We start from the raw sequence: 144,179 nt of genomic DNA, 5'->3' as shown, positions 1-144,179 counted from the left end.
CATCCCCATAGTTGAACATTTTAAGGCATAGAGATCTTTCCCACACTGAATCAGACAACTAAATTTAACTTCACAGGTACATATAATAAAATACACCAGGACCTGGAAAAATGGTCAAGCCTTCCTAATTCGTTACAGGCCCGAGCATCCATAATTAAAATGAACATATTACCTAGAATACATTTACTGTAGTCAGTTCAATGCTCCCCCTGCCTCCTCCAATAGACCACTGGCATAAGACTCAAACTATGATATCTAAATTAATTTGGAATAATAAACGCCAGACAGGGACTGTGTCAGATTATATGTAATTCCCAGAATTTCCAATGGTTTCTTCCATTTCTGCGTAAAAAGATGAGTCCTTCCATCCATATAATGTCCTTTTTTTTTTTTTTTTTATATATATCTTTTCCCCCCTCCTTTTCCCTCCGATTTTCTCCCATCCCAATGTTAGTCGTTATGCCAATTCCCAATCCCCTTCCTGGTCGCTGCGCACTTACCCCCCACAGTCGGTCTGGGAGAGTGGAGGCTATCACGTGCTTCCTCCGACACACGTCTAGCCACTGTAGGAGTCGCTGTTTACAACGACCCGGACCCACCCCGCCAGCTTCTCCCACCCTCTAATACTGCCAATTGTATTAGTGTGAACGGCCAGCCAAGCTGGTGACAACCCCGGAGCTGTGAGCTGGATTCGAACAGGCGAATCCAGCCGCTCCGGGGTTGGTGACGAACGCAATCTCCGTTACGCCACCTGACCGCCTCCATATAATGTCTTATTCTTTTCATAGTTACAACCTCTGAGATCAAAGACTTCCACATGGAAACTAAAGGGGGGGCATTTTCATTAGCCAAAAGTGCTGAATTTGCATTGTGGTTGACCCATTAGTTAGCAACGTACGTTCAATTTAGTTAAAGAGGCTGAGTGCTAGCTTAGTTACAATGTGCCGTAAATGTCATTCTAGAAAGCATTTCATTGGATGCTAAATTAGTATACTGATGACTCCACATTTCTTTTATAATTTTCCAGGAAATTACAAAGTCGAAAATACCATTAAGAATAACTACAAAACAACTTTCTTGCAGCTCAACATTGTGTGTATCAATATTTTACCGTAAAACTTTAATTAAAAGTCGGGTCCCATATAGACGCCTGTCCCCTATTACTGGCTGGGTGTGGCTACACGCTTTGACAAATAAGGGCAGGTCTCAATTAGAAGCATGGTCTACATTGGTTGTTTATCTGGTTGCCATTGACGCTGCGTAGCAGTTCATTTATTTTTACTTGCATTCAAATGTCAGTCACATTTGCTGATCACCATGACAAAAAAGTACAACCTGAAATTCAAGATGGTAAAAAGGCCAAACATTACAGGGTCATAATGTCTGGTGAAAATAATTCCATAGTGGCCAAGGTAACGTTAGCGGAGCCTGCTGTACGTTACCAGCAGCACTGTACTCTCTGTCTGACTCTCACTCTCTGCACAGTGAGCTCCTGAGAGTGGCTGGGCGCTGTCCAGTGCTGAACCTATTTGTCCAGTGCTGAACCTATTTGTCCAGTGCTGAACTGGACATCGAGAGGCAACTGAAAACAAAGTAAAACCTTCAGAACAACGTCTAATGAATGATTCGTAGTTGATATGTTATTCAATAGCCACATTTTTATACAAGTAATATTCATACTGGTTTAAAGAAACAGTTTGATAGTATTTTACATCTTTGCTGAGCAAGAGTTTTGTGCGAAATAAATTAAAGGCCTAGATGCCTGCCAAAAATATAGGCCGGTTGAGTTCAGTGATTGAAGCAAATAAAAGCCTGGGCTATTAATTGCAATTTTATGGTATGTCTATTAATATGCAATAAACCATGTTTATAAACCATGCAATAAATATGTTTTGAATCTCAAAATGTGTATGGAGCCTTAGGACATTATATCTATGCCTAATGATGTCAATTCCTATGCTCAATTATGTCTCATTGTTGGTTCAGTAATATGTGGGTTGATACCATTTGTTACACAGATTTGGTGCAAAATGGAACCATTCTTTACCACTAGAGAATGGATAAACATGGTCAAAGATTTCTCCAAAATACCACATTAAGACACCAAGACCTTGGAGAACACTATTGAAAAAATCAGCTGTGGTTTGGTATCAAAAACCTTTGACATTTGGAGATTTTAGTAAGAAATGCATTTTTCGGCAATTAGATGATGAGTTCTGTTCTGAAAATGGCCCAGACCCCCCCCCCCCTTATTGTCAATATGCCTAGGAAAGCCATACATCATCTGAACGGCCCAGGTCTCTAGTTAGTGGTTGTAAAGTTTCATGAGGCTGTGATTATCCTCGAGGTCACAATAGGTAATTTCATACAGTGAGTTCAAGTTTCAAAACATGGTCTCACTACAATGAAAGTGCATGAATACAGTCAGGGCTCATTGAATCCACAAGAGTCTCTGATTTCCAGCCAGACCCAATTTATGCAATTTCAATTTTTTTCTTTTTTGATCCACTTTTTTCTCCTCCTGTTTTTCTGTGTTTTTCTCCCATCCCAATTTAGTCGTGCCAATTCCCCCCTCCCCTTCCTGGTCATTGCTCGCATGTGCCCCCCACTGGTCGGTCTAGGGAGGGTTGATAGATACTATCGCATGTCCTCTCCGATACATCAGCCAGCCACTTCTTTTCACCTGCCAGCGCGGACTCTCATTGGTGAGGTGTAACGTGTGGGAGGCTCACACTACCCTCACCATCTCCCTTCCTCGCTGTGCAGGCGCCCTGACCGACCTGTAGGAGTCGCTGTTTACAACGATCAGAATACCACTGCACCGGCTTCCCTCCCGCTGACTCTGCCAATTGAGCCAGTATGACGGCCGGCCAAGCCGGAGGCAACGCTGACATCCGGATTCTCTCGCGTTGGTGACGACTCCGAGTGCTTAGTCCGCTGCGCCACCCAGCCGCCGCAATTTCAAAACTGTTAAAGGACCACAGTAGGCAGAAATACAACTACACCTTTTTAAAAATAGGCAGAAATAACACATTTGTACTGCATGCAAAAACTGCACGGTTTATGCCAAGAACACATCCAAGAGAACACTGAACAGCTACTTCCAAAGTTTCGATCATAATGTTCTAGGTCCTTATACACTCTGAACCTTCATAATGTTAATGGACACCTAACTAAACACAATGTTTATTACAGATTTATGATGTATTTATGATGTATACCACTTCTGTGTGACATCTACCTGTGACCTGCCATCTCTCCCTAAAGATCTCTCCCTTAAAAAAGACAGAAATGGGTTTATGTGGGTCTCCTGAGAATTAAGGGGCAAGGGCTCAAGCATCAAAAGGGTAACCGTACACCTAAAATCTTTAACAGGTGCACCTTCTTAAATGTCTCATTATGCTCCTTTTCAACAAGTTCATATAGATCTCTGAGGTCCCCAAAACGTGTCTTTGAAGTTTATTTTGCTGGAAATACCACTCAGATTATACATTCTAGCAGCCTCTAGGCCTATCTATACCCCTCTGTTTCAGTCCTGTTCTCGACAGGTTGTTTCTGTGTCTGTACCTTTAAATGTAAACGAGCTGCTCCCGCTCCCCCAACATACATACATACATGAACGATCGGAACACAATTCAGATCAAACTGTCAAACTAGACATCGCAGATCAAATATGACTCGTCAATGATCCGTCAATTTCATGCGTCAGAAACATATTTTAGATTCAAGAAAAGAGAGATTTTACGAGCGAGCTGCCATTTTTTACACACACGCTTTCCACGTGCAACCACGAGGCAAGGACCCCGCGTTGCGCTCCGGAACTGCGCGTGAGCGGCTCACGGAAGTCCAGACAGCTCGTTAAAAGGCGCAGTTTCTGAATGCAGGCTGTGTGCAAAATGTGACTGGGTTGTCTTATTTCAGAGTGTTAGTAGGCTCATCAGAGACCTAAATGTGACTTTTTCACAGTAGTTTTCACAAGTAGTGATGTTTAGGGGTAAGGATGATGGATATACTGCCTCATTTTAAGTTGATGATTGGTGATGAAAAAAGTCTATATGCAAGAAAATACAGTAATACGTAAACACTTTCTAAAAGGGTACATTTTGTATTGACCATATTCGCAATGCAACCATTTTTTCTCTTGTGTCATGCTCAGTTTGGGGATTCCTTTCCACCCCTTACCCCACCCCCCCTCAAAGTATTTGGTATAATACATACACTGACTTTATGTATTAATACTGACAATACCGAGAAAGAGAGAGAGAGAGAGAGAAAGAGAAAGAGAGAGAGAGAGAGAAGAAAGAAAGAAAGAAAGAAAGAAAGAAAGAAAGAAAGAAAGAAAGAAAGAAAGAAAGAAAGAAAGAAAGAAAGAAAGAAAGAAAGAAAGAAAGAAAGAAAGAAAGAAAGAAAGAAAGAAAGAAAGAAAGAAAGAAAGCGATAGAAATGTCAACAGGCAAACAATCATCTTCTCACAGTCCCTGAAATACAAAAACACTGCCATGATTTATTTAAATTTGGTTTATCTTTTTGCATGACCATCCTTTGTAGATATATCTTTCCTTTGGAGGTGGTGTCATTATAGCCACCATAAATGTAGACACTTGCAAAAAATATTTTTAGCTGGAAGAACTACTTATCTAAGAGTGGGTTCAGTTTTCCAAAGAAAATAAACAAAGAGTTATTCTCTGGTTCTTTCAACATGTGCACTTTTGTCGAACCAGCGTTTAAAGAGCTAATTAAAAGACAGAAGAAGCAACATATTCTCTTCGGGTTTTTCATTTTTTTTTAACACTTTAGTTTAGGGGGCACAAAGTAATGATTAATTATCTAAATCAAATCAAATCAAATTCATTTGTAAGGCCCGACAACACACGTTAATGTCCCCATGGGCCGGACACGTCTTCTTTAAACAAGTCAAGAAGAAACATCACAATAAATCAAGAACAAAACAAAAACACCATAAAGTCAAATATTTTTTTAATAAATCAAATAAATGAATGCAACACTCCCAGAAATACCCCACGTGAAGGTAAGGAAAAACTCACTAAAACCTAGCAATAGGGAAAAATGCACCACAGGCAATGTGGAGGAGAGAAACCTTAGAAGGGCCATTCAAGTTCAAGTTTCTTTAATAGTTGTCATACAGAAGTACAGAATACTTTTATACAAAATGCTTCTTTCTGTTACGCTCCAGAGACTGTGCTAAACAAAAGATAAGTATGAAATAAAATAAAATAGTATAGCATGTAAAAATAGAAGTAAAAATAGAAGTCACGTACGTAGACACAGTGTTCAGTATATACATATGTACAATGTTCGATGCAGAATAGAGTAACTGAGTTACCATACAATATACAATATACTATGCAATATACTAATATACAATAGTGCAAAGCAGAAATGGGATGAGGTACAATTTAGGTACAATTTACAGTAAGGTGTACTGAGGTATGGGTTGTAGTGCAAATCCTTTACCAATAAATATAAAGTGTGTTTAGGTGTTCTAAAGTGTGGAGAGTGGGTGCTGCAGTGTGTTGTTTGTTTAAAGTGAGTGTGTGCGTGTGGATGTGTGTGTTGTGAGTGCATTTGATGGTTGTTGCATAGTGTTATTGTTCGTTGAGCAACCTGATGGCCTGGGGATAGAAGCTTCTTCTGAATCTTTCTGTGCTTGGCATGAGACTCCGGTATCGCTTGCCTGACCGCAGCAGTTCAAAGAGGCAGTTGTTTGGGTGGCTGGAGTCCTTAATAATTCTCTTAGCCTTACCCCTGCACCGCGTGTTGTAAATGTTCTGGAGAGTGGGAAGCCCCCCTCCAATTGTGCGTTCGGCTGAACGTGCCACTCTCTGTAGTCTGCTTCGGTCTTGTGCGGTGCTATTCCCAAACCAGGAGGTGATATTGCCAGTCAGGATGCTCTCTATTGTACATGAGTAGAAGTTCTTAAGGATCTTCTGACTGACTTGGAACTTCCTTAGGCGCCTGAGGAAGTAGAGGCGTTGTCGTGCCTTCTTCACAACACTGTCAATGTGTGTGGTCCATGTCAAGTCCTCGGATATGTGGGCTCCGAGGTACTTAAAACTGTTCACTCTCTCAACCGGTGCCCTGTCGATGCTGAGGGGGCTGTAGTCCCTGACCCCCGACCTCCTAAAGTCCACAATCATCTCCTTTGTTTTGCTGACGTTCAGTGAGAGGCTGTTCTCCTGGCACCATCCCGCCAGGACCATGACCTCTTCCAGGTAGGCCCTCTCGTCGTTTGCAGAGATCAGGCCCACCACTACTGTGTCGTCAGCAAATTTGATGATTGTGTTGTTGTTCCGCTGAGCCACACAGTCATGTGTGTACAGGGAGTAGAGGAGGGGACTCAGAACACAGCCCTGGGGGGCCCCTATGTTGAGGGTGATGGATGAGGAGGTGCAGTTGCCTGCTCTCACCACCTGGGGTCTGCCCGTCAGGAAGTCTAAGACCCACTGGCAGAGGTCATAGTTCAAGCCCAGGTCCCTGAGCTTGGCTATGAGTTTGGAGGGGACTATGGTATTGAATGCTGAGCTGTAGTCGATGAATAGCATTCTCACATAGTTCCCCTGCCTCTTGTCCACGTGTGATGCTGCTGTGTGCAGCACATGGGCTATGGCGTCCTCCGTGGACCTGTTGGGGCGGTATGCAAATAGCAGGGGGTCCAGGTTGATGGGGAGGGAGGAGCAGATGTAGCCCTTTACTAGCTTCTCAAAGCACTTCATGGCTATCAAGGGGGGATCTCCCTTCTTAGATGTCGGTGATAGTAGTGTTGCAATAAAACGGGCGAACAGTTGGTAAGCATGCACTCATATGCGTAATGAAACACAGATAAGTGCATGCGATAGCAACTGAACATTTTGAAATATTTTTAAATAGAGCTGATGGCGGATCTATTTGAGGCATGGGGCGGCACAGAGAGGGTCACATCCTCCCGGTCATCATCACGGGACGTCCGCTACTCCGGTCATCACCACGAGACAGCCACTCTCAGGGAGATAGGGAGACAGGGACATGCAGGGACAGGCGTTAGACAGTTTGCGTGATTGTGATGGGCGGACATAGCAATAGATACATGTGGTAAGCATATATGTGAATAGAATAGATATATGTAGTAAGCATATTATGTGAATAGAATAGAAGTACTTAACCCAGCAATGAACTCAACGACAGACTAGGGACAGAAGACGGTAAGAAGCTGATCCATGGCCTCGGTGGTGCACGTAGAACAATCTAGGAACTAACAAGGAAGTATTGTAATTAGGGCTGTCAGTTTATCGTGTTAATTCGAGCAAATTATCGCATTATGAAAATTAACAAAAAATTTATAAAAAATATATTTTTTAGATGTGTAGAATACACATTTACAGACTTAAAAAAAAATGCTCCATTTGCATGTTCTTGGTATCTGATTCTAGGGACATCTATGGATCTCAGGGAATGTATTCCCAGTGTCAGAAATACTGTGTCTGTTATAGGCTTGAGTAAATTGTAATGAACCAAATGAGAATATCAATAAATCTTTTTTTATCTTTGACTGTGAATAACACTATGCTAAAATAGACTAGACCTGAAAAATCTAAGCAAATGAATAAATGGAAGATGATTAAACAGAAGGTTTTGTTGATACAGTACTGAATTAAGCCATCCGGACACATGCAATTTGAAATATGATTATAGAATATAGAATATCAGGCCTAAAATGGTTATGCGATTAAAATACGATTAATTAGATTAATTAATTACAAATCCTGTAATTAATTAGATACATTTCTTTAATCGCCTGACAGCACTAATTGTAATGGTATGAATGGTTGCTTGGGGTGCCAGTTAGTCAGGGCCTTTTAATTAGCCAACCGCACACAGGACTCAATCATATAGCAGTATCATCAACAACACTCCTGTCTTGAACCCTCAAGAACACAAAACATTTAGTATTTGGCCACAAACAATAAAACAGATCTCAATTGTGAACAAGCTTAGGAGGGACATATTATTTATTACCTTTTAGAATTAGAGGCAAGCAGGTAGATGGCAAAAGATCATTTGAAATGGATAGTTACTTTTCTGAATGTGTCACTGGAAAGCAAAACAGAGGTCATTCTGGAAGGATTTTTCTGCAGACATCTGCAGCTCTGAGACATAACTGATGGTTAATCAACGATTTCTTAAAGATGCGCTATGTACTTTGGGGAGAGACATTTTGTTCCTTTCACAGAGCCTGCTATTAGTTTACAAAATACATCTACCATACGTACAGTTCATAGAATTATGTTGTGACATCGTAAATCAAAACTAAATAATTTTGAGGCCACTGTAAGGGAGTGGCCAGACACTGATCCATCATAAGACAGAGATGAAACAGACAGTAACTTTTCAGGCAGATTTCTGGCATCAGGGTCCCAGTGACCCCATTTTTCTCTCAGGAAGATTATATAATTATTTTTCAGTTGTAAAAATATACCATAGCATTTCCCCCCCACTTCCCAAAGCTACATTGTGCACATTTAATTAACATATATCTCTTCATTAGTTCCCAAGTACTTAAAGGGGCACTTCACCAAAAAACAATGCTTATTTATTTTGCACTATACTCACACACATCCAAAAAGTCTAAACAGTTCAAACATTCATTTAGTTGAATGAGGGTGAATGAGTTTGAATATGGCCACCAGTGATTGATTGATTGATTGAATTGATTGATTGATTGATTGATTGATTGAAAACTTTATTAACAGATTGCAGAATGGGTACAATACAGTACAGCTCAATACACACAATTGTTAAGGGGATGCAGACCAGAGAAAGACTTTCGTCTTGTTTACATCAGGGTCCCCCATTTTCAATTCATCAGGACATATATGACATACATGACATACAGATAGTCAGTACTGCTACATCTATACATTTATGACATACCAGATTTGCAAATACAGTACTGTTTGTGATACAGAAGGAGTCAGGAAACGGGAGTATATACATTTGACGTAGAAACTGTACATTGGAGGAGGTTGGGTGGGGGGGGGTTGGGTACACTGGGATATTGACAACCATACTGGGTAATCTACATTGGAGGTGGTTGGGGGGGGGGGGGGGGCACACTGTATAAACAAGCAAAACTGTACATTGAGGGGGGGGGGGGGAGACACTGTTCAAACAAACAAAATTGTACATTGGACTATTGACAAAACCATACTAGGTAAATGACTGTACATTGGAGGGGGTTGGGTTAGGATATTTACAGGGGCCAGTGTTGAATTGCAGTCTCCCGTAGGTGTCCCTTGAGAGAGGTTTTGAAAGTGGGTAGTGATCCACATTCCTTTGCAGCTTTGGGTAGGGCGTTCCACATTGATGTGGCATAATTGCGAAACGTGTTTAGTCCCTTATTTGAGCCGAATCTGGGTTTAACATGATTTGTGGAGCTCCCTCTGGTGTTGTGATCGTGGTATTCACTGACCTTTGGGAAGTATTTTGACATGTACATGGGTACCTTGGTCGTGTAGTGTATCTTGTAGACCAGGCCCATTGCAAGTTGCTGTACTCTGTCGTCTACTCTAAGCCATCCTAGGTTGTCAAAGTGGGCAGGGGTGAGGTGGGTTCTAGGAGTAAGGTCAAGCAGTAGTCTGACCAGTTTGTTTTGAGATGTTTGTAATTTTGTTTTTAGCGCCTTTGAGGTGCTTTGGTACCATGAGGTGCAAGCATAGTCGTAGTACCCCTGAATGAGTGCTTCTGCCAGAGTCTTCAGGGTATTCTTGTTTACCAGAGAGGAGATCCGGTACAAGAATCGAGTTCGTTGGTTGACTTTTTTTATTACATTGGATGCCATTTTGTCACAGGAGAGATTAGCCTCTAGGATGGAACCCAGGTAGGTAATTTCATCTTTCCTTGTGACAATATTGTCACCCACTGTAACTGAGAAGCCGTCGGTCTTGCTGAGTTTGTTATTTGAACCGAAGAGAATGGACTCTGTTTTGCCCATGTGTAATGATAGTTTGTTATTATTGTGATCTCATCAGGGACATTGAATCCTTGTGTTGTGTTAATTACAGCTCAATAAAATTATAAGGTAGCAGTCCCCATAGGACAAGGTATTGCTATTTTTCACAATGCTGTAATTAACACACAACACAAGGATTCAATGTCTCATTTACACTCAATGTTTAGAGTTTCTGGATGGATGTGAGATTATGTGCAACATAAATCAACGTTTCTTTTGCGGTAAAGTGCCCCGTTAATCATTATGATGATCCTAAACTAAAGCGTTACCTTAATGTTTTATGTGTTCCCTGTGTCTTTTTCAGTTACTATTCTGTTGTAACTGAGTGGGTGTTCAAAATGTAGCCATTTCTCCCCTGGATCCCTCCTCCAGTGCTTCCCATCACCGCCCCCCCCTCCCCATCATGTGGCCCTATCTATCTCTAATTGATTCTCCATATTGTAGAGAGAAGACACAGCTTCCAGTCCCACATAATCATAAAGAAAAAAACGAAAACAAAATAAAAACAAGGTAGAAATGTCATTATTGCGTTTCATCAATTAGTCCTCACCGGTGATGACACACGATACGGGACAGACGTGAGAATGAAAAAGGAGAGTTGGCTGCACCAGGGTTTTCCTTGAGACTATGTGCTTCCAGCCGTGCCAGATGTGCTCAGCTCCTCCCTGTGTGCTTACTAAAACATTCCAGTCAGGTCTGTGGGAATCCGCTGGCTCCCTCACTCTCACTCGCCTATATACCGTCGACAAAGAGTACAGTACGAGGGCTCAGTGCGTTCCGACTGCACCACCTCACCACCACAACAACATGAGAGCACTTGTCGTGTTGGTTACTTTGGCCTGCTTTGCCAGTGCTCAGCACCAGGCTCTGATTGACTACTTGGAGCGGAGACTGTTGGGCATTGAGGTAAGATTCCACCTTTGTTTTCCCAGCCGGACCTCTGGGCTTCAGGGTGCCTCTGAGAGGACGTTTTTCTGGGACAGGGAACGCAATACAGATGTGTAAAGATACATGGGGCAAATGTTGGGGAAATGCTGCCTCTCTCTCTCTGTAATAATAACCCATATAACTCTAGGATAGCATGTACAATAATGCTGTATATACACTATATACCATATACTACATATATTTATCTATACCATCTATCCCATTATGTACATACCTGCATATAATCCTTTTCACATATCTGTAGATACTATATCTATATCCCTTACCTACTAGTTACGCTGCTGGCCAGTATGACTTACTACCATAGTGTCTTTATACCTGTATCACTGTACATATTAATACTACAACTCTGTACATACATCTGATTAGCACTACACTCAGTAGTACTCATTTATATATTTTATACACATTTCACCTGTACATTGTATATTCTATTGCACTTTACTGTTACAGTTGCACTCTGGTCAGATGCCAAACTTATTTTCGTTGTACTGTACTTGTGCTGTATAATGACAATACATTTGAATCTAATCTAATGTCATTTAATATTTTATGTTATATAGTGTAATATTGATGAGCTGTCAAGTCAGTGATGATGTGTGAGTACATCTTAAAGCAGCAGTTTGTAAAATGTACATATTGAAATACTTCTATGATGAATGGAGAGAGACTGATAAATGATAAACACATTTTCTTTTCCATAAAGCTCACTATCATACAACACACTGTCGTACACAGATCTTCTACTAAAATCTACAAAAAAGGACACTTCCTTGAAAATGCTAGGAGCTCCACTGCATAAGGTTATGGCCTACATGGGAGGTCTGATCTCTGGAGAAGGCATCAGACTCTGATCCCTATACGGGCCTCTTATAAAACACAACGGACTGTGATGCAAGTGTCTCCTTGACGGGAGCCTTTGGTTAAGTTACATGTTGAAAGTGTCTTTTTTTATGGCATCGTTTGACAAATTGTATTCCGATTTCTCAATCTGGAAACAGCTTGGGGACCTAAGAGAGGAGAGGGGAAGTTGCCCCCCTTCCTGCAGCCCCCCTGTGCCGTGCACCACTTCCTGCTACGGGCTGTATCTGGTGTCTAGCTTGGACACAAAAAACCTACTCTTTCTCCCCTTGGGATGGACATTGTTGGGAATTAGTTAGAAGCATTAGTCTATTTCTATGACCACATGTATTTCAACTCAGAGCCATTTTATCAAGTCAAACCAAGCGTTGAGCGTTCCTTTATTAATCCCCTTGGGGAAATTACCAGCATTATGTACTGAAACCTGCATCAATAGAGTGTATTTAAGGTTTAATTTTTTTGTGGTGTTAAAAGCCTGCCTTTCGTGTTGGTGTCCTACGCTAAAATCAAAGCAGTAACAAAGCGGATTTCTTAAAGGGATAGTTTGGATTTCTTTTAACATAAAGTGACATAAAGTAGTAGCCTATGAACTGAAGTACTTGGTGTCTAATCGATGCATGTAGTCATAGAAATAAAATAATATGGGGCGGCTACGTGGCGTAGTGGGCAAGGCGCTCACCACGAATGACGGAGACGCTGGGCTTGCCTGTTCGAGCCCAGCGCTCCACATTGCTTTCAGTTTAGCTGGTCGTTCATACTAATACACATTGGCCGTATTAGGGGGTGGGAAACTGATGGGTGGGGATCGGGCGTTGTGGACAGCGACTCCTACAGGTCGGTTGGTGCGCCTGCGCAGTAGAATCAGGAAGTGTCGGGGGCAGCGTGAGCCTCCCACGCGTTACTCCTTGCCACTGAGAGATCGAGCTGCGCAGGTGAAAAGATGCGACTGCTGTTACCTCAAGTACCGGAGGGGACTTGTGCTATGTATGACTTAGTCCACATTGCAGCCGGCTTGTGGGAGGCAAGAAACAGCGTTTGTGACAGGGGAGGGTTGAATTGGATGATACGAAATTGGGATGGGAGAAAATATAGAAAATGGGAGAAAAAGTTGATAAAAAAAAAAAATATATAATATGCATATAGTCAACTAATCCTTGTTGATGTGTCTTTGCACCGGTTTCACAAAGACAAACCCATTATACTTATTATATTTGGTGAATATGATGAGTTTATACAATCTGTTGACTCATGTATCAGTATGTTTTGACTTTTGTCTCTTTTATTATATACATATTTATTTGTATCCCCTTTGGACATTATCCTCAACCATTATTGCACATTATCCTCCAACACCTGGAATGCCCTCCAACTGACTCTGAAGCTTCTTCCTTCTTTTGCTGCATGAGTAGTATGATCTCCGGTCCCTGGTGTCGACTTGTATTAACTGTCTTAGCTGAGTTTATATCGTTTATTCTGATTTATTCTGCCTATATGTATAGATTAGAAGTACTTTATTGATGCCGAGGGAAATTCAGCACTACAGATCGCTCAAAGTAAACATTTAAGTAAGGTAGTCAAAAATTTAAAATCATGAATAAGAATAAAATACAGTCAGGGATATATATTCTGAGATAATGTATATACATTCTAAAATATACACCCCAAAATATACAATAATATACAGTAGTAAAATGTACAGTAATACGTGTAAAATTGTAAAGTGTCGATTTATAAAGTAAAAGTCTGAAGTAATAAATAAATAAAATACAAAATGACAGTAGCAAACTGCAATAGTATACAAGGACAACAATAAATAAGGGAGAGAGAATGAAAGGGAGAGAGGGAAAAAGAGAAAGGGAAAAAGAGAAAGGGAAAAAGAGAAAGAAAGAGTGATTGTGAATTGTTGTGTCGCGTCGTTGACACAACACAACCTGATGTGTGCCCGTTTGGGAACAGGACCGCATCTCTCTGTGGCACGAGCAGACCAACCGCTACGCCTCAGAGCTGCGGGAGTTGAAGCTGCAGATGGTGTCCCAGCTGGAGAACCTGGACAAGGAGAAGGAGGTGCTGCGCGTGAACCTGGACGGCGTGGGGACGCGCGTGGACCGCGTGGAGCGAGAGATGGACTACCTGGAGACCCAGAACGGGGCGCAGCCCTGCGTGGATGTGGACGACAAGCTGGTGGAACAGCAGGTGCTGCTGGTGAAGGAGAAGAACAAGGCCAAGTACACCAAACTCTCAGGTACGGTGGCCTTAAAGGAACACGTCGACATTATGGGATATGCGCATATCGTCTTCTCCAGAGTCAGACAAGAAGATGGATGCTAATTTCTAGTGCTGTCAGAAGATAAAAAAAATTATCTAATTAATTACAGGATTTGTAATTAATTAATCTAATTAATCGCATTTTAATCGCATAACCATTTTAGGCCCGATATTCTATATTCTTTTTTTGTATTTTATTTTTTTATTATTTTTTAAACAAACACATAAACAAACATGACAACACACGATTAGATATACAAGCATTGTAAAACAGTGTACATCAGTTAACTCACCGTTTGGATAAATGTCTTATACAAGATATACCCCTAATACCTGCTATCTATTCCCCTACACACATATGCTCTTGCTCGCACCCCCCGCCCTGGACCCCCCAATGGATAATCCATCCATTATCCTTCGCTCCTAACCAGACACTACCATTAAATGCTAGCTTTTATTCTCTCTAACCACATTGTCAATTTGGATTCGTTGAGACCCAAAATTCTTGCTGTAGATATTTCTAGATAAATCACATCGAGATATGTAAGAATCCAGACCTTTCAGCAAATTTTTTCCGGTTGAAACCATCGTGATGCTATCAGTTTTTTAGCCACTGTAATACCAGATAAAACCAATCTCTTTTGCTGTATAGGTACTGCATATTCAAAAACATCATTCAGCAGTAATATAGAGGGGTGTACAGGTATATTCAGAATTAAGAGATTTGATAATTGCTGGGTCACTTCTTCCCAGAATATCTTAACTGGTGGGCAGTCCCAATACATGTGCATAAATGTCCCCTCGTCCCCATTTGTACATAAGGAGCATTTGGAGTCTTATAGGAGTCTTATAGGAGTCAAGTATGTCCTATGAATATAGTTAAGATTGATTTGTTGATGGTCCGGGTTCCTTGATGCAAGTCGAACATTTGCCCAGGCTTCTTGCCAATCAAAATCTTTTTCTAGGTCTGGTATATCCCTCCTCCAAACAGAGTCTAGGTGGAGGGTTTCATACGAAGCCGTTAGTAATCGATGATAAAAATCTGATACAAAACCTCTCGATGTCTCTCTTTCATAGAAAAATGTGTGGTATCTGTGGTGTGCAATTGGTATCCTTAATGGAACACCGTGAGTCTTCAAACATAACAATAATTGTGCGTAAAAAAGATATGTGGAACCGGTGAGATAATTTTTTTTTTCTATTTCATCATAGCTACAAATACCCTGTTTGTTGAAAACATCTCCTAATGTATGTATGCCTTGCTTTTCACATCTAGGGAATCTTATAGGTCGTTTTCTAATCAGGAGTGCATTGTTATTGAATAAGGGAGTATGATTATGCCATTTATGTGGATTAGAATATTTTTTTTGTGTTTCACGCCATATCCGGATCGCATGTGTAATTATGGGGCCAAATTTCAGTTCGCATTGCTTAATTGATATTTTGGTGTATACTATGTCCTGCAGTCTCTGTGGTGCTACTATATTTACTTCTAAATTTCTCCAGGATACTGATGCTTGGGGTTCAAACCAGGTTGTCAGTGGTCTTAAAGTGTACGCCTTAAAATAGTGGAACAAATTTGGGATTGCCATCCCTCCGTCGGCTTTGTTTCTCTGTGCGGTGGATCTTTTTATACGTGGTGGTTTGTTATTCCAAAAAATTTATATGCGGAAGAGTGTAATTTTTTCCAGTAACCATCTGGAGGGGGTAACGGAAGCATTGAGCTGATGAAGTTGCCTGTACTGAGTTTTTAAGTTTTGACCACCTGTCAAGTTGCCTGTACTGAGTTTTTAAGTTTTGACCACCTGTCAAGGTCGTATTTGATTTTATTTTGGATTTCTATGTAATTGTGTTTCACCGTTTGGCTTATGGTAGGGAATACTTCAACTCCCAAGCATCTAAAGTGTTTAACCATTGGTATTTCTTCTGGAAGACTTGTATTCTTTGCAGGGGCGTTCAGTGGAAGGAAAGCCGACTTTGGCCAGTTTATTTTAAATCCCGATAGGTCGCCAAAGTCATTAATCAACTTGAGAAGATGAGGCATTGCGGTGTTAGGGTTTTGCATGAACAGTATTACGTCGTCCGCATATAGACTAATTTTGTGTTGTGTGCCCTTGATTACGATTGGTTCTATGAGTTGGGATTGTCTTATATATTGTGCTAAAGGTTCTAGTGATAAATCGAATAGTCCGGGACTAAGAGGGCAACCTTGTCTAGAAGAGCGTGATACCGGGAATATTCCGGAGGTGATTATACCTGTTGTAATCATGGCCGATGGGTCTTTGTATAATACTTTAATCATATCAATGAATCCTTTTCCTAACCCCATCCTTTCTAATACTGCCCATAGATACGACCATTCCAGCCTATCAAAAGCTTTCATTGCATCCAGGGACAGCATCGCCTTGGGTGTGGTGTCGTCCTGGCTGGCATCTAGTACGTATAGTAATCGTCTTATGTTGTCAGTGATCAAACGGTTTCTTATGAAGCCAGTTTGATCCGGATGAACTAAAGACGTCATATGCTTTTGAAGTCTGATGGCTAATACCTTAGAGAACAGTTTGATATCGGTTCCGAGGAGGCTTTCGGGTCTATAACTACCGCACTCGGTGGGGTCTTTGTCTTTTTTAAGGAGGACTGTTATGAGTGCAATATTGTCGTTCTTATGAAAGTTCCCCTCCTTGACTGAGTATAAAATCATATTAAGTAATAGGGGTCCAATTATGTCCCAACATGAGAGGTACATTTCTGGTGGGATACCGTCTCTTCCAGGAGCCCTACCACTTTGCATTTCGGATATGGCCTTCCTGAGTTCCTCTAGTGTGATTGGTGTTTCTAACTGTTTAGCATCATCCTCTGAAAGTTTGGGGAGGTTAATTTGATTAAGATATGTGTCCATTTTGTTTTGATCGAATATTTTATATATTTTATATTCTATAATCATATTTCAAATGGCATGTGTCCGGATGGCAGAATTCAGTACTGTATCTACAAAACCTTCTGTTTAATCATCTTCCCTTTATTCATTTGCTTAGATTTTTCAGGTCTGGTAAATTTTAGCATGGTGTTATTCACAGTCAATTATTATTATTAAAAAAAAATTATATTCTCATTTGGTTCATTACAATTTACTCAAGCCTAGTAACATACACAGTATTTCTGACACTGGGAACACATTCCCTGAGATCCATAGATGTCCCTATAGAATCAGATACCAAGAACATGCAAATGGGCCATTTAAAAAAAAAAGTTTGTAAATGTTTATTCTATGTTTTTATGGAATGAATGAGATTAAAAAAATAAAATAATAATAATAATAATTTGTTTAATTAATTTTGAGTTAATTTTCATAACGCGATAATTTGCTGTGTAATTAATTAATCTAATTAACGCGATAAACAAATTTCCTCATTTTCGCATTTTCCATAATATTGGTGTGCCCCTTACAAGAAACACTGACTGATTAATTATGCTAATAATTCTCTCAAATATAAAAAAATAAACTATAAACCCTTTAATACCAATTAATTTGATTTGAGAGTATTGAGTTAAAAAGTTGAGATGTGAGATGTATGTCATTATGATTATGCCAGGAAGTTAAAATATAGCTCAGTGAAATGATGAAGATAAAAAATGCCTTTCACTGACTAATCACTACTATCATGTAATCACTACTATCACAGGTAAACACACACTAATCACTACTATCAGTAATCCCTCACTAATCACTCATATCACAGGTAATCCCTCACTAATCACTACTATCACAGGTAATCCCTCACTAATATCACAGGTAATCCCTCACTAATCACTACTATCACAGGTAATCCCTCACTAATATCACAGGTAATCCCTCACTAATCACTACTATCACAGGTAATCCCTCACTAATATCACAGGTAATCCCTCACTAATATCACATATAATCTATCTATCTATCTATCTATCTATCTATCTATCTATCTATCTATCTATCTATCTATCTATCTATCTATCTATCTATCTATCTATCTATCTATCTATCTATCTATCTATCTATCTATCTATCTATCTATCTATCTATCTATCTATCTATCTATCTATCTATCTATCTATCTATCTATCTATCTATCCGAACGTCCGCAGTCTGGTTCGGGGGATGGAGAGCTGACCAGTGTCCGTGGATCGCAGGGACCGTGACTGAGTGTAGGGGTGGAGGAGGTCAGTGAGGTACTGAGGTGCCAGGGCGTGAAGGGATTTGTAGGTGAGCAGGAGGGTTTTGTAGGTGATGCGGGATTTGATGGGGAGCCAGTGGAGCTGGATGAGGATGGGGGTGATGTGCTGCCAGGGTTTGGTGCGGGTTAGAACCCTGGCAGCTGAATTTTGAACATACTGGAGCCTGTCCAGGGTTTTGCTTGGGACCCCGGACAGGACCCCGTTGCAGTAGTCCAGGCGGGAGGTGACGAAGGCGTGGATGAGGGTCTCAGCTGTGGTGTCGGAAAGTGATGGTCGGAGTCTGGAAATGTTTCGGAGGTGAAAGAAGGCGGATTTGGTGAGGGAATTTACATGGGATTGATAGGAAAGGGTGGAGTCCAGGATAACGCCCAGGTTGCGGACCTTAGGGGATGGGGAGATGGAGCAGCCGTCAATGTTGAGGGTGAGATCCCCAACCTTCCGGAGCAGGGCCTTGGGTGCCACAACCATGAGCTCGGTTTTATTGTTGTTGAGCTTGAGGAAATTTGATGACATCCAGGTTTTTATTTCGTGCAGGCAGTTGATAAGGGAGTGTGGGGGGAGATGGGTGGATGGTTTGGTGGAGAGGTAGAGTTGAGTGTCGTCGGCATAGGAGTGGAAGTTGAGGCCATGGCGGCGGATGATCTGACCAAGGGGGAGCATGTAGATGGTGAATAGGATTGGGCCAAGTACGGAGCCTTGTGGGACGCCTTGGTTGACTGGGGCCGGGGTGGAACTGGAGTCGCCGATGGTGATGAACTGTGTCCGGGTGGTGAGGTAGGATTGAAACCAGGAGAGTGCTGAGCCAGTGATGCCGAGGTTGTTGGATAGGCGGTTGAGGAGGATGGAGTGGGAGACTGTGTCGAATGCTGCAGAAAGGTCAAGGAGGATGAGGATGCTTATGTGGCCAGAGTCAGCTGCAAGGAGGAGGTCGTTGGTAATTTTGATGAGGGCGGTCTCTGTGCTGTGTTGAGTTCTGAAGCCGGATTGAAAAGGCTCATAGAGCTCATGGTTGGACATGTATTGTTGGAGTTGGGCGGCCACTGCTCTTTCCAAGATTTTGCTAAGGAAAGGAAGGTTGGAGATCGGACGGAAGTTGTTTAGCTCGTCTGGGTCGAGGCCGGGTTTCTTAATGATGGGGGTGACGGAGGCTGTTTTGAAGCAGGGGGGGACGAGACCAGATTCAAATGAGGAGTTGATGATGTTGACCATGGTGGGGCAGAGAGCAGGGAGGCAGATCTTGACCAGGGTGGTAGGCATGGGGTCAAGTGAGCAGGTGGAGGCTTTGGCTGAGGCTATGAGCTTGACAACTTGGGGACCATTTACCGGGGAGAAGGAGGAGAGGCTGCATTGGGGGGGGGGCACCCAGGGGGAGGAGCAGGTGAGGGGGAGGAGGGGGGCACTGCTAGCTGCTGGTAGATGGTATTGACCTTGTCCTGGAAAAAGACATGGAACCTGGAGCAGAGGTCGTGGGCACCAGATGGGCGGGGGGGGTCGAGGGGGCGGAGTAGCCGGTTGATGGTGGAGAAGAGTGTCCTGGGGTGGTTTTGCTGGTTGCCGATGAGGGTGGAATAGTAGTTTGTTTTGGCCTTGATGAGAGCTAGCTTGTAGGCCTGCACGTGGTCCTTGTAGGCCTCGAGGTGGACAGTGAGGCCAGATCTTCTATGGAGTCTCTCCAATTGGCGACCGACAGCCTTCAGGGAGCGGAGTTCAGGGGTGTACCAGGGGGCAGGACGGGTGTAGGTGACAGTCCGGGTTTTGATGGGGGCGAGAGAGTCCAGGCTGCGGGATAGGGCGGAGTTGTAGTGGGCAGCCAGACCATCCACCTGGGTGCTGGGGGGAGCTGAGGCCAGGTGGATGGTTAGCAGGTTGGTCAGAGCTGGTGCACTGACTGTTTTGATGTTCCTGTAGGTGATGGTGCGTGCATTTCGAAGCTTGGGTAGGGAAGCAGGGAGGGTGAAAAGGACAGCATGGTGGTCGGACACCGCCAGGTCGAGACACTGTACCTCAGATGGTATTATGCCAGTGGAACAGACCAGGTCAAGTGTATGACCTTTGGTGTGGGTGGGACCATTTGTGTGCTGTGTGATATTGAAGCAGTCCAGTAGTGAGAGGAAATCAATGGCTGTGGAGCAGCTGGTGTTGTCCACATGAATATTGAAGTCCCCAAGCAGGAGTGTGGATGAGCACATGGTGCAGACAGTGGTGAGGAGTTCAGACAGGTCAGACATAAAGTAGGTGGAGGCTTTGGGGGGGCGGTAGATGAGGACTACCTGGAGTGGTGTAGGCCCAGGTAGTGAGAAAGCCACGCACTCGAAGGAGGTGACAGTGGGTACTGGGAGCTCTTTGACTAGAAAGTCAGCCCGATGTATTACAGCCAGCCCACCACCACGACCCTGGGTACGTGGCTTTTGGATGTAAACATCCTGGGGGTGTGGCTTGGTTGAGTGAAATGAAGTCCTGTTGGTATTGCCATGTCTCAGTAAGACATAGAAAATCTATATCTCTGTCAGTAATTATGTCATGGATGAGGAGAGATTTATTGTTAAGAGAGCGAACATTCTGGAGCATGAATGTTGCATTTTTGATGGATGCTGGGGCAGACAGTGATGGAGGGATGTCAACACAGACTAGTGGCCGCAGATTGGTCAGAGTGCGCACGTGGGGTTTGTTGTGATGACGTCGTTGCTGCACGTTGTTGGAGCGCCAGCCCGGTAGCACAGAAGGAATTCCATGGTCTGAATAGTAAACAAACTTGCAACGGTAGGCTCTGTGCATGTAGCGAGATAGATAGATCTATCTATCTATCTATCTATCTATCTATCTATCTATCTATCTATCTATCTATCTATCTATCTATCTATCTATCTATCTATCTATCTATCTATCTATCTATCTATCTATCTATCTATCTATCTATCTATCTATCTATCTATCTATCTATCTATCTATCTATCTATCTATCTATCTATCTATCTATCTATCTATCTATCTATCTATCTATCTATCTATCTATCTATCTATCTATCTATCTATCTATCTATCTATCTATCTATCTATCTATCTATCTATCTATCTATCTATCTATCTATCTATCTATCTATCTATCTATCTATCTATCTATCTATCTATCTATCTATCTATCTATCTATCTATCTATCTATCTATCTATCTATCTATCTATCTATCTATCTATCTATCTATCTATCTATCTATCTATCTATCTATCTATCTATCAATTAGACAATGAAAATATGTATCTATTATTATTTCTTATATTTGATAGTATAGCCTATTTGTTTGGATCCTTAATTGGTCGTCGGTTGAGGCACAATCAGTGATCCAGATGTTACAGTTTTTCTCAATTGCTTTGGTGCATTTCTCTGATCAGAATTAAAGTTCTCATAACTGTTAGTTCAACCTCCACAACATTTTGTAATTTGTGCACATCATAGTAGCAGTTTCTCATTCCTCCGAACAAATTGCAAATGCTTTTGGACATGCATCAATTGCTTTCATACAATTCTCTGCTGTTTTATAACATTATCATTTGCTTAGGTCATGTCAGTCAAAATGAACTATACTTATGACTGCTGAATAGTCATTCCCTATAAAACTAATAGTCCTCATTTCATTGCTTGAGTCATTACATACAAATATGTTGAACTAGTTGTCAAAATCTGTCAAGCAAATTTTATACATTTCTTTATAATTTTTCCCCTGAATGGAGCTGGATGCCAGGGAATCGCTGCACACATTCATATATTATGTTGATGAGGCGGGTTTCAATCTGGCAAAAGGTAGAAGGCGTGGAAGGAATCGCATTGGACAGAGAGCAACCACTGATGTCCCAGGCCAACGAGGAGGGAATATTACAATGTGTGCAGCCATCTCAGAAAACGGCGTCCTCACCCATATGCCCCGCATTGGTCCATACAACACACAACATCTGCTGATTTTTTTAGACACTCTTTACAGGGACATAGTCCCTGAGAATGAGAGGGGTCTAAATGGCGACCATCTGACCAAGTACGTTGTTGTATGGGATAATGTGCGTTTTCACCACGCAATTCTTGTCACACAGTGGTTTGCAGCACATGAAAGGATGCTGGTGGAATATCTCCCTCCCTACTCCCCATTCCTGAATCCAATAGCCAGACAGACAGGAACGTCTGGATGTGAATGAATGATTTACAGTACTGTGTATGTTGTATGTTCCAATTCAGTTCCAATATGTACTGCAATATTGTTTACAGTTGTGCACAGCTCTACCCAAAGGCCAAAGGGTGTTTCTTATGTTTGTTGTAAATTAGTTTGTATTTTTCTTTTGCACAATGCTGTGAACAAATTAAAATTGCAAAGAGCATATGCAGTAAAAATGTGAAACATACGTGTCTTGTACTCATTTACCTCACTAAATACAGCAATGTGTAACTGTAGATTTCAAATGGCTGTGCAAATAGTGTATAGTGCTGTCTTGAGCATTTTCAGAAAGTGTCACCAAGATCTGACTTTTTTGCATTGGAAAACACTTACAGAGTGAACTGTCATAACGAAAACATGGCAAAGCCATTTGACTATCTTGTTCATAAACAATGGTGTCAGGACTTTTTATTTTGATGACAGTGACACTTTCATTGACATGAATACTTGCTTTTGAGGAATGAATTATCCATTTTGAGCAAGTGACACGCTTCTGCAGGTTATCACCTAGGTTTTGCAGTTTGTACTAATTGTTTTGAGAAATGCACTAACAGTTATGAGAACTTTAATTCTGATCAGAGAAATGCACCAAAGCAATTGAGAAAAACTGTAATAAAGGGGTAGCCCCAGCACCAAAAACAATAATCTCTAGTTCTAGATACAATGACTAACACTAGACAACATGTTGTTATTTATTGCATTCACTGCATGTTGTGACTGTAAAAGGTTTATTTGTAATGTCCAGTAAACACAGGAGTAAAATCAACCCACATTGATATGGTGAAAAGAAATATCATGGATTGGTGCTTTAAATCCCACTTTGATATGTTGTCAACTTGTCATATAATATTTTAACAGCAACATAACTGTTACCTGAAGACACAATCGTACATAATGTTAAACGACTGCTGTCCACACTGAATGAACCATGACAGGTCAATAACTCACCATCTGGGATCATTTTATTTTATTGCTAGTTCACACACCATGTTCACACACAGGTTAACTACAATCGTTTAATCTTACTTTCAGGTCTTTACTGTCAGGTCTGTAGTTCTCGATAACGTGGAGGCTGGTTCTGAGAAGGAGATAGTTCTGGCTCTTGACCTAGATTATCGTACGTGATGCGCATAGATCTGTCCCAGTGAACATTTGTTTACGCTGGTCTGAAACACCACTTCCTTCTCAGACCTCAGAACAGTTGGCCACACCTCCACCACACCACCACCTCCAGGGTTTCAGTTTAATTTATTTATTTCAAACCATGCAACCTATACAATACAAGACAACCACAAAACAGTACAATAACCACCACAAAACAATACAATAGACAACACTTAATGGTTTGAAAAGGGGGATGGAAGAAGCTAATAAAGCTTGTGAATTTCCATTCCCCACACCCTGACCATCAATTGCTATATACAACATGTAACATTGCTCTGTTTCCCACATTCCCCCGACATCTCAACAAGACATACATGAGTCTGACTAGTTAATACATATTCTTAACATTCGCCAAAATGCCAAGCATTTTGATCGCAGTCACGAAAGCTAAGCTTTACCATTATGCATAGCTGCACTACATCAGGTGCAATCAAGTCCACACACCTGCCGGCGATGACAGAGGAGTAACAGAACAACTGCGTCTGCATTTGATCTCGTCTTGTCGATGGTGTGAAATGAATTACGTATATTGTGAGTAAGTTAGCCCTGTAATAAGCGGGATAATGTATAGCTATACTCAGTCATTGTCGCAAAATAATTGACCTTCACTGCGTTTAGAACACCGTGTCGGTCAATTATTTTGCGACAATGACCTCGTAGCTATACATTATCCCTTACATATAACCTATTCCTTTTAATGCCAAACGTCATGTTCTCCCTCCTCCTTATACCGTTCCAATATTCGTTTGTTTTTTAAACTTTATTTTAAACTGGTTTATGTTTTACTCAGTTTAACCTCCTCGTCCAATCCATTCCATAATCTCACTCCACAAACAGATATGCACATAGATTTTAGAGTGGTTCTTGCACCCGGTTGCTGAAGTTTCTGTTTCCCTCTAAGATTATAATTCCTGGTTCCTACCCTCTCAGTGAACCGATATTGGATGGGGGTTGGAAGAGAGGGTGCAATAGGTGTATTGATACTACTGTAGCTATGCTGAAACCACAGCCCTGTTGCTTAGATCTGCAAACACCAATGCTAACAATGTACTGTGTTTGGCTGGTTTGATCAGCCACACCTGCCCTGGGTCAAGCTGATCAGACCTGGGATCAGCCACACCTGCCCTGGGTCAAGCTGATCAGACCTGGGATCAGCCACACCTGCCCTGGGTCAAGCTGATCAGACCTGGGATCAGCCACACCTGCCCTGGGTCAAGCTGATCAGACCTGGGAGCAGGTGTGGCTGCGCACCTGTTGCGAATGTAATCAGTTAAAAACTAAAATCAAAAACGACTTACTGTCTTTTCACTATTATGTACCTTACTACTATGCTACTATACTTCTACCTATCATGCTAATATGTAAATACTACTATGCACTCAAGAGTGTAATACTCAAGTTCGACACTGTTTGACGAACAATCTTACTTACCCTTAGCTGCCAGAGTTCAGTTTCAGTTTCAGTTTTCTTTTCTTTTTTAAAGGACAGTACACATTAATAAACATTTCTGTAAATGTGTCAGTTTTAGCCAGCTGGCTAATTCGCAACTGTAGTCCTTTTGGCAAGATGTTATGAGACCGACAATATAATATATACCGTAAGAAACATTAACAGTGCAACACAGTATTTACAACATAATCCAACATAATAATAAAAGCAATAATAAAATACACAATAAAATGATTAAAAGTGATTACATGTTTGATTGGTTAATAACCAGGTCTTGAGTTTTTTTGTAAAGGTGTGGTAGGTAGCACAGTGTCTGATTTCAGTTGGTAGGGTGTTCCAGAACTGAGTGGCTCTGACTACAAAACAGGACTGACTGAAGGAGCTGGACCTAAACGGCACAGTACAGTCCCCTCTCTGGGTAGATCTTGTGGACCTATTATAAGATGTTTTTTGTTTGATAAAAGTACAGAGGGGTGGGGGGCAGTGGCGTCGTTAGCCCTGGGCTTCCGGGGCTTTAGCCCCGGATGTTTTTCTCCTAGCCCCGGACCTAAAAAAAAAAAAAAAAAAAAAGAAAAATTGTTTACATTTTTTTTCTTTTTTTTTCTTTTTTTTTTACTTTTTTTTATGTCAGCATCCCCATTGTCTTTGCTGAATGTTTGTTAGTGTTTGGTATTTTTTGTTGGTTTTTAGTACTTTTAAACATTTTTAGTAAGTCGTTTTCATTTGATCCTATAATTTTTCATTCACCGATTTGTGGACTTTTTTTTTAGTGTCCTGAAAGGCGCCTTATAAATCAAATGCATTATTATTATTATTATTATTATTATTATTATTATTATTATTATTATTATTATTATTATTATTATTATTATTATTATTATTATTATTATTATTATTATTATTATTATTATTATTATTATTATTATTATTATTATTATTATTATTATTATTATTATTATTATTATTATTATTATTATTATTATTATTATTATTATTATTATTATTATTATTATTATTATTATTATTATTATTATTATTATTATTATTATTATTATTATTATTATTATTATTATTATTATTATTATTATTATTATTATTATTATTATTATTATTATTATTATTATTATTATTATTATTATTATTATCATCATCATCCAGGAGGGAAAAGACACTTTGGATAGTAGGGACTGCATCTCTGCCTGTCCTGACCAGGAAACACTTTGCAACTGTGATCTCCTCTGGCAATAGTTGGATATTGTAATGTGTGGCGAGGGGTTGCAGCAATTCCACTGAGAGAAACTGGTCTGAGGCTGGATAACATGCCTGTATGCCTCTCATAAGTTGTTATCCAACTCATGAGAACCTGCTCTCAAGCTCTGGATAGAACAGTCTCTGTCTCAGCTGATCTCCTGAGCTGAGGTCTGAGCTTGTGCCACAAGATGCCATTACATATGGCCTTTGTCCTGTCATACATGTCCACTGCCATCTCTGAGGTGCGATAACCTTTGAGTGTGTCCTGCACTGTGCTTTTAAATAGTACAGATAGGTATTGAAGATGTGCACTTTAACGCAGCAGCACCTGGAGCCTCCATACCCATGTCCAGTGTCCACTGACAAAGACATGCTCATGATACTGTGATAAACTATAATAAGCTTTAATCGAACCCTGGTTCATTTCCTCGGATAGTCCGGTTGGTTTGGGGTGGTGTGAAAGCTCATTCACTCTTGCAAGTGAACCCTGCATTTGAGATGTGAATGCAAAGCGGACCAAAGGCAGGAAAATACCCAAAAATCTAATATCTTTTTTATGAGACTTTTTTTTTTCGATTGCTTAAGCATGATTTTTAAAACGGGGCCCGGTGTTTCAAAACACACAATTAGCACAACCACACACACAATTATCAGAACACCTCAGATCCTTTGCTAAATTAAACACTTGTCAAAACCATACACTAATTTAAAAAAACTACATTTTGTTACTATATGAAACACACGTTTTATATGACTTAATTCTGTTTGAACCAGTTACTCACACTGCTGTGCTTAACCTAAAACACATTTAGCTATTCTACTTCTCAGTGATTAGAGTACTGTAAGTGAAGTACGCAGAGAATGTGCAAATATACAATAAATTCACTACACAAGACCAATGCTGTAGACTGATGAAAATATTATTTATTTATCTACATATACCCAAATCAATGATGCAGACTGCTGGAAAAAAAACATTTTCTCTCCATATACCCAAATCAATGATGCAGACTGATGAAAATATAAATTTTCTCGCCATATAACCAAATCAGTCAACATTTCAACATGGAGAATCACAACAAAACATGTCCCAGTTTTCATGCTACTATGTGCATAACACTGTAAGCTCAGCAAATATCAGACAAACATAAAATACTGTATCCAGTAGGCCTACAGGTTAAAATTACAGTAAAACAAAAACAATTTTGAAAAAATTTAAATAGAGTACAGAAAATACTAGACATTATCTCTTTGCCTAGCTGGATCTGGCAAGATACTTTTTTGCTCTGTGTATTGTTTTGCAAAAAGTGTGAGGCTGACATTGTGCTTATAGAGGTGCAAATCTGGGCCTATGTTTTGCTCCTTGAGTGTAATGTTTTGATAATTGTGTAATACTTTTGATTTGAGTGTTTATGCAATTGAAGAAAACTGTAAAGACTAGAGATTAACTGTTTATTTCTTTTGTACATAGGCTGTGCATATGTTTGTTTGTTTGTTTATTTGCTTATGTGTATGATTCTTAACTGTTTTTATTTTGTTATTGGTGTATATGTGTGTATGTATGTACAGTATATGTATATATATATATATATGTGTATATATGTATATTTGTACTCCTGTTGGGGCCTCTTGGACCAGATCAATGTTTTATCTGGCTAAATAAAGGTTAAATAAATAAATAAGAAACTGATGATTTGGTCCTGTTAACTTTGAATTTTCTATGGGGACTGCCCAGATCCCTCTCATGGACATGGACCTCACTTTGAGAGCCTCTAATGATTCTAGTTCTTCAGTATTCATCTCTAATTACTCTAAAATTGCGTATTACTGTGTTTAAAAAAAAAAAAAAGAAAAAAAAAATGGGGGGGGGGGGGGGGGAAACCCCCCTCCACCCTCCTGGGCTGAAGCCCCCAATGTTTTCGAACCCTAAAAACGCCCCTGGTGGGGGGGCCTGTTGTCAGCTTGTAAGTCGCTTTGGATAAAAGCGTCAGCTAAAGGACAAAATGTAAATGTAAATGTTAAATCAAGCCATCCTCACTCACACACTGAGGAGAGCCATCGTCATGACAACAATCTATCTGCTCCTGGCTTGTTACATCTTTCCACTCTCTTCAATAAACTGCCACCATATTCCTCCTGTGTCCCTGTGCACGGAGAGCCCTTAAAACATGTACATATGTTTAAAAAAGGTTGTTTTGACGTTCTGTAACACGCTGTAGAGCGGTGCGGTGGTGTCGCCACGTGTCGTTAAAACAAGACTCCTCTCCTCCTCCAGACTGCAGGGACATGATCTCCAGCATAAAAGCCATGAAGATCCTGAAGAGGGTCGGAGGCCAAAGGGGCTCGTGGACCAAAGACGTGGGCAGCCGGTCCGGCAAGGTCTACGTTTTCAACGGCACGGACGGAGACACCGTCACCGAGTACGCCTCCGTGCAGGACTTCACCAGCTCGGCGGGCGCGTCCCTGGCCAAGCTCTGGAAGCTGCCCTCGGCCTGGAGGGGCACCGGCCACGTGGTCTACAAGGGCCACGCCTACTACGTGAAGGAGACCGAGGAGCCCACGGTGGTCAAGTACGACCTGAGGAACGGCTCGGCGGTCGACAGCGCCGTGTTCGCCCTCCGCGACCACCTCCCGGCGTACGGCCTGACCCCCGAGACCACGGTGGACCTGGCGGTGGACGAGGAGGGCCTGTGGGCGGTGTACGCCACGCGGCAGAACGAGAGGCACATCTCCCTGGCCAAGATGGACGCCGACACGCTGGATGTGGAGCAGACGTGGGACACGGCGTGTCCGCGGGAGAACGCCGAGGCGGCCTTCGTCATCTGCGGCACGCTGTACGTGTCGTACAACAGCAAGCAGGCGAGCCGCTCGCGCATCCAGTGCGTGTTCGACGTCAGCGGCATGGTGACCAACGACAACGCGCCGCTGGTGTACTTTCCCAAGCGCTACGGGTCCCACGCCAGCCTGAAGTACAACCCGCTGGAGCAGCTGCTCTACGCCTGGGACGACGGCTACCAGATCCTGTACAAGCTGGTGATGAAGAAGAAGCTGGAGGTTTGAGCCGAGTGACGGAGTCTAGAGAGAAGAGAGAGAGAGGAAACCGCACGCTGTCTTAAAGGGACACTTCGGCAAAAACAAAAAAACAATGTTTTTTTTTGCACATACAATCTCACACACGTCCAAAAACTCGAAACCGTTTTGCACACATTCGTTTAGAAAGTAAATGAGTTTGAATATGGCCACCAGGGACGTTGAATCCTTGTGTTGTGTTAAATACAGCTCCATGAAATGATAAGGGAGCAGGCCCTATAAGACAAGGTATTGCTATTTTCTCATCTACATCATTTCATGGTGCTGTAATTAACACAACACAAGGATTCGGTGTTCCTGATGACATCACTGGTGGCCATATTTAAATCATTGGCCACTCATTTACTCTCAATAACTGTCAAACTAAATTAATGTGTGCAAAACTGTTTAGAGTTTTTGGATGTATGTGAGATGATGTGCAAAATAAATCAGAATTGTTTTTTTTAGTGATGTGTCCCTTTAAGCTTGCAACTAGTTATTTCTTTATTGAATAGACAACGTTTGGACCTACGATGATCTTGATAGACAACATTTGGATCCACCGCAAAGATCTTGAGGGAGATCCTTGTGGATCGAAATGTTGTCTATTCAATACAAACATTTTAATTAAAAATAATAATAATGAATAAATAAAAAGCTTAAAGGGTAAGTTCAGAATTTTGGACCCCCCAGCCCTATGTCCTGCTCAGTGGTCTTGAAGGGTTAATTTCTCAGCTCAACCCATGCTGTGCTTCACACTGGACCCCGCAGCTCTGGCCAGGTTGTCGAAATAAACAAACGTTAATGGGACCATTGTGAAAAGTACTTGGAAACTGCACCCAAAAACAATCTGCTTTGCTTTTCCAGAACCATGCGTATAACCCATTCTAGTGACTGGCTGGTCCTTGCTCTGAGTTTGCTCTGAACAGGGTAAATCTGTATTTCTCTATGATGCCCCTCTAGCTCATGGAATGAACTCCAACCAACAGTCCTTAAAGCTTGATATTCTCCCCTCTGTTGCAGAGTTTAAAAACCTTGATCTCCAACCTTTGTCAATCAAGTTGTACGTGTTTTAATTGATTTGTTATCCTTGCTCTTTGCCACCTTGTTGTCTTATTGTAATGATTTTATATGCTTAAATTAGGGAAACCTCAGTTGCCTTTCAAGTTTAAATAATTAAATTAAAATGTCAGGGCTTTAACAGACTGAGGTGTGGCCCCATTACTTTACATGTTGCAACTTTATAGTTTTGTGGCAAACTAGCTGCAGCTGCAGGTATCCAGTATGAAGCACGGCATGGGTTGTGCCATGAAAGAACTTTACCGATCGCCAAGCAGAAAATAGGGCTAGGGGTCCACATTTCTGAACTTACCCCTGAAGACAGTCTACAAGATCTTTGTTGTCAGTGGTTTCTCTCTGACACTCCTCTTTAAGATTGTAGAAGATTACTTCTCACAGAACTGGAGTCTGAAGTTTTGACAAACAAGGTTAAAAAGTGCAGTATTATAGAGTGATATGTAGCAATGTGCTATTTTTACCAGATGCAAACATTGTATATATTTCAAAGATTTGAAGGCGTAATGTTATTTGCTCACTATTGGCAGAGTGACTTGTGGCAATGGAAACCTTATCATGATGACTTTGGGTCTGATTGGTCCTCATTAGATTGCTCAAATGCACCTCTACCGTCATGAGAGTTGTGTGTGTCCATGTTGATTATGAATAGAATAGAAATAGAATAGAAATACTTTATTCATCCCGAGGGAAATTTGGCACTACAAATCGCTCACAGTAAACATTTAGGTAGACAAAAACAAAAAGTCCAGAATAAGAATAAAAATAAGCCTAAGAATAAAATATGGTCCGGGATATACATTTCCTATGTTACATTCTAATATAAGATATACTAATATAAAATGTCCTATGTTACATTCTAATATAAAATATACAGTAAAAATATCCAGAATATACAGTAAGTGTAAAATGGTCAAAAAGTAAAAGTCCGAAGATGGTACTGTCACCCTGTGCTCAGTGATGCAGTGAGGCACAGTGATGCATTATAAAGTCTGATGGCTGTTGGAATGAAGGACTTCCTGTGCCGTTCAGTGCTACATCTTGGGAGTCTTAGTCTAGCACTGAACGTGCTCCTTCTGTCAGCCAAGTCTTTGTATAGTGGGTGGGAGGGGTTTTCCCTGATGGCATGGAGCTTTAGCAAGGCTCCTCCTCTCCGCCACCACCGCTAGAGAGTCCAGCTCCACCCCAACCACGTTACTGGCCTTCCTGACCAGCTTATCCAGCCTGTTTGCATCCCCCGCTCTCAGTCCGCTGCCCCAGCAGGTCACAGCGTACAAGAAGGCGCCCGCCACCACCGACTCGTAGAACATCCTCAACATCCTTATATTGGTGAGGGGAGAGACTAAATGCCCTCACTGGGCCTGCAAACCCAAGGCCGAAGGACATTTTGGTAGTGGGAGTGTTTAAGTTTAGGGTTAGGATTAAGGATAGGTTTATAAATAACTTAAAGTAAAAAATATGACGACTTGCGGCTTTGTAAACTGGGTTTGCAGGCCCAGTGAGGGCATTTGGTCTCTCCCTATTGGTGAGCAGACTTGGATATTTATGTGTCTGAGAGCGGGGCCCAGTTTATTTTTTTTTGTAAGAGTACTGATCTAGGATCACTGCTCGGGTCACATGACCATATAAACCTCACTGTGACTTATGAGCAAATCTGGTCTCAGAACAGCACCCCCACCCTGAGAGGCTTGAGGTCCAGGGTGTGCTATTACCTTGTAAAGATATCCTGATACATATATATATATATGTTTGAGGAAACAGGTCCAATTTCATTCTACAATAAAAATTCATTTCGAGGTCATTCACAAGACGCCGCAGCCTTTATGACGCATCAGATTAAACTACAACCCCACACGTTGCCATATCTGTAACATCAACATTCCTACATTCCTTCACATATTAAATGCTCTGTTAGTGGGATTTTTTTTGGAACTGTGCCAACTCTGTGCTTTGTGGCTTGATTAAAATCGGTGTTATGTGAAACCCTTGTTGAGTGGTGATTCTTGAGATGTTTCTGACGTAACGGAGGATGCTATTTGCTGACTTTACAGCTCATAAGAAATCTATACGTTATTCTTCAAAGCTGGATTAGTTCAGATGGAGGCCAAACATTACTCAATTCCCTACGAAATGTAGTAAACCTTGAACGCACGACTGCCAGATGAAACCATTTACAACTGATGCATGGAAGTCTTCCCTCTAAGATTCATTTTACATTTATTTTATTGTATCTAAAAAGTAAATAACTTACCGAGCAATGTAGTCAAACTTAACGTTTATCTGTCACATTATACATTATACGCGTACGTAAATTGGTTCTTCTGCGAGCCCCCCTTCGACTGTGCGCGCATCAGAAAGAAATAAACTGTAAAACTCAATAAACCAATCCAATCCAATCCACTTTATTTATAGAGCACAATTTAAAACAACGAAGTTGACCAAAGTGCTGTACAAGTCAAACAACAAATATCACACAGAGATCAAAAGCAACCAGGAAAGCCTATATACAGTATGTAATGTCACATAAAAAGGCAGGTCTCTCAAGCTGTGTCAAAAACCAAAGAAAATAGATGTGTTTTGAGGCGTGATTTAAACACCTGCACAATAAAACTCTTAATACAAAATCAATACAATATCAGTACGGTACAGTACAATATCTGATTGTATAATATTTGTTGTACTGTTTTTGGTGACAATTGTTTCTTGATCACAAAAATAATATTGTAAATGCAAACTGGTGCAACAGGATTCAGCATTGTTCAGTTTCACTCGCACACTTTCACTCCTGAGAGCTGCCTGTTCAGCTGCTATTAATGTTAATGTCAAGTATCACAAACTCTTTTGTCCTGTGATTTGTCACACACTGGTATTACACACTGGTATCACACACTAGTATCACACATACTGGTAGTCATTCACGAGAGAGAATTCGACACACGTAAGCCTGCCCCTTAGCTATTATTATTGAATAACATTTAACGAACAAAAGTGTTCAGGACTTGTTACTGTACTACTGTACTACTGTACTACTACTTTGTCTAGAGAGCTTGTGGGACTGAAGCATTGCAGTAGTAGTCTAACATCTGCAGGTCTTTGTTAGATGAAAATGGACAAAACCCATACATTTTTTTCAGTTATTCGGTTCTTGATCCTCCTTCAAAAGCCCATGAATAGCTTTCAGGAAATCCCTCAGAGCCCTGGGGATATATAATTCCAATATCGTCTTCGTGACCCTAAGCCTTAACTAATTTCCTGAATACTTCAGTACTTTCCTAGAGTGTGAGTTCATAGGCGTCTTACGCATTATATAAAGCGTTACCGTGTTAGATGGAATATTTCTATCTATGACATTCTAGAAACTCAGGGAAATTCCACTAAACTCAGAAAATGCATGTGGTTTAGCCAACCCCCACCCCCCAGACACACAGACACACACACAGGAGACATGATAACCTGCCATCTGCCTGTCATCACCGTGGCCTTGTCTGCACACATATTCCAATACTGTCAGTCCAGATTATTCCGTTTGACCTTGTAAAAACACAACAGTGTCCAGAGGAGAAACGGGCTCTGGGGCACTTTGCCCCTCCCTGAAGAGGAGGTGTGGGTGGGTTGCACTTTTGACCTCTCTAAAGAGGAGGTGATAGCCAGCGTAAAGTAATTAAGAGGTAATAGCTGGTAAGAGGCAATAGCCCCTTTTAGGGCAATGCATACCCCTCTTGTAGGGCAATCCTGAGGCAATCCCGGCAATCCCGAACAATGTGTTACTTGTGCAAATTAATAATTTCTTCTGTCTTGGTGTTTTGTGATTGAAGAACTCTGTAATTAATGTCCTGTCATCTCAAGCCCCACCCCCCTGGCAGGGGGCCTCAGCCCAGAACCACTGTGCTAGTCAAGAATAGTCATGTCATGTATGATAGCATGTACAAATGCTGTATATACACACATATATATTTATTCTCACTACATATATACCTATGCACACCTGTCTTTATCTGCACATAATTCTTTTACATACCTGTAGATACTACATCTATATATCTGTACCCTACTCTTACAGTTACGCTGCTGGACAGTAGGACTACTACCATACTGTCTTTACACCTGTATCACTGTACATAGTAATACTACAACTCTGTACATACATCTGATTAGCAATAATTTGTATATGTTGTACCCAGTTTAATCACCTGTTCATTGTATATTGCTGTTACACTTTAATGCTACATGATCAAATCTACCTGAGCATCACAGAAAGCGACTGCTTTACCTCACCAATATCCCCCAGTGCTGTTTAACGCATAATTCAACTAAAGATCATTTGGATGCCTTCTTCCCAATACGGACAGTAGGCCTACATTTCCTAGTAATGTCGTGGGCATTCATGATTCATTTGAATACGAGTCAATCCTGCTCCAACCACATTTGCATGCAGGGTTGTGTATCTTTCCCATGTTTTAGCCAGTGATTGGTAGGTATTGGAACATGCAAACGCAGGCAAATCTCAGATGGAGGTCTGAGGAAGGGGAGGAGGTGGCAGCCTCTCGTCATCTGCGAGATCCCAGTGGGAAGATCACACTGACAGGTATGGACTTTTACAAAACAATTACTCTCTTGTGTATATTCTATTCCACAGTAGTTTATGGCACTAGCTGTGTGTGATATCTGATGGTGTCTGTGTTCTGAGTTGCCACATGGTTGATTGAACATATTGGATATTGTTTTCTTGCATTGATGGATAGAGAGGAGAGGAGAGGAGGGGTGACAGAGCCATTCTAATATTTTGTAATAAAGATCTTTCTTTGATGATGAAAGTGGAATTTTTAGCCTCATCATGATTTCCTCTTTGTGTTTCCCCCAAAAAACAACACAAGGAAACACACAGGAGGACTGAGCAGCACCTGAGCCCAGATTGGAACTGGGTGTGTCTGAGCAACATGGAGTACGCTTTCAGAGAAGTAACCGACAGTCCTGGTATTACAATCTGGCGAGTTGAGGTAATGTGACTTTTGATATTGGCTATTCTGGTGCTGACTCTGCTCTTCTTGTGACCAAGTGACAATTGGAACGCCAGCAGCATAGCCACGTCCTGCCAACACAGCCATTGAGCCGTCCTGTGGCTTCCAATAATACCAAACCAATTTGAAATCTTTCGTGCTCTTCCATGACGGGAGATGATGTCAAATGTTTTCGCAGCAATGACGGAAAAATTAGAGACTGAGAAAGTTATTATTAGGCATAAGAGGCGACACAGTTGGTCATATTATAGTCTCTGAATGCACTGCATCAGACACACTGTAACATGCAGAGAAATATTCTTTATTAGACAGCGTTTTTCTATTAGACACAGCATTTCTCTATTAGACACAACGTTTCTCTATTGGAAACAGTGTTTCTCTATTAGACACAGCATCATTGACCAGGTCAAATGAAGATCCAGGCTACTTAACACTTGTCACCAGAGAAGTGGGGATGGATATTGTACAATGTGCTTGAATTGGAAGATAAGCAGGGGTGTAAAAAGTACCCAGAAATTATACTTAAGTGAAAGTATGGGTACCGTCTCAAAATATTACTCAAGTAAAAGTCAGAGTATCTGGCTAAAAACACACTTGAGTAAAAGTAAAAAAGTTTCTACTTTTAAATGTACTTAAAGTAAAAACTTTTTTTCTGACTGTCTATTCTTCTGATAGCAGGTGTTTAATCAAAGATCCCCGCTTTCTAGTCTTGCACAAGGACCAATGGGGGGGGGTATGGGCGGGTTAATTTTCCATTGATGGGGATTTGATTGGCTGTTTTTAAATAAAGTGCGGCTGCAGGATTAATAACGTTAACGTTAGTTTGGCCAGAGAAGCAAATATACTAATTAAAATGGTTGGACCTGTGAGATTTGTACTTTGTACTTTGTAGGTCTGCATTTTAAATGTAAGGAGTAAAAAGTATGTTTTTTTCCTCTGAAATGTAATTGAGTAAAAGTACAAGTATACAAACCTTATATTATATTAAAGTACAAATCCCCCAAAATAGTACTTAAGTATTGTAACAAAGTACTATTACTTAAGTACTTTACACCCCTGAAGATAAGTGACGGAGATCCACAGGGGATCCAATGTTGTCTAATAGAGGTGTATGTGTGGAGTCTTTAGTGTGCAGGCTCTATTATTTTCTCTGATATTTGCCTAATAGCCTGGCACCTCTTTTGATAGACATAACTATTAGGGGTGTAACGGTACACAAAAACCACGGTACGGTACCTACCTCGGTTTTGAAGTCAAGGTTCGGTACGGGTTTTCGGTACAGTGGGGGAAAGTTTGGCTTTCCATGTTCCACTCAGGGGTGATGTAGTGTGCAGTAACTAATTGTACTTGTAGGGCTGTCAACGAATATTCTATATTGAAATTAATAAGCCAATTAAAAAAAGAATAATTGACTTCCGGTATGAGAGCAGACGGGTAACACACGTGCGATAGAGCTCCTGGTCAAATGAGCGAAAAAACGGATAAAAAAAGACCCGAAAAGTAATTAAAAATGAAAATGCACACGAGAAGTAAGGAAGAGACAACGATTGTGAAGGAAATAGAAATGGAGAACATACGAGAAGGAGAGAATCTGAAGAAACAGAATCCCCGAAGCGAAGCCGAGAAAAGCCAGGCGGAAGAAGGGGGAGGTACCGCTGAGGCAGACACGGGAATGCCAGGATGGGCCGTGGTCATGCAGGCCGGGATCAGGGCCGCCTGGGAGAAATGCGAGGCCCTGTGCGAGATTTAACGCGAGGCCCCCCCCCCCCAAGGTTAAAAAAAAAAAAAAAAAAAAAAAAAAAAATTATATATATATATATATATATATATTTTTTTTTTTTTTTTTTTTTTTTTTATACAGTCAACATATTCTTAAATAATAGCGCTGCCCGAGGCGGGGCATGATACAGTCAACATATAGCAAAAGAGAGAGCGAGAGAGAGCTCCCGTTCTACAGTCAATATACAGTGTACAGAGAGAGAGAGAGAGAGAGACACATTGGAAAGAAATTGAAATGCTATTTGGCCCTAAACAGAGAGTACACAGTGGCAGAATACCTGAGCACTGTGACTGAAGATCCTTGAGCACAGCCTAGCCATCGAGAAAGGCCGCCATAGGCAGACTGTGTGTGTTAGAAAGAGAGAGAGAGAGAGAGAGAGAGAGAGAACATGTGTGTTTGTCATGTGTGTGTGTGTGTTAGAGAGAGACTATAGCATGTATGAGAGATTCAAAAGGACAAAGATCAACACTTAAATCCAACAAGAAGAGGGTCAACAGAGAAACCAAAGCAGCAAGGAGCCAATGGCCGACATCAGCTAAATAGGCTAGCCAGGTACTGTGACACCAGGCCACGTGACACACACAACGTGGCTACACAAACGACCATTCACACACAGCACATGTCGTATCTCCAAATGTTGTGAAGTAGCATATGTTTTGCCTGGAAAAAAACATCGTTATTAACAAAACATTCGGGAGGGGAAGGAAGGAAGAGTGGGGTAATGTCATCATGACATTTTCATTAATCCAAGTTACCTGCACGATGAACGCTGGGCGAAAGGCCGCAAGGTCTCCACGTTGACGAAAGGCCTCTCGCTGGCGGGACAAAAAGAAGCTATGGCCACTGGCCAGAGCCTTGTCATGGTGCAGGCCCGACTACATCTTCTGTCAAAGGGCCTGCTATTCTCAAGGCTAACTGATAGCATCAAACGAACGTTCCCAGCTGACGCTAAACAGCTAACTGGCTAACAGTTAGCTCACACAGTTAGCTACTAGTAGTATTAGCTAGACCAGTTTGGCTCCAAGAGAGAAAGAGAGATAGGGTCAGGTGACTCAGATCCACGGCGGGTACATAATCATAAGTTGACTCACCATAACGCAGTATCAACGTGGAAGGATACTTTCTTGGCCCCACGGTGTAATTTCGGCGTATTGCTGCCTAACAGATTTATCTGCTCACAAGTTCTCTTCTCCTTCTTTTGAAAAGACATCCACTCGCCTCGCCTGGTTAGCTAACGCTAGTTAGCATTTAGCTAAGCTAGCTACTAGCCGACATGGCTATACCGAAAGGCTCCGGCCATTTGTCCCGCTAGCGAGAGGCCTTTCGTCAACGTTCCTTGGTTGGTGACCGACCGACTGATAATGACCGACCTCTTTCTTCGTCTTGGCTATTGGGCATAACTAAGCATAGTCAAAAGCTGCACGCGCGAAAATGTCAAACGCAGCCGACTCACGCTGCCGGTGTACTGTCTACACATGATGTAAGAAAAACCACTCCCTTCGTTGAAACCAATGCTGCTGCAGAACCCCAGAGGCTGAGCTCCAATAGTGAGTTGTCTGCAGCTGCAGGACTGCAGACCCAGGAACAAGTCAGACACATTCTACAAACGTGTCTAATGTGAAATATATAAGCATATAAGCAAAACTAGATTTTAGGTCTGTGATGAAAAAGGGCCTCGCGGGAAGGGGGGCCTCGCAAAAAAAAAAAAAAAAAAAAAAAAATAATAATAAAAAAAATTAATAAAAAATATTTTTTTTTTTTTTTTTTTTTTTTTTGCGAGGCCCCCCTTCCCGCGAGGCCCTGTGCGACCGCACTGCTCGCACACCCCCTGAGGCGGCCCTGGCCGGGATACTGGAGAACATAACAGCGGCGATAAAACTGAACACGGACACGATAAGGAATGATATTGGGAAGCTACGGGAGGAATTGAGGAAGGAACAGGAGGACTTCAGAGGTGAAATGAATACAGAAATCAAAAGGGTGGAGGAGAAGATGGCGGAACAGGACAGAAACGTGACCGAGCTACAGACTAGGACGGCACACGCGGAGGAATGGAACACGGAGATACACGAGGTATTAACATGTGTGATTCAGAAACAAGAACAGATGGAGACAAAGATGTCGGACATGGAGGGGAGGTCACGGAGAAATAACATCAGAATATGGGGACTGAAAGAAGGAGTCGAAGGGGAATCGGTGACCCTATATGTGGAAAAGCTTATCAAAGAACAACTGAAGGAAACGGGACTGGAAAAAATTGAGATACAGAGGGCCCACAGGGCGTTGGCTCCGAGACCACAACCGGACAGACCTCCGAGGGCGGTGATTATTAACTTTCTGAGATTCGAGGTTAAGGAATTGGTACTCAGAACCGCGTGGACCAAGAAGATTGAAATCGAAGGGAAAAGACTATCATTTGATCACGATTACTCAACAGCGGTAGCGATAACACGCAGGTCCTACGCGGGACTGAAGAAAACACTGAAAGAAAACGGAATGAGATTCCAGTCACCCATGACCTCGCTAAGGATTCACTGGGAGGAAGGGGCGGCGACGTACGCGACGGCACGAGAAGCGGAGCGAGAGATGAGACGGCGAGGGATGCGGATGACGGAGGACGGAGAAGGAAGGAGGCGGGAGGACCAGACGCGGAGCTTGCAGCAGAGATTGGAGGGAGCCCGCAGGTGGATCAGAGTGGGAGACCGAAACCGGAGAGAGGAGAGAGGAGAAGGCCGAGGTGAAACGTGACGGAGCGAGGACGGAGACGGATGAGGAGGCCAGAGAAGGAGAGGAGGCGGGAGGAGGCGAACGGATGAGTACACGCACAAGAGATTGAAAAAACTATTCAAATAGAGACAAAGTATAGAAACTGAAATAACATATGCATAAGCACACATTCCCAGGTAGAGGCAGGATATAGAAATGAACGTAACGTATACATGGACACATAATACACAAGCTGATGGAGGAAATAAATGGAAATATAACTAGGTTTGATAGGCGAGACACAGAACATACTGAAACAGATACATAGACACACGCTGTGAGTAACACAGTTGGGAGGGATTAAGGGGATAAATGGACATCACATAGAAAATAGAGGAGAGGAAAAGAAAGTAAAAAGGGGTACACGGGAGACACCGCACACGGATATGGGAGGAAGTAGGGACAATGAAACATATGAGTCACATTGAGAGGGACCAAGAAAAGAGGGTCTTTGATCAAAAGGAAGGACAGAGCGCTTTTGACCAGGAGCTCGAAAGCAAAAAAAAACAGTAAGAAAGCTGGACAAATATGACGAGCGATTGGGGGCAAGGGTTACAAACCCCCAAGCCGTCAGGAGGGGGCCCCTCGCTAGGAGGGCAATTACCCCTCACCCACCAGCAGGAGACAGGGGGGGACACAGGGACCCCCCGAACGCCTTGGGAGCACTTTATGTAAAGTTTATGTTTTTTATTTATGTTAATCATTATATGTATTCGGTGAAGAGAGCGGAGGCTCCAACCGGAGGGGGAAATGAGTGTGACATGGGGGGGACTGACAAACGAAAGAAGAAGAAAGATGACAAGGGTTAAAGGTATAAAAATGATGTCGTTAAACGTTAATGGAATGAATAATGCGATAAAAAGGGGCAAAGTGATGTTGAAATGTAAAAAAAGTGAGATGGAAGTGATTTTTCTGCAGGAGACACATTTGGTAGCACAGGGTCATGAGAAACTGAAGAGATTTGGATATGAAAATGCATACTATAGTTCCTTTGAACAAAACCCGAGGAGAGGAGTAATCACGTTAATCAAAAACACAGTCAAATTTGAATTGATCAAGGAAGTAAGAGACAAGGAGGGAAGGTTTGTTCTGGTGAAGGGGAAAATGGAGGGCCAAATGGTTACGTTAGTAAATGTTTATGCACCCCCAGAGAGTGAGAGGGATTTATATGAGACCATTTTTGATATGATAGTGATGGAACTAGAAGGGATATTGATATGTACGGGAGATTTTAACGTAGTACTGAATCACGACCTAGACACCACGAGTACTAGAAAAGGACGGGCACCCATCAGTAGATATATGAATATTCAGATGACGGAAATGGGAATTACAGACGTTTGGAGGGGGATGCACGCCATGGACAGGGAATACACACATTACTCACACCCACACGTGACATATGCGAGAATAGACTACTTTTTGATGACGACGGGGGACAGTTACAGGGCACGGGAGAGCAGTATAGGAGTGGCGGACATATCGGATCACAGTGCCATATATCTGACAGTAGATCTAGAAGGGAGACGGAGGAACACGATTTGGAGACTAAATGTAGGAATATTAAATAACAAAGGGGTGGTGAGTCAGATCAAGGAGGAGATAGCCAGATATAAGGAAGAAAATGACAACGGGGCGGTAGACCCGAACATTCTATGGGACACACTGAAGGTAGTGATAAGGGGGAAATTGATGGAAAAAACAGCAATGCTGAAGAAGGCCAGAACGGAGACATATCACAATCTGATAGGGAAGCTGAAGAAGCTAGAGGGGAGACACCAGATATCAAAAGAACAGGAAACGCTCGGAGAAATCAAAGAAGTAAAGGCCAGGATAAATAGGGAATTATTGACGGAAATAGAAAAGAAAGCGAGGTTCATGAAACAAACGTACTATGAAGGGGGACCAAAAGCGACCAGACTGTTGGCTAGGAGAATTAGAACGCAACAGAAGTTGAACACGATACACACAATAAGGGATACAAACACTAATGAAATATTGAGGGACCCAGCTGAAATAGAGAGGACATTTAGAGAATACTATGAGAAATTATACACACAGCCAAAAGCAGCGGGAGAAGAGGAAATAGAAACATATCTGGAGAAGCTAGAGTTACCATCGATAGGGAAAGAACAGAATGAAGAATTAAATAAAATAATTACGGAACAAGAACTGGAAGAGGCAATTAGTAGAGCTAAAAACAACAAGTCTCCGGGGAGCGACGGATTCCCATCGGAATTCTACAAGACATTTAGAACTGAATTAGCACCCATGTTAGGGGCGGCGTTCAGACACACGATGGAAGAGGGGAAAATGCCCCCCTCGTGGAAGGAAGCCATAATCACCACGATACCGAAGGAAGGGAAGGATAGAGAATTATGTAGTAGTTTCAGACCTGTGTCCATACTCAACGTGGATTACAAGATGTATACATCGATAATATCAAAGAGATTTGAGACGTTTATGCCAGACATTATAGATGAAGATCAAACTGGATTTATTAAAGGGAGACAGACACAGGACAACGTGAGAAAGACATTACACATAGTAGAGGAGATACAAAAACAAGGGGGTAGCGCGGTACTGATTAGCCTAGATGCAGAAAAAGCGTTCGACAGTGTGAGCTGGACATTCTTATATAAAACATTGATGAGGTTCGGACTGAACGGGAGGGCGATGAAGATGATCAAGGCGCTATCAAGAACCGACAGCGAGGGTTAAGGTGAATGGCAGCTTGACGGATAGAATCAGATTAGAGAGGGCTACCAGACAGGGATGTTGTCTCTCACCGACGCTCTTCGCCGTTTTCATAGAACCACTGGCACAACTGATCAGACAGACCGAGGACATCAAGGGAGTAAGGATAAAGGGAACGGAATATAAACTAGGCCTATTTGCAGACGACGTGATAGTATACATGAGGCAACCAGAAAAGAGCTTCCCGGCACTGATGGATCTACTGAAGGAATATGGCCACTACTCAGGATACAAACTAAACGTGACAAAGACACAGACCTTAGCATGGAACTATTCTCCAACGACGGAAATTAGAGAACAGTACGGGATAAGATGGGACATGGACAAGATTAAATACTTAGGGGTGAACATCACGAGAGGGGTGGAGAAACTGTTTGAGGCGAATTATACACAGATAAATCAGAACATCAAGAGAGACTTAGAGAGATGGACAGTAATGCCCTTGGACTTCAATTCAAGAATAGAGGTCATTAAAATGAACATACTATCAAGGTTACTGTACCTATTCCAGTCACTACCGATACAAATACCACAGAATCAATTCAGGGAGTGGGACAGACTGATATCGAGGTTCATATGGGCGGGGAGAAGACCACGGGTCAGATATAAAACACTACAACTACCAAAGGAAGAGGGAGGGATGGCAGTACCCAGCCTACAAGATTATTACTATGCAGCACAACTGAGAGCAGTGACGTGCTGGTGTAACGACAGATATGAGGCAAGATGGAAAGACATTGAAAAAGAAGGGGAGGGATACAAGGTACAAGCTCTGGTGGGAGATAGGGAACTATTTAAAGAAAAAGAGGGACTATTAGATCCAATCACCAAATGCACCTTGACCATATGGAACAGAGTAGTAAAAACACACAAATTGGAGAAGCAGTCAGGGGTCCTGAGATGGGTAGCACATGACAAGAGATTCAAACCAGGGAGGTTAGACCATGGATTCAGAAGGTGGGAGAGGGGGGGGGGGGGCAACAGCGATATGCAAAATGATAGAGAAGGGAGAAATGCAGACACTACAAAAATTAAAGGAGAAATTTGGACTAGAAAACAGGGACCACTTCAGATATCTACAGGTTAGAGACTACTACAACAAAGAAATAAGGGGGGCCAAAGACGAGGAACAGAATGGAATAATAAAGATGATAGTATGGGCATACGAAGGGGGGCAAGGAAGAGTAATATCAGCAATATACCGGGCTATAATGACCAGCAAGGGACACACGACCGATTATATAAGGGAGAAATGGGAGAGAGAACTAGAGATAGGAATAACAGGGAAGGAATGGGGGAACATATGCGAGGTACAACATTCAACAACAGGATCGAGAATATGGAAAGAATTTGGATGGAAAAACATAATCAGATTCTTTATAACCCCAGAGCTGAAGGGAAAATATGCACCAACACAAAAAGCATGCTGGAGGATGTGTGGGAAGGAGGGGGCAAATCACACGCACATATTCTGGGGATGTCAGAAGCTGAAGGGGTATTGGGAGGAGATAGGGGAAGCAATGATCAGAATATTAGGATACGGGCTACCACAAACAGGACTGGTGCTTTACTTAGGAGACCTGACACACGAGGGAATACAAGGGGGGGACAAATATTTAATAAAGATAATGTTGATAGCGGCCAGAAAAGCAATAACGAGACTGTGGTACAAGGAAGACCCACCGACAATAGCAAAATGGGTAGGAATAGTGGAAGAAATACAGGATATGGAAAGGATAACACACATGCTGAGGTTACAGGAAGAGAAATTTGGGGAAAGATGGGGAAAGTGGGAGGATTATAAAAGGAACGAGAACGACATCACAGAGGAAGAACCAAATGCAACACAAGAGGGCGAAGGGTAAACGTGAGGGTGTCTGTTTAACGGTGTGATATTAAATATACAGGGATGATGTGGTTTGTGTATGGGTGAACCAAAAGGCAAAGTGAAAGTTAATAAACAAGAGAAAAAAAAGAAAGGACGAAGGATAAGGGAAGAAAGAAACTCAAGGAGGGTCTCTGGACCCAGATCACACATACAAGCCTCAGTCAGCATTTATCATCTTTGAGTAGGAATTACCTGTTTATGCCTGTTCAAGGGAGATACACAATCAGCCTTTGTATCAAATACCTAGAAAACAACAGTAGGGGAACCAGACAACTAACCATGTGATACCCATGTAAATATTTATGTGCACTGTTTTTTATTTTTGTTTTTATTGTGATGCTAGTTTCTTTATTTTTTATTATTTATTTTTTGTAAGTGCTGTCTGTCTAAAAACTGTTAATAAAAAATTTAAGTTTAAAAAAAAAAAAAAAAAAAAAAATTATATTAGATTGTGAAAAAAACAGCCCCCGGTCGGCGGGCGTTAGTGGTTAACATACCGTTGTATTCGTTCGGTACACTACACAGCCGTTCGGTACGATACAGTACACACTGAAACGGTTCGGTTCGGTACGGATACGTGTACCTTTACACCCCTAATAACTATCATATATACATAAAGACATTCCTTCCCGTTTTTGATAGAACTGTCTACTTGCTTCTCTTTGTTCAATAGAAACTGGAGCTGGTACAAGTGCCTGAGAAATCTCATGGAAGTTTTTACGAGGGCGACTGCTACATACTGCTCTCTGTAAGTCATCCAAGCTGACTGATTAATTAATCATTGTGGTTTGCATGCAAATATATTATTTGTTTTCCAATTTATTAAGTTCCCTTTTCAGATGAACCCTTTCACTACCACACTACATATGGTTAACCTTTCACTACCACACTACAGACGGTTAACCGTGTGGTAGTGAAAGGGTCAACCCTTCTGTAGTGTGGTAGTGCGAGGGTTAACCCTTCTGTAGTGTGGTAGTGAATGGGTTAACCATCTGTAGTGTGGTAGTGAACGGGTTAACCCTTCTGTAGTGTGGTAGTGAAAGGGTTAACCCTTCTGTAGTGTGGTAGTGCGAGGCTTAACCCTTCTGTAGTGTGGTAGTGAAAGGGTTAAGGAATCAAAATTAGGTTTTGCACTAGACATCGACGGCATCTATTGCCTGGCTGAAGGGGTTTCCTAAAAAGACACTTCAACGACTTAACCGAAAAGTGTGAATTATTTTTGTTTCACACAAGGGGCACTCATAGAGACCCCGGGGCCCTTGAGCAAAGGCCAGGCCCGCTCTCCCACAGCCCATATACACAGTATGCAGTATGGAACTCCTAGTATTTTAATGGAGGTGCCCTTTTTCAGTTATTTTTAGACCTTCTTTTTTGCCCCTGTCACTGGAAAGGTCTGTGTGCGCCAGTGCGTTGACTGTTAGGTATGCTAGCCATGAGTCTTTCCATGACTAAATGTCCTCGTACGGCATTTCCTTTCCCTATTAAAAAATGTTACGTCAATCCCGTTCTTATTCTGTTCGTTTTTCCTCCACTACCAACCCCCAACCCTCTCCCTGTATGCCTCCGCTCTCCATCCACTAATTCATCACTAATAATGATGCATACGACACTCATCACCGTGTCCTTTATGAGAAGGTTGGTTTGTCCTCTCTGACGGAGAGGCGCAACGGACACTGGTATTTGTACATTTTTAAGGCCCTTATTGGTAAGCGACCTCTTCATACTACATCATTATTGTAATGGGATTTTGGAACCTATGGACCCCGTTCTAGTGACTGGCTGGTCCTTAAGGTCCCCAGAGTTTGCTCGGAACAGGATGAATCTGCATTTAGTTATGATGCCCCTCCTCTAGCTCATGGAATTAACTCCAACAGACCTTCATAAAGCTTGAGATTCTCCCCTCTGCTGCAGAGTTTAAAACCTTGATCTCCAACCTTTGTCAATCAAGTTGTACATGTTTTTAATTGATTGTTATCCTTACTTTTCTTATTGTTATGATTTTATATGCTGTGTGATTTTATATGCCTTTTTTGTGTGCTTATTTCTGTATGTACTCTCAACGTGACTGTAAACGAGGGAAACCTCAGTTTAAACAAAGGTTTGAAATGAAATGAAATCTGTCTCTACTAGACCCAAAGACAGGGCGCCTCTCCATCCTACGACATCCACTACTGGATCGGCTCCCAGTCGAGCCAGGACGAACAGAGCGCGGCCGCCATCTACACCATCCACCTGGACGAGTTCCTGGGCTCCGGCCCCGTGCAGCACCGCGAGGCGCAGGGTCATGAGTCCGACGCCTTCCGGGGTTACTTCAAACGAGGAGTGATGTGAGTAAAAAAAATACGGGGCACGTAATGTAATAATAATAATAATAATAATAAACTTTGAGCACATAAAGTGCAGACATATAAAATCACAGTTTTTTAAGTAGTCATGGAAACCCTGTGTTCAGAGCAGTCCGCTGTGTGTGTGGTGAGTGTGATCATCCTGTGGATTGGCCCCGGAGGGTTGTAATTTGAACTGGATATTACAGGGAAGTACGATTCGGCTCGTGTAGCGTTTGCAAATTGATCGCGGGATGAAAGGGTCACGTGACTGACAACGCTTCCTGTCAGGCTTCGAGAACCGCTGTCATCCAGACCGCAGCGGGTTCGGACCAATCGGCCGTCCTTTGAGGAACTGGTTGGTTTAGAGCCAATCATCTGCCACGTGTATTTTCTTTCTTAAAAAAGTGGCCATATTCCAAACAGTTTCAAAGGACGACTTCCCAGATGGTGGTTATTTGCAAATGCAGTCAAAACACAATGAAACGTAAACAGTGACAACTTCTTATGATTGAATCTCACCCCCTTCATGTCCCTCTTCAGCTATAAGAAAGGTGGAGTTGCATCCGGAATGAGACACACAGAAACCAACTCCTATGACATCGAGAGGCTTCTCCACGTGAAAGGGAAGAAAAGGGTCACTGCCATGGAGGTAAGTGATGATCATGCCGCCCAGGGGCCCCCGGATCGACAGGGGCCCCAGGCCACCAAACGTCCCCATGGCCCCCAGGAATTGTGTGTATATTAATTGCATCATCTCACTCATTTCAATTAGAATATGTGCCCTTGAAAGTGTGGTTTAATTGAAAGGGGCCCCAGCGTATTGTTTAAAGTACAGGGCCCCCAATTTAGTCGGATATCCTTTATCTACAAATCTAAAGGAGCCTTTGGGGTGACTGCCCCCAAGCTGTGGAACAGTTTACCTTTACATAATTATTAGATCTGCGCCAACCAGGGCCAGACCTAGCACATTTGTTGGCCTAGGCAAGCTTCACCCCCGCCCCCCCCCCCCCAAGAAAGAAAATCAAAACTTCTTAACAGTTCTACAGTAAGGTACTGCACCTTTTATTTATTACAAACAAAATATATGTCAATATATTGGTTGCAGATAGAAGGGGGTGCAATTTAAAAAAATTATATATATATATATATATATATATATATATATATATATATATATATATATATATATATATATATATATATATATATATATATATATATATATATATATATATATATATATACTTTTTTATATATAGGCCTATACGTTTTAGCTGGGTGCAGTTTTTGGCCTATAAGAAGCTCTGCCCCTGGCGCCATTTTTAAAGTCTTTGTTAAAGATTCATCTCTTCTCACTGGCTTTTCCTTCAGATTGAGCCGTACATCTGTGCTTCTATTTTTTTTATTTTTTTTTATTTTTTTTTTTGTGTTTTATCACTTTATTGCTACTGGGCAGTCCAGTAGGGAGAGACAGAGGAGGAATGGGAGACAGAGTGGGGGGAAGACATTCGGCAAATAACGACGGGTTCGGGAGTCGAACCCGGGTCGGCCGTGTCGCGGCTGAGCGCGCTATGTGGTTCGCCACTGGGGTGCCCTGTGCTTCTATTTTGACTGTGCATTCTATATTGTATTTTGCTGTTGTATTTGTATTGTTATATGTGTAGTACTGTTTGCAGTACTATTTCTGCCTCCCGGGCGAGCATGCCGTTACATCTGATGGACAGGGGAGGCCATAGCCCTTCATCATGGCCCAGGGACTCCGTCATAAAACGGGGAGAATCGTCCTGGAAACGGTGTCTAATGTTTCATGTTTGCCTGTTTAGGTGGAGATGAGCTGGAAGAGCTTCAACCTTGGTGACGTGTTTCTGTTGGACGTCGGCAAGATCATCATTCAGTGGAACGGACCGGAGAGCAACAGACAGGAAAGACTCAAGGTAGGATCTCAAGCTGCGCACCAACAGTTTTATCATTAACCCTTTCACTACCACACTACAGAAGGTTTACCCTTTCACTACCACACTACAGAAGGCTAACCTTTCACTACCACACTACATAAGGTTAACCCTTTCACTACCACACTACAGAAGGCTAACCTTTCACTACCACACTACAGAAGGTGAACCCTTTCACTACCACACTACATAAGGTTAACCCTTTCACTACCACACTACAGAAGGCTAACCTTTCACTACCACACTACAGAAGGTTAACCTTTCACTACCACACTACAGAAGGCTATCACTACCACACTACAGATGGTTAATTGGGTTATTTTAAAACTAGACTAAACTGTTTTTCTATCATCTGTCATCATATACAGATCGATTCTGACTGAGATCTCCTCAATTCGATAACTATTTCCTTTCATTTCATTTCAAACCTTTATTTCAACTCGTAAGACACTGAGGTTACCCTCATCTACAGCGATGACGAGCACAACAAGACACAGTTTATCAGCAATTTCATACATATAGGCACAATGAATAAGAATAAACAATAAAAGATCAGCTAAGACAGTTACATGTCGACACACAGTAGTCAGAGATCATACATTTAAATGCAGCAAGAGAAGGAAGAACCTTCAGCTTCAGAGTCAGTCGGAGGGCATTCCAGGTGTTGGAAGCATCAAACTCGTATTGAATTCGTTTTTCTGGGAGCTTGAGTTGGCTGCAGCTCGTCCCAGCAATCCAATGGGACGACGGTCATAAAGAAAGTCCTTTTTATAAACTCTGAAATGACTCTGCTAACACGGCTCGCCACGTGTGTCAATGATCTGAATGATTCTTTGATGATTTAAATTGAGTGCCCTCCAAAAATGTACACCTTCCATAAAATTTGGTATAAACAACACAAGTAAAAAATATTATGCTGTGTTCCATTTAAAAATATATATTTTTTCATTTAAAAAACAATAAAATGTGCGTAGGGCGATGCAGATCAATAACCAATGTGGAAGTACATTTCTGCCTATATTTTCTTATTTGAAAATATAATTTTTTTGGCCATTTCACATTTTCTCCCATCCCCCCAATTTTGTCATTATGCCAATTCCCCCCTAGTCGTTGTGCTGCCTTCCTATCGGTCTGGGAAGGGTGTAGATCACAGGCCTCCTCCGATACATGTGGAGTCACCAGCTGCTTCTTTACACCTGACAGCGAGGAGTTTCACTGGGAGAGCGTAACGCGTGCAGAGGTTCACGCCATCTCCCCCAGATCCCCTCCCCGCTGAACACTCTCCCCGACAGACCAGTAGGAATCGCTGTTACAACGACCAGCACTCGTACCCCACCCGCGCACACTGCCAAATGTGTTCGTAGGGACGACTGCCCGAGCCGGAGGTACCGCTGCCAGGAATTGAACCCGGGTATCTGCGGTGGTAGGCGAGTGCTTAGACCTCTGCATTACCCAGCCACACCTGCCTTTATTCTCTAAAAGAAAAGGTGGTTGTCACAATTGCTTGGCATCCTTTTTTGCTGAATTAAGATTTTATAAGATATTCCTTTATTGATCCCCTTGGGGAAATTCGTGGCGTCATAGCAGCATGGGGTAGGGGGGAGGGGAGGTACAGGTAGTAGAAAGACATAAATATAGTAAAATTATATAAAATATAATGAAATTAAATACAAATATAAAAACATGAGAAGAAAGAAACAGTGTAAACAATATAATTAACTTAAAGTTCTTTGTTAAAGTCATCTTAAGTTTGTCGTTTAGGACATTTTGACTTTGACTTAGTGCAACAACCTGAATGAATGAATGAATGAATGAATGAATGAATGAATGAATGAATGAATGAATGAATGAATGAATGAAAACTTTATTTAACAGATTGCAGAATGGGTACAATACAGTACGGCTCAATACACACAATTGTTAAGGGGATGCAGACCTGAGAAAGACGTTTGTCTTGTTTCCATCAGGGTCCCCCATTTTCAATTCATATAGACATTTATGACATACACAACATACATGACATTTATGGCATAGGGACATATAGGTATTTAGTACTGATACATTTGTGACATAAACAGTATTCAAATATACAGTACTGTTACCCCTAGATCCTGACAGAGTATATGATGGGGAGGGGACTGTACATTAGGAGGGGGTGGGTGGGTGGGTGGGAGAGAGATATACATACGGCGGGGAGGGAATATATACATGGGAGGAGACTGTCTATTAGGAGGTGGTGGGGGTTTTGGGCATTTACGGAGGCCAGTTTCGAATTGCAGCCTCCCGTAGGTGCTCTTTAAGAGCGGTTTTGAATGTGGGTAGGGATTCACATTCCTTTACAGCTTTAGGTAGGGCGTTCCACATTGATGTGGCATAATTGCGAAACGTATTTAGTCCCTTGTTTGAGCCGAATCTGGGTTTAACATGATTTGTTGAGCTTCCTCTGGTGTAGTGGTTGTGGTATTCACTGACCTTTGGGAAGTATTTTGACATGTACATGGGTACCTTAGTCGTATAGTGTATCTTGTAGACCAGGCCCATTGCAAGTTGCTGTACTCTGTCGTCTACTCTAAGCCATCCTAGGTTGTCAAAGTGGGCAGGGGTGAGGTGGGTTCTGGGGGTAAGGTCAAGTAGTAGTCTGACCAGTTTGTTTTGTGATGTTTGTAATTTTGTTTTAAGCGCCTTTGAGGTGCTTTGGTACCATGAGGTGCACGCATAGTCGTAGTACCCTTGAATGAGTGCTCCTGCCAGAGTCTTCAGGGTATTCTTGTTTACCAGAGAGGAGATCCGGTACAAGAATCTAGTTCGTTGGTTGACTTTTTTTTATTACATTGGATGCCATTTTGTCACAGGAAAGATTTGCCTCTAGGATGGAACCCAGGTAGGTAATTTCGTCTTTCCTTGTGACAATATTGTCACCCACTGCAACTGAGAAGCCGTCAAATCTATTTTGTGTGGATCATGAAAATTAAGAAATGCATGGACAGTATTTCTATAAAGAAGTTTAACAGACATTTTTAGATTAGATCAGATTACATTAGATTACATTAGATTCAACTTTATTGTCATTATACAGCACAAGGACAGTCAACGAAAATAAGAGTGCAAAATGTAACAGTAGAGAAGTTTAACAGACGTCTTCAGCTCTGTCTCATGTGCACGTGGTTTGTGAGGTCTGCAGTCCCCCTCGGGACACGTCCTGGCCGGGTTAGAGAGGAGCCAGGGGAACAATGTGAAGCTGTGTCTTCGCTGCTCCGCACCCTCCACTCAGGATCCTAAAGCGTATTTCACTGCCATCAATCAATTTAAACCCACAGTTGTTTTAAACCACGGCAACTGTGTCAAAAATACCACGCGCATGCAAATCATGGGGATTTCTAATCCAGATAAAGCAACCAGTCTCCAGCCTAAAGGGCCAGTCCCACTAATAATAATAATAACAACCAGTCTCCAGCCTAAAGGGCCAGTCCCACTAATAATCATAACAACCAGTCTCCAGCCTAAAGGGCCAGTCCCACTAATAATAATAACAACAACCAGTCTTTACTCTTTAGCCTAAAGGGCCAGTCCCACTAATGATAATAACAACAACCAGTCTCCAGCCTAAAGGACCAGTCCCACTAATAATAATAATAATAATAATAATAATAATAACAACCAGTCTCCAGCCTAAAGGACCAGTCCCACTAATAATAATAATAACAACCAGTCTCCAGCCTAAAGGGCCAGTCCCACTAATAATAATAACAACCAGTCTCCAGCCTAAAGGACCAGTCCCACTAATAATAATAACAACCAGTCTCCAGCCTAAAGGGCCAGTCCCACTAATAATCATAACAACCAGTCTCAGGACACCCGCCTAAAGGGCCAGTCACACTAATAATGACAACAACCAGTCTCCAGCCTAAAGGGCCAGTCCCACTAATAATGATAATTATTAGTGATTGTGACCACAAATTATTAAGAGAAGCAGCTACATGAAATAATACACAGCTAAACAGTTCATGAACTTTTATTCTGACTCACAGCGAGTGCTAAAGGGGGTTCAGGGGGTTTGTTTTCAGGGGATCGCCGTTGTGGGCTACGCATGGTCGCGGACGATCTGGCAGGGACGTTGAGTGGGATGTTTTAGTGGGGTGATTAGTGGGACGTTTAGTGGGACGTTTAGTGGGACGTTGAATGGGGCGTTTAGTGGGACGTTTAGTGGGACGTTTAGTGGGACGTTTAGTGGGACGCTTAGTGGGACGTTTAGTGGGACGCTTAGTGGGACGTTTAATGGGACGTTTAGTGGGACGTTTAGTGGGACGTTTAGTGGGACGTTTAGTGGGACATTTAGTGGGACATTTAGTGGGATGATAGGTGCATTTAGTGGGACATTTAGGGGACTTTAGGGGACGTTTAGTGGGATGATAGGTGCATTTAGTGGGACATTTAGGGGATGTTTAGTGGGACGTTTAGTGGGATGTTTAGTGGGACGTTTAGTGGGACGTTTAGTGGGACGTTTAGTGGGACGTTTAGTGGGACATTTAGTGGGACGTTTAGTGGGACGTTTAGGGGCGTTTAGGGGGATGTTTAGTGGGACGTTTAGTGGGATCTTTAGGGGACGTTTAGTGGGATCTTTAGTGGGACGTTTAGTGGCGTTTAGTGGGACGTTTAGTGGGATCTTTAGTGGGATCTTTAGTGGGACGTTTAGTGGCGTTTAGTGGGACGTTTAGGGGGATGTTTAGTGGGACGTTTAGTGGCGTTTAGTGGGACGTTTAGGGGGACGTTTAGGGGGACGTTTAGGGGGACGTTTAGGGGGATGTTTAGTGGGACAGCACATGTACAGCACAACGAAAAGAAGTTTGTCATCTGACCAGAGTGCAAATGTAAAGTGAAATAGTGTACAGAGTTGTAGTATTAATATGTACAGGTATTAGGGCTGACCTCGACTAGTCGACTAATTGATCGAAAGGAGCCGTAGTCGACTGCCAATCTCTCAGTTGGATCATTCCATTTTTGGCTGTGGGGGGTGTCTGATTTAAGTAAAACTTTGGCCAATCAAAGTCGACTATACAAATCCTTAGTCGGGGACAGGCCTAACAGGTACTGTATACAGATACAGACACTATGGTAGTAAATAAATCATACTGGCCAGTAGTGTAACAAGTAAGAGTAGGTAATGGATATGTACAGATATAGATATAGTATCTACACATATGTAAAAGGGATTATATGCAGGTATGTACAGACATGTGGATAGATATAAGTTTAGGGACAGGGTTACATTGATTATCTGACCTACAGGATGTTGCAAGCTGTTGTATAACTGTCCTCTCGGGCCGACTCTCTCAGTAGTAGATCCTCCTCCCCGTCTGCACTTTTTACAACAGCACTGTCTCCTGTCCTTCAGTTCAGCGACGCCCTATAGGTGACTGTGATTGATTGAAGAAATTCAAACAACACAGAATGTTCTTCCCTCTCTATTCCTAAACACTTTGCCAGACCTTTCTTCTGCACTGGATCGGTGCAGTGCTGCTCAACATAGGTGTGAACAAATGTCTGGTCAGAGCGGGACAAGGCTAGAGGCTATGTTAGATAAGCTAATGAGTACCATTACCTTGATGAGTAATGAGTGACTAACCTATTGACATTGTGGGCATTTCAGTCTCTGTACTGTGTCTATAGTCCTGTGACCCCTTGCCTCCAAAAGCATTTGTGTTTAGCTACAGGTATGCCATCTAGAAGGTTTTCCTATACTTTGCAAAATATTTCTTGACATGACAATCAGTTACTTTACTGACCGTGCTCAGTAAAGTAACTGGAAAAAAGAAGAAGAAAAATAAATATATAGAAAAATAATATATAAGATAGGATAAGATATTCCTTTATTGATCCCCTTGGGGAAATTTGGGCATCATAGCAGCATGAGGGGAGGGGAGGTACAGGTATGGGCAGGGTAATAGTAGAAGACATAAATATAGGCAATCGAATTTGATCTGAATATAAAAATAAGAGAAAAATGAACAGTGTAAACAAAGGTGCAGATTATGGTCTGTATGCCCTATCGGTTATATTATATGTTACAATAAATATAGGCAATAAATCATTTGAATCTGAATAGCCTACTATGAGTAAAAGTAAACAATATACACAAGGTGCAGTATACCAGCATATACGTCACACTGTACGTCGTAGTCCGTGCAGGTTTTGGTGGTTAAGAGTCAGACACACTTAGTGGTCAGACATTCATAATAGTTCTCGAGTTCTGCAGCTGTCTCCATATACTGTATATACTGTATTATTATATATATATATTTTCTTTACAGTATCAAGAGTGTGCACTCTAGTCTACACCAGTCGTGTGAACCTCACTGTTGGACGACTGACGACTGCCCCCTCAGTCAAGGCGGCATTGTTGCCAGCAGACTTTACTGCCATGTAATAGTTGCCGGAGTCTCTCAGGTCATTTGTATACATGGAAAACAGGACAGGAGCCTGGGGGGCCACTAGAGGATGTAAATCACTCCCCCTGGGGAGCACTAAAAGATGTAAATAAAGCAGCTGTTGTGGCACCGGATTTGCCATACTGGGTTGTTTTGACAAGGAAGTCCAGACTCCATGGTGTAATGTAAGCTATAGGGAGCTGGACCCGCCACACTGTTGAGCCCAGGATTAGAGGATTCTAGAACATTTCACGCGTGATTTACATAATATGATATTCCTTCATTGGTCCCCTTGGGGAAATTCAGGTGTCATAGCAGCATGGGGGAGGGCAGGTACAGACAGGGTAATAGAAATACATTTACATTTACATTTAGTCATTTAGCTGCCGCTTTTATCCAAAGCGACTTACAAGTTCTGTACAACAAGTCAGCAGGAAGGGTACAACTCTGGCAGTTAAGGGTCAGTAACATTGTTTGTCAAACAGTGTCGAACTTGAGCACTACAGACTTGAGTGCATATTAGCATAGTAGGTAATAATATAGGCACGGTCGATTCCTTAGTAGCAGTGCATACTAGTACAAGATTAGTATTTCTTATTGTCAAACAGTGTCGAACTTGAGTGCTACAGTCTTGAGTGCATATAGTTATTAGTAATCAAATATGAAATAAACATCAGATAGAAGGTAAGAACAAGATAAACTATGAATGAAAAGCAAATGAATGGTTGTGGAGCCTGATGGCTACTGCCTAGTGGCACAAAGGACTGACCAAGGCAATTTGGGGTGTGTTGGGCGGGGGTGAGTCTATGACTGAAAATCACATGTTTCACATACAGTCGTAGAAAACCTACACTTATTACACACACGCAGTGCAGTACACATGTGTTGATAATAACCCATTGTACATTATTTATTGTGATCCTGGGCACTGCAGTGATGCAGAGTGTAGCGACGCAGGTGGGCGTGGCACGCCGTGGCAGTGTGAGTCCCAAACCTCACTTCAAGAAAGACTCGAAAGACTCACTTAAAGACCTCCTGACTAGACGCTCAACTGGGTAGCCCGTTACCAAACTAGGACCTCTCCATGAGCTTGTGTCAAACCGCTGGACTCTGCCTATCATTCTGCTCTCAGATTTATTACTGGTGACTGATATGTACCTACCACTGTGTCCTTTATGAAAAGGTTGGATGGCCTTCTCTGGTTGAAAGGCTAAGCTGCAACGTCCCTCATAAGTTTTTAGGATTTTTTGCAACCGTCACTTTGGTGACCCCTAGTGGCTCGGGTGTGCATATTTTGTAATACAATATATATATCGAATTGAAGGCTTATTTGTTGCCTGTCGATAGCAACAAAATATGACAAAATCCGTTCAGCGGTTCTCGAGTTACATGCCGGTATTTGAGGCTTGTGCAAAGTACACAGTATTGCGCAAAATACCACTCCCGACTCAGGCTGCAGTAGTTCCGTCAATCTAGATCCGATCTCGAAAATTATTGTGGCTCGTTGTAACCAATGAGTGTGGCTTTCCAATAATACCCCACATGGGGATCTAAATAACAAAAAACACGAAGAAACACGAAAACAGGGAGAGCAAAACAGCCGAATGAATTGAAGTCTATGAGAAAACTGAGTTTTTCTTTGTACACAGTTTACCAAAATCACTCCTAATCACTCATTTCTGAATGGATCTTTATGAAATTTGGATATGTACTACATAAGGCTTCAGGCTATGGCTGCGTCTGGATTTGTAAGCCATGCCACCTTCTGGGGAAATACTACCTCTGGACTACAAACTACTACAGAAAAACTTGAGTAACAAGTTTCTTTTACAACTCAAGTTCAGACCTATGTAACTCTATTACTAAATTAAATTAAATGTTTAATAGTTTTTCCAGGCATGTCCCATGTTCCCTGCATCAAACACTTTCTTTCTCGTACGTTGTTTGTGTTTATGCTTGGTCTGTGTTTTCCGTCTCGATCCATTTACAAGCTTCTGTTCCTTTTTTACTTTCAGTCTCGTTGAAAATGTCGCGCAGTTGACCCTCGAATCCTGACCTCTTCTTCTGATCCTCCAATCACAACTGTCGCTTCCGTCCAAGGGAAGCAACAGTTGCGATCGGAGGATGGAGTGATAGGCGATAAGGATACCGAAAATCTAAGTTGGGTCAGTTGACTTTATCTCTGACATCATCTCTGAATGCTCTGTTGTTTTCTCTAATGCCCCTAGCGTAGCATTATGTAACAGTCTTTTAAATATGGTCTAATATCAGGAGAAATTATGGATGGTAAAGGGGCTCCTGTTCTCCTGTTGCCACCCCTTCTCATCCTCTGCTACAGATTAATATTTTGACTCATATTCACTCATCGCTCCCCCGACCTCCACCCACTCCCTCCGCTCCAGACACTCAAACATACTCCAACCCATACACACACCTTTGTGGAGCTGGAGATCATCAAGAAAAGAGGGCAGGGTTTGATATTTAGGTACATTTTGACATCAAAGCACCTGTACCTCCTAGGGTATGGTGTTGGCGAAGGACATCCGAGACCGAGAGAGAGGAGGTCGGGCGGAGATCGGGGTGATCGAAGGCGACGCAGAGGACGGCTCCCCTCAGCTCATGGAGGCCCTCACTGACCTCCTCGGGGAGAGAACATCCAAGCTACCGAGTGGAGCGTCTGACGACATGGCCGACCAGGAACAGAAGACGCAGCTCACGCTCTACCAGTGAGTTGCAGTCCAGACAGAGGCATCAGCAATAGCAACAATAACAACAATAAGTACCTTGGAACTAGCTACAGTATATGTTAACAAACCATTTATTAATGCATCAATTCTCAGACCCTAATGTTCTTCTTACTTTCTTCTATCTAAAGTGTCTAATGTTCTTCTTCTAAGGGCAGAACTTGAGAACTACTAGGAATGTCTGATCACTAAGTGTGTCTGACTCTTACCACCTAAACTGCACTGCACGTATACTATAACGTATGATGTATATCATGCCAGTTAGGGTACCTTATGTATACTAACTGCACCTGTGTATATTGTACTTTACTTACTCAATACTCATAGTATATATTCTGATTGTAAGTGTTTATTACCCATATTGTAATGTATAATATAACTGACCCTCATCTGCACCTTTGATTACACTGTTTACTTGCTCATATTCTTATATTCAGAGTTAATTATATTGTTTACACTGCTTAATTTTTTATCTTTACTCTAGTTCTATTGCCTATATTTATGTCTTTCTACTATTACCCTGCCCATACCTGTACATCCCCTCCCCCGTGCTGCTATGATGCCCGAATTTCCCCAAGGGGATCAATAAAGGAATCTTATCTTATCTTACCACACTGTTTGTATCCACGTCAGTGTGTCTGACTCTGAAGGTGAGATGAAGATCAGAGAAGTTGCCACCAGACCGTTGGTTCAGGACCTCCTTAACCATGACGTGAGTGCTTGTTGCACAAGATCATAGATTCTATGTGTCCGGTCAGAGTATTCTCAACGACTGTACTACCTTTACTAAAGACACAACATGAATTTGAGGACGTCTACTTCATGTAATTGTGTTTCTTCAGGACTGCTACTTCCTGGACCAGGGAGGGGTGAAGATCTTCGTCTGGAAGGGGAAGAAAGCAAACAAATCTGAAAGACAGGCCGCCATGTCTAGAGCTTTGGTGAGTGACGTAGTTCAGTCCTGTGTGTACTGCATGTGGGGTGCTTATGTAACGGTTGTGACAACGTCACCTCAAACTTCGATGCCCCGAGTGGGAGTCGAACGCCGGTCTCCCACACCGCAGGCAGCAACACAGACCGCTATACCAAGAGGTGAATCCACTTCTAAGTGCTGGGTCTATGCGTCTTTTGAGGATGTGAGAGTGAGTTTAACCCATAGCACCGCTACTCACCCCAGCCCTTCTTGACTGCGCTTCACGATACCATCCGTTACACTTATATATATTTTTTTATCCACTTTTTCTCCCATTTTCAATTTTTCTCCCATCCCCAATTTCGTATCATCCAATTCAACCCTCCCCTGTCTCGAACGCTGTTTCTTGCCTCCCACAAGCCGGCTGCAATGTGGACTAAGTCATACATAGCACGAGTCCCCTCCGATACTCGAGGTAACAGCAGTCGCATCTTTTCACCTGCGCGGCGCGATCTTTCAGCGTCAGGGGTCTGCGCTTTGGAGGGGCGCCGCCCCCATCGCTTCCTGATTCTACTGCGCAGGCGCACCAACCGACCTGTAGGAGTCGCTGTCCACAACGCCCGATCCCCACCCATCAGTTTCCCACCCCCTAATACTGCCAATGTGTATTAGTACGGACTACCAGCTAAACTGAAAGCAATGTGGAGCGCTGGGCTCGAACAGGCAAACCCAGCGTCTCCAGTATTTGTGGTGAGCGCCTTGCCCACTGCACCACGTGCACCACAAGCTGTGGGGTGCTTATATGTAATTGTTGTATGGTTTCATACGTTACTCAAGCAGTTGTGTACCTTGCAGTTGTGTACCCCCCCCCCCCCTTCTTACCACCACCTCCCATCCCAACCCCTTGGTCTTAACACAATATCAACACATGAAGACAATGGTTTCTTGATTATACACATATCTTCCTGACACCCATTTTCTTTAAATAATTTTTGGGGTGGCGGCTACGTGGTGCAGTGGGCATTAAGACCATTGAAAATATGGTTTGATCCCCAGGCTTTGGTATCATGGAGAGAATTAGAAGAAAACATAGTAGCCCCACAGAGACTGAAAGACATAGCACACACTAAACTTTCAATCAAGCATTGTGAGCGGGAATTTGGCCCCATAATTACCCATGCAATCAGAACATGGCGGGAAACACAAAAGAAATATCCTAACCCTCAAAAATGGCATAATCACACTCCCATATTCAATAACAATGCACTCTTAATGGGAAAACGCCCTATAAGATTCCCTATATGGGAAGAGCAAGGCATACACTCATTAGGGGATATTTTTAATAACCAGGGCTTCTGCAGTTATGTCGAAATATGTACAAAGTTTAACCTCACCGAGTCCACATGGCTTTTTTACATACAGTTAAAGCTATGTCTGAGGTCTCACGGTGTTCCATTACTCATACCAATCGAACACCACAGATACCACAAATTTTTCTATGAAAGAGAAACATTGGGAGGTTTTGTATCAGGTTTTTATTATCAATTACTAACGTCCTTGTATGAAACCCTTCAACTAGACACTGTCTGGAGGAGGGATATACCAGACCTGGAAAATGACTTTGATTGGCAAGGAGCCTGGGCAAATGTCCGACTTACATCAAGGAACCCGGATCATCAACAAATCAATCTGAACTATATTCACAGGACATACTTGACTCCTATAAGGCTGTGCAAAATGGGGCTTAAACAAGACTCCAAATGCTCCCAATGTACAAATGGGGACGAAGGAACATTTATGCACATGTATTGGGACTGCCCACCAGTTAAGGCATTCTGGAAAGATGTGTCCCAACAATTATCAATACTCGTATCTTGGAATATACCTGTACACCCCTCGGTATTACTATTGAATGATGTTTTTGAGTTTGCAGTGAATCCACAGCTAAAGAGATTGGTTTTATCGGGTATCACAGTAGCTAAAAAACTGATCGCATCACGCTGGTTTCAACCGGAAAAAATGTGCCGGAGAGTTTGGTTCCTTACATATCTCGATGTGATATATCAAGAAATATCTACAGCAAGAATTCTGGGTCTCAATGAATCCAAAATGTCAATGTGGGTAGAAGTGGTGGAGAGAATAAAAGCTAGCTTATAGTGGTAGTGTCTGGTTAGGAGTGAGGGATAATGGAGGTACTATCCAAGAGGGGGTCCGGGAGGGGGGGGTTCGAGCTGGAGCATATGTGTGTAGGGTTTTAGAAAATAGGTATTAGGGGTATATTCTATACTAACAGTTATATAATAGTAATTTCGCGGGATATACACTGTATACGGTTAAAATGTTATTATAGACTATTTTTGTTTTATCTTGTTTCTGTACTTGCATGTATTTTAACCACCTTGACTGAAAGTTTCATTATGCATTGTGTGTTGAGTACTGACTTTTAATAATTTTTGTTTTGCAATAAAAAAAAAAAAAAAAAAGATTTGGGGGAAATCTTTTAGAATAATTAGACAACAATTGAAAAATGTAAAGATATTACATTTTTCCCCATTGGTGGAGCCCCCCAACTGGACGTGAGCAGGGGCGGAGCTTCCTATAGGCGACATAGGCATTTGCCTAGAGCGCCACCCAGAGGAAGTCGCCAAAACTGCACCCAGCAAAAAAGAAAAAAAGGGGTGAAACTTGCCTAGGGCACCAAATGTGCTCGGTCTGGCCCTGGACGTGAGTGCCCTAGGCACAGAGCTTGATTTGCTTGTACATTAGGAAAGGCCCGGCTCTGTACTCAAGCATGCAGCAGCTTTGTACGCCACGCTTCTTCTCCTACAAAGGCCTCATCTGCATGGAGTGTTACCTTGACTCTGTGTTGGAGTGTTACCTTGACTCTGCTCTGTGTTGGAGTGTTACCTTGACTCTGTGTTGGAGTGTTACCTTGACTCTGTGTTGAAGTGTTACCTTGACTCTGTGTTGGAGTGTTACCTTGACTCTGTGTTGGAGTGTTACCTTGACTCTGTGTTGGAGTGTTACCTTGACTCTGTGTTGGAGTGTTACCTCGACTCTGTGTTGGAGTGTTACCTTGACTCTGTGTTGGAGTGTTACCTTGACTCTGCTCTGTGTTGAAGTGTTACCTTGACTCTGTGTTGGAGTGTTACCTTGACTCTGTGTTGGAGTGTTACCTTGACTCTGTGTTGGAGTGTTACCTTGACTCTGTGTTGGAGGAGTGTTACCTTGACTCTGTGTTGGAGTGTTACCTCGACTCTGTGTTGGAGTGTTACCTTGACTCTGCTCTGTGTTGAAGTGTTACCTTGACTCTGTGTTGGAGTGTTACCTTGACTCTGTGTTGAAGTGTTACCTTGACTCTGTGTTGGAGTGTTACCTTGACTCTGTGTTGGAGTGTTACCTTGACTCTGTGTTGAAGTGTTACCTTGACTCTGTGTTGGAGTGTTACCTTGACTCTGTGTTGGAGTGTTACCTTGACTCTATGTTGGAGTGTTACCTCGACTCTGTGTTGGAGTGTTACCTTGACTCTGCTCTGTGTTGAAGTGTTACCTTGACTCTGTGTTGGAGTGTTACCTCGACTCTGTGTTGGAGTGTTACCTTGACTCTGTGTTGGAGTGTTACCTCGACTCTGTGTTGGAGTGTTACCTTGACTCTGTGTTGGAGTGTTACCTTGACTCTGTGTTGGAGTGTTACCTTGACTCTGTGTTGGAGTGTTACCTTGACTCTGTGTTGGAGTGTTACCTTGACTCTGTGTCGGAGTGTTACCTTGACTCTGTGTTAAAGTGTTACCTTGACTCTGTGTTGGAGTGTTACCTTGACTCTGTGTTGGAGTGTTACCTTGACTCTGTGTTGAAGTGTTACCTTGACTCTGTGTTGGAGTGTTACCTTGACTCTGTGTTAAAGTGTTACCTTGACTCTGCTCTGTGTTGGAGTGTTACCTTGACTCTGTGTTAAAGTGTTACCTTGACTCTGCTCTGTGTTGGAGTGTTACCTCGACTCTGTGTTGGAGTGTTACCTCGACTCTGTGTTGGAGTGTTACCTTGACTCTGTGTTGGAGTGTTACCTTGACTCTGTGTTGGAGTGTTACCTTGACTCTGTGTTGGAGTGTTACCTTGACTCTGTGTCGGAGTGTTACCTTGACTCTGTGTTAAAGTGTTACCTTGACTCTGTGTTGGAGTGTTACCTTGACTCTGTGTTGGAGTGTTACCTTGACTCTGTGTTGAAGTGTTACCTTGACTCTGTGTTGGAGTGTTACCTTGATTCTCCTCTGTGTTGAAGTGTTACTTTTTTATTAGTCGACAAAGGTACAGTGGAATACAGTACACATTGAATGACACATTTTATATGTTCGCCCTTCCCCCCCTCCCTCCAGAGTTCCCACAGACATTGCAAAATTCAATTCAAGGACTTTCTAAAAAAAAAAAATTAAAAAGAAAAATTAAATTAAATAAAAAAAAGGATACAGTTCACTTTTAAGTGCTGTTTTCTAATAAAAAAAAAGTTTTATCAGATCCAATATTTATAGCTCAATTCGACAATTAGCATTAGGCCTACCTTAATTCAGAAAAAATGAAAAAATAAAATAAATTAAATGTCTTGATTCAGTCATGGATGAACAAAAATCCTTAATGTGGTTGGTCGATTTGAATTTCAAGGACTTTCCAAGCACCTTGTCCAGGCCTTGATCTCTTTTTTTTGTGTGTCATAAACAAGCACTAAGCACTTCAAAGACCTTGTCGGATTGTTACCTCGACTCTCCTCTGCAACAGGAGTTCATCACCATGAGGAAGTACCCGCTCACCACCAACGTGGAGACGGTGAGCGACGGGGCGGAGTCGGCCCTGTTCAAACAGCTGTTCCAGAGCTGGACGGTGAAGGACCAGACTGCTGGTCTGGGCAAGACGCACACGCGGGGGAAAGTGGGTATGTGTATTTTTATTTAATGTAATATAATTAGTGGTGACAGCGGCTCAGGAGGTAGAACGGTCGTCTGGTAATCGGAGGGTTCTCGGTTTGATTCCGGCTCCTCCTGGCAGCGTGTCGGAGTGTCCTTGAGCAAGACACTTAACCCCATAACTGCTCCCGATGACCAGGTTGGCACCTTGCATGGTTTCCTCTGCCGTCTGTGTGTGAATGGGTGAGTGAATGGGTGAATGTGAGGCATAAGTTGTAAAGCGCTTTGGACAAAAGTGCTATATAAATGCAGTCCATTTACCATTTAATTGTATTGTGTGTGTGTGTGTGTGTGTGTGTGTGTGTGTGTGTGTGTGTGTGTGGGGGTGTGCTAGCAAAAAGATCATATGAAAGTAAAATAAAACAATAATGTTGTTCTAACTAAATCTCAGTTAGGTAGTCTCTACACTAAAATGAATAAATAAATAAATGTTCACAAGTTAAGTGCATTTAATTTGTGTTGTTGAATCAATTAATAGGAGAGAGTGAATATTAATTGTTACGTTTACATAATTCCTATTTAGTTCCCTGTATCACTGTACACATTAATACTACAACTCGGTACATACATCTGATTAGCACTATTACTAGTTGAATCACCTGTGCATTGTATGTGCTGTTGTACTTTACTGTTACCATTTACATGATTTAATGATTCTACATGGTTTTGTCAACATGTTTGCTTCAGCTAAAGATATGTGAGGACTGGACTAGTTAAAACATACTGTATTTGCTTAAAGATGTGAGGTCTGGACTAGTTAAAACATACTGTATTTGCTTAAAGATGTGAGGACTGGACTAATTAAAACATACTGTATTTTCTTCAGCTAAAGATGTGAGGACTGGACTAGTTAAAACATACTGTATTTGCTTCAGCTAAAGATGTGAGGACTGGGATAGTTAAAACATACTGTATTTGCTTCAGCTAAAGATGTGAGGACTGGACTAGTTAAAACATACTGTATTTGCTTCAGCTAAAGATGTGAGGACTGGGATAGTTAAAACATACTGTATTTGCTTCAGCTAAAGATGTGAGGACTGGGATAGTTAAAACATACTGTATTTGCTTCAGCTAAAGATGTGAGGACTGGGATAGTTAAAACATACTGTATTTGCTTCAGCACACATCACACAGGAAAAGTTTGACGCTGCTCGGATGCACATGATGCCAGAGGTGGCTGCCCAGGAGCGCATGGTGGACGACGGCACAGGACAGGTGGAGGTAACTATGGCTACGTTCACACTGCAAGCCTTAGTGCTCAATTCTGATATTATATATAACGTTATTCTTATTACGAGTCTCCTTGTAGTGGCTTTAAAGGAACATGTCAACATTATGGGAAATGTGCTTACCGTCTTCTCCAGAGTCAGACAAGAAGATAGATACTAATTTCCGTCTAATTTCAGTAGAAAGCTGTCCGGCTGAAAGCTAGCCTAGCTTAGCACAAATTAATGGAAGCAGATACGGACCAGTTAGCCTAGCTGTTGACAAAAACACCTCTCCCAGAGTTTTAGGCTAGTGGTCCGTATCCACTTCCATTAATTTGTTATAAGCTATAGATAAGATAGCTTTCTATTGCACAGAGAGGAAATTAGTATCTATCTTCTTATCTGCAATACTCAACAACATGGCACCCATAAGAACCACCAGGGTTAAAAATCGCGCTGAGCCATGGATGCACACTGAAATACTGGCCGCTATGAAAACCAGAGACAAAAAATGCTCTGAACTTCATAAAAGTCAGACAAAGCTTTCCAAAAGCTCAAACAGTGAACTCCAAGCCCACGTGGTTGAACTGAAAATTCAAAGAAACAGACTAAGAAATGACGTAAACACCATGATCAGAACCGCAAAAAGAAATTTCATCAACGACAAAACTGAGGAAAACAAAAACAAACCCCGCGAACTTTGGAAATTACTCAATAATCAACTAGGCTGCAGTAAAAAACTTAAAACCAGATTCTCAAACATAAACATAAAGACGGACAACACGCTCATCACAGACAAGCTGGATGTAGCCAATTACTTAAACATCTTCTTCACAAACATAGCCACAACACTGGTAAACAAACTACCCTCCCACTCAGGGCATTATGGGGTAGAACACATAGTAGCATACTACAAAAACCTAGGGGTCCACAAAGACGACTTCAAACTTGAAATGGTAACAACCGATGAGGTACTCAAAAAATGTAGCGCCCTCCAACCTAACAAGGCCACTGGCCATGACAACATCCCCTCCAAATTCCTCAGAGACGCAGCAGCCGCCATCACCCCAGTCATCACACACATAATAAACCTCTCTATAAAACAGGGGCACGTCCCCAAGGACTTCAAAATTGCGAGAGTGACCCCTCTGCACAAAAAGGGCAGCAAATTAGACCCAGGCAACTACCGCCCTGTTTCTATTCTTACCTCCATCTCGAAAGTCATGGAGAAAATAGTCTACGAACAGGTCGAAAAGTACCTGGCGGAAAGAAATCTAATCTACGAATTCCAATCTGGCTTCAGAACGTCCCACTCCACTGACACATGCCTCCTCTATTTGAACGACCACATCAAACAAGAGGTGGACGCGGGCAAATACTGCGGCATGGTCATGCTGGACCTACAAAAGGCCTTCGACACTGTCAATCACTCCATTCTAATGGACAAGCTAAAAGCAATTGGTTTTGATAGCTTATCAGTGAGCTGGATGCAATCCTACCTGGAGGGGAGAGAACAGATGGTAGAGGTAAACGGTACTCTATCCCCCCCCCTCACAGTGAGCTGTGGTGTTCCACAAGGAAGCATACTAGGACCGCTACTCTTCCTAATTTATGCAAATGACATGTCGTCAGCCTGTGACTGCAACTTGTTCCTGTTTGCGGACGACTCAGCCCTGCTGGTCTCTGACAAGAACAAGTTGCAGGTTGAAAAAACCCTCAGCTCGGAACTAGGCAAAATCTGCATATGGCTCGCTGATAACAAACTATCATTACACATGGGCAAAACAGAGTCCATTCTCTTCGGTTTAAATAACAAACTCAGCAAGACCGACGGCTTCTCAGTTGCAGTGGGTGACAATATTGTCACAAGGAAAGACGAAATTACCTACCTGGGTTCCATCCTAGAGGCAAATCTTTCCTGTGACAAGATGGCATCCAATGTAATAAAAAAAGTCAACCAACGAACTAGATTCTTGTACCGGATCTCCTCTCTAGTAAACAAGAATACCCTGAAGACTCTGGCAGGAGCACTCATTCAAGGGTACTATGACTATGCATGCACCTCATTGTACCAAAGCACCTCAAAGGCGCTTAAAACAAAATTACAAACATCACAAAACAAACTAGTCAGACTACTACTTGACCTGAACCCCAGAACCCACCTCACCCCTGCCCACTTTGACAACCTAGGATGGCTTAGAGTAGACGACAGAGTACAGCAACTTGCAATGGGCCTGGTCTACAAGATACACTATACGACCGGGGTGCCCATGTACATGTCAAAATACTTCCCAAAGGTCAGTGAATACCACAACCACTACACCAGAGGAAGCTCAACAAATCATGTTAAACCCAGATTCGGCTCAAACAAGGGACTAAACACGTTTCGCAATTATGCCACAACAATGTGGAACGCCCTACCCAAAGCTGTAAAGGAATGTGAATCCCTGTCCACATTCAAAACCGCTCTTAAAGAGCACCTACGGGAGGCTGCAATTCGAAACTGGCCACCGTAAATGCCCAAAACCCCCACCCCCTCCTAATGTACAGTCTCCTCCCCACCGTATGTATATATTCCCTCCCCACCGTATGTATATTTCTCTCCCACCCACCCACCCCCTCCTAATGTACAGTCCCCTCCCCATCATATGTATATACTCTGTCAGGATCTAGGGGTAACAGTACTGTATATTTGAATACCGTTTATGTCACAAATGTATCAGTACTAAATACCTATATGTCCCTATGCCATAAATGTCATGTATGTTGTATATGTCATAAATGTCTATATGAATTGAAAATGGGGGACCCTGATGGAAACGAGACAAACGTCTTTCTCAGGTCTGCATCCCCTTAACAATTGTATGTATTGAGCCGTACTGTATTGTACCCATTCTGCAATCTGTTAAATAAAGTTTTCATTCATTCATTCATTCATTGGGTCTGGAGAAGACGGTAAGTGCATTTCCCGGCGTAAAAAACAAGTTTAAAGGGGACGTGCATTGCTATTCCTTGCACTATTTGGGCAACTTTACACAATTCCTGTGAGGCTATTGAACACATCTGTACGTTTTTTTTCAAAAAAAAATGCATTGTTTTATATTTCAAATCAAGTACTCAAAAGCCTAATTTTCCAGCCTCAGGATTTCAGGCTGTTATTGGATGGGCTCCGCCCATAAGCGCTTTGAAAGACAGTCACCCACACATTTTTACACACACTCCTGCAAAGTCCCTCTCTCTCTCTCTCATCCCTCTCTCTCCCTCTCTATCTCTCTCTTTCCCTCTCTCGCTCGTTCTCTGCTGTCTGTCGGACTCGGCGGCACCCTGTTTGAGGAAGTAATCCACTTGCTCTGTTGAGCGAATTGTGGGCGGTGACTACAACCACAGAGCCAATCAGATCACAATCAGCTCCATCAGCTCCTTGTTACGTCACCTTGCGAGTCAAATCAGAATGACCTAATTCACTGGAGGAGGAAATTGTCTCAACTGAATTAGAGCAATCCTCCAATATGGTAATTAGAGACAAAGACCCATTGATATTAACACCATATTGCTATAAAACAATGCTAAACACTGGAAAAAGCCATTTATAATGCACAGGACCTTTAATATCTATATATTTAAAGTGTATTTTATCGAGTTAAAGGTTTATCTGTCTCGTTTCTTGTATGTTGTGTGACATACCCAGGTGTGGAGGATTGAGAACCTGGAGCTCGTCCCTGTGGAGCCCCAGTGGTTTGGCTACTTCTACGGAGGAGACTGCTATCTGCTCCTCTACACGTATCTAATCCACAGCAAACACAACTACCTGCTCTACATCTGGCAGGTAGGCAGAGGCTCTGCGCCAGTACACCTGAATATCTGCCACGTGCCGCACATCCAGAATCCTGCACTCAGTGCACTGACTCATTGGCAGGATAGCATAGCGTTAGAGAGGCTGACCGGTAACTGAAAGGCCGCTGGTTTGATCCCTGGCACCGATAGGATAGTGTATTCCAGCTTTGAGCTAGTAATCGAAAAGGTAGCTGATATTACATCTAAGGGTGCCACCCCGTCTCTGCTATAGTGCCCTTGAGCAAGGCACCTAACGCCAGCAACTGCACTGTGAGCGGTTCTGCCCTCTAAAGGCAAATTTAGATTACCTTGTGTAAAGTAACCTATCTCAAAACCCGCCCTCTCTTTTTGATCCTCCAATCGCAACTGTCGCTTCCCTCGGACAAACTGTAAGCAACGGTTGTGATTGGAGGATCAAGAAAAGAAGGCAGGGTTTGAGATAAGTCAACTGAAAATAAAGCAATCTGCATGATTTTCCATTGGTCGGTTCATGCTCGGTCTTTGAGTCATTCATGCAGTTTATGATAATATTCGAATACTTAACGTTTTCTGATTCAGGGGCGCCACGCAACGCAAGATGAACTAGCAGCGTCCGCGTTCCAGGCAGTGGACTTGGACCAAAAGTACGGTGGCCAGCCGGTCCAAGTGAGAGTAACCATGGGTAAAGAGCCAAGACACTTCATGTCCATGTTCAAGGGTAAAATGGTCATCTTTGAGGTACAATATAACCTTCTCTTTTTCTTTACCCAATTATTAAACTGGAGATATTGAGATTGTGCTCTGGCTATGCTATATAAGAAGGTAGATATGCCTTTTTACAGCAATGTTACAATGTCAGTCAGTCATTCATCCATTCAGTTAATTCGTTCATACAGTAATTAATTCACTGATGGTTAGCCACTCTGCCCCTTGTGGCAGCACCCATGCATGATACTTTGTGTTCAATCAAAGGCTACGTTCAGAATGCAGAGGAAAGTGGCCCAAGTCTGATTCCTTTGCTCATAATATGTGACCCAGATCTGCTTTGTGTGTGACTCACACTTTCACAACAGAACAGAGTGAGCAGCACAAATCACATGGAATCTGATCTTTTCAATTCTGATTTGGGCCACTTTCATTCGTGGTCCTAAATCAGATACAGGTCTGATTTTTTTTATGCGACCTCAATCTGAACAGTCATACGACTTTTTACTCTAGATTGACATTTGTCACAATTTTCTTTACGTCCATCTTCTTTATTGTTCATTTGCGCATGCGGGTCAGTTAAGAAGCATGACCAGTTCACTGGAATCTGATATCTGTGACTTTAAAAGAATTATGTGAACAGCCAAACAAAAAACATATCTAAGCAATAAATCAGAATTGAGGCTTGCAGTGTGAATGTAGCCAATGAGTGCGGAAGGCTTCTATACTTTAGGCAAGTGGCTTGTCCTTCCGCGTTCCCGTTTTGCGCTCTGATTGGCCACGCACGTTTCTGGTCATGTGACATGTGCGCCAATCGTGGGACAGCAAGTTTTTGGACGGTTAAGCTTAGGCACTGTTGTGGCTGATGGTTGTTTAACACAGCAGGAGACGATATTTCCAATTGTAACAAGTAGGTAATTTATTTAAGAAAAGAAGTTCTTAACAGCAAGAGCTATGGGTCGAGCAGAGGATCACCACAGCTTGAACAAAAAACACTCTAACTCTCAATCCCTCTGCCTGTCCCCTAAATCCCCTCTCAGTCCTGCCCCCCCATGACAGATATGATGACGTATCATATCATGTCAGATCTGACATGACGTACATTAAGATGATACGTAGATTTAACATCGGAGAGAGATAAGAACATTAAGAACATGAAGAGAGATAAACAAGATATGATGTACACACACGATATGATGTAAAACATTTAAGAACATTGAAGAGAGAGTGAGATGTGTGTGTGTGTGTGTGTGTGTGTGTGTGTGTGTGTATGTGTGTGTGTGTCTGTGTGTGTGTGCGTCTGCGTACAGACGTATGTGTATTGTATGTGTGTATTGTGTCACAGGGAATGTGTGTGTGTGTGTGTGTGTCGGTGTGTATGTCTGTGCGACTGTGTGTGTCTGTGTGTGTGTGTGTGTGTGTCTGTGTGACTGTGTGTGTCTGTGTGTCTGTGTGTGTGTGCTGTGTCTGTGTGTGTGTGCTGTGTATGTGTGTGTCCGTGTGTCTGTGTGTGTGTGCTGTGTCTGTGTGTGTGTGCTGTGTATGTGTGTGTCCGTGTGTCTGTGTGTGTGTGCTGTGCCTGTGTCTGTGTGTGTGTGCTGTGTATGTGTGTGTCTGTGTGTGTGTGCTGTGTATGTATGAAAGAGAGAAAAGAACAAGATATGAAAGCGATACGATGTACGAGATTACCAGCACACAACGTGCCGTACTGAAATGTCCATCTGTCCAAGTTGTTTTAAGAACGTCAGCCAGACCGTCTTTCAGCACTGCTAGTTGACCTATATTAAACTAGTCCACCCCATACACATTTTCCCCAACATTCCCCCATTTGGGGCTATCCCTAGTCCCACCCAAATCATATAACCAAGAAAATGTGAACGTCTAACTAAACGAGAAACCATATTTATATAATAAAAGTTTAAATGGCTGATCTAAACAAGAAACCTAGCCATATAATAAATTTTAAATGTCTAACTAAACAAGAAACCTTACTTCATTCACTGGACCCCTAACGGACCAACAAAGGCTGACTACCGTTCTCACAATAAACACAAAACCGCTCAAAACAAGAGTAATAATAAAACATTAAAAAAAAATACCCCAATTTATAATCCTAACCTGACAGACAAATCCCCCCAACCTCCACCGCTTACCAAATGAGCCACAGTTCCGGCCGGAAACCGCGACTCTCATCAGGGAAAGGAGAAGTTGACCGTCAGAACTAAACATAGAACATCCCTCCCAAAAAAAAATGACATTGTCTCTTCCATAACATTGAGTCCCAGTGTCCATCGCTCAGCCCCCCTTCCATGCCCACGCCATAGTCTCCTCACCGTATTGCCAAAAGTCACATTTTGCCAATACAGCAACCACCACGCCACACCTCCAGTCCTCGTAGAAGCATGTCCCCATGCCTGGACGGGAGGCGCTGGTACCGACCTCACCACGTGTCCCCCCATCTTCGACGGGAGGTGCCCATCTTGCCCACTGCGTTAGCCCCCCCCTTTGTCCCTCCAGTCCCCAAACCCGATCCCCAGACCACTTCTTCTCAATGCTTCCTCAGGCTCAGAACCGACACTCTGCCGATGCCCCTTCCCATTCCGGTTTGACCAGGACCACGAGTAAAATAAACAAAAAATAATAATAAAAAAAATAAAAAATAATGCAATGATTTTCAATGGTTGCAATCTCTATGCCGAAAGATCATTAGAAAATCAGACTAAAATTCCTAGTTAAAGGAATAAACCAACAAAACTGCACTCAGACCATCCCCCGTCACTCTTAAAGGAAAGAACCAACAAAAAGAAAATGTCCCTACCTCACCATACCCCTAATCCTCTATCCCCTCGTCTCCCTCTAAGGCAGCATAAAGCTGAGGATATGGCCCGATTTGTGGCTCAATCTCTTTCTGTCCCACCATCAGCATTTGGCTCGTTACGTGTGAAGTTACCAGCCTACCCAAGAGAGGCATACCACAACAGAAAAGGAGAACCAATATCAACCCTGCCACCCCAATGGATATCCCCGTCTGCATCACTATGCTTCCCCACTGTCCCAATCTTTCCAACACCCCACTCCCCCACCATTCTTCATTCCGGCCAGAATTCCCCCTCAACTCCTCCCTCAAATCCTTCAGCTTAGCCATGGCCTCGGAGAACTTTCCCCCTGGCCCCACATTCGTCGGAATGAATGTGCAGCAGTACTGTCCAAACATGGAACAGACTCCACCCTTCTCCGCCATTAACCAGTTCAGAGCCTGTCTATTCTGCCACGCCACCGTACTGGTCGCGTGCATCTGGTCCCCCATTGCATCCAACGCCTCCTCGGTGTAGTTGAGATACCGCTGCTGATTGTAAAACAAATAGTTGATCCACCCGGTGTTCTTATTGACCGATATCCATGGCAGAATAGACTCAAACCCTGCCGCAATCTCATTCTTAGCCATGAACTCGGCTGGAATGCCCCTTGGCTGTCCTATGCTGTCCAGATACACCCTTGGGTCTGCCTTGTAGCTACGCTTTGTTCGAGAGATAGGAGACTCAGAAGGTCCTTCCGTCACTGATAATGGTAGGACCACCATTGGCATGATCGCCTGAACCCGGGCACATCTACCTGACCAATCTAAAGGAAGTGTATTCCTCAACCTCCTACCGCCGCAGAGCCAGTATTGGTCCGCCAGTGCCATATCCTGGACATGAAAAGGGCAAGCTACAGGCCGTGGGTTGGTATCCACTCCCTTTAACACGACCCCGTGTCCACACTTTCCTTCTTTCGTGCAGTTAGTCGTGATGCTCCAAATAGTAGTGCACCGCCCCTCTGCCACCTCCCCTACATCCCGGGTCCCCTCCTTTTGCAAGCACTCGAAATCCTTGGTCAGCCATAGTTTGACACCTCTGGGTATTGGCAACCCCGTCGCTACCCCCTGCACACGTACATCCAATTTCCTACAACGTTCCCGCATAGTGACATCCTTGAAATCCGTGACGTTTCCTGCCGCCTTAAAACGACTAGAGCCGAGAAACCCCAAACACTCTGCCTCGCACCAAGGGCGACTATTATGGGGCCCCTCCCATGCCTCTGCGTCCCTGTCACACTGAGCCCAACTGAACTTCGTGCCCTTCACCAGCAGCCTATCCGGACGTGCCTTGGAGCAGACATAACAATCCTCTATCTGATTCTGCGCGCTCGTGTACTGGACCCACTTAAACCACTCATTCCCTAAAGCCGCCCTATACATCGGGTCAGCCTCCGGGTCTTCCTCGTCATAGTCATAGTCGCCCCCATCTTGTTCCCCGGAAGGAAGCAAACCCCTCAACCTGGCCCAGAGTGAGCCCACTGAGTCCCTCAACGTTCCGGCTGTCCTCTGGAACATATCCTGTCCCCCCACCTCTTCCGACTCAGTGTCCTTGACCTCCCTTTTTCCCCTCACCCCTGTCCCCTGTGATTGGTTCGGGACAGGCTCAACCCTCCTATATACCCCCACAACCCGATCCTCGTTAGTATAATGGTAAGTATCCCCGCCTGTAACGGGGGAATGGTCAAAATCAAAAACATGCCCTTGCGGTCCTACGGGAAACACCCCTTTTGGTTGTAGTCTTATCTTCTCCCCCCCTTCCTCGATGGAGGGAAGAGGGGGCGCCTGATTCTGAGCCTGGTCATGAAAGCCTGCTGGTACTTGAGCCTGAGCGGGACCCCGTGGGACTCCTACCCACTCAAACCCGTCATCCTCAAGGACGGGTCGACCGTGACGGTCGTTGTGCCCGGCCGACCGTCCGCACACTGCTGCCAACATCTGCGGGAGCATCAGCAGGCACTGCACCTTCCAGTTGCCGTCTCGGACCCTCCATGTCGGGTTCTGCATAACTGCGATCGATTGTATCCCCCAAGAGATCGCCGCTGGCCTTTATGCAGTGATTGAAGTGGAACCAGGTCGCTGATCCTTTGACTTGGACTGCCGTTCCAGTCGATCGGATCACCTCGTACGGGCCCTCTCTCCGGGGTGATGACCACTTTCTCTTGTGGACCTTTACGAAGACCAAGTCCCCAGGGATCAGTCTCGGTTTGGTGGCTTCCTTCTCCGCCTCCTTCACCCCCTTTCTCTCCTTTCTCTGCTCCTGTCGAAACACAGCTTCATGTATTTTAGTCACTTGCTGAAGATATTTTTTCAGATCTTGCTCAAAAATATCTAATGCCGGGCCCCTAGCCAGGTGTCTAAATGGCGGTGCTGGCATGCTGCGGCCTGTAAGCATTTCATGCGGTGTTAGCTGTGTTTGGCGGTTTACGCTGCTTCTAATAGCCATCAGAGCAAGTGGCAAAGCATCAATCCAGTTAAGCTTAGTTTGCATACAGATTTTCAACAGTTTGTTTTTAATGACCAGATTGGCCCTTTCCACCTTCCCCTGCGACCCGGGACTATAGACACAGGAAAGGCGCTGTCTTATACCTAATTTCTGCATCAGCCCTTTAACCACCTTGTCGATGAACTCGCGGCCATTATCGCTTTGTAATATCGTGGGAATTCCAAATCTCGGAATGACCTCGCGACACAGGAACTTGATCACTGTGTCCGCGTTCTTGTGTTTAGATGGAATGGCCTCAATCCAGCGACTAAAGCAGTCCTCTACTACCAGGAGGTATCGTTTGCCCTGCACTGGCGTTATCATGTCTGTATAGTCCATAATCAGATGTCTGAATGGTCCCTCAGGGAGGGGTGTGTAAGCCGCCACTGTCGGTACTCCTTTGCGCACATTGCCCTGTAAGCATGTTAAACACCTGGCTAGTGTAACGTCAATTTGTGCCTGAAGCTTTGGGGACCAAAATCCCATTTTCGTGATTCGTTTCAGGGTCTCTGCTCTTCCACAGTGATCAACACCATGAGCCTCAGGTATCACTAAGGACAGAAGATCGATGGAGGCGACTATCAAACCGTTATGACTCCTCCACAGACCATCTGCCCCCCTTACAGCCCCCCTCTCCGTCCACGACTGTTTCTCGGCCTGCGTGGCTGAGTCCTGAAGATCACTCAAATTATCCTCAGTTACCTCAGTCGTCAGTTCGGCCGCAAACATCAGAACAGCCGCGGACGGCACCGCAGCCGCCGCCTTCGCGGCCTCGTCCGCCGCGTTGTTTCCCGTCGTCACAAAGGACAGGTCTTTTCTGTGTGCCTGGCACTTTTACGATAGCAATGCTTTTGGGCAACTTTACAGCCTGAATAAGCGCCACAACCTGCTTGTGGTGAAGGATCGGTGAGCCGTCCGATTTCTTAAAGCCTCTTGCCTTCCAAATGGCCGCGAATAGGTGGCATACGCCATGCGCATACGCAGAGTCTGTAAAGATGTTAACCGTGCGATCTTTAGCTATTATGCATGCTTCTGTTAGTGCTATTAGTTCTGCAAGCTGGGCCGAACATGGTTGCATGCATTGTCCGGCCTTTCTTGTTAGTGTTTCTCCGTTAGGTTTGCACTGTACGACGGCGTATCCTGACCTTAAATTTTCCCCCTCCCGATAGCAGGACCCATCCACAAAAAGTGAGAGTTCTGCTATCGCGAGCGGGTCGACTCCCAAATCAGGACGGAGTTTCACGAAAGCCTGTACCTCCACCTCACACTCATGCGGTTGACCCTCGCTCGGGAGTGGTACCAGATCCGCCGGGTTACTGCCATGGCATGTTTTTATCGTAACGTCCGAGTACTGCAGGAGCCTCATGTAAGCCTGTTGCCGTTGGCTGGTCAGAACAAATTTGCCTCTTTCAATCAAGTTTGCCAATTTGTGATGTGTCCAAATGCAAATGTCATATCCCATTGTCACGGCCGTTGCCTTCTCATACATCAAATGTGCTGCGGCCAGGGCCTGATAACAAGGTGGCAGACCCTGCTCCACCGGCGAAAGAGCTCTAGAGTAATATGCTATCGGTTGTTTTTTCCCACTCCCCCCCTGTGTTTGAGTCAGGACAGCTGTTGCATGCTGCGCTCTATGTGAGACGAATAGGTGGAAACACTTCTCATAATCCGGCAGCGCCAGGGCAGGGGCCTGTAACAACAGACGCTTAATGTTTATGAACGCGTCCTCCCCCTCCTCGGTCCATGTCAAGGGAGCGCGAAGCTTGTCTGTACCCGCCTCTTTTATCATCATCCTCAACGGCGCTGTCGCTATTGTATAGTCCTCCACTCACTCAGAGCTGTACCCAGTCATCCCTAAAAACGTCATCATCTGTCGGACCGTCAATGGCCTAGGTGCCTTGGATACAGCTTCGAGTTGCGTGGGTGAGATGTTTTTTATGCCCTTTTGAATGACGCGAGACAAGTACTCAACTTTTGGCTGGCAGTACTGCAGTTTTGAACGGGATGCCTTGTGGCCTCCCACGGCTAATCCACTCAAAACTTTGATGGAGTCCTCATGGCACTGCTGACGTGTATCCGAGCAGATTAGAATGTCATCTGCATACAGTAAAACCGTGCTGAGTAGTGTGTCGCACACTCCTTGCAAGTCTTCCTTGAGCGCCTTCGAGAAGTAATGCGGCGAGTGCGCGAACCCTTGTGGCAACCGGGTGTAAGAGTATTGTTTCCCCCTGTGGGCAAAAGCAAACAGATACTGAGACTCTTTTTCCAATGGAACACTGAAGAATGCCTGCGTGAGATCAATGACCGTATAGTACTGCGAGCTACTCGGGATGTTTGTCAGGAGGGTGTGTGGATTAGCGACTTCCGCCTCTGGTCCAGACACCACGTCGTTCACCGCCCTCAAATCGTGTACCAGTCTGTACCTAGCCCTGTCCGCCTTTAGCACTGGGTGGATAGGTGTATTACATCTGGATTTGAAAGGGACGAGCACTCCCCCCTTTAACAGTCCCTCAATCTGATGTGATATAGCTTCCTCCGACTCTGGCTTCATTGTATACTGTCTGATAAAGGGTGGTCTACAACCCTTCTTTAACCTGACCTTCACTGGCTGTGCCGACAATATTAGACCCACATCTGTGTCGTGTTTTGACCACAACCGTTCCGGGGTGCGCGCCAACATGTCCTGTTCCAGCAAAGCATCCGCCTCTGGAATAACGCAAGGGTCTCCTGGTAATCTGATTACTTGCGGTTTTGCCAAAACTGAAAAGGAAATCATTATTTTTATGAAACTCCCATCTGCGCTGTTCCAAATTAGCGGAGATTCCGTGGAGACCCACCTTTGAGTCTCGGATTCCTGTATCATTGAACCTAGATGTTCGGATTCGTAACCAGGATTTATTCTCAGAGTGATGTGTGGGGCGGCGTCTCTTAGTCTATGTTGTTCCCGTAGATACTTACCCATGTTAACCCTCAACGCCGCGCCCTGTCTCCCTACAATTATCGTAGATGAGTCAATCTGCACCTGCTCGGGCTGTCCCTGCAACCATGCCTTGTTCCTAACTAGGTCACTATTCGTCAAATATTGTAGTGTGCAATGTGCCTCCATGTTTGTTTGTCTAGACTGAGGCAGTTGGGTTTTCAGAAATGGCTCCCAGGGGGCACAGACCCTTTGCAGCTCTGCATCTATGTTGCCCAGCCAGAACACAGTGGCCTCTTTCTCCCCCGTCCCTTGTAGCATCATTTGGTACACGTCTTGTTCAATTTGAATCCCCTCAGGCGTACATAGGATTTTACAGCCTAGTTTACACATTGCATCTCGTCCCAAGAGATTGCGCGGGGTGCTGTCCAAAATTAATACAGGTATTGTTATGGTCTTGTTGTTATACGTCATAGAGATTGGATCTGATGTGGGTATTAATTGTGTTTTTCCCGAGAATCCGACCGTCCGAACATACTGTCCAGACTGGGGTAAGTGAGCGGCGTATTTTTGCTTTATGCAGGAAAAACCTGCTCCAGTGTCTGCCATCATCTCTGTTAATTTGCCCTCCACTAGGACCTGCAGAATAGGTTCTTGCTCAGCTCCCTTGGAAACCACAATCATTTGATTTCCCCCCGTCGCATTCTCTGGGCACCCCTAGTGATTACCCCCCTGGTTTCGGGGCCCTCCTGTCTCCCCCTGGTCGTGGGGCCCTTGTGACTCCCCCTGGCGCACGGGTCTTCCATACTCCGAGCCGGGACGGTATGGTTGCCTACATCTCATTTCCCTGTGTCCCTGCATGCCGCAGTTCCAACAGTGGAAACGGGGAAACTGTTGTTCGTTCCCCGGTCCCTGTGTAAACCGTGGGCCTGATTGCCCATTCCCTGCCTGCCGCCTGGACGCCTGGTTCTGTGAACTATAGCCATAGCTTCTCACTACCTGAGGTGCAGGCGGGGGTCCCTGGTCCTGCATGGGTGGAGAGGTAGCAGATGACACCATTACTGCCTGCAACCTCCTTTGGGGCTGCAGTTGTTGCTGAGTTAACTTCCTTGCGTCATTTCTATCCTGATCCCTGACTTTCTGCTCCTGAGCCCTTTGCTTCTCCACACTATGTGTTACATGTGCACAGAACAAAGGATAAGTCATGTCCATTAACCCCACCACGTCTTCCAGTCTATTCTTAACCACCTCTGGAAGCCCTCTCATCACACTTTCTCTAAACATCGCTCTCTGCAACGGGTCAATTTCTGGGTTGTGTCCTAGCTCACCTCTCCACTCCTTCAGTACTTTGTTCACATAGGCGCCAGGCCCTTCCGTCTCCATTATGGGGTTGCCTGCCAGTTTTGCCGGATTAATACGTGATGGATATTGATTCCTGAGTTTGTACCACAACGCCGCTCTATGCGCGTTGAATATGTCTCCATCATGGGCCTGCGTGTCGCATGCCACTCGCATCGATGTATCACCCATGATGTCCCGGCAGGCACCAACTCCTAGCAAACGCGTCAACAGGGATTTGACGTCACCCACTGCTAGCAGAAAAGATGACGTATTTTCCTCAAACTGCGTGATCCACCTGGAGGCTCCTTCTGAAAGGTCCGGTAGTCTTACTATTAAACCATCGATGTCTAGAGGTGACCATGGCATGTGAAAGATATCGTTCCCCTTTATTAGCAGGGGAAACTGGCCTGTGCTTGTCACACTTCCCACGAATGTAGGGGCGAAAGTCAGGGTTCCTGTAATGTTTCCTTTCTCCTGTCCTGGTTTTGTGTCATTCTCATCTTCCTCCTCATTCAACAGTTTAGTGTGGCCACACGCTCCGTGTTTCTCTGATGTCTGCTGTGCCACACTCTGACGGGGCTCTTCCTCTATCTTCCTCCTGACTCCCTCCCTCTGCCTGCCCAGGTTCTCTACCTCCTCTTCCTCTGCAGTATACAACTTCCGACGTACTGTCTCGCCATATGCCGCCAGGGCTTTCGGATAGAGATCCTGCGGGGTCAGTTTGGGGGGGGTATCTCGCCTAAGGGAGGTCTCTGATCTAGCGGAGGTTTCTGACCTAGCGGGGGTTTCTGACCTAGCAGGGGTCCCTAATTCCGTCTCCTCATATTCTCCTCTTATTGTCACAGTGCCCACCGGCAATTGCGTGACATAAGGTGGGGATGTTGGTTTCCCTATATCCGTCTCTCTCTGATTTAGCGCTAAAGCTTCCTGCCTGTATGCTCTCCCCTTCTGGGCGTAGAGCTTCATTACCCCCAACTCTTCTGTCCTCTTTTTCAACCTCTTTTTGCTGTTGTCGCCTGGCTTGTGGTTACGAATCATTACATTCATCTCTTCGCATACGTCGAGATCAAAAGTACCTCCGGAAGGCCATTTTGTGTCCCCGGCCTTTGTACGCCTCTGCCACCGGACACCAACCTTGAGAATTAGGTTCTTTATCAGCGGGTTCCGGTCTAACAGTATGTCCTCTGCTGTATGCATCGTTGTTTAGTGTGTATATGTGTTTATTGTGTTGTGTGTGTGTGTGTGTGGTTGTACTTCAGCTACTACTACTCTACAACTACCACTCCAGGACACAGTTAACCTAGATCTACTACTCTACAACTACCACTCCAGGACACAGTTAACCTAGATCTACTACTCTACAACTACCCCAGGACACAGTTAACCTAGATCTACTACTCTACAACTACCACTCCAGGACACAGTTAACCTAGATCTACTACTCTACAACTACCCCAGGACACAGTTAACCTAGATCTACCACTACAACGCTACTACAACTCGGTGTGTGTGTGTCTGTGTGTGACTGTGTGTGTGTGTGTGTGTGTGTGTGTGTGTATGTCGGTGTGTGTGTCTGTGTGTGTGTGTGTATGTGTGTATGTCGGTGTGTGTGTGTGTTTGTGTGTGATTGTGTGTGTGTGTGTGTGTGACTGTGTGTGTGTGACTGTGTGTGTGTGCGTCACAACCCGCTGTCTACCGGGACACAGGAATGTGTGTGTGTGTGTGTGTGTCTGTGTGTGTGTCGGTGTGTGTGTGTGTTTGTGTGTGATTGTGTGTGTGTGTGTGTGTGTGACCGTGTGTGTGTGACTGTGTGTGTGTGCGTCACAACCCGCTGTCTACCGGGACACAGGAATGTGTGTGTGTGTGTGTGTGTGTCGGTGTGTGTGTGTGTCACAACCCGCTGTCTACCGGGACACAGGAATGTGTGTGTGTGTGTGTGTGTGTCTATGTGTGTGTGTGTGTGTGTGTGTGTGTGTGTCTGTGTGTGTGTGTGACTGTGTGTGTGTGTGTGTGTGTGTGTGTCTGTGTGTAGTGACTGTGTGTGTGTGTGTCGTGTGTGTGACTGTGTGTGTGTATTGTATGTGTGACTGTGTGTGTGTGTGTGTGTGTGTGTGTGTGTGTGTGTATTGTATGTGTGACTGTGTGTGTGTGTGTGTGACTGTGTATGTGTGTGTGTGTGACAACCCGCTGTCTACCGGGACACAGGAATGTGTGTGTGTGTGTGTGTCTATGTGTGTGTGTGTGTGTGTGTGTGTGTGTCTGTGTGTGTGTGTGTGACTGTGTATGTGTGTGTGTGTGGTTGTGTGTGTGTGTGTTTTCTACCACCAGGGGTCAGCAAACCCAAGAGAGCAGCAAACCCAGGAGAGAGAGAGAGAGAGAGAGAGAGAGAGAGAGAGATAAAGATTTAGTGAGATGTGTGTGTGTGTGTGTGTGTTTGTGTGTGTGTGTGTGTATGTGTGTGTGTGTCTGTGTGTGTGTGCGTCTGTGTACAGACGTGTGTGTCTGTGTATGTGTGTTTATATGTGTGACTGTGTGTGTGTGCGTGTGTGTGACTGTGTGTGTGTACGTGTGTGTGACTGTGTGTGTGTGTGCGTGTGTGTGTGTGTGTGTATTGTATGTGTGACTGTGTGTGTGTGTGTGTGTGTGTGTGTAGGACAGCTAGCCTCTCTGTAGCAACAACCTCACAAGCCAATAAGAAAACGAACAATAGTGTTTGACACAGAGAATGCCAGCTGTGATAGTGTGTTTTGAATAACAGCAGAGCGGTACCGGTTTTTGTTTTTGAAAATTGAGAGTCCTATCTACAGAGGACAGAAAGGCACAGTTATGTGTGTATGTGGAGAGTGTCGTAAAGAAATCAGGGAAAAGAGTCGGGGAGAGGTTTGAAGAGATGGAGAAAAATTTGACCAGAGGTCGAAAACATGCAATTAAAATTGATTAGTGGCGTACTTATAGCCTGTTAAAAGAGGAATCGCCCCAGTGTAAACACCTCATCAGTCGTGTTCTTTTTAGCCGTCCATCCAGAAAACCAGTTCACACAACCAGCTCACTTTCTCCTCCCGCAGAAACTCTGACGGATATTTATATAACAAGCCCAACGCTTACCTTTTTTTGTCGACAACCGGCAGAATGTTTACGGGAGATTCCAGGAACTGGCCGTATGAAAAGGCCCGGTGGAGCGATCTACAGGTCAAGGGTCACCAAATGTTGTGGCTGATGGTTGTTTAACACAGCAGGAGACGATATTTCCAATTGTAACAAGTAGGTAATTTATTTAAGAAAAGAAGTTCTTAACAGCAAGAGCTATGGGTCGAGCAGAGGATCACCACAGCTTGAACAAAAAACACTCTAACTCTCAATCCCTCTGCCTGTCCCCTAAATCCCCTCTCAGTCCTGCCCCCCCATGACAGATATGATGACGTATCATATCATGTCAGATCTGACATGACGTACATTAAGATGATACGTAGATTTAACATCGGAGAGAGATAAGAACATTAAGAACATGAAGAGAGATAAACAAGATATGATGTACACACACGATATGATGTAAAACATTTAAGAACATTGAAGAGAGAGTGAGATGTGTGTGTGTGTGTGTGTGTGTGTATGTGTGTGTGTGTCTGTGTGTGTGTGCGTCTGCGTACAGACGTATGTGTATTGTATGTGTGTATTGTGTCACAGGGAATGTGTGTGTGTGTGTGTGTGTCGGTGTGTATGTCTGTGCGACTGTGTGTGTCTGTGTGTGTGTGTGTGTGTGTCTGTGTGACTGTATGTGTCTGTGTGTCTGTGTGTGTGTGCTGTGTCTGTGTGTGTGTGCTGTGTATGTGTGTGTCCGTGTGTCTGTGTGTGTGTGCTGTGTCTGTGTGTGTGTGCTGTGTATGTGTGTGTCCGTGTGTCTGTGTGTGTGTGCTGTGCCTGTGTCTGTGTGTGTGTGCTGTGTATGTGTGTGTCTGTGTGTGTGTGCTGTGTATGTATGAAAGAGAGAAAAGAACAAGATATGAAAGCGATACGATGTACGAGATTACCAGCACACAACGTGCCGTACTGAAATGTCCATCTGTCCAAGTTGTTTTAAGAACGTCAGCCAGACCGTCTTTCAGCACTGCTAGTTGACCTATATTAAACTAGTCCACCCCATACACATTTTCCCCAACAGCACTCTTTCGAAGTTGGTTAAGGTTAGAGTTTGTCTTAGAGCATGGCGATAGAACGCCAGGTAGTTTGCAGGCTGTTCGACGCGGAAATGGGCAAAGACACAGCTCGTCACGCTATTGGGCGCACATGTCACATGACCAAAAACGTGCGTGGCCAATCAGAGCGCAAAATGGGAACGTGGAAGGACAAGCCACTTGCCTAAAGCATAGACAGTGTTTATTATTAAGAGTCTGATAGTCCTAACAGTGTTTATAGAGTCAGATAGTCCTAACAGTGTTTATTATTAAGAGTCAGACAGTCCTAACAGTGTTTATTATTAACAGTGTTTATTATTAAGAGTCAGACAGTCCTAACAGTGTTTATTATTAAGAGTCAGACAGTCCTAACAGTGTTTATTATTAAGAGTCAGACAGTCCTAACAGTGTTTATTATTAAGAGTCAGACAGTCCTAACAGTGTTTATTATTAAGAGTCAGACAGTCCTAACAGTGTTTATTATTAAGAGTCAGATAGTCCTAACAGTGTTTATTATTAAGAGTCAGACAGTCCTAACAGTGTTTATTATTAAGAGTCAGACAGTCCTAACAGTGTTTATTATTAAGAGTCAGATAGTACTAACAGTGTTTATTATTAAGAGTCAGATAGTACTAACAGCTGGAAACCCCATATAGAATATGTGATGGCTAAGATGGCAAAGAGCATCTCAATTATTAGTAAGGTGAGACATGTACTCAATCCCAACTCATTGCACACTCTGTACTGTGCAATGATCTTGCCTTACCTGCATTACTGCACAGAGGTACGGGGTAACACATACAAAACAACCATAAATACATTGACTATCCTACAAAAAAGAGCAATAAGAGTAATAAACAATGCAGGATATCGGGACCACACACACACTGTGGTAAACTTTAAAACTCTGCAAGTTATGTACAAAGCAAGAAATAATCAATTACCGGTAAATGTAAGAAGCACATTTCTGGATAAAGAGGGGGGATACAACCTCAGAGGACCATTGAACTTCAAAAAACCTGTGATGAAAAACAACCTGAAAATAATGTGTATCTCCTCTTACGGAGCCACCCTGTGGAATGGGCTAGAGCAGCGGTTCTCAACAGGGGTGCCGCGGCACCCTAGGGTGCCTCAGAGAGCTACCAGGGTGCATTGAGATTAAAAAAAAATATATATATATATTCTTTTTGGATTACAGAAAATTATCACTAAAGTGCTATCTGTTGCAGCTGCACTGTTTTCCATGAAAATACCATATTTGGATAAGTTTGACCATTTCTCAAAATCTGAAAATCATTATTTAATAAAACACAGAAAAGGATCACTAAGTTACTCTGGATAAAAAAACCTTTACAGACAACATTGAGACAAAGTTTCCTGACACATCTCCATCCAAACTCTTGGAAGAACTCATTGAAATCTCATCTGATACCACCTGGAGAGCTAGTTTCAGAGTGTGGTGCTGAGTACCAAGTATCTCATGATGCAGCAGTTAAGGTGTTGATACCATTCAGCACCACATATCTGTGTGAAGCTGGCTTTTCATCCATGACAGCTCTGAAAACAAAATATAGGGCCAAGTTGAGCCTTGATGATGACATGCGTGTTGCCTTGTCAAAGATCTCCCCACGTATTGACCATATTATTAGCCAGCAGCAGCAGACCTCGCATTGAGCTAGAAATGTCCATTGAGTGAACGAGTGCTTATTTTCTGTATTTTATTTATATTTTTTGAGAAATGGTAACTTGGTGATCCTTTTCTGTGAAATGGTCACACTTATCCAAATGCAATTTTTATGGAGAACAGTGCAGCTGCAACAGATAGCACTTTAGTGATCCTTTTCTGTATTTAAAAAAGAATATATGATTTTCAGTTTTTGAGAAATGGTCACACTTATCCAAATATGCTATTTTTATGGAAAAGAGTGCAGCTGCAACAGATAGCACTTTAGTGATAATTTTCTGTAATTTTATTTAAAGAAATATGCTATTTGATTTAGCATATATACAAGCAGTGTAATGTCAACAGTACTAAGCCATTTAGACCTGAAACACCTGTTAATAATGCATTATATGGCCTGCATACAGGCACGTGCACACATAGAGCTCAAGGGGTGCTTGAGCACCTGCCTTTTTGAGCCTAATTAAAAAAAGTGCCATTTTGGGGGGGGTGTACAATTTTTTTTTTACCGTTACGCATATAGACTGCCCTTCCAACTGAAAAATGTCAGGATAGAATCAAAATATTAGGTAAAGAGAGAGAGATGCCCCATATTCCATTGCAGTTTGCACGGCCTCCTCAGCGTGCCTCTCCACGGACCTATATATTTAACGATAGAAACCGCTGTGGCGCATACAGTTGAATGCTGGTATTATACTCATTGAGGGACACGAAGAAGTCAAGTCTGATGGGATTTGGGAATCTCAAATACAAATCGGGATTGGAATAAAAAAGGCATTTATATTAAACAATACAGAATATACAGTACTTCTTGGGGTATGTAGGGTAAGCACTTATTCCCTCCCCCCTGAACATTTATGGAGATGTATGGGCCTTTTAAGTCAGTGATAAAAGTGTCTTTCAAGGATAAGTGAGCTCCTGCACTGATTATTATAGTTCAATATTCAATATTTGATCACCAAAACCCCCCAAAAAGCATAAAAAGGGGGCCCCCCCGCCCGAAAAGGGCCCTTAAAAATTGGGTTTGCGCGCTATGCGCGCTCGGTTAAAAGACACACAGGTATAGTGCCCTTTTCAGCCTTTGAGCACCTGCCCCTCTAAAATCCTGTGCACGTCCCTGCCTGCATATACACAAAAATGTGTTTCCCGGTTTATTAAATAATCATTATTTTGAAAGCAAGCACTTTTGTCACCATTGTAGCAAAAAAGACAGGACCGGAAAAGTCTTTATCATATGTAGGGGTGCCCTGGAATATTTTATTGAACACAGGGGTGACTTGGCAGCAGAAAGGTTGAGAACCCCTGGGCTAGAGGATGAACTAAAATATTGTGAAAACATAAATCAATTCAAATCTAGACTAAAAAAACATCTATTTTTGATAGGTACAGAAGGGAAGAAGAGCTTTAATTGCATAAAAAAAAAATATATATATATATATATATATATATATATATATATATATATATATATATATATATATGTATGATACCGTATTGTATGCTATATCATATCACATTATATAATCATATTATAGTTAATTTGTATATTATATTGAACTATATTTGCAGTATATACTATTATATTATGGTACTATATTATATTGTATATCATGTACTATATATCTCACATCACATTATATATGTGCTGTATACACTATTATGTACTATATACTATTATATATACTATTATATACTGCAGGTATACTATACTGTAATGTGTACTATATGTGTGTACTGTAATGTGTACTATATGTATCTAATATGTATGTATGTAATTAAAAAAAAAAAAAAAAATTATGAAACGTAAGTCTTCAGGGGTAGGGCCCGACAAGCCTAGCCCCTTTTCGGACAATTGGACAATGCTGCAATAGCAGCTGGTAAAACGTTGGTGATTTAAGGAATGACCCTGTGTCCAAAGCCCGAAATAAAAAATAACTGAACTGAACTGAACAGTGTTTATTATTAAGAGTCAGATAGTACTAACAGTGTTTATTATTAAGAGTCAGAGTCTCAAGAGTCTCAAGTTCACCAGCCGTTAGTTCTCCAGCCATTGGCAGCCGTCCGTGCCCACGGTTGACGGTTGTGGAGCCTGATGAACCATCTTTTCTCCATCCATATACATTCCTAGTTCCTCACAATATTATGATTGTGAATTAACCATTTAAAAAAGTTTGGCATGTCCCGAAATTGTGTTTTGTTTATCTCTGTCTAACTGACAACCACTTGAGGGGGCATGTGCTTCGAGCAACTGAGGTGTTGTGGTTGTGAATACACTGTCAGGGGGGGGTGGTGTAGAGCGACATCTAGTGGCTGAATGTTATCTATAACAACTTTTTTTTTGTCCCATTAGGGGGGCACTTCTAGGAAAGGGGCCTCTGACCCAGAACCACCAATAAGATTGTTCCAGGTCCGTGGTTCTGACCCCTGTAACACCAAAGCCATTGAGGTCCCGGCCCTGGCTAGCTCTCTTAACTCCAATGATGTCTTCTTGCTGAAGAGCCAGTCAGGCATTCACTTGTGGTGTGGGAAGGTAGGCAGTATGTCCTGCTCTGCAGAATATACATTTTAACATGTAGACCACTTGTTATTATAACAAATAAAAACAAATAAGCACCTAAAAAGGTTTTCCCACAGCAACTTGTTTTGGCCCAGATCACATTTGGTCACATTGTCAAACTCGATTAAGGGTATAATTGTCTTTATTAATCTACCAGGGATCGAGTGGAGATGAGAGGGCCATGGCAAAGGAGGTCAGCTCTGTGATTGGACAGTGCTCAAACTCTGAAGAGACGGTGACAGAGGGTCAGGAGTCCACTGCATTCTGGGATTTGCTTGGAGGGAAAGCTCCATATGCCAGTGACAAGAGGTAATAATGATAAACCTGCTGATAGAACTACTTGAGTCGGTGTGGCTGGCTAGTGTGGAGAGAGAGACCACCCTACAGAGACTGGCAGCGGTACCGCCGGCTCAGTCAGACGTCCCTATGGCTGTCCCCGACTAAGGATTTGGATAGTTGACTTTTGTAACTGAGGGGTACAATTCCCTGACTGTATTGATAAGTATGGTATCATTAAACCACTACCGCTTTATGTACTTTAACTACTGGCCACACAGTACATGATATAGATATGATGAACACTTTCCCACCATGAAACCAAGTCCACACAAATGTATAAGTCGAATATTTAATATATAGCAAAGGGTATATACAACGTTCACTTAATGACATTTATGATTTGAATGCACTTGTAAGGCAAATGAGTATTCGTAGGTAAATCAACATTGAATGTCCAATCTCTGGTTACGCAGGAAGCAAGTATACAACCTGGTTCTTTAGGGAACTATAGCGATGGTACTTAATGATTATAGCTGGATATACTAAAGGGGGTCCTGCTGGTTGTAAGTTAGTAGGGGGGGGGGGGGGGGGGTTTAGGAGAGCCGCCGGCGATATCCCATCTGGCCAACGATTTCTTGGGAGAATTCAGAGTGCTGAACACGGTGCCCACAGAACCTTGGTCCACAGATGAATACAGTTGGGCCCTCTTGTAGACGGTAGCTGCCGGTCCACAACGAAGAGACGTGAGGCGACCTCACTCGGGGTAGAGCGCCGTCTCACCTGGACTCCTCTCGGGGGGTAGTTCCAACACTCACCAGTGTTGGCTGTTATCCATGGCATAAATCAAAGCACCCAAAGCAAGTAGATAATCCAAGCCGTGTAGGGCTCGCCGTCGTCCGGGTAAGGTAATCCAATGTGCAGGTCCACTCGTCCTAGCCCAGAACTCCTCGGATGAAAGCACCACACGTGGTCTGCCCAGCCTGGTTAAGACTCTAGATAACGCGAGGAAAACGTTGGGGGTACTGCTCACTTTATAACTCTAACCGAACGATGCACCATACATAATAGACTATTATTAACTTAATAGAAATACGTCCCACTCGACGGTATAGTGCCAAACTATGACAATTCAACTATTAATCCACACGATGTCTCAATGCCATTCTGAGGCCAAGTTGACCATACTGCACCACACGTGTATCGTGGGTGAGGCTTAACGTCTCGCCACTAGATTGGAGGGTAAAGAACTAAGGGCTAAGGGACTAAAAAGGAAGTTCTACTTTACTTGCGCCATATATATATGCGCTGTGAACAAATAGTACCATTCGTATTTCGCCAGACGTATTCCTACGCGGAACCGGGCTAGTAACGACATGTTCGTCGGCACGATTGAACTTGAACCAAGGGGCTTGGCTGCTGGCGCCAAGTTCTTGTCCAATGAGAGAATGAAACTATTATGGGCTGTTAGTAGACTAAAGGGATATTCAGTGTATATGTACAAGGAATATACAAGGGATATCAAACGATATACAAATACTATTAAATATATATCCATAAATAAATATATATATTCGGTTTAATCTGATCCTTCACAACAGCCGCCCCCTAATTAGTCCCACCTAATTAGCTAAGCAGAGACAGATTAACCGCACTGTCTACCACTCAAGGTCCGCTGTAAGGGTCAGTCAACTCACAAAGTCGTGGGGTCATGGTCGTCATCGATAGTGTCTGGGAGTCTGGGCAGTTCTATTAGCCTCGCCACGGGTCGTGTGTAAGTTCGCCCTTGGACGAGCACCTCAGCTGCTCGGACCTTGCCATCGGCACCGGTGATCACTTTGCTTACGCGGCCAGCCGGCCACATAGCTCTGGGTAGTGACTGGTCGATAATCATGACGACTGTTCCTTCTGTCAAATTGTCTCTCTCTTTTACCCACTTCTGGCGGGTCTGTAGAGACGGTAGGTAGTGGAGTAGAAAGCTGTTCCAAAACTTGTCAGCTAGTACTTGACTGTACCTCCACATTCTTCGGCCGTTCGCTTCTTCAGGCCTGTACATTGTCTGGGGTAGCGCGGGTTCCAGCCGCTCCATCAAGAGTGTGTTGGGGGTGATTAAACTGGAAGTCAATCTGGGATGGAGCGAGGTGGGTCTTAAGTTCTGGGCCCATAGCTTGGAAGCTCTCTCTCAGCTCTCTTTCTCCGCCTTTGAAGTTTGTCCCGTGATCAGACAACAATGTAGACGGTTTTCCTTTCCGTGATGTGAATCTTCGGAAGGCCATAAGGAATGAGTCTGTGCTCATGGTTGGAAGGAGTTCGATATGTATCGCTCTGGTGGTCATGCATTTGAATACAATACCCCACCGCTTCTCGGTTCCTCTTCCTTTCTTTATATACAACGGGCCAAAACAGTCCATGCCTGTGGAGTGGAATGGCTTGTCGCCGAGTCGGAGGCGACAGGGAGGTAGGTCAGCCATCCGGGGTATGCTGGGCTGCGCGCGCCACTTTCGGCAGTCTAGACAGGTTCGCTGGAAGCGTCGCACTGCTTCTCTTCCTTGAAGTATCCAATAGCGACGTCTGATCTCCGCGAAGACTCTCTCTGCTCCTGCGTGGTGTACATCCTCGTCGTATTTCTTTATGATCAGCTCTGTGACCTTGTGTCGGCTGTTCAAGACTATCGGGTACTTAACGTCATCCGGTAGATTGGGGGCCCTCCGCAGACGACCACCCACTCTGATGAGATTATGGGCGTCGCTCTCGGGTGCCAGGTGGAGCAATCTGCTGTCTGATGGGACGGGCTTTCCTCCCTGTAGACAGTCTAGCTCGTCGGGGAACGAGTCTCTCTGGGCTCGTTGTAGTAGAAGAAGTTCTGCTTCTTCGTAGTCAGCTGCTGAAATGTCAGTGGTGGGCTGAATCTCTGGGTGGTGCCACAGGAATGTCTTTATCTGCGCACTCTGTAGGGTGAGGCAATCATCTATGTTGGGGTCTGTGGAGGCGACTGTGCTCAGTCCACAGAACATAGGTTTCTTGTTCTCAGCCTCCTCTTTACTCGCCTCCCGTGGGGTGGGCGTAGGCCACTCTCCTTCCGGGAGCTTGAGGAACTCTGGTCCGTCACTGTAGATGTTGTGACGGGTGAGGTCATCTAGGGACATTCCCCGGGTGATGACGTCAGCTGGGTTGTGTTTGGTGTCCACATACCGCCAGCTCGCTGCTTCTGTTAACTCTTGAATCTCTGTGACTCTGACTCCCACGAAGACCTTGTATCTGCATGAATCAGACTTGATCCATGTGAGTACTGTTGTGGAATCTGACCACAAGATTGTTCTGTGCACCGGAATGGTGAGTTCACGTTGGATTAACGTGGCTAGATGCGCTCCTGCTAGGGCTGCGCAGAGCTCTAGACGCGGGATAGATTGTTGCTTTCGTGGGGCTATTCTTGAGCGAGCCAGGATGAAGGCGGTGTGTATCTCTCCTCCCTTCTCTTGGGCACGCAAGTAGGCCACTGATCCATAGGCTACTTCGGAGGCGTCGCTGAAGGCGTGTAGATCCATCTTGCATGTCTCTGGCCTCACTGTGGGTGGGAAGTAGCTGCGGCGTATATTGACGCCTGGGAGTGAGCGGAGTTCCGTCTCCCACTCTCTCCATGTGGAGGCAAGGGGTGCGGGTATTGGGTCGTCCCAGCCCTGGTCCTTGTCCCATAGTGCTCGTACAATCATCTTTGCCCTGGTGGTGTAAGGTAGAATACATCCCAACGGGTCATATTGTCTGGCGAGTGTTCTGTACACACTCCGTCTGGTGGTCGGTATCGCCGTCGACCTTCCCTGCTCCGTGGTCAGGGGTTTGTGTCTATAGTGGAGCGAGTCTGTTTTGAAGCGCCAGACTAGTCCTAGTGTCATTTCTTGGGCTTCTCCTGGGATTGTCGCCATCCAGGTCTCACTGCTGGCAGCCTTGTCCGCGGGGGAGAGGCTGTGCAATACGTGCGGGTCGCTGCTGGCCCACTGCCTGAGATCAAAGCCGCCTTTGATCAGAGAGGCGCGTAGCTTGAGTAGGAGAGCCTCGGCTTCTTCTTGAGTCGAAACGCTTTGTAAACAGTTGTCCACGTAGAAACTGTTCTTCACACTGTGTCGGACCTCTTCATCTGCTGCTGGGTCCTCTGCGACGTGTTTCTGTAGTGCAAATGTAGCACAGCACGGGCTGCATGTAGTTCTGAAAGGGAGGACTTCCCATTGATAGATGGCGGGGTGCTCATCTCCGATCCTCTCTCTCCATAGGAACCGCAACAGGGGCTTGTCCTCCTCCACTAGTCTCACCTGCAGGAACATCCCTTTGATATCCCCGCTGATAGCCACCTTGTCCTGGCGGAAGCGTAGTAGCACGCCTAGTAGAGAGGGGCCGAGTGTGGGGCCGGGCAAGAGCTCTTTATTCAGATTTTGGGATCCGATCTGGTAGCTGCAGTTAAACACAATGCGATCCTTGCCGTTGTGGTGGACCTTGTGGTGCGGCACGTACCATGATTCGGTCGTCTGATCGGCCTCTTTAATGTCAATCTTTGTCACGTGTCCCGCTGTGATTAGCTTCTCAATCTCAGCGCGGTACACACTCTCTTGAGCGGGGTCTTTGGCTAGGCGCCGCTCTGTGTTCAATAGATACCGCTCCGTAGCGTCTTTCTTTGCGTGAAAGGTGGGCATTCCCTCTCGCCTCAGGAGTGGAGTTGCGTATCTCATCACTCCGCTGACTGTGACTCTCTTTGTCCCCTGCTCGAGGAGGTTTATGGCGTAAATGTCTTCTTTAGAACGAATGTCTTTCTTTTCGTTCTTAAAGGGCATTGTCTCTAGTGTCCATAGCCTCTCGACATGCTGCAGGAGAGTGGTGTCTTCTTCTGTCACTCTGGAGTGGAGGCAGCTAGTGGCTGCTGTTCGGTTAAGAGATTTAGCGAGGGGGCCTTGTAATGTCCATCCTAGGCGGGTCTCGACTGCTGCAGGACAGCCTCTGGGTCCTGTATGGACCCGGTCTATCGGGACTATGAGGTCTGCATGGTCGGAGCCTATCAGCAGGGTCGGGGTGGCGCCGTCTATGAGCGGGATAGGTAGTTGACGCAGGTGCACATATTTATCCATCAGCTTGGCGATGGGGTAGGTGTACTGTGATAGTCCTATTTCTTGGCTGGTGAAAGCATTTGTAATCCTATACCGTCGCTCTGGCTGCCCGCTTGCTGCGATAGTGAAGGAGACATTCTCGCCTTTTATCGTCTTTAAATCTCTTCTTATTGTCCGAATCGTCATTTGGTTCTCGCTCCCCCGCAGTCCCAGCTGGGCCGCAGCGGACGCGAGCAGAAGGGTCTTCTCTGACCCGTCATCAAGGACAGCGTAAGTGTCCATGACTTTATCTTGGTAGCTCAATGTTACACGGACTACCTTTAAGAGCACTTGGGCGCCGCTGCTGCTGGCGGGGTCAATGTACATGACACTTGCCTTTGTGCTGCTCGATGGTGCAGGTGCAGGCTTTCTTCTGTTACTGTCGTGTAGGACATCTAGGTGGGCTCCGTCACACCGACTGCACCTCTTCTTTAGGCGGCACTCGGCTGCCATGTGACTGCGCGCACATCGGTAACAGCGCCTGTTGGACTTTATCCATTGACTCACTTCTTCTGCATTCATCTTTGTGAACAGGTCACATTGTGACAGCCAGTGTTCCTTCTCGCAGTACGGGCACACCATCTTCCACTTCTCTTTTCTCGAGGGGGTACTGTGGTTCTTACTGCTCGGTACTGATTCTGATTGGTGCATGACAGTCACCGATCTTCTTCCATCGTTTATTCTCCTGGGTCCCTCTCTGGAGCTTGGTGTGCTCCGCACGAACGTATCCAGTCGTAGGCTGCTGACTTCTCTCGCCAGGAAGTCGGCTAGATCGAGGAGGGATGGTTCGGGACCGTTAGGATCACGGTGGTCTCTCTGCCGCCTGAAGCGCTCTTGTCTGGCGGGTGGCAGCTTCTCTAAAATCCTCTCGACGTTAGAGTTGGCGTATAGCTCGTGCATACCCTTTTCTCGTTGCGCTCCCAGCATCCCTACCAGGGACTGCACTTTTATAGACAGGTCGTCTAATGAGCGATTGTCTGTTGCTGGGGGTAGGCGGTCAATATGCCTTATCTCTTGGATTACGTAATCCCATATACGTCCATATCTCTGGTCCAGCGCTGCTAGAGCCGCGGTGTATGGGGTCGTAGAGGTGGCATAGGCTAGCGCTATATTGTGCGCTCGGGGTACTTTCAGGTGCTTCAGTAATATTGCATACTTGTGGCGTTCATCAGCGACATCCACCATCATTGTCTCTAAGCACATCCGGAGCTCCGTGTACTGTGCTCGATTCTCATAGGTGAAGTCTGGAAACGTCGGTGTGCCAATGTATGACGCCGTGGATGGCTGATACATCGGCGAGCGTTGGGGGAGAGGCCTCCTAGGCAAGTCTCCTCTTGCGCCTCTCTGTGGGCTGGTACCGGCAGGGTACCATGGCCCGCTGGTCCAGGTGCTATTCCTCGGGGCTGGTCGTGCGTCATGCTCACCCGTGAATAGAGTCGGGGGTCTGTAGCGCAGCGCCGCGGGGGTATAGCCTGGGCTGTACTGGACCTCCTGGTCCGGTGGAGTACTGTGCTGTCGTCGGGCTTGGTTCTCCTCCTCTCCCTCTTCTTCTTCTATCAGGTCCTCTAGATCCTGTAGTCGTTTATTTAGCTTCTCCGCAGTGTATGCCGCTCCTTCCTTGTAGCTGGGTCTCGCTTGGACCGGTCGGGGAAGGGGGTCTGCGGGGGGTATAGGCTTGGTCTGTTGGTCAAGTTCAGGGTCGCTTGCTCGGTTAGGGGATGCTGCCCTTGACTGTTGTCTCGACGAGTTCCTTGAACCCCTGGCGGAGGGAGAGGGTGTTGCCTTGGTGATCAGCTGCTCCATTAGCTGCGCTTGTAGTCTGTCGCGCTCGCCCTGTAGTCTGTCGCGCTCGGTTTCGCGCTGGATGAGAGCGAGGTCGCGCTCTGCCTCTCTTTGGGCACCGTCAGCGGCGCGCTGGGTGTCTGCTCGGTCTCTTGCCATATTCTCTTCCGTCTGAAGGCGTCTCATCTCCAGGCGTATGCGCTCTTCTTCGCTCCGTTGCTGCGTCTGGAGTCGATCGCGTTCACCCTGAAGTCGATCGCGTTCACCCTGGAGTCGATCGCGTTCGGTAGAGGCTGTCAGGCTGACGAGGAACGCCTGTGATAGCATCCTCTCCGCTTCGCTGGGGGAAGACGGTTGTAGAGGTGAGCCGCTCCTGGCTGTACTCGTTGGGGAGTCCTGGAGCTCTATCTCCTCGGCGCTCTCCTCATCTTGTTCCGTGCAGAGTTCTCTCTCTGTAGGGTTGTCTTCCTCCCGGGGCTGGTCGGGGACTACTTCTTCGGTATTGGCGGGGGGTAAAGGCATGTCAGCTCCCTCCTGGTCCCCACCGTGAGCTTGGTCAGTTACATTAGAACCCACTAGGGCCTCTGTGGTCAGGGTAACCTGGTCGTTAAGGTCAGACATAATTTTACTTTCTACTTTTACCGCGTTTACCATTTGTCGAAGGCTAGGTAGTTGACTGACAGCGTAATCCTCTAAGTACTGAGGTGTCTGTCGTCTGCGCCGCGGGCGTTCTACGTTAGGAGGACCGTTTCGTGGAGTGTTCATCATAGGCCATTTCAATATTAATAACACTATATTAATATTACACTAGTTACCCTCCGGCTCGAAGGACCAATTGTAACTGAGGGGTACAATTCCCTGACTGTATTGATAAGTATGGTATCATTAAACCACTACCGCTTTATGTACTTTAACTACTGGCCACACAGTACATGATATAGATATGATGAACACTTTCCCACCATGAAACCAAGTCCACACAAATGTATAAGTCGAATATTTAATATATAGCAAAGGGTATATACAACGTTCACTTAATGACATTTATGATTTGAATGCACTTGTAAGGCAAATGAGTATTCGTAGGTAAATCAACATTGAATGTCCAATCTCTGGTTACGCAGGAAGCAAGTATACAACCTGGTTCTTTAGGGAACTATAGCGATGGTACTTAATGATTATAGCTGGATATACTAAAGGGGGTCCTGCTGGTTGTAAGTCAGTAGGGGGGGGGGGGGGGGTTTAGGAGAGCCGCCGGCGATATCCCATCTGGCCAACGATTTCTTGGGAGAATTCAGAGTGCTGAACACGGTGCCCACAGAACCTTGGTCCACAGATGAATACAGTTGGGCCCTCTTGTAGACGGTAGCTGCCGGTCCACAACGAAGAGACGTGAGGCGACCTCACTCGGGGTAGAGTGCCGTCTCACCTGGACTCCTCTCGGGGGGTAGTTCCAACACTCACCAGTGTTGGCTGTTATCCATGGCATAAATCAAAGCACCCAAAGCAAGTAGATAATCCAAGCCGTGTAGGGCTCGCCGTCGTCCGGGTAAGGTAATCCAATGTGCAGGTCCACTCGTCCTAGCCCAGAACTCCTCGGATGAAAGCACCACACGTGGTCTGCCCAGCCTGGTTAAGACTCTAGATAACGCGAGGAAAACGATGGGGGTACTGCTCACTTTATAACTCTAACCGAACGATGCACCATACATAATAGACTATTATTAACTTAATAGAAATACGTCCCACTCGACGGTATAGTGCCAAACTATGACAATTCAACTATTAATCCACACGATGTCTCAATGCCATTCTGAGGCCAAGTTGACCATACTGCACCACACGTGTATCGTGGGTGAGGCTTAACGTCTTGCCACTAGGTTGGAGGGTAAAGAACTAAGGGCTAAGGGACTAAAAAGGAAGTTCTACTTTACTTGCGCCATATATATATGCGCTGTGAACAAATAGTACCATTCGTATTTCGCCAGACGTATTCCTACGCGGAACCGGGCTAGTAACGACATGTTCGTCGGCACGATTGAACTTGAACCAAGGGGCTTGGCTGCTGGCGCCAAGTTCTTGTCCAATGAGAGAATGAAACTATTATGGGCTGTTAGTAGACTAAAGGGATATTCAGTGTATATGTACAAGGAATATACAAGGGATATCAAACGATATACAAATACTATTAAATATATATCCATAAATAAATATATATATTCGGTTTAATCTGATCCTTCACAACAACTTTGATTGGCCGAAATTTGACGATAGTCGACTGGTAGTCGACTACCCCCCTGAATGCATTTTTTTTAAATAAAGTATAATATTTAATCATCTCTTTTTTTTTTTTTTTTTTGGGCTGTGGGGGTGCTTAATGTCTGAAGGAGTGGACTGAAGGCTCCTTGTCCTCTGCGAAAGCATGCAATTGGTCCACTGATACATATTTTTTTTTTATCCACTTTTTTCTCCTTATTTTCTATTTTTCTTCCCATCCCAATTTCGTATTTCCAATTCTCCCCTCCCCTGTCTTGAACGTTGCTCGACTATGCCCCCCACTGGTCGGTTGTAGAGAGGATAGAAGCCTTGCATCACATGTTCCCTCCGGCACATGAGGAGGCAGCCTGTCACATCTTTTCGCCTGCCAGGGCGGACTCTCATTGGCGAGGTGTAACGCATGGGAGGCTCACACTACCCTCGCCACTTCCTGTCTCTGCTGTGCAGGCGTCTCCCAACCAACCTGCAGGGGTCGCTGTCCACAACGTCCAATCCCCACCCATCGACTTCCACCCGCTGACTCTGCCAAATGAGCCAGTACGACGGCCGGCCCAAGCCGAAGGCAATGCTGAGACTGGGATTCGATACCGGAGTCTCTTGCATTGGTGATGAGCGCAATCTCTGCTACGCCACCCAGCCGCCTATGTCCACTGATACATCTTGATATTTGTCTAGTCTAGTGTGTTCATTAGATGGGTGAAATCCTCTTTCAGTGCCTCTGTGCCTGTTTTCTTAGGCAGTTAGCCTGGTATGCGCGCCATTAGCGTTAGCCACGCTTCTAGGCTTCATTGCTTTCGGAAAGAATGATAAAAAAAAATAAGATATTATAATAATATTTTATTTATTTAAATTTTTTTTGCATTCGACTAAGAGGTTGGCAGTCGACTACGGCTCCTTTCGATCGATTAGTCGATTATTCAACTAATCGGGGTCAGCTCTTAGCAGTGTTCGTGGGTGGGAAGCCGGTAGGATAATGAGTCCTGGTCGTTGCAACAGCGACTCCTACTGGTCACTCCTGCCTGTTCAGCAGGGAGGAGATCTGGGGGAGATGGCGTGAACCTCCGCACGCACACGCTCTCCCAGTGAAACTCCTCGCTGTCAGGTGAAAAGAAGCAGCTGGTGACTCCACATGTATCGGAGGAGGCATGTGATCTACACCCTCCCCAGTCTGGCAGTCGGGCAGCGCAAGGACCGGGAAGGGAATAATGACAGAATTGAGGATGGGAGCAGATAAAAATACACGTATTTACACACATACCTGGGAGTTGGCCACGAAGCAGCTCCTTTTAAACAGTTTGGGGTTGAGTGCCTTACTCAAGCATCTTGACAGCAGTCGTTTTTGAGGGTTCCCAGCAGGTCTGCAGATTTTAACCAGCAACCTATCGATCACAAGCCCTCTTCTCTAACCTCTAGGTCAGAGTTTCTCAAATTCAGGTCCGGGGACTGGTGCTGGTCCCTGGGATATTGCTGAGTGGCCCTTGGCCTGGTTATCTGGTGTAGAAATAGGCTGTTTTTCAGTATTCGTTTTAGTTGTGGTCACTGAAGGTGGAAACATTATTGCTTATAAACATTATTTGCGGCTCTAGGCTAATGTTGCCCCTGAAGACAACCCTATAGGGTATAGCAATATAACTATATTTATCGTTTATTGTCTGTCAGTATAAGGTAATCATATTATTGGTTTTCTTAAGGTGTAATACGATAATCCGATATAATAATTATTGGTATTGTGAATTGTGATACCCAATTTTGTTTAAATGATTAATATCAAGTAAGATTTCTCAAAGAAAGTTGAAAATTCAAGTCTTAGTTTGATATCACAATTGTCCAATATGACGATCACCAAGGGGATTATCTAATGTGATTTGGATCGAATTATAATATGATATGATATGATAAGATACATTTATTTATATTGCGCCCCTCAACCAATAGTTACATCAGCCCCGGGGCACAGTATACATTATGGTATGAGTATCTAAAATATTTGTCCTGATTATTGTCATATAGAGTCTATATATGTATTTAGGCTTCTGTTCCATGTTTGTGTGCGTTCCTCCACAGACTACAGCAGACGGCCTCGGACCACCAGCCGCGGCTGTTCGAGTGCTCCAATAAGACGGGCTGCTTCATCGCAACCGAGGTGACCCAGTTCACACAGGAAGACCTCATCGAGGACGACATCATGCTGCTCGACACATGGGACCAGGTTTGCAAAGTCACTAGTGGTCCCCACTGGCCAGCCAAGCCGCAAAGTGTATCCCTTTAGTATATATATAGTACTAATTTATACATGTTAGACCCAGTTTAATCACCTGTACATTGTATATTACTATTGCACAAATGCTGTCTCTCTCTCTGTAATAACCCATATAACTCTATGATAGCCTGTACAATAATGCTATACAATAATACCATATATATATCCACATCTAGACTGTACATACCTGCATATAATCCTTTTTACATATCTGTAGATACTATATCTATATCTGTACATATCCCTTACCTACTCTTACTAGTTACGCTGCTGGCCAGTACGACTTACTACCATAGTGTCTTTATATAAACCTGTATCACTGTACATATTAATACTACAACTCTGTACATACATCTGATTAGCACTATTACTCAGTAGTACTAATCTATATATTTTATATCCAGTTTAATCACCTGTACATTGTATATATTACTATTGCACTTTACTGTTACATTTGCACTCTGGTTGGATGGCAAACTTATCTTCGTTGTACTGTACTTGTGCTGAATGATGACAATACATTTTGAATCTAATGTAATGTAATCTAATGTAATGCAATCTAATCTAATGTAATAATGTAATTTAATTTAATCTAATGTAATGTAACCTAATTGAATGTAATGTAATTTAATCTAATCTAATAGAATTTAATCGAATCTAATGTAATGTAATCTAATCTAATCTGCAAGTGGTTCTCTTTCCCCCACAAACCCTGCCCTCCGTCCGTGGTGTGCTCCTGGGCTCAGGTCTTCCTCTGGGTGGGCGATGAGGCGAACCAGGCGGAGCGCCGGGAGGCGGTGGTCACCAGTCAGGAGTACCTGCGCACCCACCCCAGCTCCAGAGACCAGGACACCCCCATCCTCCTGGTCAAGCAGGGCTTTGAGCCCCCCACCTTCACCGGCTGGTTCTCTGCCTGGGATCCCTCCAAGTGGAGCGTGAGTGAAATGGATCTGTGTGTGTCTGTACAGTCTGTATCAAGATATCAGTATCAGAATTCTTCATTGCCTATATTTATTGTAACTAGGGATGTCCGATATTATCATTAATTATATTATTAATTATATATATTTTTTTTTTACATTTATTTAACCTTTATTTACCCAGGCAAACAAGTAAGAACTAATTCTTATTTTATTTATTGTGAAAAGTATGCATAATGTTGTGTTTTTGGGGGGGAAACCCAGCATATATCGGTATCGGTTGATATCGGTATTGGAAATTAAGAGTTGGACAATATCGGATATCGGTAAAAAAGCCAATATCGAACATCCCTAATTGTAACGATAGGGCATACAGACCCTCATCTGCACCTTTGTTTACACTGTTTATTTTTCCCTCATATTTTTATATTCAGATCTAATCTTATTGCCTATATTTATGTCTTTCTACTATTACCCTGCCTGTACCTCAATACCCTCAGGGACAGGTGGAACGGAATCCCAACCTGCCCATGACATAAGAGCAAAATGGCTGCCTTGTGAATACAGTCAATAAGATGTAATATGTAAAGAAATGCTTCTTTCTCATTACCAGGATGGACAGAGCTATGAGGAGATGAAGAAGGAGTTGGGGAACGTGACAGCGGTGGTTAAGATTACAAACGTAAGTATGTTATGACTCATTATGAAAGCATGTCAGTCAACACAGAGAAATCGTATCTTATCTTTATGTCTTATTATTTTATCTAAGTCTCAGCTGAGCCCTAATTAACAATAGCACTGAGTTTGAATAATACATAATGATAGGGGCATAATAATAACTAGCACACTATACCGCACCATTATCTGCAAACTAACAGAATGTTTCATGGTTCCATGAGGGGGTTTCCCTTTAGTATCCAGAAAGATTAAGAGCAATTTAATTGAATGAAACTATGGCCTTCTTATGTTGCATAGTAGTAAAGTCATTGTAGAGCAAATCTTTTTTTTGCCCGAGGTTATGGAAATGGAAAATGTTCTTTAATGAAGAGAAAAAATATTATCAAAATGTTAAAGGAATACTTCAACATTTTAGGAAATACACGTATTTGCCATTTTCCCTAGAAGATAGATATCCGTTTCATCTCTGTGCATCCATTTTGGAGTTGTTGGAAGTTGTATTCCTTAAGTTTTTACGAAGATAGGCTAGCTGCTCCCTACTGCATCCAGTCCTCGTGCTAAGCTAGGATAGCTGCTCCCTACTGCTTCTAGTCCTCGTGCTAAGCTAGGCTAGCTGCTCCCTACTGCATCCAGTCCTCGTGCCAAGCTAGGCTAGCTGCTCCCTACTGCTTCCAGTCCTCGTGCAAAGCTAGGCTAGCTGCTCCCTACTGCTTCCAGTCCTCATGCTAAGATAGGCTAGCTGCTCCCTCTGCTTCCAGTCCTCGTGCTAAGCTAGGCTAGCTGCTCCCTACTGCTTCCAGTCCTCGTGCTAAGCTAGGCTAGCTGCTTCCTACTGCTTCCAGTCCTCATGCTAAGATAGGCTAGCTCAGGGGTCAGCAACCTTTTTGACATGGAGTGCCTGTTTGAAATATAGTTGTAACTAGTGTGCCTCAACAATATTCCATGCATCGTAATTTTTTTTTCTCATAATCAGGTATTTTTAATGATAATTTTTACATTATTACATCATTATTGTTATTGTTATTATTAACAATATTATTATGATGGTTGTATCAACCCTAAATCTGAGTTTGGGGGGGGGGGGGAATGCAATGCAGACAAACAGCTGCATACAGTGCGACCATTTCACTCACATTTGGCCATTCATTTTTGGACACATCACACACCATCGGTTTGTGTACTGTACGTGTGCTGTCATAGCTCCACCTACAGGCCTAATGGAGAACACCAGGAGAACACCAGGATGTGAATGGAGGGTGAATGTGAGGTATATCGTGTAAATAAGTTTTGATTGATCGCAAAATAATAATAAGTTACCAGAACTTAAAAATATTGAGTTCAGTTACTGCGCATTAAGGTTTTCAGTTTTCAATCCATAATAAGTTAACAGAAAAATAAGTACACAACCACATTATTTCAACCTAATAAAACTTGTTTTAAGAACACAAGTTGACTTGGTAATACTCACATTTTGAGTAAAAAAAAAATGGCTTTTAACATGTGCAATGTTCAATGAAATAGAAAAATAAATAATACAATTTGTTGATTAATCCCACTGGTCACAATGGTGACCGTAATAATGTTTTTGTTATAAGGCTCTGCAAATGTTACTGAATGATGTAGCAATGTATTTCCAGCTAAATTGAAATAATAAACAAATAAAGGGTCTCAATTAAATATGTGGTAGTAAAAATAACCTGTGGGAGGATTTCAACAAGATAAATGCGACAACAGTGCAAAATATTTCACTATAATATTTCAAAGCAATTTTTTTTTTTTTTTTTACTGCTGCCCCCTGTGCCTATGCAAATGCCCCCGCGTGCCTATGCAGGCACGCGTGCCTAGGGTTGCCGCTAGCTGCTCCCTACTGCTTCCAGTCCTCGTGCTAAGATAGGCTAGCTGCTCCCTACTGCTTCCAGTCCTCATGCTAAGCTAGGCTAGCATGCACCTGGACCAGACTCTGGGGCTACTGGACACACAGAAATGGAACTGATACCTTCTTGTCTGTCTCCAGGGGAAGATGGCAAATAAGTGTACATCCCAAAAGGTTGGAGTGTTCCTTTAAGTTAACCCTTTATAATTCCACTACTTCCATAGGAGCAGAATGGTGTCAAGACAAGCTTTCAGTGCTACCCACCAGAGGATTTGGTCAACAAGCTCACGAATGAGCTGCCTGAAGGCGTTGACCCCGCCCGCAAAGAGGTAGTTTGTGTGTGAAGGAGCAAGCATGCAAATTGTGAATTTGAATCTGCTATTTTTCTCCACCAGGCACTTTGTAGGAAGAAAGTACATTTTAGTTTTGTATATTGTATATATTTTTTTTTACCTACTTTTTCTCCTCCTTTTTCTGTGATTTTTCTCCCATCCCAATTTCCTCTCGTGCCAATTCTCCCTCCCCTGTCCTGATCGTTGCTTGCATGTGCTCCCCACTGGCCGGTCGTAGGGAGGATAGAAGCCCATCACATGTCCCCTCCGATGTGGAGGCAGCCAGTCACTTCTTTTCACCTGCCAGCGCGGACTCTCATTGGCGAGGTGTAACGTGTGGGAGGCTCACACTGCCCCGCCATCTCCTGTCTTTGCTGTGCAGGCGTCCTGACCGACCTGTAGGAGTCGCTGTTTACAACGACCAGATTACCACCCATCGACTCCCCTCCCGCTGACTCTGCCAATTGAGTCAGTATGACGGCCGGCCCAAGCCGGAGGGCAACGCTGACAGCCGGATTCGAGACCGGTGTCTCTTGCGTTGGTGACGAGCGCAATGTCCGCTGCGCCACCCAGCCACCCCTGTATATTGTATATTTTGTAGAGTGTTTGGTCTTAATTATTTTACTTGTTTACTGTATGAAGCACAATCTCAGGAGGGTCATACAGAACCAAGCATTTCACTGTAATGTACATGTACCTTATACATTATGTGACAAATAAAGAAAAGCATTCCTCTTGAAAATAAAATGGATATTAAGATAAGATAAGATATTCCTTTATTGATCCCCTTGGGGAAATTCAGGTGTTTTATTTATTTTTTAAGATATGATTTTTTATTTTATTTTTAAGATTAATTAAGATTACTCATTATCTTTTATCTTATCTCAGTGTCTAAAAGACTAAACGTCTAAACGTCAAGGTGTTCCTTTAGTGCAGGTAACTGAAGTTTGTTTGAACTGTTTTTCAGAACCACCTCTCGGACTCCGACTTCAACGCCATATTAGGAATCACCAAGGCCGAGTTCGCAAGGCTGCCGCAGTGGAAACAACTGCACATGAAAAAAAGCAAAGGCTTATTTTAATAACACAGTCTCAAAGGCTTATTTTAATAACACAGTCTCAAAGGCTTATTTTAATAACAGCGTCTCACTGAGCCGTGCGGTCACTGCCCTGCCCTGTGACTGTCCTGGAGGCAGTAAATCTTGACGGACATCGCCGATGCCCTGTTATCTCTGTTTACTCATCGTACCAAAGAAAACTACTAACCTTTGTACTGACTTTTACTATTATGCACTCTCCTACTAAGGAATCTACCTTGCATATATTACTACCTATACTATGCTAATATGTCTACTCTATACATGCACTCAGGACTGTAGCACTCAAGTTCGACACTGTTCTGAAGAACAATGTTACTGACCCTTAGCTGCCAGAGTTCTACCCTTCCTGCTGACCTGTGTTACAGAATTTGTATATAAACTAAATAACTAAATGTAAATGTACCTAGACTGCATTATTGCATATTGTTTCCCATCTCATAATTTATTGCACGCCTGGCCATCCTTGTTGGGGGTATCCTTATTTGAATTGCCCCTCTGAGATTTATTTTAAATTTTTTTTAAACAAAACATACCTACATACATACATTTATGAAATAATAAAAATATTATGAAATATAAAATAAAGAAAATAGATGTTCAAATAAAATAATTATAAACAATTAGATTTTCAGTTCATCATCATCATTCGAGGGTTGAGATCAGGTTGATTCAATAAAATTGTGAGCCTGTGAAGACCACCAGATAATAGGCCATACATAGAACTTGACTGGCAATAAATGTTATAATCAGAGCTACTCATTTCTATGAATTCCAAAATTAGCCAACATCAAGTAAAGAAAAGTAATCTGGCTTTTCACTTTACCTCAATGTCATAATGAATCTCCAGATAAAATTACTTCCCCTATAACTTATGAGTCCATGATCTATAATGTATAAATTGTGAGGCCATATATAACTTTGAACCTATAAGACCATATAGCTTATAACTTGTGAGGCCATATATGACTTTGACCCTATAAGGCCATATATAACTTATAAGGCCATGATCTATAACTTGTATCTTGTGAGGCCATAAGGGGAACTCCAACATTTTGGGAAATTAGCTTATTTAACATCTTCCCTGGAGTTAGACAAGAAGATACATACCTTTTTTGTCTCTGTGCGTGCATTTTAGCTTTGGGAATAGACGCTCCGTTAGCATAGCTTAGCTTCATCACTGGAAGTGAGGCAGGACAGTAGCCTTACAGTGCCTTACAGTGTATTGCAAGGTCTGACATTGACCAAATTTGATATGTATGACCTTGGTGGGCTCTAGGTCAACTCCTGAAAAGGGGGTCAATATCAGACCTTGCAATCAAAAGTTAGGGGGCACACTGAAATTATGGCAAGGGTTATTAGCCCCCTAACTTTTGATTGCAAAGTCTGACATTGACCCCCTTTTCAGGAGTTGACCTAGAGCCCACCAAGGTCATGCATATCAAGTTTGGTCAATGTCAGACCTTGCAATACACTGTAAGGCTACTGTCCTGCCTCACTTCCAGTGATGAAGCTAAGCTATGCTAACGGAGCGTCTATTCCCAAAGTTAAAATGCACGCACAGAGACAAAAAAGGTATGTATCTTCTTGTCTAACTCCAGGGAAGATGTTAAATAAGCTAATTTCCCAAAATGTTGGAGTTCCCCTTTAACTTTAAACATATAAAGCCATATTTTACTTAAAACATATAAAGCCATATTTAACTTAAAACATATAAAGCATATATAACTTTAAACATATAAAGTCATATATAACTTGTAACTTATAAGCATTCTCGACTTAAAACATGCTTCAACCTCTTTTTTAATTAATACAATATATTTTTCTTTTAACATTTCTATTTACCCATGTGCATTCTTCAACCATTGCTGTGCAGCTTCCATTGACCTCCCAGGGATAATAAGGTTTTCTCTCATCTTCTTATTATCTTTTTTTATCTACTTTTTCTCCTCCTTTTTCTGTATTTTTTCTCCATCCCAATTTAGTCGTTATGCCAATTCCCCCCTCCCCTTCCTGGTCGTTGCGCGCATTTGCCCCCTTCTTACCATATTATCTTTACATTTATAGATATAATTCAAAGCTGGTTGGTTGTTGTAAAACTCTTGACTTGACTCTTAACTTGTTTCAACAGAATGATCTCAAACTCTGTCCTCTTTTCTTGATCCTCCAATCACAACTGTTTGGAGAATCTTTGAGCAGACCTTTTTCCCTGGGACAAGTCTATGGCAGGATGATATACGTGACCATGTAATCCATGTGGCCTTGATAAATAAAGTGATCATAACAGCACCTATTAATCTCTTCTAGTTTGGTCAACACGTTTATTTTCCCTATAGTACGGCAGACTCATTAATGATTAATGAGCGCATGTGGCTTCATGCATGAAGACATCCAACCTTCATCGCCTGACCAGGCACTGCCCATAGGGGGGGGCATTCTGGGGCCCAGCTGTTGTGGTGGGGGTGGTCATGGAGGCAATAGATGTATCGCTGCTGTCGGGACAAAACCTCATAACTCCATTTTTTAAATATATTTTTTTTTATATAAATCAACTCCGTAGATCATCCTCCATATGTGTGTGTGGGTTTTACAAAGTTTAAACAATGGGAAAGCATTAAACCGATCATCTGTCTAAACCTCCTAACTCTATTCACCCTCAAATCTGTGTTAGTTTTTTTCATCTGCTGAAAAGTTGGGTTTTTGGAGTTATGAGGTTTTGTCCCGACAGCAGCGGTATGTTCATTCTAAACATAATGACCAGATGACATTTGTAACGAAAATAGTGATCATTAAAACAAAATATATTACACATTATATGTATTTTGCTTTGATAAAATGTAGATTGTTACTTAGTTTACTTTGCATACCTTGTGTGTCTGTGCACACCTGTGTAGCCCCGGACAATGAGCGAGTCTCTTTCCGTATCTTGCATGCATGTATGTAGGAAATGGCATGTGGGTTGATATGAGTGGAGTAGCTCAGAGGAAGTGATGTCTATCACAGGGGCCATCGGTCGTCTGGACTAGTCTGAAGGTTCCCTGTTCGATCCTCCCGACTCCTCCCGTCATCGTGTCCAAGTGTCCTCGAGCAAGACGACACTGAACCCCTAACTTCTCCCCGGGAGCTCGGCACCTTGCATGTGTGAGTGAATGTCATAAGTTGTAAAGCACTTTGGATAAAACTATATAAACGCAGTCCATTTACCATTTCATCCGGACACAAGGAGCATTCAGTGTATAAGATTAGATTAGGAGAACCACCTCAGGGAGAACCAAAATGGTTTCCGAGAGAAGAGGACCACTGTGGCCCAGATCTTGGCCTTGAGAAGAATCATCGAGGAGGTTAAGAAGAACAACCTGACAGCGGTACTGTGCTTTATCGACTTCAAAAAGGCTTTTGACTCGATACACAGAGCCGTGATGATGAGGATACTCAAGGCCTACGGAGTCCCTCCCAATCTACTCCGGGCCATAGGGACCATGCACACGGGTACAAGGGCCAAGGTGGTAACCCCAGACGGCAACAGTGAAGAATTTGACATCCTGGCTGGAGTGATGCAAGGGGACACCCTTGCCCCCTTCCTTTTCGTCATAGTCCTCGACTATGCGCTCAGGAAGGCCATCAATGGACGGGAGCAGGAACTTGGTCTCACAATAACCCCAAGGAGCTCGAGACGACACCCCGCCATAGTCCTAACAGACCTTGACTACGCGGACGACATCAGCCTGCTCTCTGACCAGGTGGAGCAGGCACAGGAACTCCTGTGCAGAGTGGAGACGGAGTGCTCCAAGGTTGGCCTTAGGCTAAATGCCAAGAAAACCGAGGTCATAATGTATAACATCCTCCCGGATCATCCACCTCTAAGGACAACAGGAGGCTCTGCTCTAAAGGAAGTCAGTGATTTCAAGTACCTGGGCTCGTGGGTCAACTCGTCCGAGCAAGACCTTAAAGTGAGGAAGGCACTTGCGTGGAGGGCTCTGAACGGCATGACCAGTGTGTGGAAATCCAACCTCCCCCGTCAAATCAAGCTCAACTTCTTTCATGTAACAGTTGAGTCTGTCCTTTTGTATGGCAGTGAATGCTGGACCTTGAAGCCCACCCTGCAGAAGTCCTTGGATGGGTGCTACACCAGAATGATGCGTGTGGTCCTCAACATCAACAGGGATGAGCATGTCACTAATGCAAACTTGTATGGGGGGGTGCTAAAGGTGAGCGATAAAGTGGCAGTCAGGAGAATGAGGCTTGCAGGTCACTGCCAGAGACACCATGAGATGCCAACCAGCAAACTTGTACTGTGGGAACCAACACACGGGCATCGATCACGAGGACGTCCCACGTTAACCTACGTGGACGTACTCAGGAGAGATGTGGGAACAGAAAGCACCGGCGAGCTAGCCAGATGCATGGAGGATCGGGATGACTGGAAGCACCGATGGAGGGCCCGTCCGAGGACGACCTAGATATAGATTCAAATATGTTGTCATCATACATCACGAGTACAATACAACAAAAAGAAGTTTGGCATCCAACCAGAGTGCAAATGTAAAAGTGCAACAGTAATATACAATGTACACATTATTAAACTGGGCATACATATATATAAATTAGTACTACTGAGTAATAGTGCTAATCGGATGTATGTACGGAGTAGTATTAATATGTAGTGATAAGGTATAAAGACGATATGGTGCTTGAGAACCTCTGAATTCACTGATTTATTAGTTGTGCAAAAAGAAAATGTTCAATGCAGAATGTTACTCTGACTGACTACCCAAAATACAGTAAATGTAAGTTAAACAAACAAACAAAACAAAAACCTAAAAACTCAACAGTGTGAGATTTTCAACCATAAAATGTTTTACAAATGTCATGAAATGAGGGAGTCTAAACCTGAGATCCTATACTCTCTGTCTGGATGTAGGAACCCAGTTGGCCTAAATAAACCAGTTAACAATCAAAGAGAACAGGTCAAGCCTCCTCCGAAGAGAGACCTCTGGTGTTTGATGGCAGCTGTTGCATCATAAGGCAGTCATTTCTCATTTGTTTCCCCTCATGCTGTTATAGAACGACCTACATGCACAGATAGGGTCCAAAAATGGCGCCAGGCACATGCATAGATAGGGTTTAAATGGGGGCCAGGTATCCGTGCATATAGGGTCCAAATAGGAGCCAGGGATGTGCATAGATAGGGTCCAAATGGGGCCAGGGATGTGCATAGATAGGGTCCAAATGGGGGCCAGGCGTGTGCATAGATAGGGTCCAAATGGGGCCAGGGATGTGCATAGATAGGGTCCAAATGGGGGCCAGGCGTGTGCATAGATAGGGTCCAAATGGGGCCAGGCGTGTGCATAGATAGGGTCCAAATGGGGCCAGGCGTGTGCATAGATAGGGTCCAAATGGAAACCAGGCATGTGCACAGATAGGGACCAAAGGGGGGGGGGGGGCAGGCACGTGCACAGATAGGGACCAAAGGGGGGGGGCCAGGCACGTGCACAGATAGGGATCAAAGGGGGGGGGGGGGCAGATAGGGTCCAGAGGGGGGGGGCAAGGCACATACACAGACAGGGTCCAAATGGGACTCAAGACACCTCCCCTCTCTCTGCCTTGCCCTAAAAAAAAGTGTTTAAGTATATTTTTAACATATTATTTGTTTTGCTTACCAGAATCTTATAGGGCAAGATACCCATCAGTATTATAGTATAGTATTTGAAAATAATCCCCCCGCCCCTCCAACACTTATAAGGGTCACATGCCAGAGTCCCCTTTTTTTTGTTTTGTTAGCCGATTCTGCCGTTCTTCTCGTTTCCCTAATCACTGCAGTTAGTTGAAGAGTACATGATACCACTGAGAGAGAAGTGTGGCCAATATGGGACATTACTACCTGCACATGTCACTCACCTAGATTCAAACCGGGTCCCACGCCTGAAACTAAACATCTGGCAGTCAGCCAAAGGTCCAAGAGAGATGTTGCGATGATTTGTGAAAACGGCAGTCTCTCCATCATTATTTGCAGAGATGTGAATGCTTAAATTGTTTGGTAAAAGTGCAGTATTTGGTAAAAATGGCAAGCGCTTGTAATACTTGTGGGCTTTGTACATTTTGCTATAGCAAATATCTTGTGAGAAAATAGCTAATTCAGTGAGGGACTGTGTAATAAGAGTTGCAAATATAATTTTATTGAAATTCCTTTTAACAGTATGTTTGCAAGTTTCAGCAGGTTACAGGTAAAGTAAGAGTTTTACAGTTACAAAAAAATTTAAAGACCAATTTTACATAAAGAACAAAGGTGAACATTTTAACTAAATAATCAAAGGACAGGTCTGCATGTCAAGGTTGATTTCTCACTGGGATGTAAGCACATAGGGAAAACAAATCATATTCAACACTAACCCAAACAACCCCATGTTGGTCAAATATGACCTAACAGCGGTTTCAACTTCACAACAAACACTCTAAATGGACCCCACTTCACTTCCTGTTGCAGTGCCAATATCAATAACCGACAGGAAGTACACACCGCTTCTCCCTAGCGCCAGGAAAGTCTATTAATAAATGTCTATTAAATCGGTCAACGTGACCTTTTCAAGATACATTTTTTTTTATTCAACTATATTTAACACCTTTTATTGGGCAATCAGAATTATTGGGGCGTCCTTGAATCTTGTGAATAATTCACTGTTTAAATGTCTTCAATTCAGACTCCAAAGTTGTATTATTCAGATTATCCACGTTACAAGCCGATTCAGTTATTAAAAAAGAAATAAAACATTTAAAAAGGGAAACATTTTCTTGGGGAAATAATATTGACATGAATAACACCTAAAACAATTGATAATGGCAATAACAAAAGTCAAAACATTTCTGTTAACAATCCTGTGATATCTTTATAGATTTGTGTTACGCTGTTTAATCATGAATGACTTACACCAAGCTCCTACGTCTCCCTCTGGGTTTTCACTCTGAGCCACAGAAATGTAATTTTCTTCTTCTTTTAGCAATTTTTTTCCCTTTCTTCTCCCAAATGTAGTCATTGTGCCAAAGAATATTCCCATAAAAACCCATAATATTTTGGATTAAAAGTCTGTTTAAATACAAAAAGCAGTGAACACAGCTATTTCAAAAGTCCAGAACGACTAGCTTCACTGCAGCCTCATGTGCAAACAGGACATGCAAGCCTCAAGAGAACATAGCATACGATACACACCTACTTACTAGGGCTGTAACGATGCATCGATTAATCGAAATGCATCAATTCTAATGTGACGATTCAACTGCATCGATTTTAATGTTAGAATCGATTATAATAATAATAAAACATAAAAAAAATATGTTATGTTTTTTTGTGTGTATTGTTTATTGATCCATAGTCCATCATGCTGAGTGAATCAGTTCCCCCAGCCACATTTGTGTATTCAACATTTTTTGGGGAATTAACTGATAGAAAATGTATCAAAGATTTATCAAAAATTTATCGAATCGAGGTCAAATGAAGAAATTTCATGATGCATTGAATCGTTGCCTGAATAATCGTAATCAAAATGAATCATTGTGAGGTCGCATCGTTACACCCCTATTTACTTACCCTTTCATTCCCCAGAGTATATTTCATTACAAATAGTATGTTGTTTCCTATTTCAATTCGGCAGATTGTTCTATACTTCACGACAGGAACGTTTAAATCAGTGCAAATTCAGCCAAATCAAGTGTGCTTTTAACTCTACATTACCCAGACACCCACAGTATGGTAATTCAGGTCTAAACGATCAAACAAACACTTATCTGTTACCGTCACACAACTTTTCTAGACGGTAGACGTGACATTTGTTTTCACCACTATCTTTGGATTATAGACATACTGAACGATCAAACCGTTGAAAGGTTAGTTCCACGTTATCTAGTAATGACAACACTTTCCAAAGAGCTGTATCAATAGGCAGTGGTTTCCTATGTTGCCATCTTGTAGCTCGAACATAATCCTACACCAGGGCAGGTTAGGTGTGCTGCACAAGTTACCATGGCGATCTATGCCAGTTTGACACCTGAATTTCCCAGAGGGGATTAATAAACGAACACTTGACTTGAACAGTGAAACGATACTTTACCATTCATGTCCAACATCAAGAAAATAGGTGTGATGGGAGAACAATGTGGTTTATTTAAATTTTTGTATTAAGAAATCTTTAAGGGGTGCTAATAATTCTCACATCTGTGACAGTGATTCAAATGAAGACATTGAACATATTTATGATCTGTATATTTGTGTGGCAGATTAATGAGGCAAGTCTCTGGCATTACTAAATAATCGGCAGATAACTGCGTTTACAAGGCCGATCAACTAAAACACCAGCACCCCTCGTGTCAATCAAGTGTCTAAAAAAGACACTTGTTTTTATTTTCAATAGATTTCTTTTGTTCGATACATTTGTTGATTTAAAATAATAAGCAGAGTGTAGATCTACTAAAGAAAATAACTTTTTTTGTGTCCCATCTGTTCCTATTAAATTGTTGATAATCAGATGCAAAGAAATTACCCTGCTCTCTAAATATTGTTTCAAAACCCATATTAGTCAACCACTCCTGCCCCAATTTTAACCCTGATAATCTCTTATTTACTTCAAAGTATGACTTAAAAATACATGTCGAAGTACTGAGTGCAAAGTACAAATAAATTAGACCAAAGGTATATGACACACATGCATATTTAAAGTCAAAATACATTCTTCAGCATGCATGCAAACTGCTAATTACCCATGATGAATAAAGAGATTCTGTGACTTTGCAAACATGAACGGAAAGCTAGCATCTTGTAAAAAACAATTATTCCCATAAAAACCCATCATGTTTTGGATTAAAAGTCTATGTTTAAATATAAAAAGCAGTGAATACAGCGATTTCAAAAGTCGAGAACGACTAGCTTCACTGCAGCCTCATGTGCAAACAGGACATGCAAGCCTCAAGAGAACATAGCATACGATACACACCTACTTACCCTTTCATTCCCCAGAGTATATTTCATTACAAATGGAATGTTGTTTCTTATTTCAATTCGGCAGATTGTTCTACTTCACACGACAGGAACGTTTAAAATCAGTGCAAATTCAGCCAAATCAGTTATTATTATATATTTTTTTAAGTTCTCAAAGTGAGACAGGAAAGGCACATGAGGACGGGGACGGAGCCAAGACATCGTGGTTTCATTCACTTTTTAAAAAATGGACGCGTTCCCTTTTTGTAGAATCATATTCAACTCTCCCAACCGTGACTGTAATGACCAGTGTCTCCGCTAGTTTCAAGAAAGCTTGTTCTCAAAGAAAGTACAGCGTGTGACCTTAAAAAAAGAAACAAATCACATTTCATACACGCAATAGATCACCTTTGTGCCCCTTGTATTTTACCCAGCAGCCCCGGATATGCAAACAACCACACTTAACAGATTATCGAGAGTTTAAAAAATAATAAAAAGCATGGAGGGAGATTATTCGCCACGTAAGAAAGGAAAGGCGGGAGATGAAGCTGAAAAGGGGTGGCGCAGACGAGACGTCGCCACGCCGATGGGATTCCCAACTTTCCCCACAAACCTTTACACGAGTCCCGCGAGTTCCTTGAACCGAACGGGGGACTCGCTGGATGCGAGAGACGTCTCTGCCACGCGGTGTCAAGACAATGCTGAGTGTGATTCTTAAACCCTTCTATGAAAAGACCAGAGGAGAAGGAGGAGGAGGGATGAACCGTTAGGTCAAAGGGTAGATCTTTCACCCCGTCTTTCAGTCACCAAAACCGATAAGAGCATGATTGACCAATGAAAAGAACACGATTGACCAACGATAAGAGCATGATTGACCATTGATAATAAGAGCGTGGTTGACCATTGGCCCCCCCTCCCTATAAACAGAGGACATAAGAGTAAACATGAACCTAAGACAGAACACAAGATTCATTGTGAGGATCCGAGGCGTTGGCCTGGGAGTCGTGGACCGGACGCCCCTCCACCTCGTCCCCGTCCTCCCCCCCGGCGGAGGCTCCCGGGAAGACGTTCTCTAGCTCCGGCGTCTCGGCGGACGCGTCCTCGTAGGCGCTGATGCTGTCCGTGTCGTTGTCCTCCGCCTGGGGCCTCGTGAAGACCCCGTCCTGGGAGGACTGGCCCCCCACGGCGAGGGAGGGCGTTTGGCCGAAGGTCTTGGTGACCATCCTCTGGAGCTTCGCCAGGGGGCCGGCCGCCGCCTCCTCCAGGGCTCCTCCCCCCTCTCCCTCTTCGGCCAATGAGCACTCGCTTCTTTGGGTTTGGGCTGAGGAGGTATCGTTGTCCAGCGGGATGACGGAGAAAGGTGCTCCATGACTCCTCTGTGCTTCGGCGACGTGCTCCTGGGTGTCTTTCTTCTCCGTTTGGTTTGCTGCTGCTGCTTCTGCTTCCTGCCTCGCCTCCTCCTCCTTCTCCTGCTCTCGGACCAGCGTGTACACTGGGACGGCGGGGATAGTGTTCCTCTCCTGCACAAATTAATCAAAAGTGTATCAATTACTAAAGCGTCACATCGATCGTTCCTGTTGGTTATGCTACACCACTAATGTATTATATATTTATATGATCTTTCTCAAATGTCTATATTCAGAGTTAATTATATTGTTTACTTTTATATTCAGATCAAATTTGATCAGGCTATAATTATGTTTTTCTACTATTGCCCTGCCTATACCTGTACCTCCCCTCCCCCCTCTCCATGCTGCTATGATGCCCGAATTTCACCAAGGGGATCAATAAAATGGTAAATAGTGCATTTATATAACGCATTTATTCAAAGCAGGTTTACAATTTGTTCCTCACATTCACCCATTCACTCACACCGACGGCGGAGGCAACCATGCAAGGTGCCAACCTGCTCATCGGGAGCAGTTAGGGGTTAAGTGCCTTGCTCAAGGACATTTCCGACATGCTGCCCGGGAATCGAACCGGCAATCGAACTGTCGCCCCGATAATAAAGGAAGATCTTATCTAAGCTGTGTAGCCAGTTAGCGTAGCAACAGCTCCGTGCCCTGCAGCCACAGTGAGCTCTGAAGATCTGAAACGAGGCCATCAGCCTTGGTGTGAGAAACATCTCCTTGCTTCTTGTACCCTGCCATGTATGATATGCCATGTTCTGCATTTAGTACAACACTCAGACATCGATTTCAGACAGCACCAGCACGTGTCCCAGGGTTTGTGGGATGGGAATTGATAAGATTTTATCGATACGATTCCATTATATATTCTGCTTATCGATCCGATTCTTTATCGATTCCCTTATCGATTCCTGATACATTTATAATTTAAATAAATAAATTGGAAAATGCAACAGAACTAAAGCTGGTTAGAATAACAACATGCAACTTGACATTTCTGATCGTCATTTATTGTCGAGCCCCCACCCGCTGTGCTAGCGTGAAAGGATTTTCCTGAGGTGCGCGAGAACCACTAGCTGCAGCCTCAGTCTATTGTGATCATCTAAAATGGATGAAATGGGAGAATATTTATACAGTGAAAGCAGTCGTTTTCATTTAGGTTTTCCTAGTCAAGGAATCAAATAGTCTGCTATGGCTGCATGCGTGGCGCTAACGTTATTGTTTTAAAATGCGCAACTGTCGGAAAAACATGGCATCGATAAGAGGAATCGATAGTCACGGAGGCATGCGATTCCAGGAATCGGACAATTAGGAACCGGTTCTCGATTCCCATCCCTAGTTGTGCAGTATCACAGTATACCAAGGTATTTGAAAATAATGACATTACTCATATGATTTCTTCTCCGCATTTATTCAATATATTTCGCCCACCGTTCGCCCATTCAGTTTATAGCTGCCCGTTTGGTCAGAGAATTACGGTAATCGCTTTCTGGTTCGGCGTGTGTCATGTGACCGCGGTGTGTCTTGCGGAGTTTGTGAGACCCACATGTTGAATATCGACTAGCCAATCAAAGGTAATCTGACTATGAAGGCGACAACGGATACAGTGAAAGGAACAGCGGTTCTCAAACTACGGGTCGTGACCCAAAGTGGGTTCGTGGGTAGGTGACAGTGGGGTCGCGCATTGGCAAAAAAATAATAAAACTCAGATAGAGTTTTCCACCTGGCAGTTGTGTGTATTTGCCATGTCTCACCCCTTCATCAACGGAGGCCGACACACAGTATTCCAATACACATCTCACTACATCCTGCGCATGTATAACCGCGGGAGGGGGGGTCTGGTCTTTTGTGTGTAACCTGGACTCGCAATGGATAGGTTTGTTGTCAGAAGCTGTGCCGGTTGGCCGCGATGAAATGGGCTCTGCGCATAACCAGCTGCTATACCACACTGAAGTGAGGTGGCTATCTCGAGGCAGAGTATTAAATCGCCATTTTTAACTCCGAGAAGAAGTGCAGATTTTCCTTGCAGACAAAAACAACCCATTGGCAGAGAAATGTGCTGATAATGAGCTGGGTTAAGAAACTCCGTTAGTGGCACTCCAGGATAATCAGCGGAGATGTTGGGGTATTTACTCTGCTTGATGCCTTTTTGTAGGAACAGAATGTTGCAATTTTTTTTTAAATTGAAGCCCATCATCTGTAGCCACTAGAAGGGCTCATTAAACAATTTCGGAGAGAGAGAGCACGGACAATTTGGACAACTGGATCAAAGATCCGTTCATTATGCATGACGCAGCAGGCCACTGTCTGAGCAGGAAGCACGCAATGATCTTTCGTGTGACGAGCTACTGAAAGTCAAGTTCACTGGACAGGCCCTCGCAAAGTTCTGGATATCAGTCCGGAACGAGTACCCAGTGTTGTGTAATGCTGCGCTGAGAAAGCTTGTCCCCTTAGCATCAACATACCTCTGTGCGGCCGGATTTTCAGAGTAGAAGCGGATCTCCACCAAAGCACATGTGAACTCATTTTCTTTTCATGTTCTGGCAACATATTTTGGCTAAATATGCCTTGTTTCATATATGTATATACAGAAACAATTCCGTGGCTTTTGTTGATAATATTAATTAATTTCATTGATAACATAGTGCTGTAATTTCATTTTCTAATAAATATGCATGATCAAGTTCAACGTGTGCTTTTATTTTGATATTCCTTATTTCCACGTTGAAATTACGCGATACATTAAGTGTGGAGTTGTGGTATAAAGTCCTAAATAAAATGGGGTCATGGTATAAAAAAGTTTGAGAACCCCTGAGCTAGAAGCACCTACATGACCTGCCCATGTGTCCTACAAAACATCCAGCTATGAGAGTGAATGACCACAATCTGTGTAGCCCAAGGCGGCAATCCTGATAAATGGTAATGGATGCATTTATATAGCGCTTTATCCAAAACGCTTTACAATTTGTTCCTCTCATTTTGACCATTCACTCACACATTCACACACCGACAGCAGAGGCAACCATGCAAGGTGCCAACCTGCTCATCAGGAGCAATTAGGGGTTAAGTGTCTTGCTCAAGGACACTTCGGTGCCTTGTATTGATAACAGACCTAAGTTCAAAATGTCACGGTCTTGTTTGAGAGTTTCTCATGGAGCGGACGGATCCCTCCACATCCCTCCCATTTCTTAAAAAAGCCTTTCACCGGTACATTAAGACTGTGCAGACCATTCCGGAACACACCACCAAATCAAGGTAGTGCATTTCACTCCTACAAACACGTGGGAACCTCCTCCATTCCCAAGTAGTTTATATAAACGAAGTTCCATTACGTGTCCCCGTTAATCGATTATGCGGTCTTCATTCTCTCTGTATGCATAAACACGGTACACACAAACACAAACACAAACACAAGCGAACGCAGCAGAGACACCTCTCTCTCTCCCTCTCTCTCTCCGTGGGACTCGAGTCAAGTCCAGCCAAGAAAGCAAAAACGCTCTGCTGACAAAACGGTTACGCAACAGCTGGCGTGCATTAACAGGCCATTAGAGCGGCACATGCACAAATCCGGGAAGTATTTACTTTTTGCCTCTGACTGTGTGCGGTTACGTAAGGCTCCCCTTTCTGCCGCTGCGACGTTACCTCTTTTAATCTCTCCACCTCTTGCATGAGGGAACAGACCATGTCCTCCAGCTTCCTCTTGGCCTCTCTCTCTCGCTCCAGCTCCTACGGCACAAATGCAGAGAGACACGTTGGCGTCAGGGAGAGACCGGGCGGCAGCTGCGGGTCACAACCTCGGCTGTGCTCGCTCGGAACAAAGGAACTTCACATTAATGGACACGGAAAGTTTTGAAAGGAAGTGCTGATGAATGCCCTCAGGGTGGCTGAAGTTAAAGTCAACAGTGTTTTTTTTTTTAACAAACAGGGGCTTCGGGAAGTTAAGACATCTTTGGAGGATCACTGACGGCCGGTTTGCATTGAGGAAAGTGCAAAATGGCAGTTGTGGCTTTTCTCCGCAACAAAACTTCCCAGCCATCTTTTAGCCAAACAAATCCGCCTGTCAACACACTAGGGTTGCCGCGGTGATGTGGAATTTCACTCTACTAATAAACTCACCAAAAACACCGGTGTTACCGGTGACACTCAATATCCGTAGAGCGCTTACTTACTTTCTTTAACGTTTCGCGGCTACATTGATCCGCTGTGTCTGTCCGTCTACGTCTTGTTTTTAATACATTTTCAATGATTAGTATCCATTTGTTGGACAGAGTTCATGTTAGGTTCTAATAAAAAAAATAAACCAACAGACAGGAATACCATCCGTCACTTTTCTATCTGTTCGTTGATGGATGGATCAGTGTAGCGTATTGATACTGTGCAAATACTGTGCAAACATACTGTTGCTGGTCTGGACTGGTCCTCTGAGCTCCTCTATGTGTTGTTCTTTCTCTCCTTTTACGTGAAGTTAAAACTACTCTAAGTTAAAGTGAAACCTAAAAATAGCTTCTGTCCACACTAACACGTTGACTGACTTACACATTTAGTATTTAACTAATTACTTTTTTATTTAAATGTGGGCACTGATGTGTGAACATTTATATTATATACATTTACAATATAAAAAGAAAAAGCATACACCGCTGGCCAAGTAATGTACTTGGTGGTTGCCTGAACGCAGAGTAACACCGTTATCTCCGACTACCGCGGCAAGCATAACATACACACAAGCAACAAAGCGGTTCTCTACAAGCGGTGGCTTGCGCCGGAAGGTTGACGACGTCGCCGGCTTCCCAGGCCCAGCGGTGTGGTGGTCATGCTTGGGACGTACCCTGCTGGCCTGTCCGGCCTCCCTCTGGGTCTCGGCCAGCAGCTCCTCGGTCCCCTCCAGGGTGTCCTGCAGGATGTCCACTTGGAACAGCAGACCTTCCCGCTCCAGCTCCAGCCGGCGCAGCTCCTGCAGGACCTCGTCGTGGCTGACCTGCAGCTCCAACTGCACCGCGAGAAACAGCAACATCATCAGTCAGGGAACCTTTTCACCGTCATCAATACAGATTCAGAGTAGTTTCAGTTTCAATCAGTTTAACCGCAGATTTACACCATCATCGGGTTTATATATACGGCCCTGCGGAAGCTAACCGTGAAACTGAGAAAAATCTGGCTTTAGCGTTCTGTGACTATCCAGTGATTTTGTAGTTACTGCAATTCTTTATATAGTTTTTCTCTAAAACAGAGCAAGATTGAACTCTGAAACCTTGTCACAAGATAAAACAGATAATTAGAATGTCAATTTCACTTATAACAAAAAAATCATCAAAAGTCATAAGTTAGCTTCTGCTGGGCAGTATAGCACAATTTTTCTCCATTAGAGAGATTACATTAGATTCTAGAGAACACAGACTACTATGTTAGAAATGCAATATTTTTTTCTATCATGTTACAAATTTCTTTATCGGATTTTAGTATTGGGGAAATCCTTTGATACGCTATTTCAGCCTAGTATTGGACTGATATCCGATACCAGTATCGGTGCATCACTAATATCAAAGCTGCTTTTTGTCTTGCCATGCTGACCAAGTGAGTCAGTGGGCGGATCACAGAGTTCCAAGTTCTGAAGTTAGCTATCATTCAGAGACTGTTATGAAGTTATCAATGGAAGGCTTTATTTGGTACTTTAGTTCTGGTAACACAATACAGAGACAAAGTCGACATCATCACCATTGGTTGCTGGTTCACTCTTACATTATATATTACTTATCCACTCAGTTCCAGTGGAATTCATTCCATATAATTTTAAATAGAGATGAAAAGGTAACAACAACCGCCCGGTAGCTTATCAACGAGGCACAAGCTCCATCGTTTGTATTGTTTCAACTGCAGCAGAGAACTTCTCAATCTGAAGCGCAAACGAAGGCACTGATCCAGCTGCTGGACTAACAGACTAACACAACTAAATGTAAAAAAGTCCACAAACTGAGAAACTCAATCTCATAGGCTATGTTCACACTGCAAGCCTTAGTGCTCAATTCTGATTTATTGCTCAGATCCGATCTGTTAACATAATTTTTTTCTATAAATGTCACCAGATTCCAGTGTGAGTTGGTCACGCTCCTGAACTGACAAATGAACAATAAAGAAGATAAGAAATTGTGACGAATGTCAATCTAGAGTGACGTAAAAGACACATGAAAGCTGGGTGCTCGGCCCCGCGTGGGACGGACCTGGGATGTGGGGGCGCCCTATTTCTGGAGGTGGATGGCGGGAGGGGGGGGGTCCCTCTTATGGGGGTCTGGGAGGCTGAACGCAGCCATATTCAAGGGGCCCATGTTAGTGCATTGTTGTGTTATTGATGTCATTGTAAGTAGTGTCCAAGGTCGCTTTCACATATAGTTTTGGTGGACTCGGTGCGGTTCTGGGGGTGAAGTTGCAACATTGTTGCATTCTTCATTTGGTTCGCCTGCATTCACATAGAAATCTGTCAGCGCACCGAGACCTTCTGAACAATGTCACGCGGTCGAAAAGGGCGCTTGTCTATTGGACAGTGGAAATGTGTGTGTGGCTGCGATCCCGTGTGTGCGCGCGTGCGTGTGTGTGTGTGTCTGTGTGTGTCTGTGTGTGGACTGCGGAGCACTCCAGATCAGCGGAGCCGAGTTTTTGACATGGCATTGATCCATTGTTCTATTGAAGCACATTACCACCATCCTCTCGCTAAACAACTTGTAGACCACGGTGTTTTTATGAGTGCCCACAAGTAGCTGTTTTATTAATAATATAATAAGCCGCGCTCGGTAATAATAATAAGCCGCGTTTTTTCTTCCTTCTTCCCAAGATTCACAGATATATAGATAGATAGATAGATAGATAGATAGATAGATAGATAGATAGATAGATAGATAGATAGATAGATAGATAGATAGATAGATAGATAGATAGATAGATAGATAGATAGATAGATAGAGAGATTAGATGCAGTGTGCTTGTTTTGCAGTGAGTGCTGCGAGCAGTGGTAATAATAATCACTTCCTATATTTGGTTCGCGTTTGGTCCGATGAAGCCGAACCGAGACCGACGTTTTCAGGCGGACCAGAGTTCGACTGTTTGGTCCGCGAACCGAGTTCGACGCGCATTCACACAGACCCGAAAAACCGGACTATCGAATTCTGGTCCGAAAGCGACCTAAGTGTTGTTTGTCTATAAATGTTAATAAACATTTAAGTAAAAAAAAAAAAAAGACACATGAAAGTTGCCTGAAAGTCGCATGACTGTTGCATTGCAGAAAAATCAGACGTGTATCTGATTTAGGACCACATATGAAAGTGGCCCAAATCAGAAATGTAAGATCAGTGTGTGATGTGATTTGTGTTGTTCACACGTCGTGAAAAAAACAGATCTGAGAGCAAAAAGATTCGGGCCACTTTGCCTGCAGTGTGAATGTAGCCTTTGTCACACACCGCAAGAATGACCGCCACATAGCTCAATGTGGGAATGAAAAGTTATGCATCTCGCTTGCTAGTGAATCTACAGCACAGAGATAGAAAGCTGGAGCTAGTACTACAATCAAAAGGTGCAATAGCTTGGTTCCTTACGGCGACGAGAGGCCATCTTTGTGGAGAATGTGGATCTCCAGGCACCGTACTTTACCTCATCAAGTACCGTCTTGTACTTTAACCTTTTTCACACAAACTACAAGAGTATGTACATCACGTGACTGAAACAGAGGATGGTGATCATCCATCTATACAGTATTCGATCATAATCTATAAATATAATTTGTTAACGTAACTATTATTAGTGATCGACATTGCAAGTTCTCTAGTCAACTATGTGCCTCCTAGAACATTGCGATCATCTACTACTGGTCTATTGAAGGTTCCAATAGAAAATCGGGGATGCAGCCTTTGCAAACTATGCACCAAAGTTATGGAACACACTACCTATGGACATTAGGGAAGCTATATCTCTTAATATTTTCAAAAATAAGCTAAAAATGTACCTCTTCACCATAGCCTTCTAATACACTCCGCTGTACTGTAGCACTATTTTACTCTGTCCATTCTATTGCATAATTTGACTATTTATTCTATTCTACTATTCTATTATTGCACTGTATTATTTTACTCTGTCTATTGCTTTTTATTACAGGTTCAAAACTGTCAGGTTTTTATTGCACTGGGCTACAGTTTTCTGTCTATTGTTTATTACAGGTTCAAAACTGTCGGGTATTGAACTGTGTGTGTATCGAGCAGAATAGACCGTCATGAGCAGGAGACTACTGTCTGATACGGCTTGCCTTAAAATGTGCATTGTGGTGTCAGGCAGAAGAGAAGACTGTCATGTTTTGAACTATGGATACCGAACAAAGGTTTGGGACGGCTTTGAACTGTTGAAACAGTAATTCAGAACAATTTTATTGCACTGTAAAATATATTTTTTTTTAATCTATTCTATTCTACAATTTTATTGCACTGTACTATTGCACTATTTTACTCTGTCTATTTTATCTTGCTCCTTTTATTATTGTCTATTTAAAACTGAATCAAACCATAAACTAGGTGGCCTGTTGGGATGTTAGATCCTAATGTGAAAAACTGTGATTTTATATGTCTGCACTTTATGTGCTCATTTTATGCCTGTTTTTTTCTGTTGTGAAGCACTTTGAGCTGCAGTTTCTGTATGAAAGGTGCTATACAAATAATGCTTATTATTATTATTATTATTATTATTATTATTATTATTATTATTATTATTATTATTATTATTATTATTATTATTATTATTATTATTATTATTATTATTATTATTATTATCAACCGATATATCGGTTTGCTGATTATAGTTTGTTAAATATCGGTATTGGTCGATATCGTCCCGTCAACATTACAATCTTTCATGGGCTCTAATTACATTTAGTCATTTAGTACAACAAGTCAGCAGGAAGGGTACAACTCTGGCAGGTAAGGAGAGTCCATAGTAGGTATCGACATATTAGCATGATGGTATCGACCATTGAAAAACCCTTGCTGACCACTAACTACTTTTTTTTTTGATCCACTTTCTCTCCTTTCTGTTTTTCTCCCATCCCAATTTAGTCGTGCCAATTCCCCCCTCCCCTGTCTTGATCGTTGCTCGCATGTGCCCCCCACTGGTCGGTCGTAGGGAGAGTTGAAGAATCTATCGCATGTCCCCTCCGATACATGCAGTCAGCCAGCCACTTCTTTTCACCTGCCAGCGCGGACTCCATTGGCGAGGTGTAACGTGTGGGAGGCTCACACTACCCTCGACATCTCCTGTCCTTGCTGTGCAGGCGCCCTGACCGACCTGTAGGAGTCGCTGTTTACAACGACCAGATTACCACCCATCGACTTCCCTCCCACTGACTCTGCCAATTGAGGCAGTATGACGGCCGGCCAAGCTGACAGCCGGATTCGATACCGGTGTCTCACGCGTTGGTGACGAGCGCTTAGACCACTGTGCCACCCAGCCACCACTAACTACTTTTGAAAAAGATGATTCAATTTAAGATATTATTAAGTTTAACTGTATGATGCTAATTGTTATGTGATTCGTATAAAGAGAAAGCACAGTGCTAACTTTTGACGACCAAGTCCATGATGAAATTAATAAAATTGGAGCCTGGTCTTACAAAACTAAAATTTTAAATATAAAATAAATGTATCAAATAAAATGCAACAAAATATGTATCAAATATAATATAACACACAATATAAAATAATATATCAAATAATTATATAACATAAACATATAAAATTAAATATAACATATATAATATAAAATAAAACATAAAGGCTAGTCACCATTTCTGGGAGTCCCGAGAGCAGGTCCTGGTCAGATTGCTAAAAGTAAAAACAGTAAAAAGTTACATAAATGAAATGACATTGTTGAGTATCTCTACAACATTGACAGGATAGGAGGAGGACCTGTACCTGATTGTCACTCCCCCTCTTCAGGGTCCCACATCTCCTGGATGGAGTTTCCGTCTGGAATGGGATGAAAGAAAGATTTTAAATTTCCAAAGTCAACGGTATCATGTCTAGTTTTCTAGATATTCTAGACATTGTACATTTTCGATACAATACATAAATATACTACTTATTGCTATAACATAACGTACAATATGTTATACCTTTTTTCCTGTGGTCGATTAGTACTTTATTTACATATTTTAAGCGAGATTGGGCCACTGGCTCAACTAGAGCGATATGGTAGTTTTATCCAATTCTGTAACCATGACAATCTGGCGCTATATAATTCCTGGTATAGTTTTAGCATAAGGGTCTTAAGCATACATAGTTTTAGCATACCAAACGAGATATGTTGCACACTACTAGCCCAACCTGAAGGTCTGTGTGTAACGACGAGCTAAACTGCTAGGGTACATTGCTAATGCTAAATTGCTAAGCTACATTGCTAATGCTACAAGTGCTAGCGTCGGTGCGGTCTGCGTACGCATACTGTTCCTAGTGCTCTACATCTTACGTAACCTGGTAATATCCTACCCTGGTAATATTTGGGGACTGTTTCTCAGGGCTCCAGACTAACTTTTTTCACCACCGTCCCAGAACCGTCCCGAAATACAATTTTAACCGTCCCAAAGTGAATGTAACCGTCCCAAAAATCAAATGTTGTTTCTTTACTTTGGTTGTCGTCGTCTATAGTTGTTATTGTCATAAGAAACACCATTCAGAGAAGGGGAGAATAAATTGATTTAGTCAAAAGGCTCCCAGGTGGAAAGATTTCACAAGAATTATTATGATTAAAAATAAATAAATAAAAAGAAAAGTGTTTAACAAGGTGCTAGTATAGGGATATTTGGTCACGGTGCTGTTATAGTCAACCAATTGGCGCCATGTTGATTATTCCTTCCATAGGAAAATATATTTAAATGCATTTGTATTTTATTTCGTTTTAGTTTTTTTTGTTATTACAAATGTGTGTGTTTATGGTTGAAAATGTTAGAGATAAATAAAGATCAAATCAAATCTAACTGAATAAGTTATCTTTCTTCTAACAAGAAAGAAAAACGTAGTTTAGCTTTAAACTATATAATGTCATTGCGTCCAGAGATTCCACCTTTGATAACTAAAATAATGACACTTGACTAGTAATGAAACATGTCCCTTAGATCGCGCTGTCCTCCTGGTCGATATTGATAACTGCTGCTAAAATAAAATAAAATAAGTCCCGAGTCGAGACTCTGTGCTGCTTCCAACGAATCCCAATAGCATGCAGCTGCAGAGCCGCAGAGCCAGGGGCACTTTTAGGTCCGGTCACAGGCCCGCTCAACAGCGCCCCCCACCCAACGGCTGAATTGCCAATGGCTGAATTGGAGTATTGCACTGTGCTCTGCAGCTGCAGCTGCATGCTATTCGCAAATCCTGCATGAGCCAGCTCCCGCTGCAGCCGTCGTTATCAGAACACTACACATATATCATAATGTTTACAGCAAACTGTAGTTGATCACCAGGTATGTTTTATTAATGTAGAATAATTCATATATATATGCGCGCACTGACAGTCGGCTAATTGACATTTCCTGTGAAAAAAATTAAATCCTCTCGTCCCGTTTGCGTCCCAAAAAAGATTTCTGTTCGTCCCAAATCAATATTTGATCGTCCCCGGGACGACGGGACATCGTTAGTCTCGAGCCCTGCTTCCTAACTGAGAATAATTATATTCTAGATGTAAAATTATTCAAAGTACTTTCCAAGAAAGAAATGTCGAGCTGGGCTAGATACCAGTATCTCCTGCGTTAGTGGCGAGCGCCTTGCCCACTGCGCCACTCAGCCGCCTAAGAAATATAGATTCTAAACATATGGAGGCCTACATAGAATTTGCAAGGATAATAGACAAGCTAATTGAATTGAATTGAAAACCTTTATTTATCCCCGAGGGGAGATTAAGATGTCCTTTACAGCATAAGCAGCGTAACAGCAATTTAAAAACAGCAATTAAAAAACAGTTTATACATAACATACATGTGTTAAAAACAAGATGGACAAGTACACAGGGATAAAAATAGCTAAAATAGGACTAAAAAGAGCTAAAAAAGTGGTGAAAAAGAAACAAGTCCAATCATGAATGTGTTGTTAAATAATTAAATTAATTTGTTACAGTCCACAACCCAGCTCCTCCAGTTCACAGCAGTATACAATGTATCATTGTCAGATTAGTTGCGATACCTTGGTATAATTACAATAAACAAATTAGACCATTGCGGAAACAACTGGTAGCCTAACGCCACATAAACGATGTTGCCTCCTTTCGCAAACGAGATGTTGCCGTTTGTTCCTGCTCACCACATCAGACCACATGGGATTTGTTTTGAGGAAGGAAGAAGGGTTAACAGCCCCTGCTAATCGCCAACATGAAGTTGATCAAATAGGGTTTGTTTGGAAAGACTTCCTTCATGCCGTAAAGCAGTTCAGCAGAACTCCTGTGCTTCCAACTTAGTGGCACACAATATAAATACAATATAGAGTGGAGGCCACCAACTGACTCATTACACAATATAAATACAATATAGAGGCTACCAACTGACTCATTACACAATATAAATACAATATAGAGTGGAGGCCACCAACTGACTCATTACACAATATAAATACAATATAGAGGCTACCAACTGACTCATTACACAATATAAATACAATATAGAAGCTACCAACTGACTCATTACACAATATAAATACAATATAGAGGCTACCAACTGACTCATTACACAATATAAATACAATATAGAGGCTACCAACGGACTCATTACACAACAATATAAATACAATATAGAGGCTACCAACGGACTCATTACACAATATAGAGACTACCAACGGACTCATTACACAATATAAATACAATATAGAGGATACCAACGGACTCATTACACAATATAGAGGCTACCAACGGACTCATTACACAATATAAATAAAATATAGAGTACCAACGGACTCATTACACAATATAGAGGCTACCAACGGACTCATTACACAATATAAATACAATATAGAGGCTACCAATAGACTCATTACACAATATAGAGCAGGGGTCAGCAACCTTTTTGACATGGAGTGCCTGTTTGAAATATAGTTGCAACTAGTGTGCCTCAACAATATTCCATGCATCGTACTTTTTTCCCCTCATAATCAGGTCTTTTTAATGATAATTTTTACATTATTAAATCATTATTGTTATTGTTATTATTAACAATATTATTATGATGGTTGTGTCAACCCTAAATCTGAGTTGGGGGGGGGGGGATGCAATGCAGACAAACAGCTGCATACAGTGCGACCATTTCACTCACATTTGCCCATTCATTTTTGGACACATCACACACCATCGGTGTGTGTACTGTACGTTTGCTGTCATAGCTCCACCTACAGGCCTAATGGAGAACACCAGGAGAACACCAGGATGTGAATGGAGGGTGAATGTGAGGTATATCGTGTAAATAAGTTTTGATTGATCGCAAAAATAATAATAATAATAAGTTACCAGAACTTAAAAATATTGAGTTTGTTAACAGAAAAATAAGTACACAACCACATTATTTCAACATAATAAAACTATGTTTATTGTCATTGTTTTAAGAACACAAGTTGACTTGGTAATACTCACATTTTGAGTAAAAAAATGGCTTTTAACATGTGCAATGTTCAATGAAATAGAAAAATAAATAATAAAATGTGTTGATTAATCCCATTGGTCACAATGGTGACCGTAATAATGTTTTTGTTATAAGGCTCTGCAAATGTTACTGAATGATGTAGCAATGTATTTCCAGCTAAATTGAAATAATAAACAAATAAGGGTCTCAATTAAATATGTGGTACTAGTAAAAAGAACCTGTGGGAGGATTTCAACAAGATAAATGTGACAACAGTGCAAAATATTTCACTATAATATTTAAAAGCATATATATATATATTTTTTTTAATGCTGCCCCCTGTGCCTATGAAAATGCCCCGCGTGCCTATGCAGGCACGCGTGCCTAGGGTTGCCTACCCCTGATATAGAGGCTACCAACAGACTCATTACACAATATAGAGGCTACCAACAGACTCATTACACAATATAGAGAATCTCTCGATCTTCGATCTGGGAAAACGTGACCATTCCTACTCGCAAGCTTGCTCATATCCGCTCAAACTTGCAACATGTATACACACCAAGTAAGCACACTACTTTGTTTGTTGCATTATAATCTGGTAGGAATTTAGGAAATGTGAATACAAATTTTTATAGCTCAATTTGTAGTTAGAAATAGGGATGGGGGGGGTGGGGAGCTCCAGTAGCTCACCACGTACCGCGAGTGCTATTTCAGCGCCGTGGACAACCGCGCTCGCGCGGATCTGGGGCTGAGCGCGTTCGAATCCCGGACGGCAGCCGTGCCTTTCCCAGAGTGTCTTTCCCCCCCATCTGAACCCTTTCAGCCTGCTTCTGTCGGTCGAACTTGACCAAGTATGAATGCGAAGAAAAAGCGATAAACGCTAAAAGAACCAGGTGACTGGTCAAAGTTTAAAAAAAAATAAATAGGGATGGGCAGGAGTAATGTTTTCCCAGATTGAGTACTCGCATGATTTACCTGAGTAGTGGTCGAATAATTGTTTAGGGAAATCTATTTTAGAATGCATCTTAAGGTGCATGGCAGCAGCAATAACGAGATATTGCGCGGAGTCACACACGGCACACGCGCTACCGATTGTATTATGTCTCACTCTGAACATAATGCACAGCAATATACCCGATGCGTATTGTCAGTCAAAACAGACAGTTACCATTTGTAATAATTACATTACCACCACTCTGTCTGCAACAGGTCTCTCCGCTCATAGAACGGCATGTGTGTATCAATAGCACAATTTGGAAATGTGCAAACACAAACCGCTGTTATTATTTTTTAGATGCGCACTTTAGACCGCTAAGCTAACAAATCCATGCTCCACAGCTTCCAACAACAAATCAAGCAGTGTGTGATTTCAGACCAAGTTTTCTGTTTCATTGGCACAAACAAGCACTTTTCATGGACGTATTTGGTAACCAAATAATAAAATATATGTCAGTTGTGAAAGGTTGAAATGATGCTTGCTTCTGCCACTATCTCCTTCTGCAGCCCAAGTGTATTTCCTGTCAGCTGTTGTATCAGCAAACACTGCAACAGGAAGTATACTTGGGCCCATTTAGAATGTTCATGTTGTCAAATTCTATATATAATTCAAGGTCTATATAATACAAAACAAGCAAGTAGGTGTCCTTGGTGTGTGATTAGATGGTGCGGGTTTGAGGGAATACGAGTACACTTTTAAGTACATAGAGGAAATGTACGACTGTTTCTGCATCCGAGATATGTGCTAGCAAGCTGTTGTGGGTGTTGTCATGGGGCTAGCAAGCTGTCGTCATGGAGCTACCAAGCTGTTGTAGCTGTTGTCATGGGGCTACCAAGCTGCTGTGGCTGTTGTCATGGGGCTAGCAAGCTGCTGTTGTCATGGGGCTACCAAGCTGTTGTAGCTGTTGTCATGGGGCTAACAAGCTGCTGTGGCTGTTGTCATGGGGCTAGCAAGCTGCTGTTGTCATGGGGCTACCAAGCTGTTGTGGCTGTTGTCATGGGGCTACCAAGCTGCTGTGGCTGTTGTCATGGGGCTAGCAAGCTGCTGTTGTCATGGGGCTAGCAAGCTGCTGTTGTCATGGGGCTACCAAGCTGTTGTGGCTGTTGTCATGGGGCTACCAAGCTGTTGTGGCTGTTGTCATGGGGCTACCAAGCTGGTGTGACTGTTGTTGTCATGGGGCTACCAAGCTGGTGTGACTGTTGTTGTCATGGGGCTACCAAGCTGCTGTGGCTGTTGTTGTCATGGGGCTACCAAGCTGCTGTGGCTGTTGTCATGGGGCTACCAAACTGTTGTGGCTGTTGTCATGGGGCTACCAAACTGTTGTGGCTGTTGTCATGGGGCTACCATAGGGCTGGGCGATTAATCGATATTATCGATTAATTCGAATTAATGATTTAGGACGATTTTGACAAATTAAAATCGATTTTCACTTTGTTTGTGAAGTATGGTGAAAAAGCTAGTTATTGCACTATTAATCCCAATAGGGACATTCATCTTTGTTTGATCAAGAGTAACCTTTTATAGGGCGGTCAGGTGGCGTAGCGGAGATTGCGTTCATCACCAATGCTGGATTCGCGTGTTTTGATGATGATTTTTCTCCCTAAGAATTAAGATCACGATTCTCTCGCATGATTCTTATTTTTTCAATAAAAACATTTATTGCACTCTTTCTTAAACAGACAGCATAACATATATGAAAGTGCTTGATTTAAACACAACTTAAACTTAAAAGTCTCTTGTAACATACAAAATAACTCAAGTCTCAAGTAACTTTTCCTCTCTTACACCCGTGAGTCGCAGCACTTTGCTCTCGTCAGTCAGCTCATTCAGCTCAGCGTCATTTGACAAGCACTCCGTCAAATGACCACTTTCGGTTCTGACCTTTGTCCCGACTCTAGCGTCAGAATGTTATGAAGTGGACGGCCATTTTGGATAATTACGCTGTTTTACCGGTATGCGCATTACAAAACTTTCTGTGGGATTTTTATAAACTTTGGACTGTAAGACTTCAGGCTATGGAACCGTTGTGTTGTCCAGCTCCTACCTCTCATCTTGAACCCAAAAACAGGAACAAGTCAACACAAAAGTAAGAAAATATATTGAATGTTGAATTAATAGCGTGTTTTGATTTACATTGTGTAAGTGTGATTGATATCGCAACTGGGATTGTTCCGAAGCAAATAAGGCAACACGTGAATGCAGCGTGACGTGAATGCATAGGGGAATAGGAGCAAGTGTTTTAATGCAACTGATCTCCATTTAGACACAAAATACAAATACATCAGAATTGTCGTCATTTAGAAATGAGATCGCATAGGTCTATGAATCGAGATTGTGATTTTTTTTTTTTTATAATTAATCGTGCAACCCTAGTAACAACAATAACAGGTTGGAGAATTTGGTTCAATGGGGCAACAGTAGAAAAAAGCAGCCAAATATATGCATCTCTGGAAGGACATGTACAGTATTTTGAAGGGCTGTCACTTTTCAATCGAAGTTTGAACTTTCGTTACAATCTGGTGAAATATAAAACGTTTGAACTGTAATGATGTGATCGAATGAAAGAATTGGAGCACTGCAGATACAAATGTTGTAATCTGTTTACCAGAATCACATTTAAAGTAGTGTGCCTTGTATTCAAACAGATGGTGCTCTCGTTGGAACTGTTGCAGCCATAGGACCATGTAGAGAGAGAGAGCAGTGAATAATAGAAGGAAACTATTGAGCCGAGCCGTGCTGCTGAACGCATCATCTCAACACCAATGCAGTAAAGTATAGTATCAGTCAATCCCCACTGCTCTTTCCAACGACAACTAGTGGCCATTAACCACTTTGGAGTGACTACCGAAGCAGCAGACCACAAAGCCTTGGACTTAACTGTTATTGGGAGATGCTGACATCATTAACCCTCACGACCACACACACTGGCTACATTCACACTGCAAGCCATAGTGCTCAATTCTGATTTATTGCTCAGATCAGATTTTTTTGTTTGGCTGTTTTTTTTGTTTATGTGGCCAATATCAGATTTCAGTGTGAACTGACCCGCATGAGAAAATTAACAATAAGGAAGTTGGATGTAAAAGATTGTGACAAATGTCAATCTAGATTCTAGAGTGACATGAAAGTCGCATGACTGAAAAAGGTAGCGCTGTTGGATTGAATAGAAGTCTGGGAGAGCTGCGGACAACCCAAGTGAAGAACGCAACTCACTAAATATACACCTGACCACACACTGGTCCAATTGTTGAGATCCTGTTAAAAATCAATGACTTTTTTTGGTATGATGCCAGATTCTAGAAAAATAAGGCCTTAGGTTGAAAATAACTGGAAGTATAATTTAAGGTTTCTGTGACAATGACTGATAAATCTGAGAGCCTAGATGAGGAGCATGTTCAGCCACAGACTCATTATGTGTCTTTCTACTACCCTGCCCATACCTGTACTGTACCTCCCCTCGATGCTATGCCTGAATTTCCCCAAGGGGATCAATAAAGGAATATCTTATCTTAGCCTTTGTATCATTGGTGAGGAAGGAGAGAAGATGGGGCCTGGGGGAGCTGAGCAGGAGGCAAACCTGGGCAAGATCCAGAGAACGGCAATAGTTGCATAATGATACGACTGCTATATGTGGGTAAACTGAACCCTAGATGTTAACCAAAGTCACTAGGTAACAGGGCCTAAGCTAACTGGCCGATCAGCCTAGTACCTTGGGATCCTGCACTCGACTGAGATCTCAGACCACCAACAAGATGGGAGTGGCAAGGCTACACACCTAAGGGTGCCATTCATGACATTCTTCCAGGCACACGGAGTGCTATATTGGTACTTCATCCGAGAGCCAATGACAACTATGCACCCAAGGCTTTTATGCACCCAAGGCTTGAATGTAGGCCTGCCACGATAACACATTTTGCTGGGCGATTAATTGCCCCCGAAAATATCGCGATAAGCGATATTATTGCGACCGGTTAGAGATTTTTTTTTTTTGAAATTTATTTCCCAAAACTTTTATTTTGAAGCCCACCGCTCCGTCTTTTCTGGTGTTTTAGACTTTTATTTTGAAGCCCACCGACCGGAGCGGAAGTATTGTTGTTATTATCCTAGCAGCATCTATGAGCGGCCAACTTGTCTCGTTCGGTTCTGTGTTTTTGAGCTAATGATAAAACAAATGTTGAGATTGTTGGTGAGCAACTAACTTTAGGTTAGTTTTAACGTTAGCTACTAACGTTAGATGCAGCTACTACAGGCAATCAACGATGAGGAGGAAGCGTCAAAGCCGTATAGAATAGAATAGCCCTGTGGTGCGTAGGCACGGGAGCGCAACTCGATTACCTGTTATAATAAATTCATTCATGTTTAACTTGTCCCCGTGTCCAGTCCTTTGACTAGTCCCACCCGTTCATTGTAAACAATGATGCATGTAATTGTATTAACGTTATTCTGTGTTGTAGCTATGCTATACGTTGTATTTAGTTTGTTAGCTATTTAGCTAATGTTGTTGGCATTGAATGAGCATCAACACTAGATCTTTAATCTTTATTTAGCAGTCCAGTTTCTCCGGGCAGTAGCGAGTAACTACTTGGGTCTAAAAATAGCTAACGTTACACTACAAAGAACGCTATTTGGTTAAAAGGAGCAACACTATTGAGAAATGTAGTTAAGCTATATGTGGCGTTGCTAGTGCCCCACGGAGCTCCCGTGCTGTGCTCTGTAGTAAGGCCAGCGGCCCCCCACACGGAGTGACTGACGAGGGGTACTGGTTCCGCCTCATTAAAACAAACGCGCAAATAGCAATTAATCGCGCCCGTCAAAATCATTGCATTAATTTTAATTATCGCGGCAATTAATCGATTTATTGCTTATCGCGGCAGGCCTACTTGAATGCATAAAACGTTATACCGTACAGCTAACGGCAAGCTATCTTGCGGCTAGCAGTATCCATTGCTTTTAACGAGGAACGCTAACGATGCATTGTGACTGTACTCCTGAAAGAGCAGTGTGTAGCCCCAGCAGCAGCAAGAGCTTATTATTATTATTATTATTATTATTATTATTATTATTATGCAACATTGTAATAGTTATAGGTATAAACAAACATACAGACAAACATTCAAGGCATTTATTTGCAGATACAGACACAGCTCCTAGAACCCACCTCACCCCTGCCCACTTTGACAACCTAGGATGGCTTAGAGTAGACGACAGAGTACAGCAACTTGCAATGGGCCTGGTCTACAAGATACACTACACGACCAAGGTACCCATGTACATGACAAAATACTTCCCAAAGGTCAGTGAATACCACGATCACAACACCAGAGGGAGCTCCACAAATCATGTTAAACCCAGATTCGGCTCAAACAAGGGACTAAACACGTTTCGCAATTATGCCACATCAATGTGGAACGCCCTACCCAAAGCTGTAAAGGAATGTGAATCACTACCCACTTTCAAAAACACTCTCAAAAAACACCTAAGGGAGACTGCAACTCGAAACTGGCCCCTGTAAATGTCCGAACACAACCCCCTCCAATGTACAGTAAATTACCAAGTATGGTCTTGTCAATAATCCAATGTACAGTGTTGTTTGTACAGTGTCCCCCACCCACCCCTCCTACCCAACCCCCCCCCCACTCCTACCCAACCCACCCCCCCCCCCCCCACCCACCCATCCACCTCCAATGTACAGTCCCCCCCCACCCCACCCAATCCAATGTACAGTTTCTACGTCTAATGTATATACTCTTTTCTTTCTGGACTCTTTTTGTATCACAAACAGTACTGTAATTGCAAATCTGGTATGTCATAAATGTATAGATGTAGCAGTACTGTCTATCGGTATGTCATGTATGTCACATATGTTACGATGAATTGAAAATGGGTGACCCTGATGTAAACAAGACGAAAGTCTTTCTCTGGTCTGCATCCCCTTAACAATTGTATGTATTGAGCTGTACTGTACTGTACCCATTCTGCAATCTGTTAATAAAGTTTTCAATCAATCAATCAATCAATGCAACCAAATAAATAAATTAAATTCATAAAAAAATATGTAAATTCCAATACAGAAACGTCTTCTTCACACTGTGTGACAAGGACACGTCAAGAGGAGAAAATAAGCCCAACGTACTGTTTGTTATGTTAAGCTAAGCTAAAGAGAGCCTACTTAAAGATATAACCTGTAATGTCGTCAAACAGCGAGCTCTAGGCGAACGAGACCCGTGGGGTATTGCTCTTTGTTTACCTTTTTGTTTGGGTGGCGTGAGGGTTGTGATCTGGGCAGAGCCTGAGGTGTGGCCAGTAGCAGTAGCAACCAAACACTCAGGTTAGATCCACACATCAGACAAACACACACTTTTAACCCCACACCATATTTGTATCTATCTTCTATTACAAAAATATGTTCACCAACGACAATGTTACATCCCTAATTATTTTTTTTACATTTTAAAAAGTTTGCATTTTGTACTTCACTTCGTGCTTTAGGTTGTACTTTAGTTTGTATATTTTGTAGTGTTTGGTCTTTTTTTCTTTTGACTGTATGAAGCACAATCTCAGGGGGCTCACTGTAATGTACATTTGTAAATGTACTGTTCAAAAAGATAAGGGATTAAAAGGAGGTGTATTTCTATTATTGGGGTTAACTTGTGGAACAATGCTGATATACAGTTAAGAATGAGTAATTCACTTTGTTTTTAAGAAAATGGTTTGTAAAGCTATCTTTGAAAACTACAAGGGTGAATAATAGTTTTTTTTGCTATTTTCTTTTAGAATACTGTTTGAGTCTTAATTTTTGTTAAGAATATAGGACAGGCATGTATAAGCATTAGGCTTCAGTCTGTACCTTTTCAGTCACTGTAAAATCAAATATTGTTAAATGAGGTGTATATTGTATTGTGTGAGATGATGACTGAATAAACTACTACTACTACTACTACAGCAGTCGTGCCCAACCAGTCGATCGCGATCGACCGGTAGGTCGCGCGCTGGTTTCAAGTAGGCCGCGAGATTATTTTGGAAAATCATTTAATTTGATTTGATTTGGAGGGGAGGACAACACACGTTCGAGCAGTCCTGTGTATAAAAGGCAGCCTGGGCCAATCGATACAGTCTACATTCCGGACAGCGAGCTTCACCATAGGGATGCAAATTGATGCCTTTGTTTTCATGGAGTGGCATGAGTGGGGGTCGGGCCCATCACCTGGCAGGTACAAACTGGAAATAGTAACTACAGATGAGGTACTCAAAAAACTGAGCGCCCTCCAACCAAACAAGGCCACTGGCCATGACAACATCCCCTCCAAATTCCTCAGAGACTCAGCAGCAGCCATCACCCCAGTCATCACACACATAATAAACCTCTCCATAAAACAGGGACACGTCCCCAAGGACTTCAAAATTGCGAGAGTAACACCCCTGCACAAAAAGGGCAGCAAATTAGACCCGGGTAACTACCGCCCTGTTTCTATCCTTACATCCATCTCGAAAGTCATGGAAAAAATAGTATACGAACAGATCGAAAAATACCTCGCGGAAAAAAATCTAATCTACGAATTCCAATCTGGCTTCAGAACATCCCACTCCACTGACACATGCCTTCTCTACTTGAACGACCACATCAAACAAGAGGTGGACGCGGGCAAATACTGCGGCATGGTCATGCTGGACCTACAAAAGGCCTTCGACACTGTCAATCACACCATTCTGATTGACAAGCTAAAAGCAATTGGTTTTGATAGTTTATCAGTGAGCTGGATACAATCCTACCTGGAGGGGAGGGAACAGATGGTGGAAGTAAACGGTACCCTATCCCCCCCCCTCACAGTGAGCTGTGGTGTTCCACAAGGAAGCATACTAGGACCGCTACTATTCCTAATTTATGCAAATGACATGTCGTCAGCTTGTGACTGCAACTTGTTCCTGTTTGCGGACGACTCAGCCCTGCTGGTCTCTGACAAGAACAAGTTACAGGTTGAAAAAGCCCTCAGCTCGGAACTAGGCAAAATCTGCATATGGCTCGCCGACAACAAACTATCATTACACATGGGCAAAACAGAGTCCATTCTCTTCGGTTCAAATAACAAACTCAGCAAGACTGACGACTTCTCGGTTACAGTGGGTGACAATATTGTCACAAGGAAAGATGAAATTACCTACCTGGGTTCCATCCTAGAGGCTAATCTTTCCTGTGACAAAATGGCATCCAATGTAATAAAAAAAGTCAACCAACGAACGCGATTCTTGTACCGGATCTCCTCTCTGGTAAACAAGAATACCCTGAAGACTCTAGCAGGAGCACTCATTCAAGGGTACTACGACTATGCTTGCACCTCATGGTACCAAAGCACCTCAAAGGCACTAAAAAACAAATTACAAACATCTCAAAACAAGCTAGTCAGACTACTACTTGACCTGACTCCTAGAACCCACCTCACCCCTGCCCACTTTGACAACCTAGGATGGCTTAGAGTAGACGACAGAGTACAGCAACTTGCAATGGGCCTGGTCTACAAGATACACTACGCGACCAAGGTACCCATGTACATGTCAAAATACTTCCCAAAGGTCAGTGAATACCACGATCACAACACCAGAGGGAGCTCCACAAATCATGTAAAACCCAGATTCGGCTCAAACAAGGGACTAAACACGTTTCGCAATTATGCCACATCAATGTGGAACGCCCTGCCTAAAGCTGTAAAGGAATGTGAATCACTACCCACCTTCAAAAACACTCTCAAAAAACACCTACGTGAGACTGCAATTCGAAACTGGCCCCTACAAATGTCCTAACCTAGTTGTACAGTAAATGACCAAGTAAGGCTTTGTCAACATTCCAATGTACAGTGTAAAATGTGTGTGTGTCCCCTACCCAACCCCCCCCCCCCCCCCCCCCCCCCCCCCCACCTCCAATGTACAGCCCTCACCCAACCCACCCAACCCCACCCCACCAACCTCCTCCAATGTACAGTTTCTACGCCAAATGTATATACACTCCTTTTCTGGACACTTTTGTATCACAAACAGTACTGTATTTGCAAATCTGATATGTCATAAATGTATAGATGTAGCAGTACTGTCTATCTGTATGTCATGTATGTCATATATGTTATGATGAATTGAAAATGGGGGACCCTGGTGGAAACAAGACGAAAGTCTTTCTCTGGTCTGCATCCCCTTAACAATTGTATGTATTGAGATGTACTGTACTGTACCCATTCTGCAATCTGTTAATAAACTTTTCAATCAATCAATCAACAGTATAAACGTGGCTCTGAGACCAGTCTTGAGTCACTCGAAACTGCAAGATGAATGGAACACCACCAGCTAAAAAGAGGTTCATTCAGAGGACGCTAGTTTTCAACAACGCAAGCAAGACTTCACTGCCGCCGCCGCCAGGACCCTCCGACGAGCTGCCGCCGCCGCCGCCAGGGAGCAGCTCCAACGCCGCCTCCGACGAGCTGCCGGATAGCACCAGCGTCAGCGCCGCAAGCAGAACCGGAGCAGCCAAAAGACCAAAAACATATCATTTCCATGAAGAGTGGGAGGAGGCTTACTTTTTTGTTTATTTCAACGCAAAGTCAGTATGTCTGATTTGCAAACAAACTGTGGCTGTGCCGAAAAAGGGTAATTTGGAGCGGCATTATACAACGATGCACAAGAAACACAGCGCGGATTTTCCTCCAAAAACAGTCCTACGAAGAACAGCACTCCAGCAGCTGAAGTCTTCACTAGTGGGACAACAGTCCACTTTTACGAAGCCCAGCACCAAGGCAAAAGCTGCAACAATTGCTTCTTATCGTGTCAGTCACATTCTCGCTAAAAAGAAAAAATCCTTTAAAGACGGCGAATGTGTAAAAGAGGCATTGACTGCCGCTGCCGATTCACTCTTCGGTAATTCCAAGTATCACACAGAGATTATGGATGCTGTTAAAGACCTTCAGCTGTCACGTAATACTGTGACCCGGCGCTGTGAGGAAATGTCCGAAGATGTTCACGAGCAACTCATGAGGGACATTAATACATGCGAGTGTTATTCCCTGCAGTTCGATGAATCGACTGATATGGTAGATGTGGCACAGCTATGTATTTACATTAGAATGGCCTTTGACGTGTCATGCACAGTCTCTGGAGCGCAACAGTAAGAAGCATTTTGTACAAAAGTATTCTGTACTTCTGTATGACAACTATTAAAGAAACTTGAAACTTGACGACATGAGCGCAAAAGAAGAGCTGCTCACCATATTGCCTCTTAAAGGATACACTAAAGGTGAAGACATCTTTCAAGCCTTCATGGAGTTCGCTAAGCAGAGCAAACTACCCCTCCATAAACTCATCTCTATTACAACCGATGGGGCACCAGCCATGGTTGGCTGTAATAATGGGTTCATCGGACTGTGCAAAAAAAGCGACGCTTTCCCGGACTTCCTTAATTACCACTGCATAATTCACCAACAAGTGCTGTGTGCAAAGATTTTAAATATGAAGGACGTTATGGACATCGCTATGAAGATTGTGTGCTCTGTCAGGGCAAGGAGCCTACAGAGGAGGCTATTTCGTGCACATATGGAGGAGACGGGGGCGGAGCACACAGACCTGCTGCTGCACACAGATGTAAGGTGGCTGAGCAGAGGTAAATTTCTGGAGAGATTCAGCGAGTTGCTGCCTGAAATTAAAGAGTTTCTCAAGCTTGCTAAACATGCTGAATATACACATCTAGAGGACAACAACTGGCTTTTGAATTTGGCATTCATAACCGATGTCACTGGCATGCTGAATAACCTGAATTTAGAGCTGCAGGGAAAGGATAAATGTGTAATAAACATGATCAGCTCAGTGAATGCTTTTAAAAGCAAGCTCACCATGTGGGCCAGAAGGCTGCAACGCAGTGACCTACGCGACTTTCCTCACATGCAAGCAGAACTTCAACGTCAGGGTGAGGACACCGCACAGTTTGATTGCACACATTATGAGGAGCAAGTTCAAAGCATCTTGTCACAGTTTGATAAGCGCTTCACAGACTTTTCAATACTTGAACCTGTTGCAAGCTACATGTGTTTTCCATTTGGAACTGTAGATGTGGATGACATCACATCCAAAGTGGCCACACTGTTTAATCTGGACAGCCATGCTGTGGAGAACGAGATCCTCACACTTCAAACTGACATTGAGATTAAAGCCAGGGCAACACAAGGGATGAAGGCAGAGTTCTGGGAGCTACTGCTGCCTGAGAAGTACCCCAACCTCAGAAGATGTGCCATGAACTTAACAGCATGTTTTGGATCAACCTACCTGTGTGAGTCTGCTTTCTCTCACATGAAGATCATCAAGTCCAAGTACAGAACCACATTGACAGATGACCATCTTGTGGACTGCCTGAGGCTTGCAACGAGCTCCTACAACCCAGACATTGAAAAACTAGCTACCTCTTCCCAGTGCCAGCGTTCTCACTAAGGTAGAGACATTTAATAAAAAAAAACAGATAAAGGAGAACTATCAGTGACTGTTGACAGACCTTTTTGTGGAATTGTTTTTTGATTGTATTCCATTTTGCAATGTGACAGCTCTGTTTACACATCATTCCTATTCCTTTTTTTATTGTACATATATTTTTATTGTATTGTTCCACTTTTGCTTTGGCAATGTAAACACATGTTTTCTCATGCCCATTGAACTGAGTGTGTGTGTTGTCAGTGTGTATGCAGAGTGTGAAATAAACTTGAGAAGTTACAGTTACAGTCTTGTCATTCTTGTAAGTCCTACACTACACTGTTACAATGATAAATAAAATAGCATATTATATTATATACCCATTCAATATGCACATGACAGAAAATATTATATGCCATATAATATTTTCTGGCGTGTGCATATTGAATGGGTAATACTATTACTACTAATACTAGCCTTATGCACCTTATCACACTGAATACTGTGAATATATTTTTCAGTTAGTTAGAATCTAACTAACTGAAAAATATATTCACAGTATTCACAGTGTCATAAGGTGCATAAGGCTAGTATTAGTAGTAATACTAATTAGGTGCATAAGGCTAGTATTAGTAGTAATAGTATTACCCATTCAATATGCACATGACAGAAAATATTATATGCCATATAATATTTTCTGTCATGTGCATATTGAATGGATAATACTATTACTACTAATACTAGCCTTATGCACCTTATCACACTGAATACTGTGAATATATTTTTCAGTTAGTTAGAATCTAACTAACTGAAAAATATATTCACAGTATTCACAGTGTCATAAGGTGCATAAGGCTAGTATTAGTAGTAATAGTATTACCCATTCAATATGCACATGACAGAAAATATTATATGGCATATAATATTTTCTGTCATGTGCATATTGAATGGGTAATACTATTACTACTAATACTAGCCTTATGCACCTTATCACACTGAATACTGTGAATATATTTTTCAGTTAGTTAGAATCTAACTAACTGAAAAATATATTCACAGTATTCACAGTGTCATAAGGTGCATAAGGCTAGTATTAGTAGTAATAGTATTACCCATTCAATATGCACATGACAGAAAATATTATATGGCATATAATATTTTCTGTCATGTGCATATTGAATGGGTAATACTATTACTACTAATACTAGCCTTATGCACCTTATGACACTGTGAATATATTTTTCAGTTAGTTAGATAGTAAATTATATTGACATTTGTGTTGTTTTTACTACCTGTACCCCCCCCCCCCCCCTTCCCCCATGCTGCTATTATGCCTGAATTTCCCCAAGGGGATCAATAAAGGAATATCTTATCTTAGCCGAGAGTAGGACAAATTTGGGCTGGTAGCTCTCGGTTAGGTGGCAAATTAAAAAGTAGATCTTGGTTCAAAAAAGGTTGGGCACCCCTGTACTACAGTAATGTACATTAACCTATATGTGACAAATAAAACAAAACTTGAACTTGAAAACTATAAACAAAGCGAATTGCCATGTTGTTGTCATCGTTTGCCTAGAGAGGTCACTGTTTGACGGCACTACACGTTTACCTTTAACCGAACTGTTCGCTAACGTGAGCTAGATGAGCCAAATCAGGACATTACAGATAACTTAGATAACTTAGATCTGGAAGTGAACACGGTCAACTGAAGTGGTTGCCTTTTCCCTAAACGTTCATATCCTAATTTAGTAACATCTGTATCTGGAAAACAACGAACACAGAACAAACTCATTACTGTCTCGGACACATTGGTTACGACGATACTCGCCTCCTTAAAAATGCTGCGAAGTGACTCATCCTCGCTCTTTCCCCGAGAAAGCGTCCTTTTCCTGGGCGACCCAGCTTTCTCCAAGGTTTCGGAATGCATTTCTGAAACTGTATACAGTCAATCTGTAATCTCTGTGATTTTATCTATATCGACAATCTGCTGCTTCTTGATGTTTTGATTGTTGCGAGAAATGACGACGACGACGCCCAAACTGAGATCTACGGAAAGCCAAACGGTCCATGTGACCTAAAAAGCGAAAGGAAGCTCCAATAGGGTCCAGCTGTAGCGCCGGAGAATCCTCTCACTGGGCAAGCCTGTGGCAGCCACGAACCTACTTTCTATAGAAGCAGCTCGGATTGATTGATTGATTGAAAACTTTATTAACAGATTGCAGAATGGGTACAATACAGTACAGCTCAATACACACAATTGTTAAGGGGATGCAGACCAGAGAAAGACGTTCGTCTTGTTTACATCAGGGTCCCCCATTTTCAATTAATCAGGAGAATGAATTGAAGAATGGAGAATGGAGGTGCGCTGTTTTAAGTGAGCGTGTGTTATTGGATTGATTGATTGATTGATTGAACATTTTATTAATGTCCGCCTTGTTTCGAACTGTTTATAGGCCCCCTTTCGAAGTCGCCCTCTTTCAAAGTCGGCTATGCTTAGAGTTTGGAATCAGGGCTGGTGGTCTATCGCCCTGCTCTAAAGATAAACTCTAAGCATAACTGTCCTCTAAGCCAGGGTTTGGCTCGTGTTGCTACACGGACACATTTGTATGTTGCAAGGTACTTCCTGACTTACCTACAAGTAAAGAGTCAACGTGATCACATGCTCTCCGTCTCTTATTATATGTGAACTAAAGCAGTGGCGTCATTTCAGTAAAAGGCAAGGTATGGCGAGGAGGTGGGGGGGGGGGGGGAGGGGGGGAGTATTGAATGTGGATTTTTTTGTCAAATCAGTTGTGCAATAGTCACTTTTGGTGAGTTGTTTCTATACAATTCAGTTATATGACATTTTGGTATGACACAGGACTACACAAGCATTTTTAGTATAGAAATGTGTCAACAGACTAAAGCAGGGAACCACAATATTTTGCATACGAATTATGCAGAATGTAATATCATAACTGTCTATTACTTTTCTTGCAATTGAGCCAATTTTCCTTAGGTACGGTTTTGAGGTGTGTGTTCAACAGAATGTAGTATCAAAAACACATTCACAAAAAGTATGGGTTACTGAATGCTGAACTGCACTATTATAATCACTAAGCCAAACCTTACCTGTGTCCCTGTATCACTTGTCTCTGCTGCCCTTTGATAAAAAAACGTCCCTATGTCCATTTTCCTTATTTTTTGGGCATATTTCAGTTAGTCACAGTAAAAGTCACCTAGTAAAAGTGAGATAATTGACAATATCAAAACATGCTAGGGCTGTACCAAATAGTTCGAAGCTTCGTTCATAATGTTGACATTCGAATTCTAAATCAACATAAAAAATTGTAATAAAAAAATAAAATAAAAAAAATTAAATTTTTATTTGCCAAG

The 144,179-nt window shown here is 43.1% G+C and overlaps 3 protein-coding genes across 4 annotated transcripts; 2 read left to right on the top strand and 1 right to left on the bottom strand.

Moving 5' to 3' along the window:
- Nucleotides 1-10,728: 10,728 nt before the first annotated feature.
- Nucleotides 10,729-32,468, top strand: olfml3b (olfactomedin-like 3b). Its single transcript, XM_084317189.1, has 3 exons — nt 10,729-10,912; nt 13,772-14,057; nt 28,635-32,468. Exons 1-3 carry the CDS (start codon nt 10,814-10,816, stop codon nt 29,417-29,419), a joined length of 1,170 nt encoding a protein of 389 aa, XP_084173315.1. The 5' UTR covers nt 10,729-10,813; the 3' UTR covers nt 29,420-32,468.
- Nucleotides 32,469-35,381: 2,913 nt separating this feature from the next.
- Nucleotides 35,382-104,633, top strand: avil (advillin). The gene is made up of 19 exons (XM_084316753.1): nt 35,382-35,499; nt 45,385-45,459; nt 46,842-47,038; nt 47,579-47,687; nt 48,862-48,972; nt 57,936-58,141; nt 58,793-58,871; nt 59,002-59,100; nt 63,842-63,995; nt 65,147-65,247; nt 68,923-69,060; nt 69,627-69,785; nt 87,553-87,732; nt 87,917-88,068; nt 99,288-99,432; nt 100,230-100,418; nt 101,017-101,085; nt 103,179-103,283; nt 104,254-104,633. The coding sequence occupies exons 1-19, from the start codon at nt 35,440-35,442 to the stop codon at nt 104,365-104,367; spliced, it is 2,442 nt and encodes an 813-aa protein (XP_084172879.1). The 5' UTR covers nt 35,382-35,439; the 3' UTR covers nt 104,368-104,633.
- A 5,909-nt stretch (nt 104,634-110,542) lies between these two features.
- LOC311230373 (uncharacterized protein) lies at nt 110,543-142,829 on the bottom strand. Of its 2 annotated transcripts, XM_084316640.1 has the most exons (6): nt 142,633-142,829; nt 124,698-124,751; nt 124,569-124,607; nt 119,585-119,746; nt 118,399-118,482; nt 110,543-114,867 (listed from the first exon to the last, which is right to left on the bottom strand). In XM_084316640.1, exons 1-6 carry the CDS (start codon nt 142,729-142,731, stop codon nt 114,298-114,300), a joined length of 1,008 nt encoding a protein of 335 aa, XP_084172766.1. In that variant the 5' UTR covers nt 142,732-142,829; the 3' UTR covers nt 110,543-114,297. The 2 variants fall into 2 exon arrangements, with proteins under 2 accessions (XP_084172766.1, XP_084172767.1); XM_084316641.1 differs by lacking the exon at nt 142,633-142,829 and having other exon boundaries at nt 119,585-119,785.
- Nucleotides 142,830-144,179: the final 1,350 nt, after the last annotated feature.

Source organism: Notolepis coatsorum, assembly GCF_963971535.1.
Source record: "Notolepis coatsorum genome assembly, chromosome: 6".
Lineage (NCBI taxonomy): Eukaryota > Metazoa > Chordata > Actinopteri > Aulopiformes > Paralepididae > Notolepis > Notolepis coatsorum.
This window is presented reverse-complemented; position numbering and strand designations above follow the sequence as displayed.

Coding starts and splice junctions, on each gene's coding strand:
- olfml3b (XM_084317189.1), top strand. CDS start 10,814: ATGAGAGCACTTGTCGTGTTGGTTACTTTGGCCTGCTTTGCCAGTGCT. Junction 10,913..13,771: donor GGAGACTGTTGGGCATTGAG/GTAAGATTCCAC, acceptor GTTTGGGAACAG/GACCGCATCTCTCTGTGGCA. Junction 14,058..28,634: donor CAAGTACACCAAACTCTCAG/GTACGGTGGCCT, acceptor CTCCTCCTCCAG/ACTGCAGGGACATGATCTCC.
- avil (XM_084316753.1), top strand. CDS start 35,440: ATGGAGTACGCTTTCAGAGAAGTAACCGACAGTCCTGGTATTACAATC. Junction 58,872..59,001: donor AGGACCTCCTTAACCATGAC/GTGAGTGCTTGT, acceptor GTGTTTCTTCAG/GACTGCTACTTCCTGGACCA. Junction 59,101..63,841: donor CCGCCATGTCTAGAGCTTTG/GTGAGTGACGTA, acceptor CCTCTGCAACAG/GAGTTCATCACCATGAGGAA.
- LOC311230373 (XM_084316640.1), bottom strand. CDS start 142,731: ATGCATTCCGAAACCTTGGAGAAAGCTGGGTCGCCCAGGAAAAGGACG. Junction 119,747..124,568: donor TCTCGGGACTCCCAGAAATG/GTGACTAGCCTT, acceptor CTCGCGGTGCAG/TTGGAGCTGCAGGTCAGCCA. Junction 118,483..119,584: donor AGGCCGGACAGGCCAGCAGG/GTACGTCCCAAG, acceptor TTTGTGCCGTAG/GAGCTGGAGCGAGAGAGAGA.